This window comes from Tiliqua scincoides, chromosome 4 (genome assembly GCF_035046505.1).
Source record: "Tiliqua scincoides isolate rTilSci1 chromosome 4, rTilSci1.hap2, whole genome shotgun sequence".
Taxonomy (NCBI): Eukaryota; Metazoa; Chordata; class Lepidosauria; order Squamata; family Scincidae; genus Tiliqua; species Tiliqua scincoides.
The window spans coordinates 114695536-114825852 of NC_089824.1; the positions used below are offsets into that span (position 1 = coordinate 114695536).

General features: G+C 43.6%; 1 protein-coding gene across 1 annotated transcript; it reads left to right on the forward strand.

The window, feature by feature from the left end:
• The first annotated feature begins 374 nt into the window (after positions 1 to 374).
• Positions 375 to 94671, forward strand: QSOX1 (quiescin sulfhydryl oxidase 1). The gene is made up of 12 exons (XM_066625883.1): positions 375 to 697; positions 34986 to 35086; positions 46284 to 46332; positions 49157 to 49259; positions 54421 to 54511; positions 62883 to 63028; positions 74329 to 74466; positions 75771 to 75900; positions 79990 to 80106; positions 81495 to 81639; positions 84553 to 84729; positions 88849 to 94671. The coding sequence occupies exons 1-12, from the start codon at positions 442 to 444 to the stop codon at positions 89667 to 89669; spliced, it is 2274 nt and encodes a 757-aa protein (XP_066481980.1). The 5' UTR covers positions 375 to 441; the 3' UTR covers positions 89670 to 94671.
• The last annotated feature ends 35646 nt before the right edge of the window (positions 94672 to 130317 follow it).

Consider the following 130317-nt stretch of genomic DNA (forward strand, 5'->3'; position numbering starts at 1 on the left):
CTGCGCAGGGACCACATTCAGGCAGGCTCAGCGCGGGCCGGGAGGGCGTTGCTCCAGGCTCTCGCTGTCGCCCCTTCCCCACAGTCTCTGAGGCAGCAAGACTCACCACCCTTTCCCGGGAGTAAGCCCCACTGACTACAAGGGGACTTACTCCTGAGTAGACCGGGCCAGGCTTGGGCTCCGAGAGGCGGTGCCTGCCCGATGCCAACCCGTGCGCCGCGTGGGCGGGCGGGGAGCCCTCGCCGTCGCTCGCACGTGCGCTGCGCCAAAGGCCGCCCCGCCTGCGGGCCCGGGCAGGGAGGCGCCTGCCTTGTGCGCTCCGCCTCCGGCTCCTCCTGCGCGAGGCCGAGGCACTTCTTAGCCCGGCGCGCGGCGGCCAAGGCGCTTCTGGCTGCTGGGCGGCTTCCCTCCCCTTGGAGCTCCGCGGTGCTAGTGCTCGTCATGCTCAGGTGGCTCTCCCGGGCCCGGCCGCCCCCCGCGCGCCTCCTCCTCGCCTGCTGCCTGCTGCTCCTGCCCGGGGCGCGCAGCCTCGGCCTCTACTCGCCCAGCGACCCGCTGGTGCTGCTGCGGGCGGACACGCTGGAGCGCAGCGTCTTCAACTCCAGCAGCGCCTGGGTGGTCGAGTTCTACGCCTCCTGGTGCGGCCACTGCATCCACTTCGCCCCCACCTGGCGAGCGCTGGCCGGCGACATCCAGGGTAAGGGAGTCCCCAGCAGCCCCGGCCCAAGCCAGCCCGGGCTGAGAGCGTTTCCTTCCTCCCTTGGCTGGTGCCGCCTGACGCGGCTGCCGAGAGGGGAACCTCCGTGGGGTTTCCTCCCGCGCGGCGTGGGGAGCGCACAGTCGCCTGCGAGCGTCTGCCTGAGCTCCTTTCTTGCTGCCCACGCGCAGGACCTGCAGGGCTCCCTCCAGGCGTTGTCGCCCTGTGCCGGCCTCTGCCCCTCAAGGCGGCTTGTGATGGTCACCAGCCTTTCCCCTCGCCAGCCCCACTGGTCTGGATTTGGGGTGGAAGGTGCTGCTCGCACTACGCCCACCTCCTTTCCCGAGCTGGTGGCTGGACATCGTTATGAGAGTAGCACAGCCGCTTGTCTCAGTTTCGTCTTCCTGGTGTCGTGTCCCTTTCAGTGTAGCTGCGTCTCATGCTGGCAGTGGACACCTCTGCAGAATGTGGGTTGCCTGCTTTTTCCCCATAAAGGTGTTGTCTGACTGATGTGGCAATGGCCATTAGCTTAGTGGCTTGAACAGGAGATTGGGGGATTAATGCAGGGGGAGTCTGTTAGTGGCCAGCAGTGCCAACACAGAGGCAGCATGCCACTGAATACCTTCTGGCCTAACTGCAGAAGAGTTTATTCAAGCCAAGCAAGGCTTGAAGGCATCTGTTGAACCACTGTGGGAAGTAGGATGGTGGATGAGGTGGACCTTTGGTCTGATCCAGTAGGACTTTGGGATGATGATGTTTTTGCCAGCCCCTGCCAGGAAGGGTGCAGGTAATTCCTCTGCATTCCAGAACAATTCCCTTGTATGAGTTTTCCAGCAAAATCAGGTTTAGCACCAAACTACCAGTGGGCAGTTGTGAATGTAGCAGAGTGCATTAGCACAGTGGTAGTGAGTGTGTTTATGTAAATGAGGAATTTAAAGTGCTGCTTCAAACATGGTCAGAAATAGAGTTTTGATAACCTTCCACAGTTTGGCTTGATGCTTTAACCAAGTTTTAACTTGGTTTTAGAGAGCTAGGATGGTGTAGTGGTTCTGGAGTTAGACTTGGAAGAGCCAGGTTCAGATTCCTGCTCACCCATGAAACCTGTGTGACCTTGGGCCAGTCATTGGCTGTGTTATTTTTTTAGCTAGAAAAAATCCAGAAGTTACTTCCTGCATGCTGCTAGCATGCTTCCAGCATGGTTATTTTAAAAACAACAAAATTGTGTCCCCTCATTGAAATCAGTTGTATGGAGGTCACCATGTTTTCACAATACACTCCACATGCTATGGAGGCTGCCATGCTTCTGATAGGTGCCTGCTTCATTTTAATTGAAGAGGTGAAAGTAACATAAGGTTGGTAGTGGCCATCTTTTCTAGCTACAGACTTGCTTTGAGAAATTCTTTGTGGCTAGCACACTAGAACCTAAAAAAAGAACGTGATCTGAGCATGCTGGAACCTAAAAAAAAACTTCCTAGCACTAGAAGCTAAAAAAAAAAGCAGCCATTATATCTCACCTACCTCACAGGGGTGTAGTGAGAACAAAAGAAGTGGAGGAACTACATACAGGTGGATTTTTTATACCCGGATTTAACTCAACACGAATGGCCACTGCAAATGAGGAGTGTGCTGGTCCCTTTAAACTCACAGTTAAAAAAACTTTTCCTTACTGTTGTAAGACAGTCACGCTAGCGACAGGTATAACCTAATTATCCATGGATTTTTCACCCATGGAAAAATCCACAGATTTTTCTATGTCAGCATGATGAGAAGGGCCCTTTAAATGAAAGGAAAACAGTAGTTTATCATTAGCCTAGCAGCCAGCTGACAATCATTCTCTCTCCTTCCCTCCAAGGAAAGCAACCCCTCCCTTCCTACTCAGCATGTGAAAGAAAGATAATCACTTGGTGAAGAAAGAAAATCACTTGGCATTGGTGAAGGGAGGGGTCTTTGACTTGGAGTGAAGTCTTTCTGAGCACTGATTGATGGATTGTCCACCTAATAACTCTATCTTGCATCGCAAAGGTCAGCAAGGCTGATTTTAAATCACTAAGCAAAGGGTCATTGTTTTTTAAATGGATTTGCTTTAATGTGATTTTTGCCATCCAGGTGAGTTCTGGGAAAGGAACCCTAGCAAATAATGAGAATCTACCTGTACATCACTCTGTCCACTTGCATGTGAAAAATAAATGCCCAAAAGGCAGTTCCCTGCTCTGAGAAACTTATAAAGTTAATATGAGTTGGGAATGGGGAGAGGGAAGACAGTGGAGGAAAGGATAACAAAGAACTAATGAAGGCATGTACTTGGTAATTACCTAGTCTTTTAGATATCTCTTCTTTCCCTCCACCTATTGTCGTTCTTCTTTGTGTCACCCCCCCTTAATTCTTAAGATGCTTAAGAAAAGTATCTGCTTCTCTTGCTCTTCTCATGTGTTCATTATGCACAATTCACTGGGAGGTTTTACTGTCAATCCTCACAGTAGTGCTCTTGCTTAACTCTCTTCTCTTCCAGAGGCACATGAACAGTGGAACTTCTAGTGGGTTGTCACCATGAACTGGTTAAAGTTGAGATGTCAAGAGCAGCCATAGTCTTTAAAGTGTTTACCCACCTAGGTATACCGGACTTAAACAAAAAAGATCTAGAAAAAATAAAATATTTTTATTTAAAAATTAAAAAACCCTCAAACATATCTCCCTGTGTTTACTCATGCTTGCAAACTGCAGGAGCTGAACTCTTTGTAAGGTAATTAATAGCGACAGTATCTGATTTTTGAACAGCCTCAAGACTTGAGGCAATTATCTGATCCTTCCATCACCCTTTGGGGACCCACCCAAAATCAGGTCATGACCCACCAGTGGACCTCAACCCACAGTTTGGGAACCACTGTTTTAAAATATTTTAATATTTTGTAATGTCTGTAGGGTGGATTTTTGTTTATTCATTTACAATGTAAACTCTTTGGTGACTTTTAATGTTTAATACAAAGCACCAACTTGTTTTTCCTCCTTCCTCTTTTGAACTTTATTGTTTCCCCTTCCCTCTCTCCATGCTTATCTTATGGTTCTTATTTCCTCTGTAGTAGTGTTTTCACTTATTGCTGATTCATTCATTGCTTCTGACTCTGAAGATAACTGCTGAACTTCTTGCTGCATTATATTTGAAACTTTTTTGCCAAGTGATTTAAATCTTCTTTTTGGTCTGAACAACTGCCCAATTGAGCAGAGATGTACAGGTGTGGAAACAGCTTCTACATGCTTGTTCCCTTGGTGAATTAGGAAACCCATGTGAATGTATTTGCACATTCAGATATGTCTGAAACCTCTACTATGACTCTTGGTAGCAATGCACAATGTGACTAGGGGTGTGCATTTTTGTTCATATTGAAATACAGATGGAAATGTGCATCCTGAACTACTGTCTTGGGTTATGTATACTGTACTTGATTGTCTCTATTGGTACTGTGGTATCCAGTCATGTGCTGAATCTTTTATCCAGTCAAATCTTGTGTTCAAATTTTCCTTTCCAGTGAGTGGAAGGAACTCTCTAGGAAGTCGCCTTTTTCAAGTCACTGTTTTGACATCACTTTCTCCAGTTTTACTTTAGTGATAGTGATATAGGATCACTGTAAGGTTTGCTGAGATAATAGATGCAACATGCTCTAAAGTGCCACACAAATGCAAAGGATTATTGTAATTTTCTGTTTTTCATTCTCCAAAACTGCACCTATACCTGGCTTTCTGACAAAGCATTATCTATGTGACTTACAGCCCCATCCTATGGTTTCCCCTGCCATAGCATGCAGCTGTGCCAAAATGGCCTGTGCTATATGCTATGGGGGAGGGGGAGCAGATCAGGTTGCTTGGGAGAGGTAAGGGAAAATGTTTCCCCTTATTGTCCTGTAAATCTCCATATCACCAATGATTTCCTTTGGACCTGCATCAGCTCTTTAGGTGGTTCAAGTCTGAGGAGAGAGAGCTGGGGCGTGTTGGGAGGTGAGAAAGGGGATAGCATCCAGCGCAAGTCACCCACACTGAGTGCCATCCCCTCCTGCCTCCAATGTGCTACCCCCCAAGCCGTTCTGCCCCTGCCACTGACTCAACATTGTCAACAGACACTCCTTTGTTGGCCATCACATACTGGACCTCTGCACTTTCAGATCACCTTTTACAATGACCAGAGAGCATGTTCAGCCATCAGAATGCTAGTTCCAGTGGCGTAGCCCATCAATAGTATTGGAATATTTAAAGACTCTCTTCAGTATACAGTGCATTCTTTGAAACTCGAGTTTGTTTTACACAATCCTGAAGTCTGTTATCTGGAGAAAGACAGACATATGCTGGCTGACTATTCTAGGTTTAAGTATCCAGAGGCCCTGTTTTCTGATGGTGTCACCAAGGGATGTGGGGGTGTCTTCAGCATCAGTCCCAGAAAACATAATTTGTGCTTTTTAATGCTGTGATTGTTTGTTGGTTTCTTCTCTGCTGAGTCTGTCTTGCTGGCAGCTGAAAGATCCATAGATTTTATTTACTTGTCTCTGAAGGTCTTCCGGGTGTCTGTTAAGAATATTTTGTGCATGAATGACTTGGTGTGGCTTCTTGTTTGATTCCTTGCAGGTTAACAATTAAAGATGAATCTTGCCACCCACAATTTCTGTACTCCAGAACAAGGGAAGCCTGCTGGAGAATAAGATTTCTTGTTTTGGACTGTGGGAGACAGTGGATGCCACCCATGTGGCTGCATCTATACTAATGGCAGATAGTTGCATAAGACATACTGCTGTATGACTTAGGTTGGGTTTTCCCCAAAAGGTTATCACAGAAGGAGGATCACACATTTCTGTGGTATGTTAAAGTGATTAATTGCTATCGTAACATAGATATGTTAAAACACTCTCTTTGGAAATATGTGATGTGCTCTTGGTGGCAAGAGCAGTTATCAGCTATTCTAATCTGACACCTTGTGTAGATCAACAGCTGTTAAAATGTAGTGCTCACATTAAGATTGTGCTAGTACAATACTTCTAGTAGCTACCTGTTCTTCTTTGTTTGTTTTGGAAAATAGCACCAGTTTCATGTTGTCTAGGATATTGTTTGTTCTTGGGGCCAGTTTAGGATTCAGCAATGTCAAGTGGTACAGGGCTTTCCAGGGCTGCAAGTGAGGGCTTCTCATCTTTGAATACTTGCCCATCCCAATTAAAAATGACTCTGTACATACGACATATGGCAGGAGGAAGACTTCGGCCTGATTTGCTTCCTGATGTGCTGTTTATGGTGTGCAGCAAATTTTTTCGACGTTCTGGCCAGCAGCCTGAAATGATACAAACCAGGAAGAGCTTTCCCACTTGATCCTGCAGAATGCATATACCAGAGGTTCTCAAACTGTGGGTCACAACCCACTTGGTGGGTCGCGATAAGATGGTGGCCAGCATCTTGAAAAAGGGCAAAATGAAGTTGGTGGTGCCATTTTGAGAAAGGGCAAGTAGACCCAGGTGGAGCCATTTTGAGACAGGGCAAGTAGGCCCAGTCGGAGCCATTTTAAAAAAGGGCAAAGAGACCCTTGGGGAGCTATTTTAGTCTTCCAGGCACATAGTAAACAAACAGAAAGAGCTTGTACTTGCGCAGGGCAGGCAGCGTGCAACTTTTCCTCTGTGAGTGTGCTGCTGCCCAGACCCATTCAAAGGAGGGGAGAGGAGAGCATGCTTGGAGATTTTCAGGTGAGTGCTCCCTCATTCTTGGGGGCATGCAGGACCCCTCTGTTTGGCTCCCTTTAACCTTAGGCAGGTGAGAGGGGGAGTGGAAAAGCACCCTGAGTGGGGACCATGGGTGGCGGCAGAGGAGGCCTCAGTGCCCAAACTCCGTTGCCACGTTCTCAGCCAGGCAAGAGGAAGTGTGGAGAGGCCAGGACAAGCAAGCACTCCCAATATAGCTACCCCACTGTTTGGCTCCTTTTAGCAGCTGGGAGGAGAACAGTAGGACGTCCCTATCTTTCCAGCTGTGAGGGGGATGCTCCATGGCCCCGCCCCACACTTCTCTGATGCACACCATTAAAAGTAGTCAAACAGATATGATACATCTCTCCAAGTGCCTTGGTCATCTCTTCTGCACTGAACCTATGTATGAGAAGCTACGGACAGAGGGTTGGACTAGATGACCTTTTAGGTCATTCCATGATTTTGGTGATCATCAGGGTTGTGTGTGAAATGGGCTGAAAGTAAACACTGAGCATATGTCTGAGAAACTACAGATGGGGTGGTGGACTAGATGACCTCTTATGTCCCTTCCAGTTCCATGATTTTGGTTATCTTTAGGTTTGTATGTGAAATTAACTGAAAGTAAAGTCAGTGTATGTGGCAGAGAAGCATTTGGAATCTTCAGGGTAATTTGTGAAATGGGGTGCATTACTGATGATGGGAATGGTGGTGGCTGTCCTGGCAGCTGAGTGATTTCAAAGCCCACAAGGCTCACTCCTTGCTTGTATCTCTGGTTCAGTCTTCAGAGAATCACAGCACTGCCATGGTCTTTCACCAATTTTGCTTTATTGTTGCCAGCTGTTAGTTCTGGCATATGTTTAAAACTTCCTACATCTTGGTGGTGGTTTTACAGATATAGTTTGTTAGAATTTCATATTTATTCCTGGAAGCATTAAGATATTCAGTAGAAATGGATAATTGCTTTTTAAAGATAAACACCAGACCTTTTCAGAGCACAGAATCACATCATTAATTTTGCAGACTCAGGAGCCCTGACTTCCACATTACCATATGCCCACCCAAACACTGTTTCACCTGCTGGCACCCTTGTCTCCAAAGCACCATGACCCAGGTTAGTTCCAGGGAGTGAGTAATAAGATTTAAGGACCTTTCCTTTTGGATAATATCACAAAACTACATTAAATGATGTTCCCAACTTAACACAATGGGCAGTAAGAAGGGCTTACTTCTGGTATGGTACAATGGTAGCGGGGGGGGGGGAGAATTGGAAGAAGCCTCTGAGCTGGAATATTTTCTCTTGTCATTTACAGTTTGAGTTCCTAGGTAAGAACAGTGATGTCACTTCCTGCTTGATCTCACTTCCTGCTTGATGTCACTTCCAGGTTGATGACATCACTTCTGGTGGGTCCCGGACAGATTGTCATTCTCAGAAGTGGGTCCCAGGCTGAAAAGGGTGAGAACCACTGGCATATACTATCCAGTGTGGAAGTTTCTAGAAGGAGCATGTTCCTTTTGGAGCTGTCCCTCACCCTATGTGAGGTATATGTGTGTGTGTATAGTATTTAGGCCACAAAGAGTTGGCTGCAGTGGGGGTCTGTGTTCCTCCACTTACGTCTGGTTGATGCTGGGAGCCAGTGGGGGGGCCTCAGTATTTTCATACCTTCTGCTGAGGACCTTTTCACACAGTAGTTGTCCCCCATCTGTGCACAGAACATGTGTGAACCAAGGCCTAACTGCATGCATACAGACCAGGATCTTCTGGCACCTGAGGCCATCACAACCCTTGCTCATCATTGCTCCTTACCAGTGATGCTGTTCCTCATTCTGCTTCCTGAATTTGAAAAGAAAGAGGAGAATGAAGTGGAAGATGTGTGGTGAAGATGAGAATAGTGGTGTAGAGCGTTGGAACTACTTCAGTCAGCTTCATAGACTTCCTGCATGTATACATTTGAACCCAATTACTCTAGGTCTGTGGGTTCTGTTTGCATTGGCTGAACTGGACTGGCAGATTGCTTGGGTCGTACAGTAATGTTCTGTACATGATAGCGGATAATGAGTGCAGGCAGTACTGCTTCTCATTACACTGCTTCCTTCAATGCTGATTTATTACAGTGCTCTTTGTCCCAGCGTGATTGACAGCTATTCAAGCTAATGGGAGCAGTTCATTCTGGGCCAATCAGTTCCCGTTTCTTGCCTATTCTATAAACAATGTATTCTAATGCAGTGTTTCATGCAGCACTCAACCTTCCCGAACAGATCCCCTGCCCTATGAGAGGAAGTACTGTAGTGAGCTCGATCGCTTCCGCTGTTCTGACAATGGCTGAAAATGTTTCTGATCTGTTTAATTCCTTGTAGTCATGCAGTTTTGATACTGGCTGCTGGTGCTGCATATTGTTTGTTATTTACTTTTTTAAAATTTTGTGTAATATGGTGTTATTTGCCTTGAACACCTCTGTTGTGGGAGGGAAAAGGTGTGCTACAAATATTATAAATAGAGCCAAGCCTAGCATCTGGCACAGCGAAGCAGTAGATTTGAGGCTATGTTATAGTACAACTTTGTTGTACTGTATTTTTACTGGAGAGAGAAACATTATTTAGGTGTTCTACAAAGATGGAAAAAGTTTCTTGAAATGGTGACTTGTTCTGATATCCCACTGTATATACTTTACATGCTTGGAGCTTACATGAACATATCTGGTGTCTTCCTCTACCTGTGAGGAAGATCTGCATGTTCCTGAACCTGTGATGAGAGCAAAGTCATTTGTCCTGATCTTTGCTCAGAGTTGGGTAGGAACCATCTGAACCTCCAAAATTCACAATGCAATCAATGTTTGCAAATCCTTTATCCAGAATAACTTTTGAAATCCCTGTTTGTTTTTACAGGTTTGTAATGTAGCCCCTTCACTGATTTTATTTGTTTTTTTAATTCTATCTGTCAGCATTTTTATTACATTCTTTAGATCTCTCACAAAGATTTCTTAGAATTTTTCTGAACGTATTGCATCCTGGCTGTTTAGGATGCGAAATGAGTCCGAACGTATTTTTCGCTCCATAAGACGCACTTCCCCCCCCCAAATTGGGGGGAAAAGTGTGTGCGTCTTATGGAGCGAATACTGGGGGCAAGGTCCGCACCGGGGGCAAGGTCCTCATTTGCACAGGCGCCACAGGGGGAGGGCAGGTGGAGAACAAAGGGGACAAGGTCCGCACTGGGGGCAAGGTCCTCATTTGCACAGGCGCTACAGGGAGAGAGCAGGCGGAGAACAAAGGGGGCAAGGTCCTCACTTGCACAGGCGCCACAGGGGGAGGGCAGGCTTACTTTAAAAGTAAGTTTTCCTCCTCTAAAAACTAGGTGCGTCTTATGGAGCGAAAAATACGGTACTTCATGCCAGTTGGGGTTCCATTGATCTAGTTTAAGAAGAGCTGACATACCCTTGTGCCTATTAAGTAATGATGGTATACTTCTTTCTAGAGCAGAATTGCCGGCTCTCAGGAGATAATGCCATTGTTTCTGGGCTTATTCACTCTTAAGAACATAAGAACAGCCCCACTGGATCAGGCCATAGGCCCATCTAGTCCAGCTTCCTATATCTCACAGCGGGCCACCAAATGCCCCAGGGAGCACACCAGATAACAAGAGACCTCATCCTGGTGGCCTCCCTTGCATCTGGCATTCTGACATAGCCCATTTCTAAAATCAGGAGGTTGCACATGCACATCATGGGTTGTAACCCGTAATGGATTTTTCCTCCAGAAACTTGTCCAATCCCCTTTTAAAGGCGTCCAGGCCAGACGCCATCACCACATCCTGTGGCAAGGAGTTCCACAGACCGACCACAAGCTGAGTAAAGAAATATTTTCTTTTGTCTGTTTCACTCTCCCAACACTCAATTTTAGTGGATGTCCTCTGGTTCTGGTGTTAAGTGAGAGTGTAAAGAGCATCTCTCTATCCACTCTGTCCATCTCGTGCATAATTTCATATGTCTGAATCATGTCCCCCCCTCAGGCGCCTCTTTTCTAGACTGAAGAGGCCCAAACGCTGTAGCTTTTCCTCATCAGGAAGGTGCCCCAGCCCAGTAATCATCTTAGTCGCTCTCTTTTGACCAGAACTGCGCACAATACTCCAGGTGTGGCCTTACCATTGATTTATACAACGGCATTATAATATTAGCCGTTTTGTTCTTAATACCTTTTCGAATGATCCCAAGCATAGAATTGGCCTTCTTAACTGTCGATATTGAGTCAACACTTTCATCGACCTGTACACCACCACCCCAAGATCTCTCTCCTGATCTGTCACAGACAGCTCAGAACCCATCAGCCTATATGTAAAGTTTTGATTTTTTGCCCCAATGTGCATGACCTTACGCTTACTGGCATTGAAGCGCATCTGCTATTTTGCTGCCCATTCTGCCAGTCTGGAGAGATCCTTCTGGAGCTCCACACAATAACTGGTCTTCACCACTTGGAAAAGTTTGGTGTTGTCTGCAAACTTTGCCACCTCACTGCTCATCCCTGTCTCCAGGTCATTTATGAAGAGGTTGAAAAGCACCAGTCCCAGGACAGATCCTGACTCTTCTGGATTTGACTCTTAGATCTGAGGCACATTCAGATCAATGACTTGTGCAGGAATACTGGTGGTTGGCACCTACGAGAGTAGGTCATTTTTATTATTCCATGTTTTTAAAAGTAAACATTTTCTAGGTGTGTCTCCAAATACAGTAATACTTCCCATAACCTGCTTCCTTACTGCTGATTTTGTTACTGTGCTCTTTGTCCCTGTGAGATTGACTGCTGTTCTAGCCAAAGGGAGCAGTGTGTTATAGACTGATCAGCTCCCATTTCCTGATAATTAGATGAAGGCATTCCATAACACTGTTTTGTGCAGTGTTCGACTTTCTGGGATGGATCCAAATGTTGTACGAGATACTGCTGTAATTCAGAAAATGAATGGGCTGCCGCTATCAGATATACTGACAGAAAGCCATGGGCCCAAGCACTAGAAAACGTGATGCAATGAATATGTTGGTTTTTAAGTTGCTACAAGACTTCTTGTTGCTTTTCCAGAGTTCGCTCCAGAATTCTATTTAAGCTGAAAATCTAGATGCAGGTGCACAATGACATTTGTCAATTCACTTGAATTGAAAAACTTCACCACGTAGTCAATGGCCAGTACAGTCTCACAAATGAGGACAGACAGTGCTTTGCCAGCTGCCTTGTTAGCTAAAGCAGCAGTAACAGCAGTGCCATTGCATTCCTTTCCCCCTCCCCAACTTCTCTGTTTACCTTGTCTTGCTGCAGCTTCTGTATCAGCTCTGCCTTTAGGTCTATTTGTGCTTTGGACCTGGAGCCGTCAGCAACCGAGCATAGCGCTCCTGCTCCCACCACATTGTCTTCTGGCTGTGAAGCCTTGTTTTGAACAAGACTGAGCTGATATAAATCAGTTACTTATTTCCACTTAAGTGGAAAGTTTTGTTCAATTCATTAATTTTAATTAATTCCATTTGTACCTCAGAGTTAAGTGAGCAAAATGACTTTTTCTGAATGGGTACATCAGGTAAAACATGAACCATTAATGCGGTGAATGTTTTCTCAGTCAATATATCTTTTTATAAGATTGCATGAGAACGTACCTTTTTTATTGCCGTAGTTATATGGCTTACTATTCTCTGCTTAATTTTAAAACTACAGGAGTGATTTAGGCAGAAACTGCCAGCAATAGGATAATTAAATTTTTTTTTTTAAAGAAGGTATCAGATACGTCGTCTCTTGAATATTGATAGCACCCATAATGGGTCCTCGGGTCAGTCTACAACTATAAAAACAACAAATCTATAAAATACATTTCACTACCCAATTTAGGGATGGAATTTTCCCCAAACATATAATGTAGACAATGTGGCCAATAACAGAATAACAAAAGGCCTGGCATCTGTTGGTACCCTAAAACATGCCTCCCTTTACAGTACTTTGAATGCTGAGATAAGCAAGATTCATTTATGTGTTTGAATCTCACTTCTGATGACTGCCTGCCTGCCTGTCTCTCATCCGTCCAGTTTTTGAGCAAGGCTCAGTTTTCACCACTTTCTAAAAGAAAACAAGCAGGAAGGCCCTGGGCCTTGCTTGAGCCATGTTTGGAGATGTCTGTCTTGCAAACTTCTTCTCTTTGCTTGTGGCACACACTGGGATCTGGATTGTAAGACTTGGTCTACCTGACCAGTCCACAGCTTATCACTTCTTGGGCTAAGGAGTGTTCTTACTCAGCAGTTACAAGCTTTGTAGAAATAAATCAATAAGATTTTAAAGAGTTTACCAACGTAACTAACTACTTCCATAAGGCTGCATCCATGTCTCTTTTGGATTTTTGATTGGTCTGCTTGGCTTCCATCCATACGCTGTTAAGTTAAATAACTTAAGTTATTTAACAAATAACCTTGCCTCGCCCTGATTGGATGGGAAGTTTGGCTGGAGTTTCACTCCTGTTTGGACATAACATGATGAGGTAAAGAAGCTGCACAGGTCAAAACTTGCATATGCTCTTTTTCCTAGGAAGCCCCACGGAATAGCTAAAGCAGCAGTAACAGCAGTGCCATTGCATTCCTCTCCCCCTCCCCAACTTTTCTGTTCACCTTGTCTTGCTGCACCTTGTCTTGCTTTCAGCTCTGTCTTTAGGTGTGTATTGGTGCTTGAACCTGGAGCCGTCAGCACCGAGCATAGCACTCCTGCTCCCACCACATTCTCTTCTGGCCATGAAGCCTTGTTTTGAACAAGACTGAGCTGATATATATATCAGTTACTTATCTCTAAGTGGAAAGTTTTGTTCAATTCATTAATTTTAATTAATTCCATTTGTACCTCAGAGTTAAGTGAGCAAAATGACTTTTTCTGAATGGGTACATCAGGTAAAACATGTACCATTAATGTGGTGATTGTTTTCTCAGTCAAGACTATCTTTTTATGAGATTGCTTGAGAACCACGTACCTTTTTTATTGCTGTAGTTCAGGGGTATCCAAAGTTTTTGGCAGGAGGGCCACATTGTCTCTCTGACACTGTGTCGGGGGGGCAGGGGGAAAAATTAATTTACATTTAAAATTTTAATAAATCCGAATAAGTTTACATAGTTAACCGTAGTTATATGGCTTAACCGTAGTTATATGGCTTACTATTCTCTGCTTAATTTTTTCTTTTTTAGTATCCTATTGCTGGCAGTTTTTACCTAAATCACTCCTGTAGTTTTATAAGTTTTTTATGAAATTCTCTCAACACTTTTGTTTCCTTTTGTTCTTGCAACAGGCCTTTGAACTGGTAGCTCAGCTGTTACCATTTTAGCCTGTACTTTAATGTACACTTCTAGTGTTTTTCTAAAATGGCAATTTATACAAAATATACAGCTGGGACCTTGATATTCTCAGGGGTTAAGTTCCTCCCCCCCCTCCCAGTTACTGAGCCCATGGATAACGAAATCCATGGGAGATCTCTTAAAGGATCTTCGGACTCTACTGCAACTGTGCGTCCTGAAGTATTCTGAGGCCTCTGAGACACACTTCAGGTTTTTCATTAAAAAAAACCTCTGTGTACCTCAGAACACCTCCTAGACATAACCAGAAGGCACCTTTGGTCACATTTGGGAGATTCTGTGAGGCCCTGCAGCTGCAGGTTTGGAATCCACAGGTTCCGAACCCACAGATGAGGTGGGCTGACTGTAATGTAGACAACACTTTCAAGATGGTAACAGCCAGGGCTTTTTCTAATGGAACGCACCGGAACGGTGTTCCTGCACCTTTTTTTTTTTTTAAACAAAAAAGGACTGAGCACAGTTAATATATATAAAGCAAAACTTTGACTCAGAAATTTCAAGCCTGATACAACTGAGCAGAGCAGCAGCCTTTGGAAACCCACAAGCAGGAGGTTGGGTGTAGTGGAGCTAAAGGGTCGGGCTTGACTTTGAGGACAGCCCTCACTAATCGATTGCGGAGCTCTTGCTAGACCTCTCCCAACCGGGCAGGGCGAACTCTCAGTTACATGGGAGCAGCGGGGTTGCTTCGGGGGCAGCAGGTAGGCTGCGGGTTTCTGCCATTCAGATCATCAGCTCTGGCTCTTGCGATGGCTCAGCTTCAGGCACGCTTCTTCCCCGATGACATGAGGTACGTGTGGGAAGGAGCCTGGCTGGGGCTGCAGTGCTAGCCACTTACACGGGAGTAAGCCCTGTTGGCTCTAATGGGGCTTACTGCTGAGTAGACATGCCTAGGATGGTGCTCTGAGACTGTAAGCCTGTCCACACTTTCCTGGGAGGAAGCCCCACTGGCTCTAACGGGGCTTACTCCTGACTAGGCATGCAAAGGATGGGACTCTGGCTTCGTGGAACTAAAACTGAGCCACAAATTCAATTCAGTTCCAATGGAACTGCGAGATTCTTTTGCACCATCACTTCACACTTCCCTGGAGGTGAATCTTTTGAACACAGATTTATTTCTGAGTAAACATGCAGAAAACTGTACTGTTAATCACTTTTTTCCCCTATAACATTTTCTTTGTATCCCCCTGTGCATCTGTTTGCTAAATGCAGACACTTTATGCATCTGATAAAATGGGCTTTGGAGCCCAATCCCATGCATGTCCACTCAGAAGTAGATCTCATTATAGTCAATGGGACTTGCTCCCAGGAAAGTATGGATAGGATTGCAGCCTTACAACCCTATCGTATGCTTGGGGGAGGGGGGGAACCACAAAAGATGGGTTAATGAATTGATTAAGTTATGAAGTTATGAACCAAAAATCATGTGGTCACACACCCTCTATTGGTTCAAGATGAGTTGTAAAATAGATTATATTCCGGTATTATAAAATTCCGGTAATTAATTTAATAAATAAATAAAATAAAATAAAAGATTAACAAGTTGTGAGTTCCTGCACCCCTTTTTTTTATTTTACAAAAAAAGGACTGGTAACAGCTATGAATCCTGTAAGTTCCACCAACTTGGAACATGTGTATGCATACTAATTCTGTACATGTAATACTGTCTCACATAAGCTCATTTGTATCGCTGGTCTCATTATGATCTCAGTGAATGCCGTCTCTCTCCAGGAATTTAGGGAAGACTAGTTGGAGTAGGCCAAAAGCAATGGTCAAACTTCCCTGTCTTTTAGTTGTCTGTTGGAATTATTTCTGCCCAGGAATAAGTTTCCTTTATGGGTGTTGTCAATATTCAAGAGATGACGTATCTGATACCTTCTTTTAAAATACCTTCTCAATACCTGCTAAAAAACTTTCCTTTAGAATTGGAAAGTAGAAACTTTCCCGGTAGCATTAAGATGAAATACGTAAACCTTTTCGAGAAAGGAATATGGTTCATCATTGCCTGTGATGTACACTCATCCCACTATTTAATCAAACAGGTTTTTCTGGCTTTTTTTAGCTCTTCAGAATCCTACGAGTATTTGACATTAGACAATAGCAGGACAAAATAAATGAGTGTACATACTGGGTAACTATGGCCCTGTCACCACCTTCAGCTTTCTTCATTCTCCATTTATCATTTAGCAATTATCATTCTCCAACCAGAGAGAGCCTAGAAGATCAAGATTTACATTCATGCAAATAGAGAACCTTCCCGTCAGCAGCAGCAATGTGATTAGGACCTATTCAGATCCACTCCCAGTCAGAAGCTGTTACTGAGAATGGAAAGCGGTGGGTGGGTGAATGAATGAATTCCTATACTTCATGAACAACTCTTGCACAGACATGTGCACTTAGTCATCACATTCTATAAATGAGTGCATGGGCAGATGAATGACAATGCAGGCTCAAGATAACATGGACCAGTTTAGGCAATGCTTACCCCATCCATCTGGCACAGTGTGGTATAGGACGTGCATACAGCAATACCTTGACATTCAGCTACGCTTTGCTCTTCCAGAAATTTTCAGTTAAACACATTTCAGATTTTGTCCATGTTCTTTCCAATTTATCCAATCTTCTGCAACATTCACTGAGATTCTTATGTTTTACATTTATTTCTGTTTAGGTTTCATATACATTCACATGTGTTAGATATTTATGTTTTTCGCCAGCCAAAATGAATTTTCAAGCTAAATAAGGCTATGCTTTGACATTCATCCATTTTTGACTTTCACCCTTGCTCTAGTCTCTAATCAAAGTGCAGAGTATTGCTGTACTTATAATGTGTGCATGTCCTGGCTTCTCCCTTTGCATCTGGGGGGTTTGGGGGCATTTTCTTTAATTGTATAGGGGAACAGATGGTTTGTCTGAACTGCCCCTCTATGTGTGCCGATAACATTTATCAGCATGTGTAATAAAATGCTCTGAATTCCCTTGAACAGGGTGTTTGCACTTCATGAATCTTCTTTACTCCATGAAGCCATTTTGGGGCTGAAAATACCTTCAAAATAAGCCCTACAAATGATAGTGGAGATGAAACTAGAGACAAAATTTGGCAACATTTTGGACAATATTTTGTCCCTTTTCATGCATTTTCAGCAGAGTGCATACACCTCACAGTGTTTCTGGCCTGCTGATGGTTTTGTTTTATTTATTATTAATTTATTGGATTTGTATTCTGCCTTTCTCCCCAAAGGGCACCCAAGGTGGCTTTTTTTAACTTAATTGCATGGGGTGGGTTCATCTGAACTGCCTCCAACAATTAAACAAGCATGAAACAAGACCCCTGGTATTCTAGGAAGTGGTCACTCACCCCTCAAATGCATGAAGAGGGATCAGTGGAAAAAAGTATAGTCTGAACCAGCTGCATGTGTTTACATAAATTCTCTCTCACCCCTACACACCCCTCTGTCAGAAGGAATTATAGTGGAAGGATATGCTTTGTGTTTTTAACTTCTGGGTAATTAGATTTAGTAGGTTTTCTATTTTTGTTTTATTATTTTCAGCTTTCCCTGAGAGGGAATGTGTTTAAAACTTGGTGAGCAATTTGGAAATTGGCCAGATAATAAATGCCACCAATGACTTTGGATATTTTCATCATTCCATGGTGGAACAGGTGACCCAGGACCATCCATGGCTGAATGGAACAGTGTGTCCCTCATGACAAATTATCTCCAGAAATGCTTAGGTAATCCTTTTACTAATTGATTGCCACAATTAGTGATGCCTGAATCACTTTGCAAGCTATGGAAGTATGGCTACCTCTGAAGTGGAGTGTGGCAGCTATTCAAAAACAGCACCAAGCAGGAAGTGAAGAATGCTTCATCCTTTTGAAGCTTTAATGAGGGAATTTTAGGTATTCTGGCTTGACTCCAGGTTGGAATGAATGAGCAATGCATTTGATTTCCTGGAAGTGATCCTGGGTTTGTCTCTGCTTAAAGATGGCACCCATCACTGCACTTTAGCAGTAGAACATAGTGTCTGGCATCAGAACTAATTTTGAACCTCATAGTGGCTTTGGCTTCATTTGGGTTTCTTTCTAATGTGACTTTACTTTGGTTGGAATGCTTCTTTGCTTTACAGGACTCTCCCATGTTGCCTCTTCTGAATAATGATCAAACCTTAAAAGTACTCTGAGGAAAGGCCCGTGGTTTCTGCTACTTTCTACAAGCTTTCCAAGTTGGTCCTGTTATTCACCATAAAGAACCTAGTCTGTCCTTCTAAGAGTCCAATTGTATGGGCCTCAATGCTGCCTGTACACTTGCGCTGCCAGTGCTGGGTGTCACAAACATGCCATGAGGCATGTTTGCAGCACCTGTAGAATAAGCAGCACTGGTGGGATGCCTGTGCTGCCCCAGAAGCTGCAGGCGGAAAGGTGAGTGCTGGGGAATGCGAGAGGGAGGGAGATCAGAACGGGGGTGGGTGGGATTGACCTGGGAGGGGGTGGGACTGGTGGAGGCCTCCTCTGCCGGATCCTACGTGCCCTATGTTGGCTTGGTAGCTTGACATGGGGCTTCTCAAGACTGCACCAGCGATTTAGTTGGCACAGACTCGAGAATCTCCATTGGGGGGCTGGATCTTTACTCGGTAAGTGGACAAATGTCCCCTTCCCCCCAAGGAGACCTCCGGTGGCTTTCCAGTGCCACAGGATACAGTAGTGGCCATTTTGTCACTGCTGTAACCTGCTGCTCCCAGAAGGATTGGACTGCCCAATCCCTTGGAAGGGGGGTTCTTTATGAGCAACTTGCTCATAAGACTGAGAAAAATTGGTCAAGGTTATCACTTGAATTTTTGGTAGGGTTCTTCCTGGAACTCTGCATTCCATGGAGAGACTAGAAAACTGCTGCCTGAGTTGAACTTCAGGTGAATGTTGTTGAGTGTTCCTGTGAGCATGAGGAAGGAAGTTCACTTTGATGCTTGACTGTGGAACTTACTGCTGTGGCACTTTGTCAAAGCTGTAATGACACTGTGTCCCATTCGGCAAAAATTATGAACTCTAGTGGGTTGACACTTTCTGTATCCAGGATGAGCAGGTGTGTCTTTTGGTGTATTTGACCTAAAGGATAGAATCTGGGATGGAACGCTTACCCCACCCCAGTATGTTGAATCATTTGAAATGCATAGTTCAGATGCTTCAGAACTCACAACCGCATCAGCAGTATATTGTTAATTTGACTGGTGCTGCTCATTTGCGATTAGCAAACTGCACGGGTGGACAGAAGCTGGGAACTTATCCACTAGCCACTTTCTGGGGCATGGGGCTGGCTGGCTGTTGGGCTTCTTGAAAAGAGCTGCTAAGCTTGATCTGATCCAGGAAAGCTGACTTTCAGCAAGAGCATATTATTATCAGGATCATGTACCACAAATCAGGTGAGCCTTAACCATTAAAGAGATCCTGATTATACCTGCCCTTGCTCTGTAAATGTTAAACCACTCCAGTTGACTATAGGGATTATAGTAACATGCAAAACTACTGTATAGCCCACGCAAGACAGTTTGAAGACAGTTGATTTAGAATAACCTGCAATCATCATACAACCTTTTTGAGCAATAAAGTCTGCAATCCTAACCACACTTTCCCCATTGAACAAAATAGAACTTACTTCTGAGTAGACCTGGTTAGGATTTTGCCCAAAATCATTGTTGTCAAAGGGCCTCCTATTTCATTACTATTTTATTTTTTATTCATCCTACTAGAGCAGGGTTTCTTAACCAGGGGTATCATACGCCTTGGGGGTATGGGTCTCGGGGCACAATCCTAACCCTTTATGTCAGTGCTTTCCAGCACTGACATAAGGGCGATGCAGCTCTGAAGTAGGGGAACAAACATTCCCTTACTTTGAGGAGGCCTCTGTGAGTGATGCCCAACTGCAGGATGGCAGGTCCCGTTGGCACCACTATGCCAGTGCTGGAAAGCACTGACATAACGGGTTAGGATTGCGCCTCATTCTCTCAACTATTAGAAGAAATGTTGTTGGATTAGGCCATCGCCATTATCAATATGGATTAAGGGGTTCTGTTCCTGGCTATCCATATGTATAGTAAAACCAAGCTATTGACTTCTTTTTGAAGTCATACTGGTACCTAATAGGATTGGTGGTGGTGATGATGTTGACATTCTGGCGAAGGGGTTATAGTGGGCAATCTCGGGTGGGGGGTGTCTGTAACTGTAGGAAGGTTAAGAACCCCTGTACTTCAGTATTTGCCTAGTGTTTGTCCAAGACCAGAATATTGCCCAAAGAACATCAGGGCAAGTTCATTCATCTGAAGTTGGCAATGTGGTGTTATTCATGGTGGCTGGGTTGGCCATTCCCCTGGATGTGTCTGCCTTTTGGCTGCATTTTTTGGCCACATTTGACCCTACAGAGCCTCATTTCTTCACACCTTTATTTTAGCCAATATGCATGTTCTTTGCTTCAAGGCAGGCCCTAATCTTTACCTTGAGAAATGCATGCCTTTAGTATTCCCAGATAAAGAAGGAATTTCATTAATCAGTCATTTTGGAGCTATGATGAATTCCTTGACAATTACAGTTTTGGAGTGATGAGATAAACATCTAATAAAGTCTGCAACATTTGCTCAATTGAAGAAGTGCCCCTGATTAATCAGGCAGCAATTAAAAAAATAATTTATTAGAGAAAAGTGCTTCAAAAAATTTCTGTCACAATTTTAATAGATCCCTTTTTCTCTCTCACGTACAAGGAAATGACTATCCTAAAGTGCTGTCTCCTTGTCTGCTTTTTTCAGCTTGGGGTGCAGATAGGATGGTTGATCTAGCGGGCTCTTTGGAAATGTATTAGAGAAGGTGATTCATGTTAGATATGCTTCCAGGCCCTGTTTGTTAAAATCTAATCCATTGTGAGGCATTTCTTTAAAGCTCTGTTATTTTGCAATTCCTTTTAGTTTCCATGGGTTTTTTTGTGGGAATCCTCACTGTTGTATTGAGTCTCTTATTTAAGAATTAATTTGATGGAGGTGGCAGATCCGAGCGATAGTACTTGCATTTGTTTTGTAATATTATCTTCTGAAATGTTACTATCAGGTGTAGAAATGTTTAAATGACTTGCAACCCAATCCTAACGTGCTATATCCAGTGTAGGTTAGGAAGTGGCTGGAGGTCACCTTGGGGTAAGCGGTTTTTTTGTCCTTACCCCAGGTCGAGCCCCAGCCATGACCTATGGAGCTACTTGGATCTGCGACAGCAATTTTAATGGCACAAATCTGAACAGACCATATAACACTGTCAGGCCTGGGAATGGGGGCTAGAATTTGGTGCACACTGCCACAGCCGATCCCCCCCTCCTGGCCCAAATTAACCCCTCCTCACCTCTGTTTTGCCCTCCTGCCACCCTCTCTCATCCCCCTCACCGGCCTGCCCAGGCCAGTGCAATACCCCATCTGAGTGGCGTGGAGGCTGGATCTGTCCTCTGTGAGGTATTACGGGCCTACGTGCTGGCACAATTGCCTTCTGTTTCTCCCTATGACAAGTTTGTGGCACTCAGGAGGCAGCACAGGGTGCCTACACTCAAGTGGCATTCTGAATTGTGCCCTAAATGTGATGAGTGGGAATCCTGCCTTTTCCTCCTCCGTTGATGTGTGCCCCACATGCAATTTAGAAAAGTGCATGTCTCTGGCAGAAGAAGGAAATAACATTGATAGACACAACTAGTAGTTTCATTTATTGTAGGAATTTTCCTGTCTTGATGTTTTTCTTTCACCGGAATGTCAACAAAACAGATTTGGGTTCCCATGTAACTTCCCTTCTAAGAGCTCCTCATTCTTTGCTTGTGTCCTAACCAGCCCAATCCAATCCTAACTAAATCTTTGCATGGCTATTCAGTGGTGCAGGCATGGGCTACACTGCATCCCACAAAGGATCTCCTAGAGGTCTAGAAGTCTCCTCAGAGTAAGGGGACATTTGTCCCCTTGTCCCAAGGTAAGCACCGGCAACAGCAACTGGTCAGCTAGGACCTGCGCCAGCAATATTGCTTTCTCACATCCATGTTAATCTGTGCAGGTGGATTAGGATTGGAAAGGGGGTCAAAATTCAGCATGCACCACCAACCCTGACCCTGTCTCCTTCCTAAGGCCTTCCTAAGGATCTGTCCACCCCACCACCTCCCCCTGCTGTCCTCCCCATCTGCCCCCATTCCACTCCCTGTGCTAGGCTTACCTGCTCTGGCAGGCCTCTGTTGCTCTGCCAGTATGCACAGAACCTGGCCTTCCTGCACTTCTACTTTACAGTACAAGTGCTTTACAGTGCTTTTACAGCAGAGGAATGCAACAGTCTGGCGCAGGCCTTGGATGGGATTGGGCCATTAGTCCTGTTCATCTGAGCTGGATTTTCTTGTTAGGGCATTTTTTTCTTCTTGGTTCCATTTCAGCTCTGGCAGCAGTGATAGTGTGGTCTTTTCTGGGGGTGGGTTTGTGTTGAAAAAGATTCCATTGGAGAATTCCTTCACCATTCAGTAATGGCACATAAATAGGCGTTGGAAATGGTCCACTAACTAATCTAACTCTTGCAAATGCTGACTTTTAAAGAAAAATAAGTGGAACCATATGGGGGGGGGGGGAGAGAGATGAACCTGCCAAGTTTCTTCTGTGTGCATTTCATGAGAAAATTAAAAAAAAAAAATGACTTTTACATGGAGAGCTTATTCAAAGAGAGCCTGGCAATGGCTGCCAAGTATTGGGGCCAGACTGTGGCTGGGGGTAGCCGTGTCCGATCTCAGACGTAGAGTGTATATTTTCCAACCCGGAATCTCTGAGGTTGGCTGGGACTGGAGGTTTGAACCAGCACCAAGTGGAGTTATTGCTATGAGTGGCAAGAGCAAAGGGTCAGGCTTCTAGTATTTTTATGAAGCTTGGCCACTCCAAAAGTTTCAAGCTGCCAATTTCTTTCTGTACTTGAAGAGAGCTCTGGAGTCCCAGCACATACACTTCCAGGTAGCTAAGTTGGCTGGATCTAAGCCATGAGGTACCAAGTTCCTGACACCAAGGAAGAGTTATGTTTTTTTTTTCTCACCCTTCTCTCCTGCTAAATGTTTTTCTTTTCTGCCTCAGTTACTTATATAAGTGATTCCCAAACATTTTTGACTAGTGGCTCTCTTGACCTACTAGGACATTGGCAGTGGCTCCCCATTAGGTCTACAATCCTATACATTGTCTAGGGAGGTGGGAATTTCATGAAGAGTCATTGGCTCCCCTGGCAGTTTCTGAGGCTCCCCAGGGAACCACAGCTCACAGTTTGAAGAACATTGCTTTATATTGCTTGTGTTCAAGTTCTTACTGAGAATGGTGGAAGTTCTTACTATTAACCACTTGGTAAATAGTCACCTATATTATGTCAGATGAAGAGGGAATTGTTATCACTCCATACTTCATTCTAATCCATTATAATAACAGCTTGGTAAAATGCTCAACATTACAACAGTGTGCATGTAACTCTTGATGAAGTACCATTTAGCTGTTGATTATCTGTATGATATGTTTAAGAGAATAGTTAGTCCAAGTTTCTGATCATGAGGGAAAAGATTTTTCAGGTGGGGGATATGGCTTGCCAGTGCCTCCTGCTATCTGGGATTCCACACCACCAGTTGATTGTCTTTGAAAATATTCACATGTGCCCAAAGTATGAGAACTGCTGGTCTACATGGTTACTTATAGTATGATAAAATAAAAGTGAATGCAGAGTTTAAGAATCATTATATAAGACATACACTATGGAAGATATGGAATAAATATAAAAATAGGTTTTATACAAAGATACCATTACAGATTTCCCCACATGAAACATTGTACGGTAGGGGATTACCTACAGAGAAAACTAGATATTATATAGAAGTTTATTAATTTTTATGCAAGGGTAGTGTAAAATGAAATCAAGAGAAGTTACAAGTAGAAGGTTTTAATTGTTAGTGGTTTTTATATGTACAATGGTGGAGAGATGGAAGTGAAGGGGTCATATGGTTTTGAGCAGGGAGAGACATTATTAGAAACAACTATGTACAGAAGATGTACAGAAACAACTATGTACAGAAGGGTTATTGCTAAAATGTATGAGTTGTTGAAATTTTTGTTGTAGGTTTTGGTTTAGTTGTGCTATTCCATATTGATTTTATTTGTTATAAATAAATATTAGATTAAAAAAGAAACAAGGTGGCCTCTATAGTGTGTTCAGAGTATGGTTACATCATGGTAACCTCTGTACAACCGTTTTCAGTGAGAGGGCGCCATTTTGCTATTTTAAAAATAACCATGCTGGAAGCATGCTAGCAGCATGCTGGGAATGCCACTTCCTGATTTTCTCTAGGTAAAAAAAGAACGCAGTCTGTATTTGAGCCTACAATCCATTGAGATTTCTGTTAGGAGCAAAAACTGGCACAGGGCAGACAGAATGCAGGAAAAATGTCAATAGACTGAAGGATAGTGGCATATTTTTTTCCTTCTCCTTTTGGTTACCTAAACCGAAGACTGAGGCTGGTGACAAACCAGATTGCCTATGACCCATACACTTCATTTCCAGCCCCTGCTCTCCAGTAGCTTCATGCCAATCTGGAGTTGAATGATCAGGCCTCACTGATGCAACAAGGACAGGAAGAGAAGACCAGTGCCAGCCCTCTCTCCTTTGAGAAGGGCAAATTCCCAACCCCTGTTTGTAACCTAGCTCACATTTTCACACAACACTGGAAAACAACTGAATACTTAAAATTTGCACAAAGGAAATGGAGAATTTGCAAGTGCTGCAAGAAAAACCTAAGCTAAGGGCTTTGGCTGCTTTCAGGCACAAGATGATCTTTGTCCCACACAAATGAGAAAACAAAATTATCCCCTAGGGGAGTTTTGAGGGAATGTCATTCAGTCTTTTGAAGCATTAAAAATGGCCAGTTCAAATTCCACATCAGCCATGAACCAGTGGGCAAGCCACTGCTCTTTAAGCTTCAGCTCCCACATCTAAAATATAAATGAAACTTCTTTATCTGCGCGTGCCTGCCTTTCACCATTTCCACAGCTGTAGGTAGCAGATGGGTAGGCCTTGGCTCCATCCATTGGAAACCAATGTGAAGCTGACTAGAATGTTGATCATCCATGTGTACCTCTCAGAGGGCAATGAGTAACATGTATTCATAAAAGTACTTGTAATTGGTGCATTTCAAAACCCTTTTTATCAGATCATTATCTTTGCCCCGTTTTGTAAATGAGGTAATAGAGATGAAGGGATTTGCCCTGGATCCCTTTGAGTCAGTAGCAGAGAAGAAAAGGCAGGTGCATATCCTGTTGGAAGGAAGTGATGGTTGGCACGTTCTTGGTCCTGGGTTGCTGTCCCAACCTATGGGTGGGGCTGTTCATATTTCGAAGTTGTGCATGGGATCTGCGGATGTGGACACTTTTTTAATAAGCCTTTGGCTTAACCCATTAATCCAAATCCTAAACTGAGATTAAACCAAGTACATTATGTTTGGTTTCTTTAATACATTTATATCCTGCCACTCTTCAGTCAAAGAATTCAAGGTGATATATGTGTGATTTCCAGGAAGCCGTCAATGGGGACAGTGGCCATACCTAGACCTGTTTTAACTTGAGCAAGGTGACTGTATTGTGTGCCCTCAGAGCTTGCCCTGGGACCTTCTGCAGTCTCTTATTTTTCCCTATCCCTCCTCTTTTTATTATTGCTTCTTCTTCAACCTTCCATCTAATTCAGTGGTTCTCACACATTTAGCACCGGGACCCACTTTTTAGACTGAGAATCTGCCAGGACCCACCGGAAGTAATGTCATGACCAGAAGTGATATCATCAAGCAGGAAAAATTTTAACAATCCTTGGCTGCAATCCTACCCACGTTTACCCAGGAGTAAGTCCCATTCATTGTTAAAAGAATATACATAGTAGCCTGTTAAAAGGTCTGTAACATTTCCCCAAATGCAGTCATATGCTGTTGTAGCATGAAGTCTAATATATTAAAAATAAAATAATTGAAATGAATAGGGACCCGCCTGAAATTGGTTTGCAACCCACCTAGTGGGTTGCAACCTACAGTTTGAGAAACACTGATCTAATTCTAAGTGCCTGGGGGGTAGATACCTTTTTCCTCATATTGAGAAGGGCACATGAAACAGCACATGGATTGTAGCTCAGTAGTAGAGAAGTTATTTTTGTCATCCTTGTCAGATGGGGCTGGGAAAGACCGCCTTTGTTTAAAAGAGCACCTTCACTGCCTGAAACCCTGGAGAGTTACTGCCAATCAGTGTAGAAAATACTGGCCTAGATGTTCTGATTTGGGATAAGGCAACTTGATAGGTTCTTCATGCTGGTTTGGTTAGTACCTGGTAGTGTTCTACATAGGGTAATCCCTTATGCAGTGCCTTAAGATGGGATTATAAATATAGTAGATCCATGGTATCGTGTAACACTTGCCACATCCCTTTAAAGCAGGGGTGCCCAAACCCCGGCCCTGGGGCCACTTGCAGCCCTCGAGGCCTCTCAATGCAGCCATCAGGGAACCCCCCCCATCTAAAATGAGCCTCTGGCCCTCCAGAGATTTGTTGGAGCCCACACTAGTCCAACGCAACTGCTCTCAGTTTGAGGGTGACTGTTCGACCTCTCGCATGAGCTGTGGGATGAGGGCTTCCTCCACTGCTTGCTGTTTCACATCTGTGATGCAGTAGCGACAGCAAAGGAAAGGCCAGCCTTGCTTTGTGCAAGGCTTTTTAGAGGCATTGAGCTATTGCAAGACCTTCATTCATTCATAAGTTCATCTTCAATATATTCATTTATATAAACTTATGTAAATTTATTCAAATTTAAAATGTAAATTAATTCTTTTTTTGCCTGGCCCCTGACACAGTGTCAGAGGGACAATGTGGCCCTCCTGCCAAAAACTTTGGACACCTCTGCTTTACAGGGCAGGAGACGAGAAGAAGTAGGGAAGCAATCCCCTGCAAACAGGAAGTGCTTTGCGATCACTCAGTTTCAAAATTCCATGCCTCAGGGAGTCCTGCAAAGGGTTTGCACTGGGGCTCCCCACACCTCCTGCAGCCTCCAGCAGCCCTCATTAAGTCCAAGTAAGTGAAAGCACCCCCGTTAGGGATGCGATCCTGGGGATCGCTTCCCTGCCCTTGCCCTCCCCCGCAAAGACTTTACTAAAGGAGTACAGCTCTCTCAAAGTTTGAGAACTACTGTGGTAGATGATGCTGTATAAATAATACTAACAATTTTTGACAATCTTTTTTTGGGGGGGGGTGAAGGGGGCTAAACTATTAGCTCTTATGATCAGATATGCATTTCAAAATTTGTAGCAGTTCTCTGGGGGTTCTAACAGCACAACCCTATGTATATCTACTTAGAAGTAAGTTCCATTGTATTGAATGTGGCTTCCTCCCAATAAAGTTGAGTATAGGATTGTAGTTTAAGGAAGGATATGCCTGCCAGTGTAATGGCAAAATGAAGGAAAAGGTGGTCTGTTATTGGTGCAATGGTCTGCTTGTTCAAGCCAATAACAAAGGCTGATCTGCTAATATTCTTAGGGGTTTTGCTTTGACTCTCCCTCTGTGTAAAATTGTTGGTGTGGCTGGTGTCCCCCGTGTCGCCCAGTAACTTCCTCCTTTGGCTGGGGCTAGGTCTTGTGCACAGTCTGAATTCCCGTATGAGATTCCAGGCAGAAAGCCTGCTATTGTGACTTCTCGTGGCCTGGTAATCTTTCCTTAACGCTCTTCTATCTGCTTCTCCTGTCCTTGCTCTTCTTTCCCCCACATGCTCCAAATCCTTGATTGTTGTTTTTTTTTAAAGCCTAAGCAGGAACTTGTGGGTTGAGGCACAAAAGTCTTTCTGTTTGCGCAAACTTAAATCCAAACAAGCAATTTTGCTTGCATTTTATCAGCTTGCATATTTTATTTTGGTTACAATGACTTTTCAAGGCTCCCTTCCATGAGCAGAACTCTCCTTCCAACCTAGGAAGGAGCTCCCAATGGGTGGCATCCAGACTAGTGCATCCATCCAAGTGTATCTCTGCCCCCAAATGCTGGAGCTTTTCCTGGATATTAAACGTGCACATACTTTACAATCCTAAAATCACTGTACCTCTAAAATCATAATAGCATAAAACTTGATTTTTAGAAGAGAGTGCAGAGATTCTTGAATTGTTTTTGACTGTCTTATGTGCTAAATATCATATTCCACACAAACTCCCCATGTACAGAATTAAGGATGGCACATCTGATCACCATGCAGAAGTGAAATAACACAAATTCAGTTCTGGACCAAACTACGTGCTATGTTAAGCACATCCTTGGAAAGTGCCATGCTTGAGGTCCGTCCCCCCCCCCCCCCGTCCATATATAGCAACTTCAGCATCCTGGTCGAGACTGAGACTGGGGGGAGGGCTTTAACCCTTTGCAAGAGGACTTGGCTTTAAGTCAATTGGACCAATTGCTACCAATTGGGCCCCACACCTAAGGGGTCTCTGCACTAAGGTAATTAGTCTTGTATGAAATTTTATATTAAAATATGCTTAGATCCACTTACCAATAAACTGCAATGCACTTTTTAAGCACACATTTTGATTGCTTCCCTTTTACTATGAAAATATAAATTCTATCATAAATTTTATTTGTACCTCTAAGGTTCTATAGATCTTGGCTGTGAACCTGGGGTCCCTCAAAAATGTTTCCAATTGGACCCTGCAGCTCCCAAGGCTGGCCTGCTTTGCCCCATCATGGTCTGATATAGGCCATGTCACTCCTCCAATAGTTCCTACTAGATCCTGAGAGAAGTTCCCATTGGCATCATGGAATATCTGGATAGAAACTCCAGAAGGGAAGGAAATGGCTTCACAACCTTTTGCCCCATCTTTTTATGTCTGCCTTTCCACTGATACATGCTTGTGTGTGTTCATATGCATGCACCATTTTCCATGAGTCTCAGTCCTTCACACATGCATGCAACATACATTTCAAATTATTTAAAGACCCTCCCCCCCAAATGCACAAATTGTATAAATCGTGCAAGTTGATCCAGAGTTACTCAGTTTACTTAACTTATGATTATAGAACGTGAATATTTTAAATTTAGCTTTCCATAGTGATTGCATATTATTTAATACCATTCCAGGGATGGGTCATGCTGGTGACATGACCAAAGCCATCCAGATATATTTGACTGATCTGGGATTTGCCCACGTGCAGGCCAGTGTGCAGATTCTTTCCTTTTGAGCACTATGGTTGTCCCAATCACATTACTTGACCATTGGTCAAACTCACTGGTGGGCGGGCACCTTATTCCCATCAAGGAGGAAGCAGGGAGAGGCAGGGAATGGTATGTTCGCAAGGGCTTCCTCATGCTGTGTCCTGTTTAAACTCTTCTCCTGGTAGTTGGCACTAAAGACCTTGGGTGGAGCAGCTGACATGTTGACAGTTGTTAGGACTCTGTTGACAGGGCGGGGACTGGGAGTTTCTCCTGATCCACCGCATTTGCAACATGCTGTCTGCAGATGACTGTTCTTGTAAAACCTTTATAACTTCCTATAGCAACATTTCCTGAGCCTGAAGTGTGTGAGTTGGCTTGTGTGCATTCTCACTCAACCCAAGTGCACATGGTTGGGGTTGGTGATTTGGAGGCAAGCAGAAGTGGAGGTGGGCAATCAAAGAGCAGCTCAGCTCTGCCTGAAGAGCCCAGCCAGTCTGCAACTTTATGGGCTAGGTGGAATCTTGTGGACTTCTCATGTCACCTGACCCCTTCTGAGTTGCTAGCTGCAGTATTGCTGTCAGGCTAACTTCAGTGGGAGTACTGCAGCGCAGCAGAGAACAGCTGTCCTCTAGTAAGTGACCAAAATGGTGCAGAATAAGGGCCCAGTCCTATCCAACTTTCCAACCCTGGTGTAGCCGTGCCAATGGGGTGTGCACTGCATGCTGTGGTGGAAGGGTAGTTATGGAGGCCCCCACAAGGTAAGGGAACATTTGTTCCCTTGCCTAGGGGCTGAATTGCAGCTGTACCAAGGCTGGAAAGCTGCACCAAAGTTGGATTGGGCCCTAAGGTACCTAGGCTCTGCTGCTAGAGTTTGTTTTATCTCTACCAGCTTACTGGCATACATAAAAATAGTCTTACTGTGTTGGGCCATTTATCCATCCTGCCCAGTATTTTTTCTCCCTAACAGTAACCAGATCCTGATGCTTCAGGTAGCCTTAACAGGAGAGAGTCCTATAGAGGTGCATAGCCATTTCCCCTGCAAACTGGACAAAGAGGCAACTTTTAAAGTGGTGCCCTCTTATATTTAGCAGGAGGAGAGCAACTCTCCCTTTTAACCTCAGCCTGGCATCTTTTCCAGTGGCTGATGTCTCTTCTGTATTTTTTTTTTCCAGATTGTGAACCCTTTGGGGTCAGAGAACCAGAGCTTCTCTTGCCTCTGGAAAGGGTGCACTCAGTGGAGGGCATGGACCTGATCTGTGGATAAGTGAATCTGTGGATCCAGGCCCTACTGTATTTTACTTTTCAATTAAAGTAGTTTACAAAGCGGTTTACATAGTAAAATAAATTAATGGTTTCCTGTCCCCCGAGGGCTCACTATCTGGAAAAAAAATGCTGGGGAGAAGGACAGTTGCTCTCCCCTTGCTAAATACATGTAAGTAATACATGTAAATAAATAAATGTAAGTAAGTGTAAAGTCATGCACACTGGGGCAAAAAATCAAAACTTCAGATATAGGCTAATGGGTTCTGAGCTGTCTGTGACAGATCAGGAGAGAGATCTTGGGGTGGTGGTGGACAGGTCAATGAAAGTGTCAACCCAATGTGCGGCGGCAGTAAAGAAGGCCAATTCTATGCTTGGGATCATTAGAAAAGGTATTGAGAACAAAACAGCTAATATTATAATGTCGTTGTACAAATCAATGGTAAGGCCACACCTGGAGTATTGTGTCCAGTTCTGGTTGCCGCATCTCAAAAAGGACATAGTAGAAATGGAAAAGGTGCAAAAGAGAGTGACTAAGATGATTATTGGGCTGGGGCACCTTCCCTATGAGGAAAGGCTACGGCGTTTGGGCCTCTTCAGCCTAGAAAAGAGATACCTGAGGGGGGACATGATTGAGACATACAAAATTATGCATGGGAAGGATAAAGAGAGATGCTCTTTATACTCTCTCATAACACCAGAACCAGGGGACATCCACTAAAATTGAGTATTGGGAGAGTTAGAACAGACAAAATAAAATATTTCTTTACTCAGCGTGTGGTGGGTCTGTGGAACTCCTTGCCGCAGGATGTGGTGATGGCATCTGGCTGCCTTTAAAAGGGGATTGGACAAGTTTCTGGAGGAAAAATCCATTATGGGTTACAAGCCATGACGTGCACATGCAACCTCCTGATTTTAGAAATGGGCTATGTCAGAATGCCAATGCAAGGGAGGGCACCAGGATGCAAATCACTTGTTATCTGGTGTGCTCCCAGGGGCATTTGGTGGGCTGCTGTGAGATACAAAAAGCTGGACTAGATGGGCCTATGGCCTGATCCAGTGGGGCTGTTCTTATGTTCTTACAAGAGAGCACCACTTTACAGAAGGCACCGTTTTCACAGAGAAGCTGGAAGTTGCATTTTTTAACCTTAAGGCTCAGTCTGGGTCTGGCAGAGGCAGTGATGTCCCCTCGGCTCTGGGGGATGGGGGGTGTTTACCCATATCCACAGTTTCACTTAACTGTGGGGGTTCTGTTCTGGAACCCCTGCAGATATGTGGGCATGCCTGTATAAACATTCTTAATACAGTAATTTTCTTGTTGCGCTGTCTGTCTTTTGCAATTATAGCTGCCAGGATCAACTGCATTCCTTGGAGACCCAGGAGATCATGATTGTAGTGGGTGAGACCCAGGAGATCATGATTGTAGTGGGTGGGTCCAGATGCTGGTGGAATTCCAGCACACACAAGATATTTTGCATCCTGGCTGGGTTGGTGGTGGTTCAGTAAAATGTAGGCTGAAGTTCCAAACCTCTTCTACGAATTAGAATGGAATTCCTGAGCATCTTTATGAGTACAATGTTTTTACACCACCCTGAGCTCCATGGAGGAAGGGCAGTTTAAAAATGTGAAAAGTAAAGGTTAAGGAGTTCCTCCCCTCCTTTTATATTCACAACAACCCTATGAAGTAGGTGAGGCTGAGAGATAGAGCCCAAGGTCACCCAGGAAGCTTCATGGCTGAGCAAGGATTTGAACCTGGATCTTTCAGGTCTAAGTCCAACTCCCAAACCTCTATACCAGTGGTTCCCAAAGTGGTGAGTTGCAACCCACCATAGGAAACCAGTAATAGGTGTCCTGACAGTGCCACAGCAGTCACAACACTGTGGGGACCAAGGATTTTCCCCCTTGCTTTCAGGGTCTCGCTGCCCTTGGGGAGGGTCTGAGAGGCCAGCAGCCTCCTCCACTTGTGTCTTTTCACAAGAACAAGAACCTCTTGTTCACAAGAACAAGAACCTCTTGTTCACAAGAACAAGAACCTCTGTCTTTTCAGCTTGTTCGCCCACATCCAGCTCCCAACAGCCTCCAGACAGTGGTCCAGAACTTTGCCTCCTTGGAATCAGGAGGAAAGGAGAGAAAGAGCTGGGTGTCATTAGCATATTGATGGCACCCTACTCCAAACCTCCAGATGACCTCTCCCAGTGGCTTCATGTAGATGTTAAACAGCATGGGGGACAGAATGGAGCCTTGCGGAACCCCACATCTAAGAGGCCAGGATGCCGAACAGGCATCCCCCTGCACCACCTTCTGGAATCTGTCAGCCAGGAAGGAGTGGAACCACTGCAGCACAGTGCCTCCAAGCCCCAACTCAGCCAACTGACCCAGAAGGACACCATGGTCAATGGTGTCGAAGGCCACTGAGAGGCCCAGTAGGACTAACAGGAACACACTCCCCCTGTCCATTCCCTGGCGCAGATCATCCACCAAGGCAACCAAGAAGTCTCTGTTCCAAACCCCGGCTTGAAGCCAGACTGAAAAGGACCCAGATAATCAGCTTCATCCAAGACCCTCTGGAGCTGCGACGCCACCACCCTCTCAATCACCTTGCCCAGAAATGGAATATTAGAGACTGGTCGAAAGTTGTTCAAGTTAGTAGGATCCAGGGAGGGTTTCTTTAGGAGGGGGTGAACCACTGCCTGCTTCAAGAATGGTGGCAGTACTCCTTCCCTCCGAGAAGAATTCACCACCCTCCCTGTCTACTCGGCCAATCCCCCCAGGGCGGATCTACTTAGCCATGCTGGACAAGGGTTGAGCGGGCAAAAAGATGGTCTCACATTCCATAGAATCCTGTCCACATCCTCAGGTTCCACAAGCTGGAAAGAATCCCATAAGATGGGTTAGACCAGGGCTGTCAAACATAAGGCCCGGGGGCCAGATGCAGCCCTTGGAAGCTTTTAATTTGGCCCTCAGGCTCTCAGCTGCTGCAGTGTCAAAGAGTTACTGCTGAAAGGGCAGCCCACTTGAAAATTTGGCTCTGCCATATCTTGAAATATGATCAAGATTCGCATATTTTCTCTTCTTCCATTTGCAGCTAATGAGATTCTAAGTGAGAAAAAAGTTATTATTTTTGGTTGTGACCTGTTTAATGACATCACTTCCTACCTAATGACATCACCTCTGGCCCTCAGCAGGCATCATGAATGCTATTCGGTTCGCTGTATGAAATGAGTTTGACACCCCTGGGTTAGACAGATGCCCCAGGGACATCACTAGGTACTGCTAATGTGGTGTTCAAGTTGTGCCGGATCTAATCGACTTTGTCCACGAAGTGCTTAGCAAACTTGTCACAGTGAACCTCTGTGTGCTCCTCCCCATCAATGGAGGGGGGGGCGAGATGGAGTAGGCCACGAACCATACGGAAGAGCTCAGCCGGACGATTCTCTGTGGACGTGATGGCGGCAGAAAAGTATGAACTTTTAGCTGCCGCTGCTACCACCACCCTAGAATATGCTCTGAGATGGATTCTGGTCTCTATGAGGTCAGACTCAGCACAAGTCTTTCGCCACCATCGATCTAGGTGTCATTCTAATATATGACTCAGTTGTATAATAGGCAATTATTACTTTTGCTCATGGTGAGATTGATTATGCATTGGGTGACTGACAGTGTTCATGATCGCATCCTGTATACTGATGAAGCTATATAAATAATAGCTAAAGGCACACAACCAATTATTTGAATAGTTATTTCACATCAACGTGAGTTTCAGCCTGCTACATCTCTACACATTCTGGCCATTTGTAGCTCTCTATTCTGTGTCCCAGGTTTTTTTAATCATCTGGACCAGAGGTTCTCAAACTCTCATGGAGAGTTTGAGCCACAGTAAGTCCTTGCGGAGGTGGGGGGAAGACAGTGACACAATTCTGGGGATTGTGTCGCTCAGAGAGCTGCAGGGACTGGCATGTACTTACCAGTCCCTGCAGCAGCATCCTGGGGGTTCAGTGGGCCCTGCGTGAGCATCTGCAGGGCTCCCCAGTCTCCAGAAAGTGAATGCGGAGCAATCATGCTCCACCTCTGCAAAACTGGAAGTGGAGCATGATTGCTCTGCTTTCACTTTTAGAAGGCTGGAGAGCCCTGCAGATGCTCGCGCAGGGCTTCCTGCACTCCCGGGAGGCTGCTGCAGGGACTGGTAAGTACATGTCAGTACCTGCATCCCCCTGAGTGACGCGATCCTGGGGATTGTATCGCTGCCTCTCTATGTCTCCACCCCTTGAGGGGGCAGAAGCCAGGGCCCTCTGGCTGGGGCGTCGTGATGCCCCATTTTTGAGAAGCCCTGATCTAGACTCTGGCCTCTTTTCTTCTCCTAGTTGCTCTGGGCTTCCCCCTCTTTCAACTCGTCTTTCCTCTGGTAGCCTGCCATTTAAGCCCCATGTCCTCTCCTTATCTGTACCTGTGTTTCCATCCTTCTTTCTCTAGGGTGAGTCAGTAACAGCCAGACACCTGTCTGCTTGCAGCTCAGAGGTGTCCCCCCCCCACAAACTATAGTTAACAGGTATTCATGTTTTATTTTAAAATTATTCATTGAATGTAGTTTTGTATCCTGTGAAAAAATAACCAAGTTTTATCTCTCCCCATATACCTTTATTTCTTCATGGACTCATCAATACACTTCATGTTTGCTTTATCTATATATTTGTACCAGAAAGGAGAGACCTTAATGCCTGGTGCATCTTCTTTTCTTCCCCCAGATTGGAGGCCTGCTGTGATGTTGGGTGTGATAGATTGTGCTGACATGGCCAATCAGAAAGTATGTTCAGACTTTGGAATTACTGGCTACCCAACTTTGAAGGTAAAGTTTCTATTAGGATACGCTTTGAGGGTAATGTTCCAGATTAACACTTCATCTGGGCATTGTGGGAAATGATGGTGGCTGCCAGGATATGACTGTACAGCAGACTCCACTGCCCACTGTAGCTATAAGTGCTGGTAGCCATTGTAAATACGAAAACAAAAATATGGTGAAGGGCATTAAAATTAAAAAATCAAAAAATGAGTAACGAATGTATTCTACATCAAACGTACCTTGAATAACAACAAGAAATTGATCTTTGTGTATCCCTAATGCAAAGCCTACTTCAACTGGTATGGGCATGTGCCTCAGATGGCATGTGGTTCTTGGTCAATAGCTCTGAGGTCTTTGTCTTCAGGTTGTGAGGTTTTGATTTATACATTTGTAACCCTGCGAGTATAAACCAGAGCAGGACTCTGAGAAATGAATTGAAGGTTTACAGGTTGCAGAATCTTCCAAACTCCAAGTTACCCTCAGGTTCTGGCTGGGTCCCCCAAGTTACCCCACCCCTTTAATCTCATGGCTTCAAACAGCCATCTTTGAGAACATAGTGTGGGACTGGAAGATCAGGTTGCCAAGGCAACCCAGAGAGACTTCTCTGTCTTCCTGTTCTGGTCTTCAAAAGACAACTGTAACAGACAGACATGAACCCTCAGTATACCTAAGCAACTTTCTTATCTGCTAGCTCTGTGCCCTCAAAAGTGGCTGCATTGATAATGTTTGCAAACAGCTATGAAAGAAAGGAGATGGCGGGGGGGGGGGAAGAGGAGAAGGTATTGTACTGTGCAGTATATGAACTTTGTGCCCCTTAAGCATCGCCAAACTGGGGATGGTCAGTAGGCCACTTGTAAAATAAAAAGGTTAGCTTAGGCTCAGCTCTTAATTTTGAGAGGAAAGAAAAGGAAGAAAGATTCATCCAGAGAGGAAAAGAGACAGCTGTGATCTTTTGATTTGTAATTATGTTGCCCACAACTTTCTGCACTCTATAGCCAGCAAATCAGAAAGAGGTTGGAGAGCATCATGGATTCTGTGACAGTTGCAGGCTAGAGATAAACAGTCAGCTTGAAAAAGCCTTTGGTTCTGGCCTTAGTCTGTAAGGAGTCATTTTTGCTCCTCCTTCACCTTCTCTTGTTAAGTTAGTTGTCATCTTTGTGTTTTTTAGGTGAAGAATATAAACCTGGGTTGTCTTTTAAGCATAATTTTGTCTGATTTTGTCCTACTTGTTAGGGGAATTGTAAGCTAGTGCAGGGGTGTCCAAAGTTTTTGGCAGGAGGGCCACATCATCTCTCTGACACTGCGTCAGGGGCCGGGGAAAGAAAGAATTAATTTACATTTAAAATTTGAATAAATTGACATAAGTTTACATAAATGAATATATTAAAGATGAACTTATATGAATGATTGAAGGTCTTGCAATAGCTTAAGGCCTATGAAAGGCCTTGCACAAAGCAAGGCTGGCCTTTGCTGCCACTACTGCATCACAGACATGAAACAGCAAGCAGTGGAGGAAGCCCTCATCCCATAGCTTATGCAAAGAGGTCAAACAGTTGCCTTCACACTGAGAGCAGTTGTGTCGGGCCAGTGTGGGCTCCAACAAATCTCTGGAGGGCTGGAGGCTCATTGGAGACTGGGGGCTCCCTGATGGCCGCATTGAGAGGCCTCGAGGGCCGCAAGTGGCCCCAGGGCTGGGGTTTGGGCACCCCTGAGCTAGTGTACTGGGGGCACTGGCTGTGAATTTGGGGCTTCTTTTTGCTTAGTCTACTAAGATGACCTTCTACTAGACCTTCTACTAGAATTTGGGGCTTCTTTTTGCTTAGTCTACTAAGATGACCTTAGTCTACTAAGATGACCTTCTGTCTGAGCTGACATAGAAGTATTCATGGTAATTAGGGCTGCTGATTCTCGGGTAGGGTTATTTGGATGGGGTTGAACTCCCCTTGAAGAATCATGTTAAGTATAGAAGTGCTGCTGGAGTTGGCACTGCTTCTTAAGAAATAGTTAGTGGCTACAGCAAGGGGTCCATTTGTACAGCTTAATTTTGTATGTTTTCTATGCCTGTTTCTGAAGGAGGAAGATTTGGTAAGAGTCAAACATGCCTTTGTTACATCCAGGTTGGATCGTGCTAACCCAAGTCTTGTACAGTACTGTACTTCCGTCATAGCAAGGATTGCTGGTGGAAGTTAGCAACAGTCCCTAAACTTACTCTTGAAACAATCTGGCACAGCTACCAGTCTCTATCAGTCCTGGCTCCTCTGCCACATGGAGTTTTTCTTTAAATTGTAGGTTTGAATCCTTTCTTCAATCTGAAAAGTCTTGTCTCTTTAAGAGTTTTTCTTCAAAGAAGTCTGTGGTCATTGCTATACTTTTGCTAGCCATATGTACCTATTGTAGCCATTTGTGGCATGTTGGCAGCTGGGAAGTCAGGTGGGGAGAAGAGCTTACTCTCTTCTGGCTTACAAAAGCTTTCCTGTCTAACTGTTGAGAGATGAGTCTTACCACAGGGGATAAAGTGAGTAGCTTCTTATAAGAATGCTTTTAAGAGCACAGGCCCTGAGAAGCTGATAAAATAAAGGATTTTAATCAGAACAATGGTGTAGCTAGCGAGGGCCGTGGGGGCTGTCTGCCCTAGATACCAACCTTGGAGGAGGGTGACACCTCAAGTAACTCAAACCGCTAAAATCACAGTGTTTAAGAATAATACCATCATGCTATATACCGATGGATGCAGAATTTCCAGCAGAATGCATGAAAAAAACCAGAATGAAATATCTCCTATCAGAAGATATTGCCAAAAAACCAGGAAAAAAATGCATGGAGTCCTATGGAAAGTGAAACTAAGCCACATCATGCATTTACTCATGAGTAGGCAAATATCTCTTAGTCCATCAGAAAGGGCAGGCTGAGAGGAATCCAACAACACCAGAATGCTCCTGATCCAATGATCACAGCCCCCTCAAAAACACACAAGAAGGAAGTCCCTCCCTCCAAGCTGATGAATGCATTGAGCCCTATAGAAAGTGAAACTAAGCACTTAATTGTGAGTAAGCAAATGTGCCTTGGCTCCTGGTCAACTCAGGAAAGGGGAATGCGAGGCCACCAGAATGGTCCTGGCCTGATGAAACTGGAGCTCAGCAAATGCTCCCTCCCCAAAAAGAATAAAACAGAGGCTTGAGAGGATAAGGTGAATTTTTTCTATTTTAGACTTGTAAAGCTAGGTGAGTCTGATAGGGTTATGCTTGAAATATAAGAACTTAAATTGAACTAGGTAGAGCTGAAATAATCACGGATTATTTTTTTTGTGGACAGGAGGGAGGGCGTTATCGCAGGCAGGCAACAGAGAAAATTCACTTGGTGGATCAGGGCTGGCTTCCCATTATTTGCTTTTCTTTAATTTATTTATTTATAATTTATTTTAATTTGCTTGATGATGTCACTTGCAGCCATGACATCACTTGAAAAGTTAATTTTGTTGAATGGGGTGACAAAAATTTATGGACCCTGGGTGTCCTAGCCACTCCACTGAATCAGAACAAAGTTGATCAGTGACCTGACCTGGATTCTGAAGCTAAATATTTAGCTGAAGCTCAAAGCATTATGGAGTATATTTGGCATCTTGTATTTGTTCCTCTGCTTACACACTAGGGTAACAGTAAGAACTGGGTTTTTGGGGGGAGAAGTGATCTTTTTGTTGTTGTTCAGCACTATTTGAAGGCAAGACAATCTTGGAAATGACTTAACTTTTTCAGTGTACAACCTGATTCAGTTTCAGCTTTTTCCATGCAGTCCCATATATGTTTTCATTCAGTTTCAGTTTCAGCTTTTTCCATGCAGTCTATCTGTTCATGTAGTTAATGGGGACTAGTGCGGACAGCGACCTCTTGGGTTTATATTGCTGGGATGCCTTGGGAGAAAGGTTATCTTCCCTTTTTAGTAGGTAGGTCATGTTGGTCTGTTAGAACCAGATGGCCAGTGTTTGTGTTCAGTGGAATCAAAAGGATCCCTTTTCACTGAGGTTGGCTTCTGCCCTGATCAGTTCTGAAGACTTTGACTTTCCTACCGAGCCATGTTTCTTCAGAAACTGGAACCACAGGAACTTGAAAATGAACACAAAGAAGGGGATAGTTTTACCACCAATATGAGGCCCTGTACAACTCCAGTGCAGACATAGTTAAACCAAGAGTTTGAAACATGCTCTACCAAAAGCCTCTTGTTAGACAGACTCCCTCCAAGGTGTTAGGGTCATATTAATTACACTGGAACTGCTCAGGAAGTTTCTTCTTGCTTCTGGGTGCATTATCTGGAAATCGTATGGACAATTACCTGAAACATTTGTTAGGAATGTTTGCATTCTTGCAATTTCATTTTCCTAATCTCTGATCAACACATAACTGAATTCCCAGTTTTGCAAAAGAAACTCCAAACTGTTTGTACTCTACAAACTATTCATCTGCAATAAATCTGTCCAATTAGCATGATTAGGTTGTAAAATACTTAGGGTTTTTTATGACCAAACTGGATATGACACCCAAGGTCTATGTGAATAGGATCTCTTGCATTGACTGTGCAATCCTATGCATGTTTATACAGGATTCCCACTGTGTTTAGTAGGACATACTTCCAAATAAATACATTTAGGATTGCAGCCTTCAAGTGTTACTTTAAGTCCTTTGGGGGTGGAGGGTTACTATTCCAGGTCAGTACCAAAAGCCAACCCTTCCCTTACCAGTTTCCCTGATTAAAAAACTGCCCCTGCAGAGGACCACACACATAAGTACCTGTATGATGTCTTATCTAGCTATCAAAGGTATAACGTTATAGACCCCCCCACACCTCCTCCCTTGTGCACACACTCTTATTCTGTTGCTTGTTGCTAGCCTTCAAAATTCTTGGGGAAACCTGCTGATGTCGCAGTGCTCTGCTGTCCCTTTGCTTGCATTTATTTACTTTTTAGACCCAGCCTAGCTTATCTAGCAAATGTTTGATTTGTGGACACTTTGGCACATAGGAGTGTGCAGCTGGCACGGAATACTAAAGGAGTTTGCAAAGGCCTGAAACAGGCGTAGAACTAGCAAAAACTGTATGTGCTTAGTGAATAGGAACTATTTGTCCTAGAGCAGTGGTTTCTAAATCTCTACAGGGGAGTTAGAAACCAGGTAAGTATTTGTGTGAGCGAGGAAGGGGGCAGCAACAGCACCACAAGGATAGCAGCGCTCCTGCAATCAAGGGGCTTATATCTTACCTTGGGGGCAGAGCTGGCCTCCTTCAGGATCCTGGACGCTTGCAGCGCCCTCCAATGTCCTCCAAGGCTTCAGTAAACAGTGCTTATCTCTGATCGGTAGCTATTTTCGGTTTTCACACAAAAACCAAAAATAGCTGCTGACTGGAGATAAGGACTGTTTACAGAAGCCTCAGAAGGGGCTCCAAGCCTCCAGGACTCTGAAGGAGGCCAGCTCTGTCCCCAAGGTAAGAAATAAACCCCTTGGCAGTGGCAGCACTGTGATCTCTGTAGCTAGGTCGCTGCCATTGAAGCAAGACCACTCCCTTTAAGCTGCTTCTGGTTCCCCTGGTGGGTCATGACTCACCAGTTTGGAAACCACTGCCCTAGAAGCTAATCAGCAAGGAAAACTGAATTAATTGCTAATGGAAGATGGTAAAAGATATCCTATGGTGCGTGTGGGGGCTTAAAAATTTTTTCCCGTCTCTTGACAAACAAGAAGCTAATACACAAGAAAAAATAAAAAAAATGCATACGACAGCATAATGGACAGACCTGTGTTGGCTTGGTCATGTCGTGAGAATGGACAATTGCCAGATCCCAAAGGATCTCCTCTATGGAGAACTAGTGCAGGGAAAGCACCCTACAGGTGGACCTCAGCTGCAATACAAGGATGTCTGCAAGAGGTATCTGAAGGCCTTAGGAGTGGACCTCAACAGATGGGAAACCTTAGCTTCTGAGTGCCCAGCTTGGAGGCAGGCTATGCAGCATGGCCTCTCCCAGTTTGAAGAGACACTTGCCCAACAGACTGAGACAAAGAAGGAAGGCCCACAGCCAGGGAGACAGACCAGGGACAGACTACATTTACTCTCAGTGTGGAAGCGATTGTCACTCCCGAATTAGCCTTTTCAGCCACACTAGACACTGTTCCAGAACCACCATTCAGAGCGCGATACCATAGTCTTCCGAGACTGAGGGAATGCCAATAGTTGCCTGCAATGATGATTTTTCTAAATTAAATGCCTTTGTTTTGGAAAATGGTAACAATTTAAACATGATTTAAGATACAGAATTCTTATCAGAAAAATTTCCCAGCATGTGCTTTTAACATTGGGCTGGAGGAGAGGAACCAGAGAAAAATCCCTCTCTTTCTTTGTGGGCAATCTTGTGAGCATTCAAGTATCTCTAAGGGCTGCTATCAGGTTGTTCTGCTTGTGATGTGACTCTGTGGAAAGGGACCCATCTATAGAATTCCTTCAGCTTTCTGGGAACTCAGACTATTTGTTTGTGACCTCCAGCATAAGTAGCTGCAAGATCAGTTTGTTCACTGGGACCTTTGCCAGTACATGCAGGTGAAGTGCCAACTTGATGTCTCGTTCTCTGTTGCTGGGAGTTTGAGTTCACTTTCTCTCTCCTCCAGTTTTTGTTAGTTTTTTGTTTGTAACATCTAATCAGCATGTGCCTAGAAACTTCAAGGATGAATTTTAAAAAGCCAGTCACGGTTCAGCTCTAGCACTTAGGGAACTGATTTTCAAAAGAAGAAAATCTCATCTAGTATTTCTGGTGCCTTTGTTAAGGTCTCAAAGCACTCACTGTCTGAAATTAACAACTGTTGCTAGAGGCCCTGCAACAGGTATGGGGGCAAAACTGGGCACAGCCCATGCCTTCAAGATAGGACAACCAGGTCACCGCCTGGAGACTCTCTCTCTTAATGCAGACTTGCACTAGCTGGGGAACCACCAAACCAAATAAACCCCAGAAACCCTCTAACATGGTCTCTTTGGTGCATGGCAAGGCCTCAATTTTTGCAGTCCTGGGCAGGCAGCGTAACAGGGAGTTTTACTGAGCCCAGGTGAATCTCACATTCCTTATATGAATCTGTCTTCCCCCTTACTGGAACACCGGTAGCCATATTTCATGTTTCCCCTCTTTCTGAAGTTCATTTCTTTTGGGGGGGAGGGAGTACTTGCTACTTTTATATATTTTGGTTATTTTATTACTATTTGTTTATTTTAAAGTGATCTAATTCAGTGGTTCCCAAAGTCCTATTTGAACTTGGGACCATGGTAAGTAGTTGCAGGGGTGGGGGCGGGGCTTCCCCACGCCTCAGAATGCCTAATGTGGAGAAAAAACATAACTTCTGGTTTCCCGAAGGAAACCAGAAGTGTCTTTTTTCACCTCTCCAGGCCATTCTGAAGCCTGTAGAGGCAAAGTGTGGACGCCAGAGGGAACTGGAGTGCAGCTCTAGTCCCCCGGGGGGGGGGGGGGGGCTCAGATGGTGCAGAGTCTGGCTCAATGCAGGTCTGGGGGATACAGCAGTGCTGAAGACATCAAAGGGGTCTGCGAGCCCCCCAGACTATGCAGGAGGCCAGCACTATCCTTCAGGTAGGTTAAAATTATGTATATGAATCTGCCTTATGTATGTGCATCTGCTAGGATGCAGCCTCAATTTCTTCCATTCTCTCTGTTGAAGCAATATGTTAACCAATAGCAAATAGAAGAAAAGAAGGCAGATGTTGCATCTCCTTGCCCACCTATGATCATGTGGGTGCTTATGTCTTCCACCCCCACCAGACATTGTCCTGCTGCCCTTTATTTTGTGTGCGTGTGCGTGCGTGTTAGTTTGTTCAGATTGTCCTTAGACACGCAAGTTAAATACTATTTTAAAGTGGTGTTTCATTCACATGTTTAGGAATATTTCAAATGAACTGCTGCTCATGTGACTGGAGAGCAACAGGATGGCTCCTTGGGTGGAGAGGAGACATGTGCAACCCTGTTCTCCCTCGCACATTTAAAGAGGGCCTGTCAGAGTATTGCCCAAACCAAATTGAACAATGAAGAAGAGATATAGGAGAAGTAGCAGGTGCATACTCCATTCACCCCCCCCCACCCCAAAATGAATTAAATGTTTCCCTGTCGTAGGATAAGGATGACTGCTCCTGCACCTTCCAAGGAAAAAGTAGTTAAGGCACAATGAAACAGCTCCCTGACAAGAAGTCCTTCACTGATTGCAGGTTAGCACTATGCAGAGAGAGGAAACTTTCCCTTATGTGGAATAGACTGGGATATTAGAGCTTTCATTCAAAAATAATACAGATTTATTATAATACAGCTGTTTATATACCGCCTTTCTTAGTCATCAGATTTCTCCTCAGACTTTAGTCCAAGGCGGTTTACCTAGGCAGGCTTTTCTAAACCCCCTTAGGGATTTTTACAATAGAATAGTTATTTTGTAGAACTCCTCAGTCCAGCTGGATTCCTTCCCAGTGTGCACCTCCCACACTCAACATGACAGCAACTCCTCTCTGCCAGTATATCAGCCTGTTTTCAGTTCTTGGATACTTCCAGTTGTTTTGAACTGGCAGCCTTAGAACTTCAGGCATACAAAGCAGCAGCTCTACCACTGAGCCAGACCTCCTGTAAAAGAGCAGACATAAAAATAATGTATACCAAAGATACCCTTTTACTAGTGATGCAGTAAAAAATATAGTAAGAAATATCAATCAGTGCTACGAAACATGTTCCTGTGACTGTCTTGTGGTGAATGAATGCTTGCAGGGTGTATTTTGTGCACAGGGAGAGAGTAAGAACAAGGGACAGTTTTTTGAGAATAAATCCAATGCTGCCATAGTCATTTGATCCCACTCCCTGAGCTCTAGACCAAGAAGAAGGAAAGAGAGGGATGGTTGAAAGTAGAGAGGGTTTAACTACCGTTCTTGCTACCTTCTTGAAGGCAGCCTGCCAGGCCTTGATGCTAGATTCCATGCTGTGTTTTGACACAAGAATGATGCAAGGACCCAACTGGTCTTTGCCTTATGTTTGGATCACAAACTTGCCTCCCTTGGGCAGGCTATCCATCTTTATAGGGGTCTGGGGGAATGTACATGTGCCAGTCATTACAAGGCCTGCAAGAAGACCCTACACAGATTATCTGTTGTATTTGATCAGTTATTTAGGAACGCAGTCCTTTGTATTATTTATTTATTTATTTATTTATTTATTTATTTATTTATTTATAGAATTTATGTCCTGCCTTTCTATCCCAACAAAGGGCACTTAAGGCAACTCACAAATAAAACCATACTAAAAACATTGAAATATATATGTGTAGAAAAGCACCATGCCTCCTGGTGTCAGCATAAAAAAGGCTTCCCTGAATAAAAAGGTCTTAAGACCCTGCTGAAAGGACTCTAAAGAGGGAGCTGTTCTCATTTCCAGGGGGTGAGAATTCCACAGAGAAGGCCCTTTTTCTTGCTACCATCCCCCTCATCTCCACTGGTGGTGGCACAGTTAGAAGGGCCCCTTCTGATGACCTGAGAGGATAGATTGCATTGCATGGAAGGAGGCGGTCCCCTGAATACCCTGGACATGAGCAGTATAGGGTACTACGCACATACTACAATACGTACAATACGTACTAGCACTTTGAATTCAGCCTGGAGCTGAGGCAGCAGCCCGACTGAGTCAAACTGATGAGCCCCAGCAACCCTATGGACAGGATGTATGGAGAATGTTCCTTATCTGCTCACTTTTCCAGACCTCCAAAACTATGGAGGTCAATGTCCCTGATGAGACCACTCAAGCAGAAGGATAGTATCACAGTAGTTAAACTCTGACAGGAACAGCATTACTCCTGAACATTGGTAGCTTTCAGTCTTGTCTCCTTCCCCAGAATATTTGATTTGCATGGGAGTAGCAGCAGCAGTTGGGAGTCTTGAGCATCTCATCTAAGTTTCAAAAAGAGTTGCATATAGAGCTGTGGTTCCTAAAGTCCTACTTGGACTTTGGGAACCCTGTAAGAATTTGTGGAGGAGGGAAATGGGAGGGGGCAGCAGCAAGATCAGGATGATCATGCTGCTGCAGGGGAGGGAGATGTTTTGCAACTCAACTGGGTTGGCTGAGGTTCTCTGGAGCTTCAAACTCCTGTAAAAAAGGGGGAAAAACCACTTCCCGTTTTTATCGTGAAACTAGAAGTGATTTTTTCTTTTTCAAAGAAGTTTGAAGCTGCCAGGAGGGCTGCAGAGGGGGTCAGAGGCTCCCCATACCCCCCCCCCAGAGATCCTTAGCAACCCCCAGGTAAGTGGAAAAAACCCTCTTCTTTCTAGGCAGCAGCACGATTGTCTCAATCGTATTGCTGCCAATTTCTGGGCCATTCCCTTTTCCGGTTCCCCTGGTGGGTCACGACCTACTGGTTTGGGAACTGCTGTTATAGAAGCTTCAAGAAAATAGTCCAGAATGCAGTGCTAATAGGCTGCATGAATATGAGAGCATAATACAAAATAATATTAAGAACTTGTAGCATAACATGACATTCAACAAATAGGCAAGGTTACAAGTTGTAATCTTAGAAGTTTCTCTCCCCATCCAAGCATCTACCCTTTGGCACTCCCAAAGAATGGCATGATTCAAGTGATGCACATACAAGTGACAGGACCATTGCATCCTGGACAGCTGTGCTCCATCCAGGTATTGGACATTTGGTCCCTGACATTTGTGTCCCAGTATATGTATACAGGATGTTCGTTTTTATTTTTAAAATGCTTAGGTAGGATTAGGGCTATGGCTGGGGTAAGAGGCTTAGGATATATAACATGGGGTTTGTTGCCTAGTTATAGTTTCTTACCCAGTTATTGTGGGTTACAAATATCTGTGGGGTGGGGGAGAAGAAAAAAAAAAACCCAGACGTGAATATCCGAGGACACCAATGTATGGGATGCATTTGACCAGGACACAAATACCCTAGTATTGCACATACCACAAAAATTAAAATGGGGAAAAAAGTGATAGAGGTCAAGGAACAACTATATCCTTTTTGCTGGTAACTGGCAAGATCTGTTAAGGAGAAGGGCATGATCTCCAAGTTGCAGCCTGGCAACATCTACTGCTTGAATCTCTGGCTGCCTAACCAGTGTACTGTAGCAAACTTACAAATGGTGACCTTTTGAAAAACAGAGTCTGACTTTGTTGTTTCCTTCCTTCCAGTTTTTCAGGGCGTTTTCCAAGAAACCAGATGATGGCATAAGACTCTACCGTATGTATCCTAAAGTTAATTCCTACCTAAGCTGAAACTGTTGCTACTTGAGGTGGTGTTTGGAATTTTTCATTTACCAAACTGGGTCTAGTCTGAGAGAACAGAATTATTATTTCTCTTCTCATCCTCCACCCACAGACGCAGAGGCATATGGAGAAACATATACCCTGTACCTTCAGCATTGCTGCTAATAGAGTATGGAAACAATTTGAAACCATAAGTGTATCAGACGCAATAAGATGTCCTATACCAGTGATTTTCAGCCTTTTTAATCTTATAGCACACTGACAAGGCACTAAAATTGTCAAGGCACACCATCAGGTTTTTGACAATTGACAAGGCACCCCATGCTGCCAGTGGGAGGCTCACAACCCCCATTGGCTCTACTAATAAATGACCTTCCCCCAAATTCCTGTGGCACACCTTTGGACCATTTGCGACACACCAATATGCCAGGGCACAGTGGTTGAAAATGACTGTCCTATACAGTCCTGCTGTTTTGACCAGAATTGGAGGTAGTCTTCCATAAAGTATTCCATGGGTGGTTGCTAGATGAGGCTTTCTCCTTCATTTTCCCATTTTTAGCTTTTTGAAATTGTTTCTTAGTTTGATTGGATTTTGAAATATCAGATTGCTCCTTAGGGTTAGATAGGGTCCTAACAGTAACTTGGGGCTAATTCTTATTATTTTTAAATATATATTCATAAGTTGCAAAACAAACCAAAATCTCACATTGAAATTAAGGTGAGTTATGGGAATGTATGTTCTGGTCCTGGTATACTTGTTAAGGAGAGAAGACATGAATTGGCTTCCATGTGTGCTAGGATCCAAATCTGAGCGCACAAGCATTGATGCATAATCTTGGCATAAAACTACGTACCTGTTTATTTTTTTAAAACTTTGAATTTGTCTCTAAATAAGCAATGGTTGATACTGTAGCCGGTTTTTGGGACATTTTTCAAAATACCTGTACCAAAGAATAAAGCTCATTTAGTGGTCCTTTTCCTTTAGCAAATTCTGGGGATTTTTCTGTGAAGGGGCCTAAGAATCTTTAACAAGGAATTCTCTGCACCTTCACTGAACTGCAGCACAAATGTGCTGTGTATTAAGTACTGGCACTTGTTAAGTGAAGGAGAAATATGTGGGGGGGGGGCAGTAGTATCAGAAAAATAAAAGAAGTGGAGCTTAAAATCAGTTCATAAAAGTTTCAATTTTGTTGTTTCAATAATTGTTGCCTTCAGAGGAAAGAAGTTTTCTCATATATAATGCTGAAAATATATTTGTGATGAATATACTGTTTGAGGTGGTATATCAGAATAAGATATCAGAAGACCCTTTGTCCCAAGGAAAATTCTTCAAGCATTAAATGCATCAGGCAGTTTTCATGTAACAATAAAAAACTTGACTCTTTGTTGGATAGTATGGCAATTAACTCACAATGAATCCTATGACCTACCCATACTTCCCCTGAAATCTCCTTTCAGTTTCTCTTTGTGGTTGGTTACCTGAAGCTCATTGTCCCAATTGCAGTACAGTATAAACAGATAAATACTTCCCGCCAGTCAGCACTTACTCAGGCATTCCCACCCCCAGCCATAGCCTCAGAGTTCCTCCCCTGATAGGGCTGCCAACTTTTTACTCTCTTTTGACACTGTGCCTTTAGAGCAACACTTAGATAATGAACAGGTAAAGCCTTGCCTGGCATAGGCAGGAAGTAATGGGAAACCTTTGTCAACTTATTTCTATATGTCAGTCTTCTGTAAAAGACCTCAGAGCAAAGCCAGTAAGAAGGCTGGTGATTCTCATGAGCTCCAACAGAGCAGCTGTGAACATGGGCTCTGGGAATCCCAAAGTTTTTGTCTCATATTAACCCAATGGTTCCAGTGATTCTTGCTGCCTCACCTGACCCTCTAGCAGACCAAGTTGTTCTTCAGGAAGTCCTTTACCCTTGAAATGACCTGTAAACCTGAAGGCCAGCACCTGGATAAAGCCCAGCAGCAGTTCATTATTGCAGAATTTGGGTTTTTTTTTCCTCAAGAAGCATCTCCGAAATGAGACTCTGTCTCTAGAGGGGGAATTCCCATTTGGGAAGGTAAAATTTGCCCTTCAAAGAAATGATAGATAATTATGTATCTGAGATGAGTCATGTAGACATTAAGCTAGGAGTGGTTCCCTAATTGGGCATAGATAAGTTCTTTGCAGTCTGTTGCAATGTTTTCCCTTGTATCCAGGTGATGACTTTTGTCACTAGATTCTCAGACTTGGGGCTTCTTTAGGGGAGGAGTTGTGAGATATGTACTAAGGATCGAAAGTGCTGAGACTAGTCTGCTGCAGAAGGAGAAGCAGTGCCAGGAAGGGGGACCTCCCAGCCTGTCTCTGAGCCTCTGTGGGAGGGATTCTCCAAGCAGCAAGTAGAACAAAATCTGCTCTGTTCCTGTCCTTCAGTGTCTAGAAGGCTGATAGATGCTGTTGCCAGGCAAGACCGTAGGGGTGGGTGGGAAGAGGGTTAATGCGTTACTAAAGCATGTAACACTGATGCACCTAAGTTCCATGCTTCTGCATATGAAAACCTCCATACACTTGCTCGCCAAACTAATAATTGTTACAGGGTTGGACATGAATGCAAAAGGCAGAGTGAGAATACAATAGGGTCTTGTTCAAAGTTTGGAAACACAACCTTTTATGAATTCGAGGGATCATATGTAGTTGTGAGTCATGTCTTCACTAGCATACGACAGCTGTCTGGGAGTGAAGGGCATGGTACATTGAATTGTAAACAGTATACAGCCTAAGATTTAATTATGATTTTTCTTCTCCTGCCCAGATCACGGGGATGACATTCAAAGCCTGAAGGAATCCATCATCACTTCGCTAGAGAGGCATGAAGTGGTATGGCCTCCTGCCTGCCCACCACTGGAGCCAATCAGGTGTGTTAGGAGGAGAATGTCAAATGGATTGTTCCATTTTAAGCATGTGCATGGCACACATTGACAAGAGTGAATGGTCTCCAGTGTTATATGATTTCTCAAGGTCTTAAGCAGAGACTTTTGTAATCCCTGTAAGTGGAGATGAAAGGCATTGAATATGAGACCATTGTGTAAAGCATGTCACTGTTCTCCTCACTCAATGTACATGGTGGTTCCGCTTTACTCTGCACTGGTTAGACCTCACCTGGAGTATTGTGTCCATTCTGGGCACCCCACTTTAAGAAAGGTGCAACCAAACTGGAGCAGGTTCAGAGGAGAGTGACAAGGATGTTCAGGGGGCTGAAGGACAAGCCCTACAAGGAGGGAACTTGGCATGTTCAGCCTGGAGAAGAGAAGGCTGAGAGGGGATATGAGAGCAAATATCTAAAGGGCTGTCATATGGAAGAAGGGAATAATTTATTCTCAGCTGTCTCTGAAAGCAGAACTAAAACCAATGGGTACAAACTGCAAGAGAGGAGATTTCGATTAGGCATCATGAAGAAATTCCTGACGATCAGGGCTGTTCAGCAGTGAACATAAGAACAGCCCCACTGGATCAGGCCATAGGCCCATCTAGTCCAGCTTCCTGTATCTCACAGCGGCCCACCAAATGCCCCAGGGAGCACACCAGATAACAACAGACCTCATCCTGGTGCCCTCCCTTGCATCTGGCATTCTGACATAGCCCATTTCTAAAATCAGGAGGTTGCGCATACAAATCATGGCTTGTAACCTGTAATGGATTTTTCCTCCAGAAACTTGCCCAATTCCCTTTTAAAGGCATCCAGGCCAGTCGCCATCACCACATCCTGTGGCAAGGAGTTTCACAGACCAACCACACGCTGAGTAAAGAAATATTTTCTTTTGTCTGTTCTAACTCTCCCAACACTCAATTTTAGTGGATGTCCCCTGGTTCTGGTGTTATGTGAGAGTGTAAAGAGCATCTCTCTATCCACTCTGTCCATCCCCTGCATAATTTTGTATGTCTCAATCATGTCCCCCCTCAGGCGCCTCTTTTCTAGGCTGATGAGGCCCAAACGCCGTTGCCTTTCCTCATAAGGAAGGAGCCCCAGCCCAGTAATCATCTTAGTTGCCCTGTTTTGCACCTTTTCCATTTCCACTGCTTCCAGTGGAGCAGATTGCTGAGAGAGTTGGTGGACTCTCCCTCACTATTGAGATTCAAGCAGAGGTTCCAAGCACCTGTTGGAGATGTTCTAAGAGGATTTCCTGCCTAAGGCAGGGGGTTGGACTAGATGAGCTATTAGGCCCCTTCCAACTCTGTGATTCTGTGGTGTGTTATGCAGTTCTGTAAACAAATACAGGTCAATATCCCAAATGAGTTTATTATATACAGCGAGAGCGCAAATGCAGTGGTGTTAAATTTATGCTCTACCACTGAACTGTGGCCCCTCATTTTTTTAACTTACAGCCCAACATGTAAAACTACTTTTGAATTTTTTTTTTTTGTCATGCAGGATGCTTCTAGCATCCTTGCTTTATAGGGTTGCTATGTATAGATGTTCATATTTAAAAGAGAGGATCAATTCAAGAATCAAAGTCCTGGAAAACATAGCCCTAATAAGACATTATGAGTCTAGGGAAAGATGTGCAGTTGGCAGTAGAGCCAGAGCATTTTGGCAGCCCGTATGCCGACTTGCTCCTGTGTCTGTTATCATTGTTCGCTGACTGAAAGTACAGCATTTGTCTGCAGTAACAAATGCTGTACCTGAGGATGGATCTTCCCCATGAATTGAATGCTGGTCTTATGCATCTGAGAAGTCTTTCACAAAACCCATTTCTTCTTTGCTTAACCATGTAGATAGCAGAATAGGCAAAGAGCTTGATGATAGTACTGACTGAAGCTCTGAGGCATGCATTTATATGGGTTGCAAGATATTAAGCACTAAAGTCATTTCCTTTATCAGAGATCCATATGCCTTGTATAGATCTGAAGACCTGAAGTCTGAATTGATGCATAACTATCCCCCATGTAAACTGAACAGACAGTCTGACTAAAAGGAAACTTCCTGCAAGAGGTGGGACTGTATTCCTTGCTGCTATTTGGAGTTTTCTTCAGGGTAGCATTCCATGATGATGAGACATGAGTGAGGAATTTTTATTCACCATGCTAATGGCTTCTCCATACTAATTCTCCACACTAATGGCTTTATTCCCCATATTAATGGCTAACCTCCACTGCCTTGTGGCTACATCCAGTTATGGAAAAGGCTTCAGCAGTCAACCTCGAAGCAAAATCCGGAGCCGGAGTCCCTGAGGCAGTTCATGGCTGAACACAGTCACGTTCTGACAACTCCTGCGACGCCGCTGGAACCAACCGTATTGGCTTCTGCCTTTCCGTTGGACCATTTCAGCGACGTGGAGAGGGGGGATTTGCTGCATGGGTAACAGTCTATCCTCCATATCTACTTTACCCAGGCTTCGCGCACTGGAGAAGGCACTGTTCCAGAACCACTATTCAGAGTGCGATACCATAGTCTTCCGAGACTGAAGGATGCCAACAACAACAACAAAATAATGGCTAATGATGTCTTTAGCTCCTTTGGCTAGGACAGGCTCCCAATGAAGCATTGTTCTCCAGCCCAGCTGTTCTAGCTATTGGAAAGCAGAAGGAACTTCTGTGTGGCTGATACATTCAGAACACGTCTCTGCTCAACACCTTCACAGTGAACAGGGCAATGGGTAGGCTGGGCAAGGGCTTTTCGGACCAGAGAAATCAAATGCTTGTGAAGGCTTTAGAAATAAACAGGTATATGAAGAATAGCAAAGTTGGAGCCAGCTCTTCAGAATTTGAGGGTCTTCCTTTGTGGGCATTTCTGTTCTGCTTACTTAGCACTTCCCCCTCCCTCTGTAATAAGAAGCACTTATGGGGGGGCAGAATAAAGTGCTCACTAAACAATCTTTTTCTGTCTTACTCAATTATTACCTTGTTATAGTATCAAGACAATGGGGAGAGACCTGAGTTATTCTTGGTCAGATGGGATGTGGTAAATTGAAGTTACAGTGATCACTCATGAAGAGTGAGTTACAGGCGCCCCATTCCTCCCCCTTAGTAGCTGCAGATTGCAGATTCAGTTATCCGTGTTTCTCTGTAGCCTCGCCCCATGCTCATTTTGTTTATCTTCTTTACCCTGGTGTCAAGTATGTTTGTTTCTTTTACAGGACACTAAAACAGGAACATGGAAAGCAGTCAGGGAGCCTGAACAATAGAGGGACACAGCCAGAACGTTAACAGGAAGCAGTAAGCCTCTTGCTTCCTGTTAATGTTCGCTTAATCTCTTCCCTCTAGTGCAGTGGTGCTGAAACTTGCATTATGGAAAATCAGTCCCGGTTTGGACCACTTCTTTCTGTTCCGCCTGGGGCGCTGCTCTATTTCCTCCATGATCAGGGGACAGGGACACTCTGGGCAGTTGCGGCGTTTACCCAGTGTCCCAGAAGCCATGCGACAAGACGTCTGGGCAGCCATGACTTCCCAGAGCATCCCTGTCCCCCAATCATGGAGGATATCGCGCAACACCTGGGCAGAACCAAAAGGTCCGCTCACCAGGCGGATAGATCCACATGAATGCTGGATCCACTCCCTGGGCTGTGGTTCAAGCAGCCGTGCTCTAGCATCCAGGCTGCCTGCATTTCATGTTCCTGTTTTAGTGTTCTTTAAAAGGATTGCTTGGCACCAGGGTTAAGAAGATAAATGAAGGTAATGCATGGGGCAGAGGCAGTGGAGAAGTGTTACACTTCTTCATATAGGATCCCCTTTTATCCGCGGTTTCCATATCCATGGGGGGTGGGAATGTATCTCCTGAAGATACGGGGGGGGGGGAGACACACATGCCTGTATCTTGTTTTGATTCAAGTCCCCTAGTAACTGAATTAAGCACGACTGAATAATAATCATAACTTAATGAAGATGGGCTTTTTTGGATCCAACTGGATTGGTGCATTTGCCTTTACTTTCGCCAGAGGTTACAGTCAGCAGAGAGGAAGCAGGCACTGAAACTTGCCTGCCTGTTGTAAAGGGATTGCTACTTCTTCCCATGGAAGCCAAGCCAAAACTGCATTTGCCCAAATGTTGCTGATCTGTAGGGCTGTCAACCAATTATTGTCAATTAATAAACTGCCTCTTAATTTTGGCAACAGCCCCGTGACATATAACTTACATGTAGGTTTGTTTCTGTTTTATTTAAAATATTTATATTTCACCTTTTTAATCCTGCCAAGTGCTCAAGGCAGCCTACTAAATTAGCAGCAATATAATAGCACAATTGTTCCATCCTGCCACACAGACTTGCGGGTGAAGTTTTCTCTATCACCGATCTGCATGCAAAGAAAAGCATAACCTTTTCTGAGTTTCTGTGTTTTGGAGTGTGCATGCGCTCTCATGCACAGGAGCATGGCCCGGAATTAAGGTGGAAAGCCTGCCATTCCCTGATTTCTTATAGCAGAAGTTCTCAAACCGGAACATCAGGATGCCCAAGCCTGAGCAGTTCTGTCTCCGCCCCTTTAAGGGGCAGGAAGGGGGGAATGTAGAGATGCAATCTCCAGAACCACACCACTGCTGGGGTGCCAGGGGCTTTGTTTTATGCAGCAGTAGCCTCCTGGAGGTGTGGGGCGCCCTGCAGAAGCCTCCACAGGGCTCCCAAGCATCATGGTTTAAAAATAAAGATCGTAACCCACTTCCAGTTTCGCAATTGAAAACCAGAAGTGGGTCACAATCTTTATTTTTAGATTTTCTAAGGCTTGGGAGCCCTGCGGAGTCTACTGTGGAGCTCCCTACACCCCTGGGAGACTGCTGCTGCAAAGCCTCTGTCGCCTCTGGCAGCAGGGCAGTTCTGGGGATTTCATTTCTACATTTCCTCCTCCCCGAAAAGACTTCTTTTCCACTGTCTTATAGGGTCACAAATCAAGTGGGATTAAAGGCTCAGTGCTTTTCTCTACGCCCAGGAAGAAATGCTGAGCAATTGGGAGGATCTCCTGTAACCTGAGGAAGTTGGGAGACTCAGTATTTGCATGAAAAAGTTGTTCACCAAGTACTTGGCACTTACTTAGTATGTACTTAGCACTAAGTAATTCAGTGTGTGATGCTGTGTTTTTGTTTTTTTTTCAGTGTGGCAGAACTTTATGGCTTCTTCCAGATAAACAATGTGACTTACTTGGCCCTGATATTCGAGAAGGAAGACTCCTTTTTGGGCAGAGAGGTAACTCATGATGGACTGACTGGCACAGTTGAGACTAATTATTCACATGGGTTCCAAGCACTCACATGGATGGCAAAAAAAACTATAGCACTACAGCAAATCAATTTAAAAAACAAAGTTCCTTTGCTCTGTTGATTTAAAAACAGCCTTGCTGACCTTTGCTATGTAAGATAAGCAAAGACAATCCATCAATAGGTCCTCCTGCTTATAAAGAGCTGAGAGCTTACACTCAGCCCCTTCCTTTACCAATGCAAAGGGATCACCTTTCTTTCAGGGGTCAGGGAGGAGTCCACTGGGGAGAGAAGGATTGATGGATTGTCAGCCAGCTTCCTTCTCTCTCTCTCATTAAGGAGTCTATTGTTAAAGGACTGTTCAGTTTCTAAAACTGATTTTAAAGGGATGCATTTTCCCCTTCTCCAGGGATCAGCACATTCTTTCTCATTTGCAGAGGCCATTCCTGTTGAGTCAAATCCGTGTATAAAAAATCCGTGTATAAATAGTCTGGACCTGTATATGTGTTGTAACAAGCTGGCCTCCTGTGAATAAAAATGGGCACCCAAAAAAAATAAACAAATGGACTAATTTGTGTAGATTTAATTGCAGGGCTGCTGGTGTCTTGGTTTCCCTCCCTGGCCCATTGCACAAGCTATGTCCCTGAACAAAGACCCTGTGTGGAAATGTGGCTCTTTGGGATGTTGGGTAGTTTTTTGTTCTCGACTGTGACATTGCCCAAGACATGTGCTCAGGGACTCTGGAATGGTTTTTAACCTTTGTTAATTAAACATAGGCGTGTAGACAGTTGTTGCGGGATTGGGCCTAACAAGCAGAAATTCCTGTAAAGGCTGTATTTCTTCACTATAATGTTTTATGTTGAAGTGCCTAAAGTTATTAGACTCTGGATAACTGTACTTAAAAATTATAGGGTTATAATATTTGTGATTTCAACATAAACATTACAAACCACCCAAAGGAAAAAGGGAGGCAAGAAGGAGATGTGATTCAGAAAACAGAATTCAAAACTGTTTTTAGTGAGAGTTCAAGGTAGGCAGTCTGTGGGCAAAGGAGTGATGGAGTTTATGTAGGGAAAAGTTGCAGCATGTCCTTCTAATCGTCTTGAGTTCAGAAGTCCATTCCTGGCAGGCTTTGATAGTGGTAAGGAGTGGGCTGGGTCAGAAGTGAAAGAACTAGTGTCAGGTCTGCAGTCACAAGCAACAGTGGGTTAGGAACTGGATATGTAGGTGTCAAGAAAGATCTACTGGCTTCAGCAGGGTTTCACTAAGAGAATGATTGTCCAGACAAAAACAGTTTGAGAGCTCTCACATTTATATAGGGGGAAAAAACGTGGAAGAGTGTCTTGTTGCTGGGCATTCAGCTACTGCAGTTCCCTGCCTTGGCCTGAAACATTTGGCCCGTTGCCCCTTGATCAAAGTGCTAGAAGCTGAGCCCAAATGGTCCCTGATTCCTTCATTTCTGCTAACAGCTGGAGGATGTATATTGTATATATATATATTGGCAACCTTCAGTCTCGAAAGACTATGGTATCGCGCTCTGAAAGGTGGTTCTGGCACAGCGTCTAGTGTGGCTGAAAAGGCCAATCCGGGAGTGACAATCCCTTCCACACCGGGAGCAAGTGCAGTCTGTCCCTGCTCTGTCTCCCTGGCTATGGGCCTTCCTTCTTTGCCTCTTAGCCTCAGACTGTTGGCAAAGTGTCTCTTCAAACTGGGAAAGGCCATGCTGCACAGCCTGCCTCCAAGCGGGCCGCTCAGAGGCCAGGGTTTCCCACTTGTTGAGGTCCATCCCTAAGGCCTTCAGATCCCTCTTGCAGATGTCCTTGTATCGCAGCTGTGGTCTACCTGTAGGGCGATTTCCTTGCACGAGTTCTCCATAGAGGAGATCCTTTGGGATCCGGCCATCATCCATTCTCACGACATGACCAAGCCAACGCAGGCGTCTCTGTTTCAGCAGTGAATACATGCTAGGGATTCCAGCACGTTCCAGGACTGTGTTGTTTGGAACTTTGTCCTGCCAGGTGATGCCGAGGATGCGTCGGAGGCAGCGCATGTGGAAAGCGCTCAGTTTCCTCTCCTGTTGTGAGCGAAGAGTCCATGACTCGCTGCAGTACAGAAGTGTACTCAGGACGCAAGCTCTGTAGACCTGGATCTTGGTATGTTCCGTCAGCTTCTTGTTGGACCAGACTCTCTTTGTGAGTCTGGAAAACGTGGTAGCTGCTTTACCGATGCGCTTGTTTAGCTCGGTATCGAGAGAATGTGTATCGAGCTGGAGGATACCCTCCTTACTAAAGGTAGAAACTGAGACAGATTTTAAATAGTTTATATAAACTGGATTAATTTATTCAAAAGACTTTGTCTCAGAGGCAAGAACAAGTCATTCTCTGCAGACTTGCATGTCACCTGGAATTGCCAAATCAATATTCCAGTTACATTTTAAGATTTGGCACTTGTCCATCTGCAGTTGTTGGCAGTCATTTGGGATGTGTGGTGCCACCTCCAGAGACTTTCTCCTCAATCAAAACAAACTTGGTTGAAGGAACAAGGGAGAGAAAAAGGGAGCAGAGCCAAGCCTCTAGAATGGTTGAGGAGGAGTGAGGCCTACCAAGCCTTGGGAGGTATGGTGCCAACATTGTCCAGGTGACGTTGGCATCTGCCAGAAAACTCAGCCTCTCACAAGAGAGAGAGGGAGATCTTTGGTGTGTGCAGGCAACTGTTAAGCCAGCGGTGGAAAAAGCACTGAGGAAGAAAATCCTGACAGGTGACAGTTCTTGGAGAGGTTAAATTAAGGGGAGTCTCTGGGGAAAAAGAAGCCAGGTGCTGCTGCCTTTGAGCTGAGATACAGGTGCTAATCTTGGACAGTGGTTTTGAAGGGGTGATTAATCAAGGGCATCCTCTGCTAATGCTCAGGTGCTTGAACATGAGATAACCTTTACTTGTCAGATATCTTTTAGTAGACTCTTCTTACAGAGTTCAAAAAACTAATTAGTCAAAACAATAAGATGCCTGTCCATGCCCAGGAAGCCCATACAATGCTGTCTGCTGACCAGCATCTTTAATTCAGCTATATAAGGAAGTGTTTGGGTTTCTTCACAATAATTGCTCTCTCTGTAGCACACAGCATCCCTTGCTAATGTACACATGGATTACATAAGAGACTCTTGGGTGCTTGCCCAGACTTCTAGCTTCGGTGTCATGTAAGGCTTTTTTTTTTTTAGACAGGCTAAGTGAGAAATTCTGACTTTTAGTCAGATTCAATGGCAAAGGGATACAAATCCATATCTACACTTGAACAGTGCATACTACAGAAGAGCAGCCCCACCAAAGGAGAGCTTTGCCTGTTGAGAGTTCTGAAGGTTTCCCCACCAAAAGGCAAAGAAAGCTGAGAGGATAGAAAGAGCAGGACAATTGAATTGGGAACTGCTCAGCTGCTTCCCTCTGCTCCTTATTCTTTTTTTCAGTGGCAAATTTTCCCTAGTGTTAGGAGGAGCAGAGAAAATTAACTCCTAAAGAAGATATCAGGGAAGATTCGCACAGAGCAAAAGGCCACCAGTGACTATTCCTGCACTTTGTTGTGTTATTTGTATCCCCTCCAGCTTTCTCTGCCTGTTGGTAGAGGAGCCTTCCAAATTCTGAACAGACAGCTGCTGCATGGTAGATGTAACATGCTAGAGGACTGCCTTGGTAACTGAGGCACTGTAATATTTAGTTTTGTGCAGGTAAATAAAGGGAAATCGGGGAGGGGGATGGTCAGTAATCAAATAGGAGAATTTCAAATTCCTCTGAATTTTCTCATAAAATACCCTGCTTGCCTTCTTCAGTCCTTATAAAAATGAAAGTTGGCACTTGCTCACATTGGGCAACTGGTTTCAGAGGCGGACCTGTGCTCCACCCAGTTTGGGTTTTGCTCCTGTTGGAGAGGAGGAGGAGGACAATAGTGTTCCTCAGTTAGGACAGCTCTGCTATTCCTGCTTTACCTGTATTGGTGAGAAATACCCTACTTGCTCATGTGTGTACACAATCACTCTCTGTTTAAGATTACTTTTAGTGAGGCCATCAGTAGTCACTTGACTTCCATTACTAAAAAAGTTGAATGCATTAGCTTCAATGCAAGTTACCTTTGTGAGCCTTATAAGGCTCAAGTTGCATGGGAGGCTTTGATATATTCCTACACATTATGTTCACCATGTGAGAGCATGTGCATACCTCTGTGAGAATTTTGTCTGACATGCACACATGCCACTAGCTGCTTTTCTTCCTCTATTGCTTATCTTGGCTTATCTCTCTTCTTAGCAAATCATTTTCCTTGTTACTTCCACTCCCAACACCTGAGAAAAATTTATCCTCTAAGGGAAGAGATAACAGAATTGAGATAATGGTTGAGAGAGGCAGCCAGTGGCTCTTCCTTCAGTATGTGAACTCTTCATTTCCTCCAGTTTTTTTCTGTCTCCTGAGGTGCTTTCAACACTTGCAAGCCCTCAGAATTCCAAAAAACCAGACAAGCACTCCTATCAACATGGAGCAAAGAGAAGCTAAACCTGAACTGCACTTCTTACCCCAATCACACACAGAAACTGCAGTCTTGCCTACTCTGCAGCCTTCTGCCATGCAAATTTTCTGCTTTTGGTTCACCTAATGTGCTCTTTGTGTCTTACAGTTTGCTACATAAAACTGCAGCCTTGTGAATAAGTCCACAAATTTTCCTGGTCAGCACTTTTTTAAGCTAAACTATCTGCTTGCATTAGTCATGCCTATGTTAGTTGTTTGTAGCTCAAAAAGAAAAAAAGGTTCCCTCTCTGATCACCTGGAAGCAAGTCATGCAAATAGATCCGCTGCTATGCTACAGTGCAGTGCCTAATGGCAAGAAAGCTCTCTCCACCTTCCCCACCTTAATTCATGCAAGCAGTGCTCCTTGTAGATGGCTACTTCTGCTACAACCATGTCTGTATTAACATAGAATTAGGGCAGAGGAATAATCAATTACACAAAAGACTTAAAACTCACAAAACAGGAACACTTATTGCATTTTTTTCCCAGGAATGCAAAGTTTTCACAGGGAAAGGAGGCTGGCACAAAGCACTTAGCCAACACATGGCAATCACACTGGTTGATGAAAAAGTTAATGTGGGTATCCAGCATAGCTTGTTGAGGAAATGCCTAGCACTCCTGCCTTCCTAATCCTACTGCAGTGCATTCTGGTGATAGGAGAGGACAGCAGTTTTCAAACTCTCTGGGAGAGATTGAGCTGCTCTAAATCCTTGTGGGGGGAAGGCAGCTACGCGATTCCCAGGACTGTGTTGCTCAGGGGGGCTGCAGGGGCTTGGCTGTACTTACCAGAGCCTCCTACAGCCTCCTGGGGGTGCTGATGCCCCAGTGTGAAAAGCCCTGGGATAGGAGGGTAAGAGAGAAAGCAAGGTTAATATCTTCTTGTGAATTGCCTTGAGGATCTTATTTAACTGTCACAAGGATTAAAACAGAACTGGTGTTTAAGAAATAGGCACACCATAAATGTCATTTAATGTTCTTTAGTTAAGTTGAGCAACTGTAGACATCTTGAATGAAGATGCAGAATTCTTGCTGCACAAGATCTTTTCCTTCTGTCCACTTCTGGTGTCTTAAAAGAAAGGCAGGGATGCAAGTAAAAAACTGCAAGCGGCTCTGTAATGGCCCATTACTAATGGGATGTTTTGTGTGCAAAACACGCAGTGTCCCCTGCACTTTTCCCAGCAGTTATGGCTATCTTTCCAAATAAGTCATCCAGTGTTTGGGCATCAAGGCAGTGTTTGCCTTGAGATCAGCTATCATGGGGGCAAAATAGGAACTGCTTCTTTGCCTTGGTGTCGACAAACTTTACAGTGGTAAAACAGTAAAATTCTGTATTACTCAGCTGACTATATAGAACATAGGTAGGTAACCAGTAGCTACTGGTAGCCCATGTACCTGTTTTGGATGGCTTGTGGCAGATAAAGGGCTGCATCTGCCTCCTCTGCAGCTGATTGGCTGGCAACTGGTCACTTGGGAGGGGAGAAGGAACTTGTGCCTGCTTCTCTCTCTCCTTGTGGTATGCATGGTTGTGGCGGGCTTCTCTGGGTGAATGTTTGTATGTGCGGCAATCCAGAAATGTTTCCTCCCCCTCCCCTCTGTTGGCCCTGTTGCGTGTTATCTATTTCTGCTGTCTATGTCTACTGAAATCCAGGAACGTTCCTCACCCCTTCCAAGTTGGCTCTGAAATCCATATTCCAATTTACTTCTGCTGCTTCCAGGTGAGCGTATGTGCTACAATCCAGGAATGCGGATGAGTTCTGTGTCCTGGACTGATGGTGTTTTTCTGAGAAAAACCTGGGGTGAAAAAGAGAAAAAATGTTTTGCTTTTTACCACTGCTGTGTGGGCTACATCACTATTCTGTGTTCTGTTTTAGCATATAATTTAAACCAGGGCTTATTAGGAATGTGTTTTAGATGGCAGGCATGTGTGAAGCAATAATAAGGGGAGGAGGTCTGGTCTAGAGGGTAGAGCCTCCGTTTGCCTGAAGATAACATCCGAAGGTCGCCAGTTTGAGGCCACCAGCACCGTGAACTGCGAGACCTTGAAGCAGCTGAGAAACTGAGCCGAGTTATGCCGAGTTATTCCACCTGCTCTTTGGCCGCTGTCAGCCTGTGTGGGAGGAAAATGGAGGCCAGAATGTGATACCAGATCATAAAAGATCAATCTGAAATGTTGTGGTTCTTGAAAGACAGAACCTCCTTTAATTGTAAAAATCCCTATTGGGATTTAGTATTGCCTGCCTATGTAAACTGCCTTGAATTAAAGTCTGAGGAGAAATCTGACGACCAAGAAAGGCGGTATATAAATACCTGTTGTATTATTATTATTATTATTATTATTATTATTATTATTATTATTATTAGATGGAGTTGTGTTGGAGTGTGTGCACAGTGCATTTCAGGCATCGCTCTTTAATTGAATATCTCCTTGGACTCTATCACTGAAATATCCGAGTGTCTCCTGGATGCTTAGAAGGCAAACACGTTGTGTGCTTCATTTTGCACATGCCGTAGAGCTGGTGGCTGGGCTAGGCAGCAGGAATGGCAAAGGTTGTTGTGACTGTTATGTTTGTGTTGGCATTTCATAGCAGAGCTTTGCAGTCATTTGACTCCTCCTAAGATATTATTTCTCTACAGGCAGTGGCTTCCATAGGTAATGCAGTTCCTTGTGTACTTGCAATCTTTTGGTGGACCGAGTTATACATCCATCTCCATGATGGATGGAGCCACCCAACTTACATATTCCTTACAGTATCCAAACTGTGTTTGCACAAATAACAAAACAAACTTATCTTTGTTCTTCCTCAGTCTTTGGAACACCCTGGCTCCAAAACCCAACTACCAGAAAGATAAGCTGAGGTTTAGTGTGCATTCCATCTCTCTCTCTCTCTCTCTCTCTCTCTCTCTCACACACACACACACCCTTTTTCCTAAACCTTTTGTGTTAAACCCTTTTTGGCATGTGTGCAACAGTGTCTGAGATAATACACTCTAGGCTTGGCACTTTTTAGTGCTGGGTCCCACTGTTCAAACATAATTTATCTTTAATCTGCTTTTAAAAAGTATGCAAATAATGAAAAATTCGATATTTACTACTTCATACATCACAGTTCTTCAGCAGTTAGTCATTTAGTTAACTAGCTCACATATATCTGTGGATTGCCTATCCCTGGTATAGAGCACTGGTGAATCAAAGAGAGTGGTCTGGTCAAAGTGGTCTGGTTTGTGAGGGGAGAGGCAACTGTCAAAAGACAAGCACCGTGCTAATTAGGCATCCCTTTAAAATTACTGTACCAGTATAGCCAATTGTATTACCGTGTTTTCCTGTTAATTAGGCACTTGTAGAATGCTGGTGATGTTCAGAACACAGAAATGGCATGAGTCCTATTCATACATTATGTTCAGCATGTTTAATTGGTGTACAGTATGCACATGATTGTTGATCTGTGCATACAACCAGTTCAGTGCACCTGCAGCAGTATCCATGTAATCTAGAGTCTACATTTTCAGGGGCCTAGTCCCTGTGCTGATCTTTATAATGAACTCCCATCCAATTCATGTGAAAATCTGTACAATACGATGTTGGCGTTGGTCCATGGTCTGTGAGTGGAGCAGAGGGCCTTGATCTAACAATAGCCAGGACAGACTGGCTTTCTTGAAAGACTTTATGGTAACTGACAGCATAGAATAGGTGAGGACAGGAAAAAATTTTTGGAAGATACAGACTTAGAGGGGAAGGAGGTGGGTTGTTGCATCCAGCTGCAAAATGCATGACTGTTCATAACGATAACAGATGTTGTGTGTACTTCTGGTCTTAGGTAACACTGGACATGCTCCAGTTTGAGAATGTTGCTGTGAGGAGAGTCCTGAAGAGCAATGAGGAGCTAGTGAAGAGTTTCAATGTCACTGCCTTTCCTTCTGGCTTCCTACTTACCCACAATGGCTCTAGCCACCTCATCCCTGTGTGAGTTGTTCCTGTTATCACAACATGTCTGCTTAAGTTATCTGATTCTATGTAGCAATGTTTTTAATATGCATAAAAGTCTACAATCTATGTTCATTCAGCAAGTTTAAGAGCCCTGCGATTTTTCATCATATAGCCCAGTGGTTTTCAAACTCTCATGGAGAGTTTAAGCCACTGTAAGTGCTTGTGGGGGCAGGGGGGGAGACGGCGGGGGAAGGCAGCGGCACGACCCCCAGGATTGCGCTGCTCAGGGAGATGTAGGGGCTTGGGTGCAGTTACCCAAGCCTCCTGCAGCCCTCTCCCCCAGGGTGCAGGGAGCCCGGCGTGGCCTTCTGCAGGGCTCCTCGTGTTACCAAAAGAGGGCTGTTTTGTTTAGGGGAATTAGTACACTGCCCTTATTGGAAACTTCAGGATCATAGGCTGGATAACAAAATAGCGTAATGCAGAGAAATTCCCTTTTAGCTTAAGGAGGAGACTGGGAGAAAGATAACTTTCAGTAGGATTATATTTTTATTACAAAAACACACAGGTATATATAATGCACATGGAAAAATGGTAAGTATATGTCTACTTGAATCCTAGTACTTGGATCTAGTGTACCTAACTTTAATGGTGGTTGCGTGTGGAGGAAATCAGAAAAGGATAGGTTGTAGGGAAGGATTTTAGGGGTCCCTGATCTGGCAACACAGTTGCTGCCTAAAGATGGGTAGAGAAGGGGAGATAAAAGGGGGGGAGAAGGGAAAAGGTTCCAGACGCAGATGGGGGGGAAGTCCTGGGAGGAGGACCTCTGCCTTGGAAGGGCAGCCAGAGAGAGAGCACATGTGGCAGGATGTGCTTAAAAGGGTTTTTGCTGACCTGGATGTTGATCTGGATGACCCGGATGTACCCCAGAACTGATCTGGATGCGCTTGCTCACTACACACAGTGGGGCACTTGGAGCATGCAAAACACAGAATGATCAGGAAATCAGCTATCAGCCCTGGCTGGCCTCCTGGGGTGGGGTAGCTTGCTTTCTGTTGCTCCTGTGGGGAATTTGGAGTCAGGATGTCCCTTATCAGCATATCAATGGGTCTAATGGCTGGCTTCCCAGCTGGGAGAAAACCAGGAAGGCTGGTTCAAATCTGCATACGGTACTTAAGCAGTAATTAAGTTACAACAATAAAACAATAGGAGACATTTAGACAATGATTTACTCTTCCAGACTCCTTGACTCCTTGGAGGGGGATGTTGTCACCATGAGCTTGTGACTTTACTAGGGTTTTTGGAAATTGGACCTGTGTGAGAAGTTTTGCCTGTAACATAACCATATATAAAACCACAACTAAGGAAAAAGGGGGCTTGTCACATAACACTTGCAGCTGTGAAAGTGAAAGCGGAGCGATTGCACTCCACTTTCGCGGAGGCAGGGCGCGATCACTCTGCTTTCACTTTCACAGCTGCGGAGAGACCTGCACCAGGCTCCGGCACCCTGGGGGGGGCTGCAGAAGATTTGTAAGTGCACCCAGACCCCTGCAGCCCTCAGGCTGCCCCCGCCCCTTAAGAGGGCAGAGGTCAGGGCCCACAGGCTGGGTTGTCACGACGCCCCAGTCTGTAAAGCCCTGATGTAGCCTAAGAACAAGTCACACATTGTGATAAATGCATTTGCTGGCCCTTTAAGTGCTTTACTTTAAAACAGCAGTGTGGGGGTGCAAGGTCTGCAGTGGAGATAAGTAGATTTTAATGCTTTGCCTCCACTATGGTTCTGATCCTGATCATCCTTTTACCTCCCCCTCCACTTACTATAATAACAGTGCTTCCACTAAAAGCCAACTGAAATCTTTTTACTAGTATAAATCAGTGGTTCCCAGTCCTTTCTGCAGGGATGGGAACTTGAGTTCCCAGATGATTTGAGTCCAAGTCACAGAAACACTTGTACACTCGAGTCGCCTGTGTTGATGAGTCTGTGACCACTGACTTGGAAATGAGTCCCAACATGTGCAGACTTGAGTCTGTCTATGTCTGAGTGTGCTTCCTTGCTTTTTTCAGTGTGTGAAACATCTTGTGGGGCTATAATTCAGTCTGGGTGAGCAGCAGCAGGAAAGTTCCAGGGAAGAAGCAATGCTTTGCATCAAGCAGGAGGCGAGCAAGGGCTCTCATGTCCATTTCTGAAGGAACTGATGATCATTGGATGAAGGATGGGTGGCCTTTTTTTCTCTCTCTGGATGAGGAAGGGCAGAAGGATGAGCTCAAGGGGGTTCTTGCCTTATGATTGGCTAGAGGGGGGGGAAGGAGGCAGGGGGAACCAGGAAGCACTTCCTCATGGCTCTGGCCATTGTTACCTGGGAGGAAGAAGCTGCTTCACTGAATGACAGGCAGTGGCTGTACTTCAGAGTAGAGCTGCAAAGGATTGGGTTGTACTCTTAATGTAAGCCTCTCAGCTGCTGCCGCATGACCCTTCTCCTACTTGTCGCTTCTGTCCCCTCCTTCTGTCCGTCTTGCCTTGTTCAGGCAAGGAGTTCTTGTTCTTGCAAGAGAACTCTTGTTCTTGCAAAAGTTCAGGCTTCTGTAGCTATAATGGGCCACAGTACTTCTCCCAAGCAGTAAGTTGTTCAACCCTTGATGCTCATTGTCTAACCTGCCTTGTCAATTTCACAACCTACCAAAAATGGCCATAATGGTTGGCTATGAAACCACAGTTTGGGAATCGCTGCTGTAAATGGCATTGGGTGTGTGTGTGTGTGTGTGTGTGTGCTGTCTGCATTGGAACCAAAGCAAGGGCAAAATACTAAAGCTCCTACCCTGCTGCAGTCTTTTGTTAAGAGCATGCAGTAATTTGTCAGGGATTTTGAGCAAGGGAGTGAGACTCTGAGAGTCCCAATGGTTTGTGTGCTGGTGTCCAGGCCTTAATTTGAAAAGGGACTGGTTGCTGAAGTTAATGAAAATTAATCGACTGAGAGGGGATCAGTTCTGTCTTATGCTTGGAACAGATGTTGGTGTGGGAGGTGGACATTTTACTTAGTCATCTGTAGGGGGTTGCTGCGATGGAGGAACCCACAGCTGTCCAGCTTCCATGGCATCTTAGTTGATCTCACTGAAGAATTTTCTGACTTTAAACACATGGCAGAAATGCCCTGTGTATTTTTTTCAAGCTTTTGCTGGAAATAAGATGATTAGAAAATTGCAGAATGTCATTGTTTTCAGGCTGCTATGTTTCTGTGTGAGAGACCATATTCTGTGTGAGGTTGCCTGCAAAACAATTGCAACTGGCTGGATTCCTGGACATCTCCCTCCCTTGTAGCTTGACGAACAAGCCTTGCTGAGGGAGAATCAGCATGACTTCTGTAAAGGTAAGTCCTGCCTCACGAACCTTTTAGAATTCTTTGAAAAGGTCAACAGGCATGTGGATGTGGGAGAACCGGTGGACTCGAACCCGTGGACATTTTATATATATGGACTTTCAGAAGGCGTTCGACATGGTCCTTCACCAAAGGCTACTAAAAAAACTCCACAGTCAGGGAATTAGAGGACAGGTCCTCTTCTGGAGTGGGAACTGGTTGAAGACCAGGAAACAAAGAGTGGGTTTCAATGGGCAATTTTCACAATGGAGAGAGGTGAAAAGTGGTGTGCCCCAAGGATCTGTCCTGGGACCGATACTGTTCAACCTCCTCATAAACCTGGAGACAGGGTTGAGCAGTGAGGTGGCTAAGTTTGCAGATGACACCAAACTTTTCCAAGTGGTGAAGATCAGAAGAGACTATGAGGAGCTCCAGAAGGATCTCTCCAAACTGGGAGACTGGGCAGCAAAATGGCAGATGTGTTTCAATGTAAATAAGTGTAAAGTCATGCACATTGGGGCAAAAACTCAAAACTTCACATATATGCTAATGGGTTCTGAGCTGTCTGTGACAGATCAGGAGAGAGATCTTGGAGTGGTGGTGGACAGGTCGATGAAAGTGTTGACCCAATGTGCGGCTGCAATGAAGAAGGCCAATTCTATGCTTGGGATCATTAGAAAAGGTATTGAGAACTAAACAGCTAATATTATAATGCCATTGTATAAATCGATGGTAAGGCCACACCTGCAGTATTATTTCTGGTTCTGGTCGCCACATCTGAAAAAAGACATAGTGGAAATGGAAAATGTGCAAAAGAGAGTGACTAAGATGATTACTGGGCTGGGGCACCTTCCTTATGAGGCGCCTGAGAGGGGACATGATTGAGACATACAAAATTATGAGACATTTATGTTACAAAATTATGCATGAGAAGGTTAGAGTGGATAGAGAGATGCTCTTTTCCCTCTCACGTAACACCAGAACCAGGGGACATTCACTAAAATTGAGTGTTGAGAGAGTTAGGACAGACAAAAGAAGGTATTTCTTTACTCAGCATGTGGTTGGTCTGTGGAACTCTTTGCCACAGGATGTGGTGATGACATTTGGCCGAGATACCTTTAAAAGGGGATTGGACAAATTTCTGGAGGAAAAATCCATTATGGGTTGCAAGTCATGATGTATATGTGCAACCTCCTGATTTTAGAAATGGGCTATGTCAAGATGCAAGGGAGGGCACCAGGATGCAGGTCTTTTGTTATCAGGTGTGCTCCCTGGGGCTTTTGGTGGACCACTGTGAGATACAGGAAGCTGGACTAGATGGGCCTATGGCCTGATCCAGCGAGGCTGTTCTTATGTAGTCAGACACCAGCCTTCAGTGCTGATACAGATGGGCAGTCCTCAGACTACTGCATTGCCAAAGGCTGTTTTCATCGAGATGCTTGGGCATGCAAGTGCTTGTCTGACCTGTGGGCTGTGTGGTACAGTGCATGAGAGGATCTTCATTGTAGGGAGGATCCTGTTGTAGTTGAAGCCAGGAACATGAATCCCTCTTCTGGGCGTTGTTTGAGTGGAAATGTCCCCTAGGGACGATACCAGTGAATGTAAAGGGCTACTCTGTTTATATAGAGGGTGTGGTTGTGTATTTAACGTTCCTGTGTGAAGCATCAGGAGTATTGCTGTTCAGGATAATTGTTCTCTTTTGCTCTTGTTGATCCCTCACATACCTATGGAATTCTTAATAACATTGGTTCTTCAACTATTTAATGAGGTCCAATCAGTGGATCCTTCCACAACCTAATAAAGTAGATTATGGGACCTTTTAGTTACTCCCCCCCCCCCAAGTAAACAAACCAGTAAAATTGTAATGACAGTAACCCAAAATTGATGAAAGCAAATATTTATTAGTCCCTTTTGTGGTTAAGCACTGTTTAGGTTTATTTTGGCACTGGAATCATAATCTCTTCTTGGCCTGGTGGGTTTGAGGCTGATTGTTGTGGTGGTTGTACCTGGTTTTGGTTGTTGGGGCATGAATCTTCCAGTACCCTATATAATTTGCTAGGTCTGTCAATTTTGGTCACATTTGTGCCCGGGTGGTGTATGCTGGAGTTAGGTCAATTCATGTGCAGAACAAACCTGGGAGGTATGTTCCAACAGAGAATGGGAGACAGCTGCCCGATGGCACTCAGTGAGCTTCATGGCTGCGGTGGGATTTGCCACCTGAGTCTTCCTGATTTAAATAAGGGTGTGTTAGAAGATTAAATGGAAAGGAACTTCATGGTCCTCAAGACTATTCCTGCTGCTTTTGTAGCTTATGCCAGGGAGCCAATCATCATTTAGCTGATTTAGCTGATCATCACAAAACTACATATAATGCTTGCAAAGAGCAACACAGAAATGGCTTGTGAGTAAGGAATCTCGTCTTGCCTGTGGTATACCTGAGGGGGCAAGAACAACAAATGCCCCTGGGGGGGCGGTGCCTCATCATCATCCATAACCCCGCAGTGCCACCCCTTGGCACTCACTCGGCCAGCACACCAATCTGAGGGCTGCCCCCTGAAGGCCTTTCACCCAGAGGTGGTCTGAGGGCTAGGGAAGCAAGGGCTGGGCCTTATAAAGCCCATATAGGGCTGAAAAACAGAAGTGAAGAAACCAGAGGAAACCAGAAGTGACATTTTAAAGCCCTTAGAAAACCTTCTGAGGGCTGGGGTGGTTTCCCCACCCCTAAGAATGTCTTCTAAGGGCATCAAAACATCATTTATGGCTTCTTCTGTGAAACCGAAAGTGATGTTTTTCAGCTCTCCAAGGGCTTTATAAGGCCTTCAGGGGATTGAGGAGGCTGCATGTGGCCTCTTTGGACCTCTGAAAAGGAGGCAGGGGAGTGGCAGCTCAGCTGGTGGAGTGGGGCGGCAGCTTGGTGGCCCCAGGTGGTACTAGGACTAAGATCACCACTGCATCTTGCCACTTAAGGTGGAAGTCTGAAGGAACTTACAGTTGGAGCTGCTCAAGTTTTGGTCCTGTTAATTCTAGCAGTGAATTGGCAGGCAGGTCACTCTTTTTATTATTTTTATGTATTTGAAAAAAATTATATCCTGCTTTTCTAGTTTTTTTAGAACTGCACAAAGCAAGCTAACAATATAGTTTTATTTTCTTGAGAAAGTGAAATGGGCAGACATTGGGAAGTGGGCTATGACAGCAAGTTCTGTATTTAAAACATTTTGTGTCTCCTTCCCTTGCTGAGTTTTTCTGCCCAGAAAGTGAAACACTTGTAGTGAGGAAATGAGCAGTGGGAAGAAGACTTTGGTGAACATATCGTCATCAGATTGGGATGGAAATGACTGTGAGAAATTGTGAGTGCAGGGTATTTGAAGAATTTTGTCTAAGTTCATTTGAATTGGACACCTGCCTACTAGATTAGGGTCATAACTCAGTGGTGAAGCAGATGTTTCGTATGTAGATGGTCACAGGTTCAAGCGCAGGTGTGGTGAAACAGTTAACAGTAGTTTACTGTGGAAGGTTTTCCTTCCAATGTCTGAGAGGCTTCAGGCTCAAAAGGGGGAGCTAGTGAATTTAAGGGCTGGGGAGGTGGAGAGGAAAATCTCCAGGCCTGAGAGGGAGTCAGTCTCTCTCTCACTCCCCCCCCTTGCGTGCTTGAGGTTGGGCAAGGCAGGGAGAGCCTCTTTGGTAAGCAGAGTGAAAGCTGCTGGGGAGAGCACAAGGGAAGTAGAGAAGGTACCAAAAAGAAGTTAGACATGTTAGGTTTTGTTCTATGTTTGTTTGTCCTTCCCATCTAGAGGCTGGGAGCTCTTAGTTGCCTTAGCTTACACTAGGCCACGTGGGGACCCAGGCTCTCAGCCTAGTCTCGGCCTGCACGTGAAGGCTTCCCTGCAGAGTCCCCCATTCAGGGGACGTTAAGAACCCAAGCCTAATTAAATTGTCTTTTCTTTTTCCCTCACTGTTAATGAAACCATTTTGCTTAAAACCTCTGCCTATTCTGAAATTAGTGGATTTGTCAACCTCCCCACTCAGCAGGTATTAGTGACAGAGTGAGAGCATTTTGACAACTCTGCATAGCATTCTTGGGGAATGGTTTTGCCCAAGGAACCTCCCCCCCCCCCCGAACCAGAATCTCTTGGGCTGGTGGCAGTGAACTAGATCTACCAGGTCTTGTCCCACCAAGCTGCAGGTTAAACCAATTGGAAGAGTGGGAGACAGGAAGGGAGTGAATGCTTGGCACTAGGCATCACTGTCATGGATTAGTGGGTGGTTGCTGGAAGTCCCCCTTCTCTTTCATGACAGCAGGCATCTCCAGAGGGAAGGATCTTGATAGCATAACTCCCTGAGTCTCTGGAAAGCTGCTACCAGAGCAGGTAATACTGGTTGGAGCAACAGTTTTACCTACTATAAGGCAGTGCTTTGCTTGCAAATAATTTGCTACTTCAGTGACCCTTAGTAGCTGTCACCTGTAGCTAAGAACCCTTCCATTTCTGATGGTGGTTGCTTTTCTTTTTATGGACTGTAAACTAGTATACTCCAACTAACCTTTAAAGTGAAGGTTTTATTTTACATAATTTTGAAACTATGAAGATAATCGAGCATGGGCTTTGAAACCTGGCAAGTGATCAACTGTGTGTTTTTGACTCTCCTCTCACCCAGCTGCTCTACTCTTCCACATGCTTTTCTAATTGTGGAAAAGTTCATTAGGAGCCAGACAATGGCTGGTTCTGAGATGCTGGCAGAGGACAATGGAACCTGTGCTTGGGCCCTCTGGTGGATTCCTGCTACTGAATAGCACATTAAATAACAACCAGATGGTCTCTCTTTTCTTACCCGTCCCTCCCAGACTCTTAGCGGATGATTGATGTCCACCTGGCAGTGAAGACATTATTATGATGGGCAAGGGGGCATTTTGGCACAGTGGCTTGTTTAGGGAAGTGATGGTATCACTCGCTCCTCTGCCAAAAGGAAGGAAGCCTTCTTCATTCCTGTTTTAGCTGGCTTTTTAACTGGTGCGCATGGAATTTGCAAGCCTTATCCTAAGAACCCATCAGGGAGACAGTGAGCCACGGTGGAGTGATGTCATCTTCTTGTGCCAGCTTAACCCAATAGGAGAGCCATTGTTTTCCTTGCCACGGAGCTGGTGGAGGAGAAAATTGTTTGTGAGGATGCAGTCTCCTGGCCATCTGCTTGCAGAGAGGCACCAGGCTGAGAAAGCAGAGTTGAAATCCTGGCTATGGCTCCCTCAGGGTTTTAATGTCAGTCAGTCCTGTTGCTTTTCACACTGGCTGGCCACTTCTTACTCATTTGGCTCTGCTGTGGATTGCATTGGGAGGTTTTGCCTATTTGCATCTTGAGCCTCCCTACCTATCGATGGGCTAAGCTTGTTCTTTATTAATCCTGTGCACGAGATGAGGCTGCTTTCACAGAGAAGCTAGTAAAATAACTTGGAGGGAGACCAGAATCTTAAAGATGACTTTGAGGCAACTTGAAGAAATCTGCAGGCAGTACCATTCTTTGCTGGGAAACAGTTTTGTTTCTTCTCTAGCTTGACTGCTCCTCATCAAACCTTGATTAGTACCCTGTTGGAACCCACTGCCATCCCACAGTGTTGGAACTCTGGGATACAGTTCTGTGGACCCTGCTTAGGCAGTCCATCCAAGAAATCTGATGCTGATAAAATTAGGCCCTCTCTGTTATCATTTTTGAGGTTCCTAACCATAATAAAAACTAAAAATGGGAGGCTGTATCATATTTTGGTTCAACAGAGATGCCAAAAAATTTTACATGTTTTAAATCTGAGGGCCTTCCCAATGGACCCCGGCCCCTGCTCTGATTTGCCCGCAATAAAACCTATAGATCATTTCACATTATAATCAGTTTACATGGGAATAAAGGCTCTCTGTCCCAAGGGTTGTCCCAAGAAGTACAGTACTGTTCTTTTGTGCTGAAACTGGGGAGGGGGGTGGGAATCTGCATGAAAGATTGCAGTTTTTGCTTGCAAAATGTCTTTTTGCAGCAAGGCAGTAGAATTCATGTGAATTGCTGGTTTTGCATCAACCTATCATACATTCTTCGTTCTGTTCTTTTATGGCTTGCTTCTGCGCTAACTTGTTTGGAGACTTTTGCTTATATTGCCTGCTGTTTTTCAACATACTTGTATAATCTATAAGCACTAACAACATACTGTTAAAGAATTAATCATATTTGTATCCAGCTCTCTTTACAAGGGCTCAAAGCATAGGGCTTATCTCATTTTAGCTTTGTACCAATACTGAGGTGGGCTTGGCTGAGGGACTTAACTTGTTCACAGTTCTGCAGGAATTTGAACTTTGGGCCAGTTTTGGCATTCTACTACTCCAAAATATGAAGATTCTTAAGGTCCAACTCATGCTCTAAGCATGGGATTCTATGTAAAATTGCTGAAAATGACTTTTAAAACATAGTTATGGTAATGGTCATGCGTACAGGAGCAGAACTCCTTTGATGGATGCCTTGCAGGGGGTGCATCTCTTGGAAGGTTACTGTGAGCCTAATGGATGTTGTTGGAAATTAAGCTGATAAATGTGGAACATGTGTGAATGGGGATGGTGGAATGTAACTTGCACAGCACTGAGGATCTGAGGCATATAGGCATATAGGAGGCAGTAGGGAATGCTGAACTGAGATCGGCTGCTACAGTTCAACAAGACTGAATAAACCAGCAGTCTGACTTTCGTGGGCTGTAGCAACTCCCTTTGCTGATTTGGTGGCTGGGCCATGGTATGTTTGGCAACATGTTCCAGACTCCAGGAAAACCAGAGTGGGCCCTGGGGATAATTTGTTTTGCAAGTGATGTTCTATGGAAGGGATTAATGGTTGCGCTGTGGTGGAGAACTGCTCTTGCTGGGCCTCTTGCAATGACATCACTGGCATGACACTTCGCAGCTATTTTTGTATGTGGCTTGTGATGCAGCATAACCTGATTGAGGTGGGTTAACTTCTCAGGGCAGGGGGCTTAATCTTTTGGATTTTTTATGTTTGACTCAGAAGCCTATTAACACAGGATTTTGGGTTGCAAAATTGGGGTGGGCAAGCAGGGCCAGCTTTAAGCCGTTTGGACCAATTGCTCCCAGTTTGGCCCTTGCCTAAGGGGGCCCCGCGCTAGGGTGAAAATAGTCAATATTTTTATTAAATCATTTCACACTCATTAAAAAGTGGTTTTATAAATATTAAGTTTTCAAAGGTAATCTACACATTTTTACTTGTAGGCTTACAATTTTATATTAAAATATGCTTGGATCAGTTTGGTCCACTAACTCACATGCATTTTTTAAGCACACGTTTTGATTACTTTCTATTCAACCATAGAGAGATAAGTCTATAATTTTATTTATCTCTCTAAATGTCTACAGACCTTGGCTGTGAACCTGGGCACTGCAAAAGTTGGGCCCAATCTGAGTTCATTGCAATCTAGCTAGTATTGAAGACCCATTGGGTGGCAGGGGAGGTCACCCTATCCCATGATACCTGTGGAACTACAAGGCTGCTAGGTTCTGGCAGATGTAAGCAGTGCTGACATTGGTAGTGTTTGGGTCTGGAACCCTGTAGACAAGTCTTGCACAACCCAGTGGGACCTGATCTAGATCAAGCCAGAGCCTATCATGTAGTGATGACCGCAGCAGTTCAGAAGACCATGAGGCTCTTGTACAGACAAGGTTTAATTGACTAGAGTTTGTAACCCTATCTCTCTCAGTAATTTCTTTTTGAGATAATTTGTATATCTCAGACTAGGAGCAATTTGGAGGCTTTCTGCACAAAATCTAAAACACTTTTGTGTTGGTGAGGGAGTAGTGCAGCCACAAGCACATAAATTCTGAAAAGAGAAGTGACAAGTTTAATTTTTGCTCTTGGATATCTTGTATTTGGGTTAAACAACTGAATGGGCTGCATGATGTACTTTGGAAGATTCTCCCTAGTCTCAAGAGAACCTCTCCTTATGTTCCCTCACAGGCATGCTGAAATGAGGTCCCTTTACACAGATTATCTTCGAAGGCTACCTGGGGTCTGTAGAGGACACTTCTTCATCCCTACTGAGCCACCAAGTGAAGGACCAAAGACTACCCCTACCCCCTGGAGGGTGGCAGATAGGTGAGGACCATTTTGGTTGCTTCCATTTCATCTACTGTTTCTTCTCATCCAACTACTTTGATGTTTTCACAACACCTTTGTAGATTGTCCAGCCACAATATTCAGTAAGTGATTCATCAAGCACAACTTTGAGAGCAGAGGAGAATGAAGAAGACCTTGTCAGGGCTCAAAAAACCATATGGCTAGGTGGAAGAGCCATCGGCAGAGGGACTTCATTTTAATATTTTGTTGGGGCTGCCGCAGTACTCAGAACCAGCCTTGTGCTTGGCAGAGATTGAACAGAATTTGGATGAAATATGAATGGGAGATTAGAAGCTCCCCAGACAGCTTATCACATGGTAGAACTGTTCCTTCAGAGAATGCACTGTTGACTACAACTCCATAGAAATTAGAAGAAAAAAGCCACTCCATGCATATTGCTTTATCCATTATTTCAGAATATTACAATTCTATTAGTGGATGTCCCTTAATTTACCCCATCTCTCCACGGACTATCGCAGAACAAATAAAGCAGTTGTGTGGTGGCTCTAACATCTGAAACTTTGCTTTAGAAATTCTTTTGAAATTGAGGCAGGTGCCAGATTTTTTTATCCCTCCAGGAGAAGGTGGCATTCTCCTTAACTCAGGACATGAATGAATTCTTGGGACCATTTTAGTGGAATAAGCTGCAAAGGCAACAATAGCAAGAAACTTTTGTGCTAGAATTTTTTGAGATGTAAGGTTTCATGGTGACTAAAACCACATCTCTATGCATCTAACAAACACACAGGCCCCCATCAATTCATTAGTTGCTAAAGTGCCTTTATTGTTTATAGCAGACTTGGGACCCAATCCTATCCAACTTTCCAGCACTTCTGCAGCCTTTCCAATAGGGCATGCGCTGCATCCTGTGGTGGGAGGACAGTAACAGAGGCCTCTTCAAGGTATGGGAACACTTGTTCCCTTACCTCGGGGCTGCATTGCAGCTGCATCGGCACTGGTAATTTGGATAGGATTGGGCCCTTAAGATGGCAAGTTTAGCAAAGGCCATGGTGCATTCTATAAATTCCTGGTCAGCTGTTAGTTTTAATGGAGGTCTACTTTAAGGAGGAGATGATTGGTCAGCAACCTGGTCCCCCTTCACCAAAATGGATTACCCATAAATTTAATGGCCACATGTACCCTCCTATGTCTGAGCTAGATGGTGAAAGAAAGGATTTGGCCTTAGATAGTCAGTTGTAGACTCCTGCTGTATAAATAATGTAGTTGTTACAACTAAGCAGACTTTTTCTTTTCTTTTTTCTTTACCCACTTTTCTATCACAGGAAAAAGCTGTACATGGCTGATGTGGAGTCTGCTGTGCTTTATAGCTTAAGGGTGGAGGTAGCACGATTCCTCCAGCTCGACAAAGAACGGCTTGCTGCTTTGAAGCAGTACGTGGCTTTATTGGTCAAGGTAAGATCTGTGACAGTCCCACCTTTTTCTCTTCCCCTCCCATCTTAGCTTTTACATAAACACTTTTGTCATCATTGTCATCATATTGTTACATTCTGAGCTGTGGGGCTCAGAATGACAATGACAAGTTAAAAAAAAATCACTTCCAGTTTTTTGGCAAAACTAGAAATAATGCAGGCCGACGAAACACAACACCACCAGAATTGTCCCAATTTGATGAACGTATAACTCAACAAATGCTCCAGGAGGCAGTTCCCCCCCCCCCCATAGTAAAAAGGGTAAAAAATGAGGCTTGAGTGACTGGTAATTTAAAACTTCTTTTAGTCTCATATAGGTAGGTGGGTCCTAATAAAATGTCATTTTAAAAAGTGGATCCTGGTGCTAAAAAGTTTGAGAACCACTGTTCTAGGATGGAATAGAGTCTTCATAAACAATTGTAAATAGTAGGACCAAAAGTAAAATGCAGTGAAACGCAAAAGGTTGCGTTTTTAACTTTACACATATAGAGTTCAGATGTATATAAAGTGTATTTTGAACATTGCCTGGGATAATTGCAGTTTGCATTTCAAAATCTGCCAACCTAGAACAACAGTTTCTGCATCTGATGAAGTGGGCTTTAGCCTTGGTGCATCCACAAAGCCTTATGCCACCAATAAATGTGGTCTTTGTGATGTCCAAATCTCATTGCTGTAACAGACGAAGGGCACAATCCTAACCCACTTTCTAGCACTGACATAAGGGCAATGCAGCTGTGAGGTAAGGGAACAAACATTCCCTTACTTTGAGGAGGCCTCTGTGAGTGCCCCCCAACTGCAGGGTGCAGCACACATCCCTTTGGCACAGCTGTGCAAGTTCTAGAAAGTGGGTTAGGATTTGAGCCTAACATGGTAACTCCTCTGAAAAATGCAAGATGAGCTGTTTGATGTAGGCCACAAGGTGGAGCAGTGCTACCAGGATCCAACTATTAAACTCTTTAAGGCCCTTGAATTTTCTCTTTCCTGAGTGTTTTTCCTTCATATAAATTCCAAGGGATTTAGCTACTGTGCATTCAGAAGAAGCCTTAAGTTTTGGAGGGCCCATACTTCAGAGGTAGGATGCATGTTTTGCATGTTATTGAGTCACAGGTTCTGTCCTGTAGAAAGATCTCTGGTAACACACAAAGAAAAAAGCCTGAGACCTTGGAGAGCTCCTGCCAGTCTGACAATGCAGAACTAGGCAGATTGGTCTTATGGCAGTGTGATGCAGTATAAGGCAATTCTGCTTCTTCCTTCATGTGATCCTGTTTAAAACAGAGATCTTTAGCACAGGTCCTTCTTTATACTTTTCCTGCAGGGCATTTTAGGAAAGAAATTGAGGACAATTTTGTTTCCCTTGTGGAAAAAGTCAGTATTGAAACTTAATAGCCACCCCCCCTTTAGAACTGCTTGCATTCACTAATTGGGTAGCATAGCAGGTGTGTCAGTGGAGACTCCATTAATAACAGAGGGCTCTTAAACCTCTTTTCCTTTTATCCACCCTCCCAATCAATTTTCCTATTTCTTCTCCTCCTGTCCCCCCCACCTCATCCCTCCCCATTCTCAACCTGTCATTTTCCCACTTGCCTGTCTTTCTTCCTGTGACATGGCTTTTTCCTGTGCATCGCTCTCCCTCTCCCCCTCTGTGAGCGTATGTAGCTCTTTGGCCCCCTCTCCCTGGAGTGCTTGTGGTTTTAAAGTGCTGATGCTAATCGGATTTGAGTTGACTTATTGTCAAAGTAGCTTTACGTGTTCCTTGGAGACTATTTTGGAGTTACGATCAAGATTTGGATCTTGGCTGTTGGCCCACAGGGGTTGGGTTTTTTTGCTGCGGCAGCTTCTTGAATACAAATGAAAAAAGAATCTCCCAGTATTAGCAAGTGGCAGCTAAGACAAATTTGGACAGGAATCTCTCATAGCCTATTGGAAAGCAGTGGGTAAACTAATTGGAAGCAACCAGATATCATGTGGGGTTCCTCATGTTTTCTGCATCCAGGTTCAAGTCCTGGCAAAGTCCAGCTCCCAGGGCACATAGTGTGTGGTTTGATCTTAACCTAAACTGTTTATACCTGGTGTTGGGCACATAGGACAGATGAGGATGTTTTAGTGTATCTTTAACTGTTGTACCTAACAGACTTTATGCAGGCTGTTAGAAATGGTCTCCATCATGGTTTTGAAGACACCCAACTTTTGGTTCTGGTTTCTCCATGATTGATTGTGGGGGTGATATTTGACCTCTTCTTGATGGAGTTGAACTTTTTGTTAAGGGTCAGGTTTGCAGCTTGGGATGATATTAGATTTGGGTTTGCACATGGATGCCCAAGTTGCATCCATAGTCAGGAACATTTTTTTGTCAATTTTGGTCGGTGCAACAATTGCAACCCCTTCTGGAAAAAATATTACTTTTCTGGAGTTGTCCATCCCTTAGTAAAATTCCACATAAAGTGCTTTACAGTAATCCTTTGGGTGGCTACCTCTGAAAATCATTTGCTGACTTCAACTAGTTCAGGATATTAAATGGGACTTGGTGTTCTGAACATGCCTACACAGATCTTAAAGATCTTCGCTGGCTCCATTTTGTTTCATGTCATAATTCAAAATCCTATTGTTCACATATAAAGTCCTAAATAGCATAGGGCCAGGATATTGAAGGGCCACCTTACCTGTATGCTGGAGCTGTGGTCCCAGTGCTCCTATCTAGAAAGCTGCTGAGTGCCTTTTCTATGGAGGTGCCCAGATTATGGAATGCCTTCGCCAGAGATTCTTGCTTGCTCTTACTTTTTTGTGCCAATGTAAGTCTGTTTGTTTATGTAAGGTTTTGGCAGGATCTAATAAGAGATTTGTTTTCTCTGCTGTTTTTGTCTCCTGTTTAAATCATTCTTTTATTCATTTAGTTTTGAATGTGGTGTTAAATTTTATTTTTGGATTGTATGTTGGCATTCTTAAGTTACAGTTTCAGAAGCTGTATTGTTACCAAAAAGGGCTGTTTTGTTTAGGGGAATTAGTATACTACCCTTTTTTGGAAACTTCAGGATCACAGGCTAGATAACAAGACGGCGTAATGCAGAGAAAATTCCTTTTTGCTTAAAAGGGAGACTGAGAGAAAGACAACTTTCAGCACAAGATTATAGTTTTATTACAAAAGCACAAAGGTAAACATAATGCACATTTCTTGGTTCTAGTTCTTGAATATATTGTACCTAGCTTTCATGGTGGTTGCATGTGGAGGGTATTTGGTGCATCTGAGGAAATTAGAAAAGGATAGGTTGTAAGGAAGGATTTTAGGGCTCCCTGATCTGCCAACCCAGTTGCTGACTAAAGATGGGAAGAGAAGGGGAGAAAAAAAAGGGGGGGGGAGAAGGTTCCAGACACAGATATAGTTACCTGTCCTGAGGAGCAGATGGATGGAGCTGGTGAGATCTTGCTCATCTTTAGCACTTATGATGGTGTCTGCTGGGGAGAGGATGTGTATATGTCCGTATGTCTGGGGGAGAGAGGCCTCAGTTCAAGTGCCAGGTACTTCAGTAAGGAAAGCCAGCTTTCCTGAGGAATTTGGAAGTCCCTCAAGGGAGACTGCATCTCAAAAACAAACCAGCCAACTATAGCACTGACAAATGGAAATGTTAAAGAAAGGAACTTCACTTCTTTACACCATGTGGTTTAGATCTGCAGCCCTGAGGTGCTTAGCCTAACTCTCAGGAAAAATCTCTGCAAGATTTCCTTTGAGAGGGATTATCAACCATACACTGTGTGACATGTGTATTTAATGCAGACTACATGGATAGCCTTTCTCTCACCCTGCTAAGTTGGGGCAAGAGATCCCATCATCCTTTTGGCTTCTCTAATATACTGCTTTCCTCCTGTTTTATGTTTTAATGGAAACTGAGATTCTTAAAGAATCTGAATTCTGCATCTAGTATGCTGTTCAGTGCCACCTTGATAGTGCAGAATCTGCACAGTCCTACAGGTGCTAGCATCCAGAGCTTGTCCCTTCTTCACCTGTGTATCACATGGGAGTTTATGGATCCCTATAACTAATCCTCTTGCTTCCTATCTCTTTACATTTTTATACCAGTATTTTCCTGGACGCCCTGTGGTCATGAACTACCTTCGCAACCTAAATTGGTGGCTGAAGCCAATGGCAAATGTCTCACAGAGTGAATGGGAGGAAGCACTACAGAATAAAAAAGAGGTATGCTAAGTGAACAAGGAACTCCTTTTCTCCCAGAAGCTTGCATATTTTCCTCCTTTTTCTGTGCCACTTATTTTCTATCTTCAGGGAATTTTCTGTACCTACTTATATGCTAAACAACTTCTGTTTCCTTGTCCCTTTGGTGTACATTCTGTGTGTTGCATAGGATTCTGGGGATATTCTAGGATGCAGGGGTACAGGTCTGGTCCATTGTGCCTCAAGAGTACACTTAGAACATATTCCTTATGCTCAAATCATGAACTCATGAACTCATTTTGATATCTGTTTAGGAATGGCAGTGGATGTGAAATACTTTTAAAATGATAGTTAGCACAAATTTTTAAAAGAAAACTTCTTCAGATATACAATACCAGTGGAATATCAGTCTTCCATGGATGGCTATGGGGGTGTGTGTGTATATAAAAACATGTAAAATGACAATTGCTGGAGATGTAGTACCATTCATGCTGATCTTTATTATATTTTTGGAGCTGTCCCAAGATCAAAATTTATTGGATAACTATTTTAAATCTAATTAAGGATATAACTAACCTACATATTACCTGTGGTCCAAAAATTGTTCTATTTAAAAGGGATTTATTTGAAAATCCAGACACTGAATATTAAGTTTATTCACTGCAAGATGAAACATATTCTGAAGTTTGGGGAAAAAATCTGCTATCCTTGCTATTTAGCAGGTTTAGAAAAATGTAGAATATAATACAGCAAAATGAACTTTAAGAGTCCCCACAGGAAACCCAATACATAAAAGAGAACTGACCAGTCCAGCGGTGTTCCTGGAGGGGGACAAAAGAGTGAGTGTCTTCAGGTGTCTGGACACCTGTGCAAAGCGATCCCTCCACTTCCAAGCCAGTCACAGCTACAAAAGCAAAGTGGAGGCATCTCCTCCACTCGCTTCACAGACATTCAGGAAGGCAAGAGCCGAGAGGGAAAGGCTGCTTTACATGGGTGTCTGAAGATACTTACTGTTTTGCGCCCCTCCAGAACACCCCGGGCCATAGTGTATTGGAATTATAAAGAAATAGATAATGTTGTCTCATATTTGTTATTTTTTCTTTCTCGGAATTCATTTGTTTGTATGTTTATGTAGAACGTGTTTTATTCTGTGAAAGTAAAAGCAGAATGTATTCAGAGTGCTTCCCCAAACACACACAACTACGCATAGCATGGTGAAGATGAAGAGTGAGGGGGAAGTTCAGCTTCCATTACTGATCTTCACATTGAGCACACTCTGCTAGGCTTTTGAGGAACCTCAGACTACCATGGAATGCAGTGTGAAAACTATTTAAATGTTTTTCCTTCCAGTCAGTCTTCTCCTTTTCCTGCAACCTTCTTCATTCCATGACTTTTCTTCTGCCCTGTTTCAGCTTCCAAATGCCAGGCTACCAAAAGAGCCAATCTGGGTTGGGTGTCAAGGAAGCAAACCTAGGTACAGAGGTTATCCATGTGCACTCTGGACTCTCTTCCACCTCCTGACAGTGCAGGAAGCACTGCGCAACCCTAAGTATTACAGTAAGTGATGCACCCTCTGCCTATTGATACTGAAGTAGTTGTTCCTAACTAGAGATATAAAATTTCCGGGAATGTTGAAGCTCAGAAAAAAAACCCAGTTTTTTTTCTGTTTTGTTTTTTTAAAAAACAGAAATTTTTAGAAAAATTGAAAAAAATGCTACATTAGCACTCTTTCTTTTCCAGATTGAAAGTCATTCTGTTACTTTAGGAACGTAAAATATGACTATGGACAATTTGACTTGGCATAAAATGATCACAACTATCATATTAAAAATATAGTGTATCCAAACAATTACAAACAGAATTTACTTTTTAAAATATTTATTTGTAATTGTAACAAATGGAGCAACTGTTTACTAGTTTATGTGGAACAGACAAAAAACCTCCACAAAACAATTTTTAAAAATCCAGAAGTAACAATTATTCATATTTCCTCTCCATAGTATTAAATAAATAAAAAAACCCATTCTCATAAAAAGAATTGAAGAGGGGGGAAGTGTATAGAAGGGACTGGGACTAATTTTCAATGAATGGGCATGAAATTTAATCAGAATCATTTTCTGAGCTGTATCGGTTTCGGTCTCTGCTTCTGCAGCTACTCTGTTGTGTCTGTCATTATCACAGTTATTATGGACTTCTAAAAACTGAAGGTTTGCCCAAATTGAAACAAGCTTCTCTACCCTTTCACATGTCAGTTTATTTCTTGATTTAGTGTGAGTGTTTCCAAACATAGACCAGATTCTTTCACATGCTGCAGAAGATGGAGGACTCTGAAGAAGGCGAGAAGCAAGAGGAGTCAGAGGCTGTGTTGTGCAAAGACCTTGCCACCATGTTGCAGGAGGAATATGTTTGGCAGAATCCCAGATTGCATTCCTGAACCAAATCCCTGAAGATGTTCTATATTCTGCAACATTTGAAAGTACCTTCCCAACATCAAGTCCTACATGTGATGCTTGTTTTGTAATCCAGTCAAATGCAGTAACAGTGCTGTCATCACTTCTATTTCCGCCTTTTGAATCTTGGATCCAGCAGATTTGTAGCAGCATGAATTGGATGGCAACAAAATTCTTCCCTTTTTTAAAAAAGAATCTTTCTCTTTACTTCTGTAGTTGTAAGTGGAGATTTGTTTTATCCGGGTCATTAGATAAGGAATTTCTGACAAAAGTGCCCTTTCTGATTCAGATCCAGTGATTGCTGCAGCAACTGGCTTTAGACTCTTCAGGGAATTTTGCAGCTGAACCCAGAAGACATCCTGATCAAGAACAGTGTTTCTCACACTTCTGGGTACTTTAAGATCTTCAACTATGACTGTTTCTTGAAGAGCTTTGTTTTTTAGTAAACTTTCAAAGGAGATCACCACCCCAGCCCACCAAGTTTGATTACAGAGCTTCAGCGTCACTATTTTATTCTTTGCATTTTTTTCTACTTGCTTCTTCTTGAAAACTGCAGCTACAATATGAGTACCTTTTACATGCTTTATAACTTCTTTTGCTCATGTATAGATCATTTGAAGGGTGTCCAGTTTCACAATATCATTAAGAAGCAAAGATGCACATCCCATTGCAGTAATGTGTAGGTATTTCTCCATTATGATCTCCCATGCTGCTTTCATATTGCTGGCATTGTCAGTCAGCAAAGCAAATACTTTACCACTCCCAATTTTCTGTAGGACTTCACATGTTTTACAGCTGATATACTCTGCAGTATCTCTGTTCTCTCCTGTTTCAATGCTTTTGTAAAAAGCTGGTTGAGGTTTTATAACAAAATTTATAATTCCTTCTCCTTTCACATTGTCCATCCAGCAGTGCAAGACAAAGTGCTTCATTAATTTTTCCTTGCACAGATTTCATTACACGTTCATATTCCAACTCCTAAAGAGGCTTGCTCAAAGAATGTCTGCTGGGCAAATGGGTCTTAATAATTTCAGAGCTTCCTGCCAGTATGAATTTTCAGTTACTGAAAATGGTGTTCCAGAAGAATATATTGCTCTTGCAAGAGTTTGATCCATTTTTTCCTGATCTTCAGGTGTCATCTTGTCTACAGTCACTGAATAATTTTTGGATGCAGCTGTCTTCGGTATCTGTTTACTTGAAGATGCTGCTGATGGGACAACACTTTGTGTTGCTGCTGATGTTACAGATGGAGTAGAAAGAGGACTTCTTGAACGAGAAAGTTGAGAAAAACTATGTGCATATTCATCATTGTGGTCCTCTTCACTTAGATCTATGAAGGATTTTTTAATATCTACAGGACACTTGTTACATACAAGAATGTGTTTTGTCATCCTGGCAGCATTTGGAAATGCATATTTCTTCTGAAAATATTTGCAAATCACATTTTTCTTCTCAGAAGAACTTGTCATGTGAAAATGCCTTCATATGCTAGATGTTGGTCTCACCATTTTCGCTAGGGGAGTAGGAAAGAAAAATAATTTAATGGCCAGTTTGCAAGAAGACACTAATCTATGGTTGTGGGTGGGGGAAGTAAAGAACCAGATTAGTAGTAATTAAATTATTATTTACACAAAGGTTATAAAGTTAAACTAATGTAGCTAGTTTTCTGGAATCAGATAAATGTAAACTCTTACCTTTTTAAATTACTGTAGATATTCACCTATAGTACATAAAATTTTTGCCAAGTAATCAAGCTCCAGTTATCACTTCACCTTATCTTAGGGTCAATCAGAGGGCAGAGCTTTTCAACTCTGAAAAGTTTCTTGCTCAATCCGGTAATTACCTCAATGAGTAAAGTTTATGTGAATGTGCCCTGTGGTCTCTTGCTGTTCTTATATGATGACTACAAAATAGCTGTACTTTGTGGGAGAGAATGCAGTTATGGCTGAACTTTTTTTTATTCATTTGTTGCTCTCATTTTAACAGGCCTGCCAATTCTTTCTGTCCTATCTCTCTACAGCACCATCAGAAGTCCTTCCTACCATGAGAGCTTATGTTCGGTACTTCTTTGGTTGCCGGGAGTGTGCAGACCACTTTGAAGGCATGGCAGCAGAGTCCATGAACAAAGTGAAGAACAAAGATGAGGCTATACTCTGGCTGTGGTCAAGGCATAACAGAGTCAATGCTCGCTTGGCAGGTAAAGGACCCCATTGCTGATGGAATGTAGGTTGGCTGCCTGCTATTGGTAGTTGTTGGCTAACAAATGACTTCCATTTGCTCTGGTCATTCTGGTGCACTTGCTGAGAAGGCGAGAGATGTGGCCTTCTGAAAATGTAGCCTGTTGCATCTTAGGTGGAGTGCAATGGCTGCTTACTCACTGCTTCATATAACTATATGATCTGCCCAATCATGTGGGCAGAAGATTAGAGCATAGAAAACTGCCTTGTACCAAGTCAGATTCTTGGTCCATCTAGCTCAGTATCCTCTGCACAGACTAGCACTTCAGGGTTTCAGGCAAAGTTCTTCCCTGTCCAAGATTGAACATATGTGATCCGGGGTGAAATGGGAGCTGCTATGGAGGATGATGCAGCTTGATACTCAAAGCAACAGTTAAATCTGGCATTGGAGCAGACAGAAGTCCTTTAAGAATTACTGGGCCTGAATCACCTCTCTGCTTCTTTGATGAAAGTTTGTCCTCTTTTATCAAATCAGGATCTTATATTGTAGATAGTTCATGACTCATGTAGTCTTAAACTGAAAAGCATGCCAAGTGTTGCCCTCAATAATTGATGTTTTCACCATCACCAAACCCAGTGGGGCAAAAACCAATGGGTGCAAGAGAAACTGATTAGCAAGCGGACATCCAGATTTTCCAATGCATTTTGAACCTAAAAATTATTCAGCACTGGAACAAAATCAGACTTTTTTCTGGTTAAATTTAATCTGCTGCAGATTAAATAGACTGTGTCAAACAGTTGCACAATTATAAATTCCATTCAGGTTTCTTGAATTACAGAAAAACGTTTTGTACTAAATTTGACTAGTAGTTTTTCTGTACTTGGAAAACCTGAATGAAATTAGTGTGAGTCCAGTCCTATCCATATTTCCAGTGCTAATGCAACTGAGGCATTTGCTGCATCCTGCAGTGGGCAATCATGGAAGTCTCAAGGTAAAGGAATGTTTGTTCCCTTATCCTGGGACTGCATTGTAGCTGCACCTGTAAACTGTAAAGTTGGATAGGATTGGGCCCTGAGTAGCTTTTCCCTGAGGAAGAACACTTACGTTCAAAACACATTGGGAAATTTGGGTTCCAGCCTGCTTAATAAACCTTTGGAGATGTAGGTTTTGCATTCTCTTTGTTCTGTTGTGTGATGTGCCCCCCTTTCTGATTGCAGCTGTAATGGTTATAACTACCAGCTTTGCTCAGTGAGGTTCTTTGCTGCAGTTCTTATGAAAGTGGACTGTGCCTTGGTCTTGTGCAATAAGGGACACTTTTTCTTTATATTTAAGAAATGTATATCTCATTTTTGACCCAGAATTGGTTCATACAAATTAAAAGCAGAACTGTTATCTACAAAATCAGTAAACAATTCAAAATAAAAGTGGGCCAAGTTCCTGATACAGGATGCTGCAGCTTTTCCTATACCTGCAGTCAATGGCTGAGTAAGGGAAAAGTGTTCTGAATTAAGCTAATTTCCCATCATAAATGGAAGTGAATGGCCTGAATATTTCACTGAATATTTTGCTATATCATGTTTTAATAGTAGCTAATAGTTAACCCCTGTGGTACACAAAAGCTCCGTTGTGAGACAGGGAGAGGGGGGCCAACTGCAGGCTCTTGACATTCAAGAACAAACAGCTGGTGGTGTTGAGCCAGAGATGTAGCTACTAAATCTTATCCGTCTTTCCCGCAGGGGGCTTCTAAACGCGTGCCCTGGGAGGACCCTCCTCCCGAGACAGCTTTCCAAATGCTTGGTTTCTTGCACACAGATGCAGTCTCTTGTTCCACGGGCCTGTTGTCTCTGACACAGGGAGGAGTAGATGACTAGTTGACAGATGATTGTGGGAGTGGGGAGGGGCTCGTTGGCCTAGCCAAGGAATCAAAAGAATTATTTCCACTGGGGAGAGCAAATTCCCTTCTTCCCCATTTCAGGGGCATAATCTCCCTTTTTCTGTGGCATTTATTTCAACATCATTTGAAGTTTTTAATGTAATTTTTTTCTGAAACCACTTATTCCCTCTAGCACAGTGTGGGCAAACTATTTATACATGCTAAACATTTTAAACATGCTAAATCCTCATCAGAATTTCATCAGCAAGAATTATGTAGGCCAATTTCCTGAATGCTGAAACTGTCAACAGTGGCCTAGGAATGTTGACAACCACTCACGCATCTGTCTGTAAATACAGAGATAGAGCAGTGCATGTGGATAGTCAGCAAATGGTCATTGTCAACATTCACTATTACTTGGGCACCATCATTTCAGACATTCACCAGTTGAATGCAAGACTGTAAGCATTCCCTTGTGATTGTCAGCAGGTTCCGCTTTTGATCATAATGGCCAAGCGTGCATAAATACATATAAAACATACCACATCCACACATTTTAGCTAAATTTCCACTTGATTCAGCAAATGGGTAGCAGGTGGATAGAATGCCCACCCTTGCCCCTTGCTAGTGTGCTTTCGGCAGTGTTTAATCTGCGCTAGTTATTATGGTGCTGACTCTGTATAACGGGAAATACCTCAAAGGCTGTTGACCTCTATATATTGAATGTTTGGGAACAAAGAACAAGGGTTGCCCTTCTCCTTCGTGTGGTGTCCTTGTGAGTTTTCAAAGGCATCTGGCTGACCTTTTTTGAGCTTGATGGACCTTGAACTAATCAAACAAGGGCAAGACAGCTCTTGTACAATAAAGGCAGAACTCTTTTACTTTCTATAGTTGGCAGTGGTGAAGCCAAGCTCCTGCGTATAGATTGAATCACAGCCAATGTATTCTCATTTGCTCTATAAGTTTTATATGCAACATTGTTTTAAGAAAGCTGAGCTTAAGGCTGTGCTTTTTCCCCCCAGGGAAAGCCTAATGGCATGACATTAGGCAGGAGGTCTATAAATATAACGGTATATTAATACCTAGTTGTTGTTGTTGTTAAATTTAAAAAAAATTGCTATCATCCTTGATGCCCTTGGGGCAGAATGACTAACCAACGGCATATAACAGTTGGAATATTTGGCATTTTCCATGCAATGCTCTGGTTCAAATCCATCAGAGAGCCAAGACACTTACTGGATGGTGTTGGGTGAGCTGGCATCTCTCAGCCTTCTTTCAGAGGGTTGTAGCAAGGAGAAATGCAATAAAAATTGTAAAGCACTCTTTATTCTGGAAAGAGCTACAGGACCACTTCTGCTGTGGAAATATTCTCTTTACTAAGTACTACAGATAACAATTACAACACTGTGAAACCACTGATTAGTCTGATACTGCATACCTTTTCATCCTTTAAAAAAATTCTTTAAATTTTTAAATTTCAATTCTTTAATTTTTTAAAATTGTCTTTTAATTGTAGACCAGTTTGAGCATTGTTTCATGGGATAGCAGTGTAAATGTTTTGTAGACTTTTTCATATTGGGTGCTCACATTATTGCAGAACCCTTGATGGCTCATCAAAGTATGAACAAATGTATTCCATAAATATTGCCGGACCATCCTCTTTGGACTCCCTTTTAGTTTCTAAAAATTAGTTCGAATTAGGCAATTTAAGCTCACAACCATTATAAAGGTCCCAATCAGGCTATACTTATATGCTAGCTAGTCTTGCACAATAACTCTAGCCTCCATACAAGGCCAACCCATATCGAAAGATGTATCCAGGCAGCTCATTGGGGCCCTGATCCACCAGAATTTGGATCCTTTTAAAAGTATGTAATGGCAGAAAAGAAGCGCAGCAAAATAAGACACTAGATAGATTCTGTTGGAAGATTTCATTTTCTTAATACATCTGAGATTTTGAAGGATCTGATGTTCAACAGCCAACTGATTGCTGTTGAACATCACTTGTCTATGTAGCACACTAGTCAGCAACTAGATTGGGCAATCTCAAACACTGTGCCAATAGTCCAACAGAACCATCAATACCTCTAAAACCATCCTGAGAACAAGCTGATGGCATTCCTCAGGCCAAATTTTGCCTGTGGGCCATCTGTAGCTGATTCTCAATGAAGCATATTAAAATCTGCACAGAGTATTGCATAAGAACATTCTTTGGGATTCATGATGGCAATATCCTGAATTTCACTTTGGGTTTTCTTTGTCCAGGTACTTCAAGTGATGACCCCAAATTTCCCAAGATCCAATGGCCTCCCCAAGACTTGTGTTGGTCATGCCAATTAACCATCAATGGGAGGCGCATGTGGGATGAGAGAGCCATTTTGCGGTTCTTCAAATTTCATTTCTCCAGACTTTCCCTGGATTTCTTGAAGCCTGAGAGGAATAATCGGGTCAGAAATGGTCGAGATGTCGTGGATAGAGACCATCAAACTGAGGGGAAGCTGGAGAGAGGAGAGAATGGCCAAGGAGTCGAAGAGGAGTTTGAGGAAAACAAGAGGACAGAGAAGTTGGAGAATGGGAGAGTAGAGAAACCTGGTTTGGAGAGAGGAGGTTCTCAAGAGCTGCGTAGGCCAAGTATTATCAAGATGAGCACAAAGACAAAAGAGCTGGAGGAAGATATTGTTGATTTGGATATCTTCAGTGAGCAGCACTACAGGAGCAAGGCCTTGAAGGTGGCAGGCCAGGCCAACAGCAGGCTACGGCGGAATAGGAGGGAAATTGGCATGGTGCTGATGGAAGATGAGGGCCTCCAGGCTTTTGATTATGATGCAGCCTGGGAGCATCTAAGGCATAAGGAATTTGGAACCCAGCAGCTAATTGGTGCCATGAAGGAGGGTGAAAAGGAGAATGTGCTCTCCCTCAGAAGGAACCAGTGGTTCCACATATTAGGCGTTGGCTTTTCCCAGTTAGATGTCAGCTTGTGCATTGCCTTGTATTTTCTCTCCTCCATGTGTCTGTTGGGCATGTACACCTTCTTCCGCATGCGCATGAGGTACCGTAAGGGCCACCCAGGCTACCCATTAGCCTAAGAGAGGGTGCAGCAGCCAGTGGGTAAGGAAAATGAAAGATCCTGTCTGGTTTGGTAACTTTTCCACTGACAAATCATACTCTAATTACAGATTCTCAAATACAAAACTATACACACATCCTGTGGGGGGTACTTGGTAGCATTATTCATCACTTAGCCCTTTGGAGAAAAATGGAGATTAAGGGAGAGATACTTGGATTCACGCTTTTATGTGTAAAGGGAAGAGTGATAAAAGAGCCCTGCATTTTTCACAGCAGTCAGCACGTGAGTATTTTGCATTGGTGTATCTGTACTGGTGTACTAATGGAGACACTTACTTTAGTGTTGACAGGGGAATGGGTTTATGTTTCAGACCATATGCTGATAGTTCCTTTTGATTCTCTGGGTTGCTAAAGTACTCTTAAAATGTTTTGGCCTCTTCTTAGCTGGAAGCATTCTGATCCCACTAGGCAAACATAGCATAAACATCCCTTAGAGAATTGAAGTGTAATGTGGTTCTTATAGACACTTTACTGAGACCAATTTGGGAACAGCAGCAAAACTTCTATTTTAAAATCTTAATCAGAGAGCTCTGTTTGAAGCATTTAAAAACTGATTTCCAGGTTAAAGAATCCATGTAGTGTTGGACTTTGTGGGTGCAAGGCTGATTTGTGTCAGTTACACTGAAGTATTTCTGTGCCCTTTTCTGTCATGGGGAAGGGAGACTTTATCTCAGTCTGGCCAGTCTCTGTTTCTTGTACCTAGATAGAGAAGCTCAGTCTGACTGGTCATTGGGAGATGCCTTGATCTGTGTTTACTAAACTTGGACTCAGAAACTTCTGAGCCATTGTGAAACTACCTTCAATAAAGCCAGTGTGTGTGATGCTGCTGTGTTTGCAGCTGATGTTAAAAAAAAAATTGATTAGAACTCTTCCCCCCCCCCCATTGCTGTAAAGTAGTTATTTTGTGTGAAGAATAAGGGCCAGCCTGCAGCAGAGGTGCCACAAATGGCACAGGCAAGCAGAGTTTGCGTCACCTTTGTTCAGATCTTTCTTGGGGCCCAGTTATAACATAGTTGGGCTTACATGCCTTGCCTACCTCTCTCAGCCTACACATCTTTCCCCATAGATCAATAGACTAAAGGCAAAATAACCCCAAGATATGGACAAGGGGTGGGTGTGTGTGTCTGTGTGTGTGTGTACACCTATACTGTAGTGCATCTTTCAGTGGCCCTATAGATCTGAGTTGTGGCACACCATTGTTGTCAAGAAATAGAGATTGCTAAGGATATCAACAAGCCAGAAGGAAGGAAAACTCTCCTAAGTGTTAGAACTTTATAACACCCCCCCAAAAGCCCCCATTGTCAAAAGGCACCTTCTTTCATTAGTGCCACCTTACTAGCAGTTCCTACCAGAATCACATCTCCTTTCCACAAAGCCCTGTCCTCTCTGCAATCCCAGCTTTTCCCTCTCCCAGGTGTACCTTCAGCTAGACAACTTGTCTACTAGTTGCTTGGCTTCGCTTCACCTTTCCAGTCAAGCTCATGACAGAAATTTCCATCTTTACTACTGTTACCATCACCTTGTAGTCTCCTATAGTTGTGTCATTAAGAGAGAATAGGTGAGATTTGGGACTGTTCTCTGTTCTAGAATTATAAGGAGGGGATAATGGCACTTGGCTATTTAGACCCTGGTTGATTATCCCTGGTTTCTTAGAGTGGATCATTATTTGTATGTCTGTGTTCAACCTGAAAGAGTAGTAAGGACTTTATCAGGTAGACCAACCATGGACAAGTTTCTTGAGTGCAAGTTCTGATCCTTCCTTTCCAAGAACTGATGAGCAACTTCAGTGGAGAGAAAAAACAGAGCAAGGTCTCAACTTAAAAAATGAAATGGCTGCTGCCAAAGATCTGGTCCATAGAAATGGCACCTCAAGAGCAAAGGTAAGGAGTAGTGGGCCTGTCTGTCTCCATTAAGGGAATGAGGTTTACATGAGGTTGGAAGGGCAGGACTGATATTAGTAGAGTCATCCCTGCAATGACTTGCTTTCAAAGAAAATGTGGCAAATCTCTACTTTTAGCAAAAAGCTAACTGTTAAGAAATTGGTCATGATTGTAATCAAGAAAAGTAAAACTGGGGATTGTGTATGAAGTAGATGTTAAGTTGCTTTTCTCAAAGAATTGCTACATATCATCTTCTGTTTTATTCCCTCCTCCTCTCATGTCCCTTTAACTTCATATATCTCTGCTTCCCTTTGCAAGTTAAAGTGCTCATTTTAACATAAGTGCCTTATATGCTGTCCTCCTCCTAACAGCAGCCCAGTTAAGCCATTTCTGCCCAACATTGCATATATGCAACAGGGTCCAAATATGTACCCCTGCGGGCCTGGCAAAAATGGGCTAATTAGGCTAGTATAATAGCTAGTATAAAAGCATGACTGGTGAACTGGAAGTTTGCATAGGTCAAATATCACCTCTGTCAAGAACTCATCAGATGGCCTTAGACAAGCCATATTCACTCAATCCCCCCTCTATAACAAGGGAATAATAACTCTGGCCTACCTTACAAAGTGATTAAAAGGGTTATTGAGATTATATATGTTTGACCGCTTGAAATCTGCTATATAAAAATGTATTACTATTATCTCAACCCACATCTTTATCAAGATGTATCTAGATAAGTTCAGTGTTGAGGGAGGTGCTTCCCATTACATTTCTCCCCAGCACAATTCCTGCCCTAAAAATTGTGGGAAAAATGTTGGGAACTTCATTCAGCCCTATTATGTTCAGCCATGGCTTTGGAATTCATTTGGGGAAAAGATGAGGGAGTATTTGTCAATATCCTGACAAATGTCTGAAGGGAACAAGTATCACTAGTTTATCCCTATTCATCACTTATTTCCGCAGCAATTCAAAGGTTTTCAGTGGTTTGGTTTCCATGTTGTTTAAAACATGGCTAGCCAATGTCTGTTCTGCATGCTTGTTCTGGGCTTTAGTGTGAGGGCCTGAAAAATATAGTTCTGTAAGATCCGATGGTATCTTTGATTGGAGGTGGAGCAAAGAACTAATATATTACCTGAAAACTACCCTGAAGAGGCTGGATAGCCCTTTTGAGGGTTTCTTTGCCTTTCCATAATGTGCCTAAGATAGCAAAACATTTTTCAAGTTGGTCATCCCTTGTGTAAATTGTAAGCTTGCTGTATAACGGCTTTTAAATTAACTACATGTGTAACTACAGGCTCGACACCCTGTTAGCACTAAGCACCTGTAATAATTCAACTCTCAGCAGGCAACATGTAGCACAGACCAGCTTCTTGTACAAAGAAGCAATTTCTGTTGTGTTTTTGAAACACAGCTGCATTAATGTCCAAAGTGGATTATTTTTTCTGGTCTATGGACTGCTGTTAAAACAAAAGTTTAGGTAGTTTATGGACTCTCAAGGCCAAGAGTACCTTTCTTTAAAGGTTTGCGTGAGTGCTCAAGTTCTGAGATTTTAAAAGGGCCTGAAGTTTCCTTTCTGACAGTGTTTGTCTGTCTGGGTATGCCCAGACCCTCTGATTAAAAACAAATAATGTTACAAGTGTCTTGTTTCTCTCTTCTCTCTTCATGTCTGTTACAGCAGCTGTAGATTGTTTAGTATTAACCAATATGGCAGGTGGAGGGGAAGTTAAAGACCATTTTAAAAAAATGTCAGCCCTTCTCTGGCATCATTAGCGAGAGGAAAGGAGCATGGCATGAACAGCAAGTGCCTTTTAGCCTGATGTTCCTAGTAGTTAGGACAGGGATGGCCAACTTCTATATTTTCAAGGGGCTGTTGTGTTCTTCAGATAATGGTTCAGAGACTGGATGTGCTACATAAACTGACTTGCTTGGGTGCTGTAATGAAGGCGGCACCCTGTAGCCGTAACTGGGGCATCGCAATAAGAGCGTGAACATTTGAGCATTTAATTACAAACAAAATAAACAGAATTAATAAAGTATGGGCTTGCTTCCATTACCTTCTACTTGAAACTTTTTTTTTACTTCATGAGTGAAACTATGGACCACATAGATGATTACAGCCACCAGAAGTCAGATCCAGCCTTTGGGCTGCCAGTTGGCCACACTGAGTGAGGATGTTGATGCCCTTTTGGCCACTCACAATGAAGACATAACTAATAAGAAACTAGTTCATGAAGTCAGGTCTATTTTCTCACATCATTCCTGTCTGTGGGGCACTCTCCCCCTTGGCAAGTTCTACCCTTCCTTTGCTAGTGTTACACCACATGAGAGGAACTTTCTGCCACATAGATGAGCCCTGCTGGTAGTTTCTTCCTCATGACATAGTTGCATTTGACCTCTATAATAAAATGGGACAATGGAGAACCCCTGTCCCAATAAAAATCTGATTTTTATTGGAGCTGCAGTCTGAACTGGGGGAGGGCAAGAAGGTGTTGTGCACAGTATAAACTGTAGTGACCTAACAAGACACCAGTTCGATTGATGCCCCTATAAGTGTATGTGGTTTCCGGAATCCCTGTTTTTCCAACAGTCTACGTTGAGGCTGCTGTGAAAGAGACTGTTCCATCTGATCATACTAATATGTGTGTTTTGGTAATTATTCTTTACTCTCTTGCCTCTCTGCCCCCAGACATGGAGATATTTTGATAATGAGGCAGTGGAGAAACCATTTCTTTAAAGAACAAAACTTTTAAAATTTGCTTTCATTTTTAAACTCATTCATGAGTTTGAGGACTTAGTCCTATCTAACTTTCTAGCACTGTTGCAACCGCAGCGCAGTCTTAAGGAAACAAATGTTGAGGAGGCCTCCTTAATAGTCCCTCCACTGCAGGATGCAGTGTACACCCTGTTGGCATGGCTGCATCAGTGCTAGAAAGTTGGATAGGATTCGGCCCTGATAATCTTCCTTTCCTTTGTGTTTCTCCACTGCAGCTGAACAGTAATGATTGAAGGAGCTCCTGATCTTATGCTATTGCTATCTCTCTGTGCTAGTGAAATAAATTTATTTTTGCTAATAAATACTTGTGTGGGTCTGACAAATGTTTTTGTTTTAATTTTTTGAGGGATGTAACACATTGCAGAGGCTGGTGGGGGGAAGCTAAGGCTAGTGGGGAGAAGGTAAAGCACATCAGTCTATGATGTGACCAAGAACTTATGCACAACATAATCTATTGAATATTCACAATAACTTTGCTCAGCTGAAGGAAAAATGGTGGTCCTTTATGTATTTATGTAATTACCCTTATCAGGATTGAGGTTACTCAGTGCCAAAAAAGAAATATAAAAAAGCGGCTCTCAAGCAATTAATTTTGCACCAAGTAGAGCTCAGTTCTGCAGCTAGTCTAACTTAAGTAAATTTGCATCATTTGCAATGTATATAATCTGTTCTGGCTCTACTAGTCACGCAAGAGGGGCAAGGAGCTAGACTGACACAATCCTCCCTGTTGCAATGCAACGCTACTTGGGAAGCACCCAGGGTTTAGAACCTTTGTGCCTGAGTGAGAGTGCCAAAAGCAGAAGCACTCTGAGCGTTTGAAAGTTAGAACTAGAGCAGTAAGAAGTCAGAGCAATGAGAGACACAACAAACATTCAGAGGGTTGAGAGCAGGGAGAGCTGAGCCGGAAGTAGGACGGTCTGAGATTGAGAGAGAAGTCCGCTGTCCCGGCTAGCTTCCTCAGACTTTTTATTCATTCTTCAAACACATGATGACACTAGAGAAAATTATTGAAGGTTACTGAAATCTGCACTGCTAAGAAACCTGCTGGCTCTGGCTTGACCGCAATACACATTCCTAGATATGCACTTTTTCATAACATCCTTTGTTTACAGGCTCTGGAGCTTCAGACTCAGCAACTGGCCCACTCTGGCATGCCTGGGGGGGGGGGGGAAACCAGGAAGTTTGCTTGCCGGCCTACCATGTTACCAAGGCTAAGCTCAGCGCCTGTGTAGATAACCACTACACCTCCCCTCCAACAATTCACTATCTTGGGGCCAAACAAGGTGGGAAGAGGGCATTTGTGTGTATTTATGCACATGTTTGCTGTGTTGCGCATTAAAGCATGTCAAGTTATTGTGAGGGGTTTTTGCCTCTTCAGCAGTGTACAGTTGAGAGAAGTTGATCCCATCCTTTTACTCATGCAGAAAGGTTTTTCACTCTAGTTTTTGTTTGCTGAACTACAAGAAATGTGCTTCAGGCAAGAAGGGTGGAGAGGCTTTTCAGACGAGCTTTTCAGACCCACATGTTCTTTTCGTGTGGAGAAAGAGTTTTATATGTGAGTAAGATAGTCACATGCATAAATATATGCAACTAACCCATCATGTGTAGTTGGACCCTTTATTCAGCCACTCTCTTAACTCTCACTAGACACTGCCCATGTTTTTCAAATATATCCAGAAATTTGCTTTAAAAAAACCTTACTGTAAACCTTACTGTAAATGGGAGATGTTGCCCGCTTCCTGGGAGATGTTGCCCGCTTTAGGTAGAATGTTAGCCAGGCTAGTTATTCTACTCTATACAATTGATCTATACTTTTAGAAAACACACTATAGACCAACTATCTGCACACAGCAGAATCAATGTGTTACAGCTTTGCCTGGGCTTGTGATACAGCAGGGAGTTTGGGTCTCTAGGGGGAGGGATGACTTTGGATAAATTATACACATGCAGTCTTGCAGGCGGCAGCACATAAAATAGTTTCTGACATTGTGCTCAAGTAGCTGGCATACTAGTAATGCCCACATTCAAATGTACACAACACGTTAAAGTAATTGTAGGACAATCTTATCCATCTTTCCAGCACCGGCTCAACTGCAATGCAGCCCCTAGACAAGAGAACAAAGGTACCCTTGCCTGGTAGAGGTCTCCATTGCTATCTTCCCACCACAGGATGCAGCACACACACCCCATTGGTACAGGTACACCAGGGCTGGAGAGTTGGATAGGATTTGGCCCTGCAGTGATTTTTATTGTAAGAATTCTTGCAGCAGCTGTAACTTCCACCAGACACAAGGACCAAGTAGCCTGAAGGAGCTACTGCTGTTGAATGATACACTCTTAAATGCCCTAGATTAGGCCTAGTTTTCAGTGTCAAAAACAAAAAGGGGCTGTCCATAAGATCAGCAAGCCAAGTTCAAATTTCCCTCTCCCCCAATAGTTCATGTTTGAATTTAATTTGTGTCCTGATGTCATTACACTGAGTCTTAACACTGGATTGGGGACAAGGAAAGTCTTGGCATAACAGTGCCAGCAGGGCAGCATTTGTTGAAGTAGCAGTTACTGATGGGGAGGAAAGAGACATTGCCCTGGGCTGCTGCTTGTTGGTGGCAGCTTCGTGTTCTCTAAGGTGTAAATCCACCCTCCTCCTGAGAAGCACAGAGTATAGCCTGTTCTATACAGATGAATCTGGTGCCTGACCATACCTCTTAGAATGCTTCCCAATATAAAAGAACCTCCCTATAAAATTGAAAGTGACCGTATTGGTGAAAGGACTGGCCTTGAACTTTCTAATCTAATTTTTTTAATACATAGGGAGTTATTTTAAAATGACTACCTCCATCTCTATCCTGGAGTGGATGATCCATACTCTTTCATATTGTATACGTGGATTACACATGATCATGACTTGTACTGTAGGGCAGTCAGGCACTTAGGCATGAGGGTGATGGCAGGGGTCTGCCAGTTCAGGCACTGGCTAAGAAGGTCCGTTATTCTCAACTGGCCCACCTGGCCAGACACCTCCCCAAACCCTCAGTAGCTGTGAAAGTGGCAGTGTCAAATGCGTAATCATGGTGGGGGTTGCTAGGGGGCCCCAGTGCAGGGCTACGTCCAAGGCTGAGTCTAAGCAGTTTTGCCACCTAAAGCCTATCGGGTGGGGTGGGCCCTTTAGTCTTCAGACAGAAGCAAAGAAGAGCAATAAATTCTCTTATAGCACCAAATATCTGGATGTGAAGTTGGAGCGTGAATTGCTTTTCCTGTGTGCATGCTGGTACTTTGATTCCAAGAAAGTTACTTTTCTCTGGCCCAGTTCCCACTAAAGTGGTAAGCTTGTGTCTTGTCTGTACCCACATTGCACATTTTAATGAGTTGTTGTTGGCAACCTTCAGTCTCGAAAGACTACGGTATCGTGCTCTGAATGGTGGTTCTGGAACAGCGTCTGGTGTGGCTGAAGAGGCCAATTCGGGAGTGACAATCCCTTCCACACTGGGAGCAAATGTAGTCTGTCCCTGGTCTTAATGAGTAAAGTGCCTCCAAACAAGTGAGTGTGTGTATGAGTACAAACACCACATAGAACACTACTAATATTAAGGAAAGAGCTGCCTGGCAAGTCAGTTTTCTTTCCTTTTCTTTGCATAGAGAAGCATTCAATAATCTTGTGAGCCTCCCCTCTTCCCACAGTCCAAAGTGATGTAACCTAGAGCCAGTTTGACCATCTCTGTGAGAACAAGGGCCAAGCCTTGTTTTGGTGGGATGATGATTGCAGGGGTTGGTGCCTACAGGCCTTCCTTTCCTGATGGCAAGAGCCTGGTTTTCTAAAAGAGATGGTAAAAGCTTGTCCCCTCTCATTCTCCCCCCCCCCATCCCAGAACTGCTGCTCCCATTTCTCTTGCCCTTTTATCCTTGTTACAAATCATTAAAGAAAATGGTTGTTTTCCAGAGCCAGGACTTGGGCCATCTGTTCCCCTGGCACTAGCTAAATCCTCCTGTAACCAATTCATTGGGATTACACTGACCTCCTCTAATCCCAGCCCTTCCCCCGCTGCAAGGGATTTAAAAGGATTACAGACCGACTGATAATAAACTTTATTAAGGGGGGTGGTGGGTGTCAATCCGATTTGGAGCCTTTTTCCCCTTACATCTTCACTTTGTAGGATGGAGCGCAGAGACCCAGATGTACATGGGTAACACGGAAGCCCCGACTGCCCCTATTTGGAGAGCTCTGCTGTTTGGGTGCCATTCAGCCAGCAAGCAGAACGAATCAGAGAATTAATGAAAGGACTAGCTCGCTACCTCAGTTTCTCCATCTAAGTCACCACATTTGTCCGAAGGTGACTGCTGAGGCAAATTTGGAGGGAAATTAATTTCAGTAATGTTTCAAATGTGAAAGACTTCACATCTCTGCATTGCAGAGATTATTTCCTGTATTTCTATAGATCTTTAAGTTCCCTTTAATTTCCTTCCTCATTTTCTCTCTGTCCTTGACACTACCTTCAAAAGCCCACATACTATTGTATTATGAATGCTGTTGGTGGGGGGAGAAAGGCTGTTGCTACTGCAAATGTTCAAGACCCAAAACATTCTGAGACACAGGCATAATATGGAACAGGAGCGAAGAGAGAGTACAGAACTTCAACATCAACCAATAGCAAGACCTGGGCTATTGTGCCCTGATTTCAAAGCTCGGGTTTAGCTTGCTGCTCCCCATCCATCTGGAAGCCGGGGACAGACTTTCTAGGCAGATTTCTGAAACTTTTCAGAATTAAGTGTTGCAAGAGGCACTTTCTACTATGGTTCAAAACATGGGGAAGAGTAGGCAAGCTCGTTCTTCACACTGCTAATGCCCATCCATGGGGTCCCATCTGACATCAGCTACTACTAGAGCAAAGTCCATTCTAGGAAAAATATGTAGTGTATTTATAAGCCAGGCTTCCTCTAAGGTGCTCAGGATGGCACACATTGTTCTCCCCCTTTTATCTTCACAACATCCTTCTGAGATTGGTTCAATCCCAGTCTCTCAATCTAACCTGAGTTACCCCAAGGCACTTTATAGCTGATTCAGCAATTGAACCGAGGTTCTTATTCTAACAACTACATCACACTGGCACTTGGTATTAGCTCAGGCCCTGATGCAAGATGGAGGGTGGCTCTAGGCTTTCAGTTGCTTTTTTAAAGAGGGGAGATGCATTTATATGCCAAAGGAGGAAAATGGACCAACATGAAACAAGGGAACAGAAAAAAAATAACAAAATGGTCAAATATTGCAGAAGCACAGACAATAATGTCTTCTTGTTAAAGAACACCTATATTTCATTAACTGAAAGCTCAGGACCCTGGTGTTTGGAGGCTGTGGTCAGTTGATGTGGTTACACAGGTTGAAATTGAATCCAGACAAGTTTGGAGGTAATGCTGGTAAGTAATCTCAGTGCTCCAGGGAGGATAATCGATAGGTAGTTATTTTCTGGAGAGCTTGTAGACCTGCTTTCCTCCTGCATAGGCAAGTGTTGGCTGTGACCTAGGGAACCTTTTATCAATTTCATCTGCTAATAAGCATAAGGAAAGATGGAAGGTGGGACAGGTGCAGCACCTAGTGTTTGGAAACTGACTCCTTCCTTTTCCCAGCACCCTTGGAAAGGGGTATTCCAGGGCCAGCCTATCCATGAGACAAACTGAAGCAGTTGCCTCAGGCAGCAGATTGGTATTGGAAGGAGTGCCCACCTCTGTCTGCTTGCCTCCACTGCTCCTCCTTCTCCTTCCACTCCCTGGATTGAAAAAGACAGAGGCAGAGGAAATGTGGAGAGTGTTGAGCTAGAACACTGGAGAGTGGGAAGGGCAGAAGGTGACAGATCCTCGGGTAAACGGAGGGTGGGGACACCATGTGGCATGCTGCCTCAGGCATCAGGGGGTCTTGGGCCGGCCCTGGATGCTGAACTGGAACAGTAGCTCTTGCTGCCACCACTCAATGTTGGGGAATTCCAACAAAAAGGTCATCCCGGGAAATCTCTACCCCTGAGTAACCAAGACTAAAATTCAGGCATCCTCTTAAAATCAGACAAGAGCTGCAGGCCATCTGTGGAGATAGGACAACCACCTCTTTTCGAAGTGAAAAGAGACTATGCAGATGAAACAGAATAATAAAAAATAGTATGAAAGGGGGTTAAAAGTGCACAAAACAATGAAAGGATAAGAAAGAGGAAGAAACAAGAACATTTAAGGATTTGGCACAGGCAATAATGTGAAGGAGATTGAGTCAAAGGTTGACACAGAGGTTAAATGGCAAGCTGAAAATAAAACAAAGCAACAACACTGTTTATAAATCTTCCCTAACATACACCTACCCTAGGTGTTCCCATGCTGATCTAGGGGCTTACTCCATACACTTATACCTACCCAGGCAGGAGGGTAGTAGTCATTTATGCATCTAGTGCTGGTTAAGAGACTAAGGGCGCAGTCCTAACTTGTGCTGCAAGCAGGCAGGCTGGCAGGCCTGAGATGCATCCAGCCCAAGTTTGGGGCCAAAAGCAGCACATCCCGAAACAAGGGGAAACATTTCTCCTTACCCCATGTTATGCTGCAGCGGCCCCAATGGGTCTATTTGAATCTGGGCCACCTGATGAGGTGGCACAGATCCGAGCAGCCCAGAGTCATGCCATGCTTCCAGGAATGGGGTTGGATGTGGCATAACTGCAGCATCCTGGCCCCACCATCCACTCCCCACCTACCCCCGGGATCGCCCACCATCCACCTTCCCCTTGCCCCCCAAACGCCTCCCTCCCACCTCCTCCCAGCCCTCCCCACGCTCTCCCATACCACTGCATCAGCCAAGCTCAGTCAATGCAACTCACCCTTTCCCCAGGACCTGTATTGGCACAGGGAAGCTGGCACACAACTGTGTACTGGCCTATCTCCTCTTTGAGTGGCACAAAAGTGCTTTACGGCACTTTTGAAACACTCCTGGGTCAGTGCAAGAGATTTGCACCAGTCCAATTGCAGGACTGGATTGGACCCTAGCAGCCCAATCCTATCCTTTTCCCCACCATACCTGGTCATGCCAAACCAGACTGTACTGTATACTATGTGGGGCATGGGCCATTCAGGAGGCTTGGGGAAAATAAGGGGGAAAGGGAAAAGATAAGCCCCTCAACCACCAGTGGATCTTCTCAGACTACAGTCCACTTCATTGTGTTGTGAGAGTTACATGTTATATAACAAGGGTGTCAAACTCAGTGGCGTAGCTAGAAGAGGGCTGGGGGCAGTCCACCCTGGTTACCACCCTTGGGGGGTGACACCACAAATGCCCCAACATCGCTAACATCGTGGCAGTTCGGAATAACCCATTATGTTACCGTTGGATACGGAATGTCCAACAGAATGCAATACAAAAACTGGAATGAAACCTTTCCATCAAAAGTTATGGCCAAAAAACCGAAAACCAAAAAATGCATGGAACCCTATGGAAAATGAAACACAGCCATATCGTGCGTTTACTCGCGAGTAGGCGACTGTGCCATAATTCGTCGGAAAGAGCAGGCTGAGAGGAATCCAATGGCACCAGAATGGTTCCTATCCAATGAAAGCAGCCCCCAAAAAACACCCAAGAAGGAAGTCCCTCCCTCCAAGCAGACGAATGTATTGAGCCCTATGGAAAGCAAAAGTAAGCCACACAATTGCATTTACTTGCGAGTAAGCAAATGTGCCTTGGCTCCTGGCCCAGTCAGGCAAAGGGAAATGCAAGACTGGTTGCATGGTCCTGATCTGATGAAAGTGGAGCTCAACAAATGCTCCGGAAGGCAGTATAAAATGCTCCGGAAGGCAGTAGCCTTCGGAAATGCTCCGGAAGGCAGTAGCCGCCCTGGGTCCCTTTTTGGGAGAAGGGCGGGATAAAAATAAAGTTTTATTATTATTATTATTATTATTATTATTATTATTATTATAAAACAGAGGTTTCTACTGGGAAGGTCCATTTTATTTGTTTTTAGACTTGTAAAGCCAGGTGGATCCTGACAGTACTATTCTTCAAGTATAAGAACTTACACTGAACTGGGCACTGGGGAGGGCTGGAAATCTCACTGATACTTTTATGGGGGGGGGGTGTTCTTGCTGGCAGGCTACAGAGAAAATTCACTTGGTGAAACAGGGCTGGCTTCCCTTTATTTAATTATTTGTTTTTCTTTAATTTAATTATTTATAATTATTTATTTTATTGTGCTTGATGATGTCACTTCCAGCCATGACATCACTTCCAGTGAGTCCTGGACAGATTGTCATTCTAAAAAGTGGGTCCCAGTGTTAAAAAAGTTTGAGAACCACTGCCTTAACTCAAAACAGGTCAATTAGACATTCTGGGGGGGGGGGGGGTGACACCCTAGTGACCAAAATTCTGGAAATCATGGCTTTTAGGAATAATACCATCGTGTTATATACCATTTGATACAGAATTTCATCCATTGCTTGTGGGAAAATATTCACTGCATTTATTTTCTGGCCATTATTATTCATTTCATGTCATGACTATTACTATCCCTGTCTCACCTACCTCACAGGGGTGTTGTGAGGACAAAATAAGAGGAGGAACCATGTACACCACCCTGAGCTGCTTAGGGAAGGGTGGTATAAAAATGTGAATCAATCAATTAATTAATAATATAATTAATAATGATAATAAATGATTACATAATTAATTAATTAATTATGTCGTGTGGGGTGAGAAAAATTTATGGGCCCTAGGTGTCAAATGACCTAGCTACGCCTCTAGTCAAACTCTTTTCATATAGTGGGCCAAATACCCTGCAAGGCACCTGCTAAGGACCAGAAATGACATCATTAAGCAGATGATGGCCAGAAATAAGCACTTTATTCTCACTTAAAAACTCATTAGCTGCAGGTGGCAGAAGAGAAAATGTGCAACTCATGTTCATAATTTCAAGATATGAGAGAGTCCAATTATAAGGGAGGAAGGAGAAATTGTTTCTGGGGGCCACATCTGGCCTGTGGGCCTTATGTTTGACACCCCATTCTATAACATAGTTTTTTCTTACAGCTATGTTATGTTGCACTGTGCAAATCCCAAAGTTTTTTTTTAATTTCCTTTCTTTTCTGGATAAACAGCACTATTCTGTATCTAAATAATTATCCCAAACACCCCTGTGAGATAGGCAGCTATTATTTCCATTTTACAGACTGATGGAATGAGAGGGTGAGTGAGAGAAAGTGACATACCTATCTATAGAGTCTGTGGCTGATTTGGGACTTGAGCCTGCCCAACTCCCAACATCTTAAACTGTTGATGCAGATTCAAGTCTTGCAAGCAGAATAGGTAGAAATCTATGTGGGGGCTGCAGGTGTGTGATTTTCATCCGCACAGGCTCGTCCCTTCTCTTGGCGCCTACTCTGAGACACAGCTTCACAAGGGACAAAATTGCATGCCAGGAGAAGAAGCTTTGTCCTGACTCTTGGCCTGTCTTCATCTATGCAACGATGGGAGGTTGTAGCAAGCCAACTGCTGAAATTCTGCATCACTGGGAATAAGCTGAGATGCACTTTTCCTTTGCCCAGAGCTGTTAACATCCTCTCATTCTCTGATTTCTTCCAAAATGCAACCTGAGAATGCATCCCCCATCCTATTTTCCTCTCCTTATAGCCTTCGGCTTAGATCAGTTGCTTAAGATCTCTGGATTAACTGGATTTGTTGACATGCTCTGCAGCACATCTAGTCTTTGACTGTGTAGTGCTGAAGTCTGGGGTGTATACTATATTGATCAGTAGTTGTGAGGTTAAGCTTCCATCTACAGTAGTAGTTCCCACCGTTTAGGAACCTGCAGACCACTGAGACAAAAATTGGAATCGTCATGGGCTACACGAGGCTGTGGGTGGTCTGGTCTCTGCCCTCTCTGGTGGTCCATTACCTGGGCTCTCATTCACGGACTATCAAAGACAGAGAATGGACCGCCCACAGCCTGAGCTGACATTTCAGTGGTTGTGGCTCTGCCCTCCCCAGTGGTCTGTAGAGATTCCTTGCTCGGTGAGACGCTAGAAGTAATCAAAGGCCATTTTTCCCCTGGAACCCCATGGACCTCTTCTCAGCATCTCACAGACTGCCATGGTCCACCTGTGGTTCACAGACCACAGGTTGGGAACCAGTGATCTACAGGATGTGGGCACTTTCTGAATAGGGTTTATTCATTTTGCACTCCTTTGGACAAGGGGTTGGACTTGATGGCCCTGCCATTTGATATCCTTTCCAAGAATATGATTCTATGAATTATTTTCATGGTTTGTTAATAAAATAATGTTGCGTACTTAGCTAGAAGGCTCACTTTTCTGATCACAGCAGGGCTGCCCTTTGCTGGGTGTGGTATTAAAATCCATATGAGTGCTTTGCTGTAGTTTGGGAAGGAAAATCTGCATGTGTACAGTGGTCTTGTCCACCCTAAGGGCCCAATCCTATCCAACTTTCCTGCTCCGCTATAGCCACAATGCAACCCCATGGAAAAGGAACACATGTTCCCATACCTTAAGAAGTCCCCGGTAACTGTCCCTCCACCACAGGATGCAGTGCACACCCCACTGGCACGACTGCACCAGCACTGGAAAATTGGGTAGGATTGGGCCCTAAGACTTGTATCTCTTTTCCCCCCTTACTTTGTTGCTCTACCTCTAATAGCAGCCTGACTCACAGGAGCCAGATGAAGCCTTTTTTTCCACCATGATGAAGGTAAAATGCCAGGGAAAGCTCTGCTAATTGAAATGTCTATGTTGGTCTGACTAATGGTGGTGGTGCTTTAGGAACCAGAACTGCCCTCCCTTTTGAAGATACTGTTCTTAAGCCTGTCCTCTGTGTTGGGTGTTCCATGTCTTTGGGACAATTCCTGTTGTCTTGATCTTCTGACAGTCTCTAACCAGCCCTGTCCCCTCTTCAACCCTCAGATTGATGAATAGGGTGTATGTGCATTTGGGTGGGAGTGTATTCCTCCTTATCATTAGCAGAGCTGCTATGGGCTGCCTTTCACCATGATTTCCCCTGGGCACGTGTTAGCAATAGTAATAATAAGCAGAAGACTTTATACACCCACCCATCCTCATTTCAACAAGCAGGTGCCCTCCCCAACTCCAGCTCTTCTTCCAAAGACAGGGTGGGGAGACTGACTCAATAGTAAAAATAACTCCACATCTTTATCTTTGAGCATTGTAGCTTCCATCATCCCCCAACACCTTCCAAGCAATGCAAAGTAGGCAATATCCTCCAGAGATTCTTTTCTGCAGAATCTGCAGAGTAAAGATACTAGCTCAAAAAAATAGGAAATAAAGAATGCTTGGCTGCTGTGGTTAGAAATCAGAGACATTTATTATGTTTTATGGCGGCATGAAATGTGTTAGCAAAATACATCCTTTAAAATAAGAGCATTTGGCAATCCTGTTGCAGAGACGGAGGGCCCAATCCTATCCAACTTTCCAGGGCTGATGCAATCTTACCAATGGAGCATGTGTTACATCCTGCAGTGGGGGCAGCAGCCAAGAAGTTGTCTTCAGTGTAAGAGAACATTTGTTCCCTTATCTTGGGGCTGCTTTGTGACTGCATCAGCACTGGAAAATTGGATAGGATTGGACCCCCAGAGAGTCCAGATCTTTAGAAAATGTACCAGCAACACTACACACATTCTAAAGTGGCAGTTCAAAACACATGTATGAGTGAGTACTTTTGAACACAATAAGAGCAGAGAACTGACATTTTTTACACAGGGAAATATTCAATGATATTTCCTCCTCCATGTTGGAATGGTACTGGTACTGTCCAGCTACAGATACAGCATGTGGGGCAATAACACTTACTTGGGGGTCAGTGTGAAAACCATGAGTCTTGTAGGCAATGCCAGGAATTCTTAGCCTCAGTTTCATCACCTGCAAACTGGAAGCAATTAACTGCTTCACCGTTGTGAGGTAACAATTGTAATCTGGCTTTGCAGTTTAACTTGCTTGAAAAATCAACACTCAGTTCCCCTTAGCAGAGTAATATTGCATGTGACAGCAATTTTGATTGGTTTTGGTTTTGGCAGTTGTGACAAAATGACTGAGGTAGAATGGCTCTGGCCCCCAAACAGTGAGGAATAGCTGCTTCCAGCACCAGCCCTGAAGAGGCTTAGCTCAATTCCCTCCATAGCTGGAAACTCCAAGCAGCTCCTAATCCAAAAGCTCTGCATTTCCCAAACTTCTGATTAGTGAGGCACACATATTCAGATGTCCCAAAATATTAGTTTAAAGGACTCCTTTCAGAGGAGTGCACTGCATGTCAGGTTTCTGCACAATCCCTCTGAGTTAGGAGGCAAGAGCCTTGAGGAGGGATTCATGCAGAATCACAACAGGCAGCCCTCTCTGAAATGATACTTTTGCATCAGGAGGGATTTAATGATCCAGTTGTGCCTAATGCAGAAACACAGCAGAATTGTGTGTCTCCTATTGAGGCTGACAGGAAGGAGGTAAGGCCAGTGAAGGCAACCAGGCAGGGATGAGCAGACAACATCTTCTATTATTGGCTACTTTGGAATGACAGAAGCTGGAAATACCTAAACAGCTCAGCTTCTTTGATACATTGCAGTGTGTCTGATCACCCTGTATCTTTTTCACCTCTGACATCAGTATGGCAAACTTTAAGACATCAGTTTTCTCACCTAATGTAGTCTAAAATTCTGCAAGAACAAAAACAAAACCCTCCATCATTTGAAAACCAGTTAGTATCTTTTTAAAAAGCAAACAGAATTATACTCTGTTTAAGCCGCCTTGGGTGCCATTCGGGGAGAAAGGCGGAATACAAATCCAATAAATAAATACTCATTTGAACATTACAGGGTCATAGAATGCTATTTTTTTTTGTTTGGTCTTACTGGAGTGCAGAATACTGTATCCCTTCCAATGCCTCCCATTTTCTTTCCCCAGACCCGTCTTATAACCGTTTTCCCAACAAAAAATGTCCTCTTCCTTCCCCTCTTGTAATGCTCTATTCATTGTTTTATCCCTTGTCCTTCTTACTACTCCTGGCTCTAAGATCCACACACGGCCTCCGGTTCCTGTTCTTATATTCAGCTCCACCTCTAAGCCTGACCACCTGCCCCACATTTTGTGGGCCAGCACCACAATGCAGCACATCCTCCCATGCCTCTCCACAGCTGTCCTGCAGTTTAACCCCAATCAATCTCTGTCCAGCACTACTGCCCTTCCCAACCAACTGCTGCTCTCATGTCTCCCTGACCCTCTTGAATCCTTTCACAATTGCCTAGCCTGCTATATATTTGCATCCTGCTCCTCTGCCCTGCCCCACACCACACTAAATTGTTCTCATTTGCAGAAACACAGACATATGCCCATGGCCAAAAATTAACATGGCTATGTGAAGCAGGAGAATGAAACCAGAAATTGCCATGAAGGAAATAATGCTTTCAGGGATGACTGGCTGTAGTAGAAAAGGCTCCTGTACCTTTAGAACTTACATAAAAGATGGGATTTTGGTAAGTGCAGCTTGTCATGCAGAAGTAAGAAAACTTGCGCCTGCTGGAATTCCCTGTTCTACACTACTACAAAAAATATGGGATTTCCTTTCTGTCTGTCTCCCCATCACAGTTCTTTTCCTGGTTTTAGAGAAATTGTGGGCAGACGCAACCCAGAAGAACCCTGGGATACCTTCACACGACATAACTGAGGCACTTCCTCCTTGTGGGAGAAAAGTACAATGTATATTCTACTTAGAGTGATCACTGGAGTTGCCAACTGACCAGTAAATCTCCTGACCTACTCTTGTGCCTTTAACAACAGCTTGATCTGCAGAAATCAGCAGAGGAAGATTTTCACTGCATAGAAATAAACATGATCACATGTCAAATACTTGCACATCACAGTATTAAGAACATAAGAACATAAGAACAGCCCCACTGGATCAGGCCATAGGCCCATCTAGTCCAGCTTCCTGTATCTCACAGCGGCCCACCAAATGCCCCAGGGAGCACACCAGATAACAAGAGACCTCATCCTGGTGCTCTCCCCTACATCTGGCATTCTGACTTAACCCATTCCTAAAATCAGGAGGTTGCGCATACACATCATGGCTTGTACCCCATAATGGATTTTTCCTCCAGAAACTCGTCCAATCCCCTTTTAAAGGAGTCTAGGCTAGACGCCAGCACCACATTCTGTGGCAAGGAGTTCCACAGACCGACCACGCGCTGAGTAAAGAAATATTTTCTTTTGTCTGTCCTAACCCGCCCAACACTCAATTTTAGTGGATTTCCCCTGGTTCTGGTATTATGTGAGAGTGTAAAGAGCATCTCCCTATCCACTCTGTCCATCCCCTGCATAATTTTGTATGTCTCAATCATGTCCCCCCTCAAGCGTCTCTTTTCTAGGCTGAAGAGGCCCAAACGCCGTAGCCTTTCCTCATAAGGAAGGTGCCCCAGCCCCGTAATCATCTTAGTCGCTCTCTTTTGCACCTTTTCCATTTCCACTATGTCTTTTTTGAGATGCGGCGACCAGAACTGGACACAATACTCCAGGTGTGGCCTTACCATAGATTTGTACAACGGCATTATAATACTAACCGTTTTGTTCTCAATACCCTTCCTAATGATCCCAAGCATAGAATTGGCCTTCTTCACTGCTGCCGCACATTGGGTCGACACTTTCATCGACCTGTCCACCACCACCCCAAGATCTCTCTCCCGATCTGTCACAGACAGCTCAGAACCCATCAGCCTATATCTAAAGTTTTGATTTTTTGCCCCAATGTGCATGACTTTACACTTACTGACATTGAAGCGCATCTGCCATTTTGCTGCCCATTCTGCCAGTCTGGAGAGATCCTTCTGGAGCTCCTCACAATCACTTCTGGTCTTTACCACTCGGAAAAGTTTGGTGTCGTCTGCAAACTTAGCCACTTCACTGCTCAACCCTGTCTCCAGGTCATTTATGAAGAGGTTGAAAAGCACCGGTCCCAGGACAGATCCTTGGGGCACACCACTTTTCACCTCTCTCCATTGTGAAAATTGCCCATTGACACCCACTCTCTGCTTCCTGGCCTCCAACCAGTTCTCAATCCAGGAGAGGACCTGTCCTCTAATTCCCTGACTGTGGAGTATTGTTTAAGCATAGCAAAAATGGCTTTACATTCAGAAGCTGGCCCACCCTGTTAACCAGTTTCAAAAGGTACAAGAGCTCTGTCTTCTTTCATAGTTGTGTAGTAATTTTGGCAAATTGAGTTTGTCATGTTGGGGGGAGGGATAAAAAAAATACCTTGAGCCTATTGAAATTGTTCTGCACAACTATGCACATATAGCAACTTAGGCCCAACTCTATCCAACTATCCAGTGCTGATGCAGCTATGCCAATGGGCAATCACAGAGGCCTCCTCAAGATAAGGGAACACATGTTCCTATGGGCTGCATTGGCTCTGGAAAGTTGGATAGGATTGGGCCCTTAGAGTCAAATCCTACACAGCCCAGTGCCGAAGCTGAGCCCTAGCGCCAGTGTTGGGTGCTGTAAACATGACGTAAAGCATATTTACAGCACCCCGTAAGCAGGGAACGCTGGCACTGGGCTTATAGCAGTCAGGCAGGCACTGGGCCCAGCACTGGCAGGAGGAGGACATGCTGCCACTGCAGGGGGTCACCCAGCAGCAGTGCGGCCCCAGGGGGTGGGGCAAAATGAGGGTGGGGGGAGGAGTTGGCGACGGGGGGGGAGGGGAGGGGGGGGACTGCCAGAGCATCCTGAACTCCTTGTCAGGCTGAAAAGCCCAACATGGAGTCTCTCAAGTCTGCGCTTGCAAAATTGCTGGTGCAGACCCCATTGCAGGGCTTGAAGCGTTCCCTGGGGGAAGAGGACAAAATTCTCCTTCCTCCTAGGAGACCTCCAGCTACTTCCCAACACCCAGTGGCTACAGCAGTAGCCGCTTTGTGTTGCTGCCCCAGTGGGTGCTGGGAAGCTCGGGATTGGGCAGTTAGTTCCCTAGTGTTCCTCATCATTAGGTCTTTGACTTTAATTTTTTTTTTTTTTAACAGAGTTCCTGGACTGGAGATATCTTATTAGAGGGCTTTTCTGGCACATGAAGTGATGGGAAAAGTTTCACCTGATAAATTTCTCTTCTTTTGGCTGCTCTTAAAGCCACGGGAGGGGGTAGTAAAAAAATTGGTAACTCACTAGTCACTCCAATTCCAGAGCACATAAACTAATTGTAATGTGGCTACGCTCCTCATTCACAGATGAATAATTCAGGCCAACCCCCTGGACCAAATGGTGTCCCAGCTGAGGCATGTCTTTGGTACCTCTCTCTATTTGTTCAACTTTCAAAAGCCTTATTTTTAATTGGATTCGCACCAAAGCCACTTCAACACACAATGTTGATGAGTGATCAGTATGCATAGTTTGCCCTGTCACGTGAGACAATAAATTTCCATGCATGAATCTACAAATGTCTATTTATTCATGCCAGATATGAGCAAATAAAAATGTATTTCCTTAAATTCCTTTCATCTTATAGAACCATTTTAATAGTCCTTTGAATGGCCTGTGCTTCCCTCCCCCCAAGGTTGGTGTCCCATGTGGTTACCTGCTGCTGATGTCCACAATTACCTGCTTGCTTACCACATGCTTACCATGCTTACCATGTGGTTACCTGCTGCTGATGCTCCTGTCCACAATTGAAGCAGACCCGCCACTGTAAAGAAGCCTTGGATAGGCTTTTGGTTTAACAGGTAGGGAAGGCAGCAGGAAGAAACCAGGAGGAGGGAGTGTAATAAATCTAGTTCAATGTTTCTCAAACTGTGGGTCAAGACCCACCAGTAGGTCACTAGCTGGTTTTTGGTGGGTTGTGAAAAGTTTTTTGAAACATTAAAAAAAAGAAAAAAAAAACTTTGCAAGCACCCTTGCCTGGTTTTATTTATAAACCTGGTTATATTTAGCTGGAATAGTAACCTGTGATATCAGGTAATCTTCATACACCAAATTAAAAGGGCACATTTTCCTATTTTCTCTAGTAAGTGGCATGCCATAGATCATGTGTGAACCCAATTTCAGCCTTTTGTCTGACCTGGAAGCTCCTAACTGCACATCTTGCTCTCCAGTTCAGCCTTCTGGAATGACTATAAAGACTTGGGGAAGCAATTTTCAACCACTGGTGTGCCATGGATTGTGTGCAGGTGTGCCGTGGGAGGGTCATTTATTAGTAGATCAACTGGGAGCTGTGAGCCCCCTACCAGCAGCCTGGTGTGCCTTGTCAGTGGTCAAAAAACTGATGGCGTGCCTTGACCATTTTAGTGCCTTGTTAGTGTGCCCTGAGATAAGAAAGGTTGAAAATGGCTGGTTTGGGGGGAAAGTCCTTGAACTCAATTTCTAGGGAGAGTCTAGCAAATGTCTACGCGTGCGCGTGCACACACACACACACAATCTGTAAAGTCTTTAGCAGGCTCAGGAGCACTGGACCCTAAGTATTATTAATTACTAATTTATTAATTATTATTAAATAAAATATTTCTTTCTATATCTCTTTTTTGTCTAGTGGGTCACTATAGATTGTAATTTTTAAATGTCAGTTCTGGTGCTAAAAAGTTTTGGAACCACTGATCTAGTATCTCCACAAAGCTGCAAAAGCAGGTGAACTAAGCAGTGGGAGTGACCAGTGTAGGTGCCCATTCTTTTCCTCTAGCACACAACCCCTTGCTCAGCAGTCTTTGGTCACAGGAAACAGAGTTCACAGAGAAAAGCAGTTCAATAAAGAAAGGGTGTCATCTGGATATAATGGTTAGTAATGAGATATAGTGCTTGAACACTTTTAGGTTGCTGGCTCAGGTCCAAGGTAGGTCAGTGCTGAATGCAAACTGTCATTGGGCAGATGTCTGGTAGTCTTTGAAAAACAAAATAAAAACTAAGAGGGTTGTCTTTGTTCTTAGCCCATTTCCTAGTTGACAAGTGTCCAGATCATCACAGCTAGAACTGCTACATTGACAGGAGTTAACATAAACTAACAGCCCAATCCTATGTACATCTATTCAGAAGTCCCATTGTGTCCAGTGGGGCTTACTCTCGGGAAAGTGTGTATAGAATTGCACCCTAACTCTTATAAACTGCTCTCACCCAACGGAACTGCTTTTGTTTGTGAATGTCTTTTCCTGTGCAGACCAGAGTGTGCTCCACAAGTTGCTGGGGTATACACTGGTGTTTCTTAAAAACAAAAAGTCAAGTGTGGCTGTCATACATTTATTTATTAAAAATATGTGCCATCTTTCAGTTCCATTGAAGGAACTAGTAAGGTGGCTTACATCATAAAATAATTTAAATCATAATTAACATTGTAAACAACTTTAAATAGTTATGTGCATGCATCTGGAACCCCAACTGATCTATGGGTTCCCAGATGGATGTACACATGTATTTAAAGTTCTGGTACACACGTGTGCTACATCTACATCTTGTGGGCTTCCCACAGCAATTGTAATGTGCAGAGGCAGAGAGGAAAGAAGCAGGGCAAGGCCACTCACTTCAATCATCAAGCAAGTTGGGGTGGATTAGTATTTTACTGACAGGCAGAATATAGAGATTTACAGAGCCAAGGAGATACAGCTGCCAGCATGCAGGAGAGAGAGAGAGAGAGAGAGAGAGAGAGAGAGAGAGAGAGAGAGTCCAGTAAATGGACTTTCAGTAATCCTGTTTGGTACATTTCCAATCCTCTGGAACACCTGGTCCATGGTGGGAGTGGTTGGCCTCAAAGAGAACTTCATGATGCCTTCCAATCTTGCCACATTTTTAACTTCACTTTCTTGAAACTATTCCGCATGAGAAAGGCACCAGGATTGTCCCTGATGAATTTTTGTTGTCTTAGAGATGAATTAAAATTTTGTCTTAGAGATGAATTAAAATTTTCCCCACTCCCCCATGCTATGTCCTGGCATATACCAAACAGCTTTAAATGTAGAAAATAGCACATAACATGATCAAGAGCTCACCAGGAGATTAATATCTGTTTCTAATGAATTTTGAATTCACTTATTTTCTACCCTTCGAGTGATGTCTATGTCATGAGCAGCCAAGGGGGATCACACATTATTAACTGTGTTCCATGGGATTCAGGGTGTGTACACACACACACACGACCTGTCTCTTCTCCTCCTCCAAAAAGTGCAGGCAGTGGCATGCTCCCCAAAGCATGCCAATTTTTTTCCTCATGCACTCCTTTGCTAGCTACTGATGAGACCCCAAGAACAAGACAAATGCCAGCTACTGTACAGCAGAAAAAGATCAATAAAATGTTAAAATAAAACAGGGTGGAATTCCAAGAAATGGTTCCCCCCTTTTCTTCCTAAGCTCTCACTGCTCTCATACATTTTAATATTTCTATAAAGTTTGCATTAAAAATAACCACATAGGGTTGTTAGGCTGAGCAGTGCTGCAGCACCTATGTTGCAATTCAGAGTCAATGTGTTTATTTCTGCCTCCATCTTTCCTTCCAGTGTTATGCACACAAAGCAATGACAGCACCTCTTTTATTTTGTACGATGGTGTTTCCATTTTTATCTATACCACAGACTTGCATCTCATTATACTCTGGTGACTACAAACCACAGTTCAGCTGATTAAACTTTATTCCGCCAATAATACTGACACTCTCAAGCCCAGGTAACAGTAGTTTCCAAACTCTTTCTCTTCCAATAAGACTTTCTGCATTGATTTGTCTGCCAAAGAAATCCTGAACTTTTGCCACAGAACCCTATGCGCTGCAGAGAATTCTAGGGCATTTTCTACAGCACGCTGGCTAGGCCTTTTGGGTCTTACCATTACTTCACAACCAAGAGGAGGCGGAAGAGCACACCCAATACTTTCTTATGTTCTGCACGAGGCAGGAGTGGTAGACTGGTGATTCTTTCAAGGAAACTGTCCACCATTATTGATCTTCTCTTTGATGAATTCCTTACAAAACAGAAGATTCCTCAGAGCATGGATTCAAAACTATTGCTCATGAATGAGTGGGTTGGGTAGTTGGGTTGGTGGGTTGGGTGGTTAGTCTTCCTGCTGGGTAATCAGGAAGCCTAGGTCCAATCCCCATCACTGTCCAGAAGGAGAAGGCAAGTAAATGAAAGGCAAGTAGTGCTGTGGCCACAACTAGCTGCTGATCTTTCTCACCACTAACATGAACATTCTTAGCAAGGTGTTGGCAGCAGTGAGGGGTAGTTGACAGTGGTAGCCCACTTCACTGAAAAATAATTCAGAATGGTGTCCGACCATGCTGATCCCTAATGCTACACCCAGGGCCAGCCCAAGACTTCCTGGCACCTGATGCAGTGTGTCAAATGAGGCCTCTCCTTACCTGGTCATGTTCCCGCCTCCGTTTCTCATACTCACTTGATTGGAAAAGAAAGAAGGAGACAGAGAGGAAGTATGGAAGAGAGTAGCAGGCTGAAGTGTCTCCTTTCCTGTTCCACCCCCCCCCCCTCTTTATTTTGCAGGCCAGGGAGTGGGATGAGAACAAAGAGCAATAACGGTAAGTGGACCAAACTGCTGCCTGAGGTGGTCACCTCATTTGGCCTCATGGATGGGCTCACCCTGGCTAAACCTGCAAATGGAACTCCAAGACATTCTGATTTTCTCAATTTATTGCAATAGGAAGGGACCTGCCATGGTAGAGGAGCAGGAGAGAGAAGTCAGCAGCTCTCCTTTCCTCACATATGGGCATACCTTGACTTTCATCCACTTGACTTTAATCCCTTTGCTCCTTCAGCTGTTTTCAGTTGCTTTTCAAATTTAGTCAATTGCATTTCAAATTTAGCTTTCCTCTTTTGTCCAGTTTCATCCAACCTTCCATGACATTTGTCAACGTTCTTATGTTTATTTTTCTCTTATTTCTGTTTATTTAGGCTTTGCATGCATTTGCATGTGTTATTTAGTTAGATATTCACTTTTTTCACTGGTCAAAATAAATTTTGTAAACTAAATAAGGCTATGCTTTGACATTTATCCATTTCTTATTTTTGTCCATGCTTCAGTTCCTAACCAGATGAAAGTACTGCTGTACCTATGAAGTTCAAGTGGTCTGGATCCTAACCAAAAGCTGAGAGATGTAAAGTAATCCACCATTCATAGCTGGTGTTGTTATGTGAATGCAATATAAAAACAATGTGGCAAGATATTGAAGAAAAAAAGTACTGAAGTGGTTATTAAACATAGGGCACAGTCCTAACCTAGAAGGCCTAGATCCCAATCCTGGGCTCGGTGCCGCGGCTTCATGCCACTGCACACTGTTGCAAACGTGTCATAAGGCACGTTTGCGAGCCTCACTGCCGGGCTACCGCCTGTGTTAGCACTGGACTAGTGTGGGGCAGGCGCCCAACCTCCACTGTTTGTTGGTCTCACGGACGGCCGAGCCGCAGCACAGTAAGCGGGAGTGGGGAGGGGCCAGGGACACCTTTACTGCTGAACTTTTGGTCGGCGGTAAAGTAAGTAGCCCCATTGCAGGGCTGCTTCCCTTACCTGGGAGAAGAGAACGAAAGTCCCCTTCTCCCGAGGTGCTGCCTGTGTTAGCCCGAGGCGTGCAGGATCCGGCGGCAGCCGTTCTCTGCGCCACCAAGGCTGGGCGCCCCAGGCAGCCTAGGATTGGGCTGCTAGTCGCAATGCAGGCCCAAGGTAAGGTAACAAACATGCCCTTATCTTGAGGGGCCCCCCCTTGACTACCTCCCATATTGTGCGTGTATATATATATTTAACAATATATATATTTGTTAAAATATATTTATATTTTATAAAATAAAATATTATAAATTATATAAAATATATTTATATTTATAACAAAATATATTTCTTAAATATATTGTTAAAAACAGTATAAACAGTATTTGTTTTAGTATATATACAGAGATTTTATGCAATTTTTTAATTGCAACAAGAAAATCTTGACCAAACCTGGTGAAAGAAAGGAACCTCAGAAATAGACTGGAGAATAAAGTTCAGTTACTGGGGAGTGGAGGGGACAACCTGGCTGATTTTCATTTGGTTTTGAACCAGTTGCCAGAAAAATAAGGAACAAGGCAGGCTGGTGTTTGGCTCTCTCTCTCTCTCTCTCTCTCTCTCTCTCTCTCTCTCTCTCTCTCTGTGTGTGTCTTAAAAGCATTGTCTGCTGCCAAAAAAATGTTCAGTTCTGTCCTCAGATCTGCCCAAGTACCAGGTTTTTTATTTCAAGTTCTGGCAACCATATACTGTATAACCATACTGAGATATATACTGACCACACAGATGCCACTCCTGTAGTTGAGGACTGTCTCTGATGACCAGTTTACCTGGGCAATCTCAGAGAAGGCTGTCTAAGTGATCATTGATGTCAGTATTTGGTGAATGAATTATTATGGAGCTCTGTTGCATAGTCTGTTATGCTTTTACTGGATTGCTGATCACACTTTGAAAGGGGAAAAAATACCCCTTTGTAGGATAACAGATGGCCTTGGGCAAAAATGTGCCCTCAGCAGAACCACAAGCAGGGCACACACACACAAGGCCATCTTAGGGCCAAAGCGAGACATGACTTTAATGTTGGCCTGCTAGGCTTGCTCCCCACTGTAAATAGGTGTGGGGGGGAACAATTTGGCTATGAATTTGTGAGAACAGTACGCAGCAGACTTCTCCTAATAACGTGATTATTTGTTTACAAGTCACTGGAAAGACCCAGAGCAGGCTCAACCACTCACACATATATCTGCAGGAAATATGAAACTGTTTCCTTTGGTTCTGTCGCATAGCCTATCTCAACCTAAGACCTTGTCAAGAGGCAAAATACAATGCAAGAAATGCAAGAAATTCATCATGTGTGAAGTGGCCTGAAGGAACTGACCCAAGAAAGAAAACCAGAAGTGCAATGATGTTAAATGTGTTGTTGTTTTAAATGCTGCTGCTGTGCCAGATGTGTAGAAATTTAGTAAGTCAAGTTTTTCCTGACATAAAGATAAAGGGGTGGAAAAAACATCACAAATTTCTGCATGCCACAATACAGTCACATGAGCAAGACTAGTGAAAACACCTGCAACCTTAGTGTCAAAATACTGCACCATCATATAATGAAGTTTGGGAGCTAGAGGCGTGTGCTTTGTCTGTTGAACAGTTACCATCAGAAACATATAGTGGTACTACACCATCAGGGGAGACACAATAGTGCTAAATAGCAAAGGATGTTGGCTGAGAACCCAAGTGCTGAAGGAAGCAGGAAAAAAATGACAGAGCACACAAACCATGATTGGTAGAGACATGGAGTAAAAAGATGGGACCAGGAGAATGGCAGAACTAGTGTTGCCTTCATTTTTTTCTGGTGGGGCTCCCAAGCCCTTAAAAACTAGATGACTTGCAGAAATGTAGCTGGTGCCACTTTTCCCTATCACTATATCTCTATGCTAGGAAAAGTAGACGCTCTTAGCATTCCTGACATGAATGCTATCAAGTGTCTCTAGGAACACAGGAGGTCTGTCACATAAAAGATAGCATAAGGGGCTATGACAGGAAAAAAAAATGACTGCTACCTTTTTTGCTGACCCAGTGTCTTTGCTACCTTCTTGACCTACATTAACCCATTTTTGCCCAGCCCACAGGTGTACGTATTTGGTTCCCGTTGCGTATATGCTACATTGGGCAGAAATGGCTTAAGCAGCTGAAAGTTTTTTCCTCCCAGGGAGATGGGATGGGGAAAGCAGCAGCTCCTTCACTTCTGACCACTGCCTTTAAAGGCACAGGAACTGTGCCAGAAAAAAAGGCGGCACCCCTCCCAAGTAAGGGAACCTCACAAGCCAGATAGCCAGGGGGCTATAGTTTTGCTCTATTCAGATCTGTGGAGGCTCCTGTGCCTTAAAGAGAGGCACCGCAAGCAAAACCCAGGTGCCATTTATCTCATCACTGCCACACACTAATGTGAAGGGGTGCACCTGGCCAAAGGTGGGATATTCTGTGCAGCCTGTCCAAACACAGGGACTCTGGCAAGTCAGGACTTGTGCACACTGAAGAGGACATGAGGCAGAGGACCCCTGCAAGTGGGGGAGAGGACTTTAAAAATGAAAGTGTTTTGCACTAACCCAACACATTTCCTACAGGGGGATGTAGGCAGGACAAACCAGCCAGGCTCCCTTTGCAGGATGTGAGAAACTGCAGTTATTTCAACCCTGTAACTCAGGGCCATGGCAAAAGGTCTCCCAGGTAATCCTGCCTCCCCATTAGTTACAAGGGTCCACTGACAGTGATTGTCCCAAGCTCATCTAATCAGTTTTATCGACAAGCAGGCATTTGAACCTGCATTTCCAGGGTTGCATTTCCAGAGTGTTCCACAACACTCATAAGAACATAAGAACAGCCCCACTGGATCAGGCCATAGGCCCATCTATTCCAGCTTCCTGTATCTCACAGCGGCCCACCAAATGCCCCTGGGAGCACACCAGATAACAAGAGACCTCATCCTGGTGCCCTCCCTTGCATTGGCATTCTGACATAGCCCATTTCTAAAATCAGGAGGTGGCACATACACATCATGGCTTGTACCCCATAATGGATTTTTCCTCCAGAAACTTGTCCAATCCCCTTTTAAAGGCATCCAGGCCAGATGCTGAACTTGCTTCATAATAATAATTTAAAATATTTAAAGTTTAAAATATTTAAAGTTTAATAAAATTTAAAGTTTTATTTTAATTTAAAATAATTTGATTTAAAAATTTTAATTTAAAATATTTAAAGTTTTAAATAATTTAAAATAATAATTTAAAATATTTAAAGTTTTAATACAACTTGCTTCATAATAATTTTCTGATCTATTTTATGTTCTGTGTCTATTTTATGTTCTGTGTCATAAACATCCGGGACAGATAGAAACTGTTGGTGGTATTCCAAGGTACACTTGGAGGGAGATAGGAAATTCTAAGATATTTGCAAAGGAAGTTTGCTCTTATCCACGACTACCCCAGAAGGGGGCTCCCACAGGAGGGGGCTTTCTTTCCCTCTCCAGCTGGCAGCCCAACGTCCCTCCTCTTGCTGGGCTATGGCCCACAAGTAGCCCGAGGTCTCTAAGCCAGGCCACTGTCTGCCTTTCAAAGAGGTATTTTTGGATAAGGGACCTGCTTGTGGAAAACATTTCTCTTGTGTATGATGACCACTCCCAGTGCTAGAGTTCCAAATCAAATCTTTCAACCTTTCCAACTGCAAAACTGAATTTGAAATGTATGCCCAAGTTTCATCTCAAGTGTACAATGCACGATCATTGTAAGGCTTCAGTCCTATTCACGCATACCTGGGAGTAAGTCCCATTGATTCAATTAGACTTACTTCAGACATGTGTAGGCTTGTTAGCCTCTATGCTCCCTAGTAGAACAGGAGCAGTGACCTGATCTTCTGAACCAGGGCCAACTGGACTTGTTATATGTGGGACCTGCTGGGGGTGAAGCAAGATTCTGCTCTCTGGAGCCAGGCAGGAAACTGGAACATGCCAACCCCAGGTGGTGAGTCAAAATAAACTTGCCTGAAGCAGGGAGAGCAACTCCAAGATGGCAATTCCTATCCTGCAGCTAATTACCTAAATGGACGCAGGCTGTTGAGAGACAGTCTCTATTCCCTAATAGAATTTGCCTCAAGTGCAATTTAATTTTCTCTGAGGTTGTTTTCCACCATCACCCCCTCCTCCTCCTCCTCTCCTCTACTGACCCACAGAGCCACTTTCTCAGCACTGCACTGTGGGGATCACAGTACCTTCTCTGCAGGAAACCTGCACACCCTTCATCTCTTCCCCTTTCACTTTCTGGTTCCTTTTAAGTTTGGGACTCCTTCCTCTCCATTCATTCATCCATCCATCCATCCATCCATCTATTATTTATCCTAAAAGAAAAAGGCCCAGCCCAAGGGATGGAGGGAGATTAGATGTCAGACAGTACAAATGTGCTTCATTAGTTTCAGGTAAACTTCTTCAACGTGTCTTGAAATCAGAGTCCTGTCTTCTTTTTAACTCTGGTAAGTACAGCCATTCTTATATCTCTGTGAATCCTTATGGGTATGACCCATCAGGAAGTTCTCCTGCACAAGCCCTATTGTAATGAATGGAAACTGTTCAGGAGCTGAGTACAGTAGTGCATTTGTGCAGTTCCCATTCCATTTTTGTGAGGCTTGCATAGGAGATTCTTCTGCAGATTGTATCCCATGTTTCTGTTGGCCTGTAACTGCAAACCTTACATAGTCCTCTCTTATAAAGAAAAATAGAGGCTATTTTAAGGAAGAAAATCTGCATCCATTGCAGAATGTAAAACATTTGCTTCCTACCTGATGAAATAAAACACTCTAAATATATCCTTGTACACTGAAAAAGAACAAGCTGCATTTTTGGAGACGTAAGTGTTTTGCCTCCTGTTCTGGAATTCAGGATGCAATAGGTATCCCTGAACAGTAGAGTATAACTTGGTAGTTTGGTACAGAAAAGCCAGAATATATTAGTTTCTGTACCTCCAAACTGACTTTGCTTAATTTGTTTGTGTTCCTTGTAGTAATCCTGTCTTCCTCCCAAGGCTTACAGTTCTTGATTTGTTCAGTTTCTTTAAAGCAAAGGCCCTCTTTAAGTGAAGTGCTTTAATGATTCTGCCAGTTGCAGAGTGATACTGCTGTCGAGTTCTTCTGTGCATCTATCAGTGTTGCCATTAGGTTTGGTGTGGCTTAGGAGAGCACTGTTTAGAAGAGAGTGTCAATTTATTGATCAAAGTGGGAAAGATATCTATGAACTACAACTGTACACCAATAGTCATCTTTGAATGGACAACAATGAATTAAAGTCTGACAAATGGAGTAGAGCACTTTGTTCTGGTCTGAACCATATCTACATATTTGTCACATTTTGTATTCCATTCTTCTTCCAAGGGACAGGAATACAGGAATTTTACCCTTACAACATTCCTACAAGATAGGGTAGGTGAGAGATAACACTCAAGGCCACTTGGTGAGCTTCAGATCAGCTATGCAGGTGGTAGGCATACCTGCCACCTATACTAACACTTTGTCCTGTGCGCTACACTGTCTCTCAGTGCTGCGTGATACTGCAAATTTCTCCAGATGATCACATCAGTAGGCCGTAGCTATGAAAACCAGAAGGGGGTTCCACTAGGACAAACAAGGTTTTTCGGGTTGCTAGATTATTTATGGGATACAGTGCTTTTAATTTGCACAAAGGGGAAACATTGCTGGATGTTACTTATCTAGTCATAGTGTGGTGGGGTTGGAAGAAGCATTGCCTATCAAAAATGTCTCTCCTGTGTACCTGCTCAGAAAGCTCAGGAGCCCATCCAATAATGAGTGTAGTCTTGCTGCTTCTGCTAAGTGTGGAGTCCCTTTTAAACAAAATGTAGACGAATTAAATTCACAGTGGCACATACAGATACTCCCATATTTTTCATATTTTTAACAGTGATGTTAAATTTTAAACACCTTGCATTTTGAAATTAGAATCTCCCTTTTTACTGCTTAAAAAATATTTTAGTCCTCTAGGTTACAAAAGAGAGCTCAGAATCGGGATATGCACATTTGAAGGCATTATTGATGATAATGCATTAGGGTTGCATCCTGTACATATTTACCTGGGAGTAAATTTAATTGAATTCATTAGGATTTACTTCTGAGTGGGCATGCATAGAATTGTGCTGTAAAGTCCCTTTTTTTCTTTTCTGAGAGAATGAATTAATGTAGCCAAAAAATTTCTTAAGCTTTGAGGACATTTATGTATGTTTTTCCAATTTCACTGACTTGCATTGCTTTTTGGACATGGGTGGCTATGAATGATGGATAACATCAAATTATAAAAGGATCGGTTGGGGAGACTGGGAATAAATAGTTCTGTCCCATTTTTTTCTTTTCGTGTATAATTAAATGCCCAACTTGTTCATCTTCTTACTCTTCAGGGTCTAATAAATGCTGGGTCTCTTACGCATACTTAAAAGTTTACCATTGTCTTTAAAAGTACCTATGGGATGGACTTCTGAGTAAATGTGCATAGGATTGTACCATAAGTAAAATAGCAAGGCAAAAATGCTTTAGAAGGCTGAGGGCTTGAAACACTGGCAGTTTTTGCCTGATGTACAGTAGTATCTTGTGCAGAACTTTGTTTCTTCAGCTTGTGTGCTTTTGAAGAAGAAAAAAATGGTTGTGAAGATGTCCTGAAAATTTTTCAGAAGTGCATTTCTCTGTGGTACACACATTTCTAGCCCCATACACTTGCTAATTTCACTGTTTCCTCTTGTTCATCCACTAAACAACAATGAAATAAAGCAGAAAAAACATAAAATACAGTTGTCTTCACATATTTTGAAATGCTTTGAATGTCCACTTGGGAGATAAAGTGGGATATAAATTAGTATATGAATAAATAAAAATAAATATTCTATTGATTACATAACTTCTTCAAAACCATTCTGATTTCCTCTTAAGAATAATTTTTTGTTTGTTTTTTCCTGAACCATAGACACCATCTTGGTGTCATTCGGTTTTCAACAGTGACCATCCAGGTGGTTCTAGGAAGCTCATAGACAGGGCGTGAAGGCAACATCTCTCTGCTGTTGCTTTTCCTAGCATCTGGTATTCAGAATTATATAGGAAGTTCCATTCTTAGCTAGTGTGGCTTATAACCATTGATATAAGAATTCATGAAAGGTAAGCCTAACAGCACAATCCTATCCATGTTTACTCAGAAGTAAGACACACTGGGCGCAATCCTAACCCCTTATGTCAGTGCTTTCCAGCACTGCCATAAGAGCAGTGCAGCTCTGAGGTAAGGGAACAAACATTCCCTTACTTTTAGGAGGCCTCTGTGAGTGCTTCCCAACTGCAGGATGCAGCACACATACCAGTGCTGGAAAGCACTGACATTTATGGTCAATGGGCACTGGATTGTGCCCATTGTGTTCTATAGGGCTTGGTCCCAGGTAAGGAGGTGTCGGATTGCAAACTTGGTCTGTGTTAAAGTAGGCTCGGCTAGTTGCTATCACCATACTCACAGAATATGACCATGGATACATGAATGTAGTTTCATCTCAACCTGATGTCTGTCTGGAAGGGAAGTCTCTTCTTGGTTTATGGTGATAGGATGGGGATCTTGCTCTTCTGAGTCCGAACATTCATTCAACATTTAGCAGGTCTCTAGCTCTGGAAGGCCACTCCATTGCCAGCCACTCCATTTTGCAAGATATCTTGTGGATTCTCTCCTCCATATCACATTTCTCATTTTGCATTCTAATAGCTAGAAGAACATTGCTACTGAAGGGAGCAGATGGTGATAAAATGGGGTAAATGGGGGGTAGGGAATGTCACCAGGCTAAGTCAATGGGGGAGGTGCCCGTCTGTCTCTGAAAAGGGGCACCAAATGGAACCTTAAAGGTCACTTAAAATGTTGGGGTAACAGAAATCTGACCTCAAGCAGGGATGTCAGGATTGCCTTAATAAATGCGCATTTATTTCACACACACACTCTCTCTCTCTCTCTCTCTCCCAGGAAAGCCCTTTTTCTCGAGGGCCAGCTGAGAAATATATCTCCAATATGTAGGGAGAATGTCTTGTTGCAATCTTTCTCTTCCATAATTAAATGAGGGCAGAAACACATGCACTATGCCTTGTCTTACCTTCTTTGGTGGCCAGCATCTTCCTATGATTCCAGTGCAGCATCAATACATTATTTCACCAGGATTATGGAGTCTTCTGTGGAAATGTGCCCTACCATTCTTTGACATGCAGTCATAGCTGCCTTTCCCCATGTCTCTGCTACCCCTCCCCCCTTTTTGCCTTTCCAACCTGTTCCCCTAATTATTCCATTGCGACTGGGATCTGGTTCATCATTCTTCCTCCTCCCCAGCATCCTTTGATTTATCTTTCTGTCTGAAGCATAGCTCTACCTCCTCCTCCTCCTTCTCCCAAGGGAATTCAATTTTCATTCATTTTTCTGCTTTGCTAGATTGATATAGACCCTCTGCCCTGGTCCATATTACTCACTGCAGCAAAACAGCAGCAGCAAGGAGAGCAATATAGAAGCCAGCTCTGAAGGGAGCTTTTTCATACAAAAGAAAACAGCAATAAGAAGCTTTCCTGAGAAAAAATAAAGTTGATACCCCTCCCCCTTCTGTTCTGCCTCTCCAACCCATAAACCTCATATCTACTTTGCAATATCAATTTTTGGATCCTGTTTGTAGAATGTTTTAATTTAAATTTTCTTAAAGTTTTAAAATGAGACTTCTGCTTGATGCTGCATTAAAAAAATAAAATACATGTACACACCCTGTGCTAATTGGGGAAAGAGTCTTGGTCACAATATATTTAGCAGGGGAAGAATAACTATTGTTTTTCACCCTGGCATTGTGTCTTTTCTAGTGGCTGTCTGCTGGTGTTCTTCTGCATCTTTTTTAGTTTGTCAGCCCTTTTGGGACAGGGAGCCATTCAGTTATTGGATTTTTGTCTGAAAACCACTTTGTGAATTTTTTTGTTAAAAAGCAACATAAATACTCTTAATAATTATAAACAACTTCCTGGGCAAGTACATTTTTCCAGTGTCATAACTAGTCAATTTGTAATCTATACAAAACATAAACATCCTACCTTGTAGGAAATTATCTGCATCTATGCGGATAATAGCAGGAGTGGCACCACTTGTGGACCATGTGCAATCTGCCCCTGCAGGAACTTGCTGTGCAAGTCATGGCAGAACTCTAGAACTCTAGTCAGAAATATAGTGTCAGGCAGTGTTTTATATTTTCTTACTAGAGTTTTAGAGTAGAGTGGCTGCACAACAACCAGTGAGGTTGCTCCTGGGACACCTTGTAATTGCACAGATGTGCCCAGGAGCAAACCCAATTGGCAAATGTGGAAAGAGGAAAGGCTTGCTTTCAACTCAAAAAATGGGTGGCCGTCCAGAGACATGCATGAGGGCTGGTTCAAGACCTCCTGGCTCCTGAGGTGGCATGCTAAATTCTGCCCCCCCCCCTCAAATCTGGGCGATGTGCCATTCTCTGCTCCTTCCATTCTGGAACTGGAAAAGGAAGGATAAAGTGTCTCCCTTTTTCAGTCCAGGGAGTTCTTTTTCAACAGTGGAGGCAAATTAGCAGACAGAGGTGGGACTGAGTCAGTATGACCTGAGTCAGTCTTGGTCATAGGTGGGTCAGCCTTGCATGTATATGAATGCACAGGATACAGATAAGAGTGGCCATTGTCACTGCAGTTGGCACATCCTAATCCCCATCACAGGATGGAACAATTAATCTTTGTAGCCATAACCTAGGTAATGTCTCTAAACCAAGAAACAGAATGAGAAGGTTGAGGGCGTGTTATAACCAGACTACATAACATCTGGATCTGAAGCCATGGTTGTCTTGAACCAGAGAGTGGAACTTCCTGGGAGCTGCACTGCAGTCTTGCTCAATGAACAACCACTCCTTCCTCAAAAGTTATAGATTTCCTAAAGAAAAAAAACTTTTTATCACAAGGGGTGCAATCCCAATGTAGTTTGGTGTTTCTTATTTGCATTTTAATAAGTGCAGCTCTTTAAGTGGTAATGAATGCTAGGAAAATGGAGTTTGCTCTATAGAGGTGTGAGCATCAAATAATAGCTTAGATAGACTTATCCTCCATTCATTTGTCTAGTCCTTTAAAAAAATATATCAGTGGCTATTAGCCATGATAGCAAAATGGAGCTTCCATGTTTCAAGGCAACAAGAGACAGACGCATTACCAGATGCTGTAGACAAATGGAGGGTGGCCACTGTGATGCGTATATTTTGAGCTTCTTAAGGTCATCTGGTTGGCCTGTGTTAGGATGTTGGATTTGATGTTCCATGGTCTGATAATGGCAGCTAATTCTTACATTTTCGTAGCTCATGGCTTAGGGTTCAGTCATGTATCTGCACGTAGATTATAACTTGTACTTTCTCTGAAACATACATGGGGCCTTACAGACCTCTGGCATTCTCTCTGAATGAGATTCTCTCTGAATCATCACTGCTCTATTTCTAAAATGTGAGCTGTAAGAATTCCATTTCAAAGACTCTACCCTGGAAGCTCTTTCCCTTTTTTAGGGGAGGAAGGTGAGTGTATTTACTCAATGGCAAGAGCCACTGTGTGCATTCTCAAAGGCACTCCTCCTTTATTGTATATTTGTTGTGTACCAGGATGCTAAAAGCAACTTTCAGGACAAATTCAGCTTTGTTGTACAGCTGCTATTCAGTGGAAAGAAACTGTGGAAGCTTATGAGCAGGTGGATGGACACCTATGCATTTCAAGTGCCTAACCAAAAAGGTCAGACATCCCCAAGCTTGTGAACTCTCAACCAACTAAGAGTTCTGGCAAATGAACATTAGCATTTAATCTGTGCAAGCAGAGACTTTGTGGATTACTGAATCAGCTAGTGAATGGAGGCCAAGAACAGGTCATTGCTCAGTTGTAGAGCACCTGTTTTTCATCAAGAAGGTCCCAAATTCTATCTCTGGCATCTATAGGTAGGGTAGAGAGGAAGAATTCTATCTGGAAGCAGCTGTCCAGGGTTTCAGTCTGTTGAAAATTTGGAGCTAAATGGACCAATGTTCCTATTTTGGATAGGGTAACTTCCTCTGTTCCTCATAGCAAGCAGCAAATCCTCAAGCAGCTTCCCTTCCAGCCTAATCCACTATGCCCTCTACTAAATCTTCCATGGCAAAAATTGGCCCATTCACAAACCAGCCAAGTCCCAAACCCTGGACACAGCAGAAATTGATCATGCTACTGATATATAATTTCTTATGAATTGTTCTGATGAAGACACACCAATTAAACTTTAGTAAAATAAAGTCCATTATGTAAAATAAAGTCCAGTAAAATAAAGTCCATTAAAGTAAAATAAAATCCATTATGGGGTACAAGCCATGATGTGTATGCGCAACCTCCTGATTTTAGGAATGGGTTAAGTCAGAATGCCAGATGTAGGGGAGAGCACCAGGATGAGGTCTCTTGTTATCTGGTGTGCTCCCTGGGGCATTTGGTGGGCCGCTGTGAGATACAGGAAGCTGGACTAGATGGGCCTATGGCCTGATCCAGTGGGGCTGTTCTTATGTTCTTATGTTCTTATGTTAAAGGACATAAATAAAGAATAAAGAGTACTTTTGGATAACTAGGATTTCAAATAACTGGAGCATAAGGGAGAAGACAGGATCAAATGAATACTGTACATATCTTGAATGTACAGCCCAGTATTGATCTATTAACTTGCGACAAGGACTTCTGTAGTTTGGGGGCTTTCCAATTAATGATGCTGACCCTATGGTAGCATTTTCTGTCCCTCATCTCTCCAATTACAGTATATTGATACAAATACGTGCTACTATGCCAAGCCAAGATTGAATGACCACATTCTCCTTACCCACCGACTTGTTTCCACCAAGTTTTCTTGATCCACCAAACCAACTAATGTTATGGAACAAAATGGAATTTGTTTGATTGTATTTGCATTGAACAGAACTGTTTTATGGGTGGATGTTAGTGGTTGTCTCCTATTTTTGGGGGCTGTTTACAAAAGAATTGTTTTCTGACGATATGCTAAGAGCTTCCCAGCAACAGAAATCAAACTAGAAGACCTATAATGCCCCCTGCTAAGTGAGCAGAAGCACTTTTTAAATGGTAGTTCTCTTTATATTTACCAAGGGGAGAGCAACCATCCCTCTTTGCTTTCATATCATATTTTCCAGTGGCAGCTGTTGGTGTCTCCATTGTGAATCATTTTTCTACATTTACTTGGCTATGTAAGTCACTTTCAGCCTAATTCTGACCTGCACTAGAACAGGTAGGCAGGCAGGCTGCACTGTATTCAGCACAGGGTTTGAGGTATATGAAGTGCTACTCTGAGTTGCAAGGGGATTTATGTCCCCTTGCCCTGAGTAATGCCCTAGCCACCACAACGGGGCTACTCAGATCTGCAACAGCGAAATCACTGGTGTAGATCAGAGCAGCCCGGTGTAAGGAGGTGCTTGGGTGAGGATCAGGCCAGTCCCACCCCTCTCCCAGGTCCAGCCTGCCCACTGACACTTCTCTGCCCTGAAATGCCCCAGTTCTGCTCTCCCAACCCTCCACAATAGCCATCCTCTGCTGGTGCAACCTTACCTTTTTGTGGTGCTGTGGAAGCTGGATCTGGCCTCTATGGGCCGGGGCATGTCCTTGCACCAGTTGCACTGACTCCCATGTCATCATAGACATGCCTTACCGCATGTTTGCAACAGTCCTGGGCAAGGGACTTGATCTGGCCCAATAATCCCTCTGAAGATTATTCACTTCACCCTTTGTGAAGTTGTTGAAAAGTGGTGCAAAAAGAATAAAAGAACTCCAAGGTGCTCTGAATGTCAGTAATAGCCTAATCCTAACTAACTTTCCAGCATCAATACAGCTATGCCAACAGGGTGTGCACTGCTTTCTGTGGTGGGGAAGCAGTCATGGAAGCTTCCTCAAGGTAAGAGAACATTTGTTCCCTGATGTTGGGGTTGCATTGTGCTGAAAAGTTGGTTAGGACTGGGATATAAACTTGGTAACTGCCCACAAGTCTCCCACTACTCTGAAACAACTGAATAATTGGAAGGTGGGATGACTGTGTGGTGCTGCATACCAAGAGAGCCATGGGAGATAACAGAATGCACCACATAATCGGGGTTCTTGACAAGTGAATGTAGATGAACATGTACATCCTAATCCTCCTCAGATTATACCAATGCAGACCCCTCCAGAACTAGCTTGAATTCAATTCAACATTTTATATCAACCATCAGACAATTCAACATTTTATATCAGTATCATCTTACATCTAGCCAGGTACCACACACTGCCTGTAGTGGTTTTGGTTATATAGAATTTTTGGTTATGCAGAATTTTTCTGCAAGTTCCTCTCTTAAAGTTCTCACACCAAGTTTAGTCATGTGAAAGCTTTGTTCTTAACTCCTCTGTTAACAAGGAGTTCTGCTTTTGTTTTTATTTCTAGGATGTTGTAATGTAAATAATTATATATGGGGTAAAACTGATCTTCTTGTATGATTTTTTCCCCCCCAACTTCTTCCTAGATTTCTGAAAGTATCATGTTTTGTTATGAAGGAAATTTCTGCCTATAGGTTCCAAGGAAAAATCCTGGAGAACAGAATACTGAAGTGTGTTTAAAAAAATTAACAGATAAAAATTTCATGTAGACAGAGCAGCTGTTTCTTAGAGGCGCTGTCCATGGTGGATAGTGCTAAAAATCTTTCATGCAGAGTGGTTGTCAGTGGTGTAGTGGTAAACTCTGAAGTGTAAGACCTCATCATGAACCAACCCCATCTCTCTAAGACTATGTAATAATAATAATAAGAAGAAAAACAATAATAATTTTCTATTAGAGTTTTGTTCTCTTGCCACTTATTCCTACTTTTGAAATTTTCTATATTTAAAAATCTAACTCATTTCATTCCAGATTCTTGGAGTGGGTTGTAATACTGTAGTTTAAATCAAATGTATAAAGACTAAAAAATGGAATTAAAACTTAGATAAAGGTACAGTATATGTGAGTGCTAGCCAGGTTTAGTCAGAGGTAAGTTTCACTGTGTTCAGTAGAACTTACTCCCAGGTAAATTTGGAAAGGATTGTTACCTAAATGTAATAGGAGCTAAATATTGTCTTTTAGGCAGCCCTTGGAAAAGACAGTGCCCCTAGGCAAGTTTCTCAGTTTGTCTCCTGCTGAACTTGATGCTTCTTTATGGCCAATGTCCTTTGAAAAGCAGTACCTGAGTTCTCAAGCTTAATGACATCCCAATTCCTGCTGTAGGAAAGCTCCTAGAGCTCTGCTCCTCCTAGACTACACCCCTGGTGGTTGCAAATGTGCATATTAACATATAGTTGAGCACATATTCCCTTGTGCTCTCAGATGACCATGAGTCCAATCCTATCCAACTTTCCAGCACTGATGTAGCAGTGATGCAGCCCCAA

Excerpts from the sequence above, each read along its gene's own strand:
- QSOX1 (XM_066625883.1), top strand. The coding sequence starts at position 442 with ATGCTCAGGTGGCTCTCCCGGGCCCGGCCGCCCCCCGCGCGCCTCCTC. Across the intron at positions 698-34,985 it reads GCTGGCCGGCGACATCCAGG|ATTGGAGGCCTGCTGTGATG; the intron begins GTAAGGGAGTCC and ends TTCTTCCCCCAG. Across the intron at positions 46,333-49,156 it reads TGATGGCATAAGACTCTACC|ATCACGGGGATGACATTCAA; the intron begins GTATGTATCCTA and ends TCTCCTGCCCAG.